A 144,179-nucleotide genomic window follows, 5' to 3' on the forward strand; every position below is an offset into this window, starting at 1 on the left:
TGTCACACTCCTCACACTGGAGGTCATTGCACCCCAAGATGAGACCTTGACAGGCTGTAGGATGTGCCTTGCACTAGTGAGATGGAAGTGTACATGGATCATGTGCATAAATAGTAAGACAACACAAGGAGTGCAGGAAACAGCTATTGCAATATAAAAAAAAAACCTCAGTATTGCACTCTTCTGAAAAGCTGTCTTTTACCCCAGTGGGAGATATCTTCAGTGTTTTTGTAACATTCTGCCATATTTTTATAACATAAGCAGATGTTAATCATTAGCTGGGTGAAGTTAATGGGTTACAGTACAAATCAAGCTTCATAGCCTTATTTGTCTTGAAGAAGAAAATGTAGTGACAAGAAGGCAGATTTGTTTTCACAGATGACTTTGTATTCTTTTAAAGTCAAAAAGAGCTTGCCAGATTCCAGCAAAGCCCTGAAATGAGACTAGTATGTCCACAGGCAGCACTATTAATTGGTGACCTTGTGCTTGTTCCTTCAGTTTGAGTCATCACAAGAAGCATCCATCTCCCCCTCCAGAAATTCAGTCTTATAGCTGTACAAAGAGCAAAATCAAGAACTCTGTGAACTTGCCACAGAAATGGCTAACTGCTCAATCTTATAGCATGATGCTCAATACCACTGCAATATTCTCTCATCCAAAAACTCATTAGAGATGACAGTATTCTCTCACAAGCCATCAAAATTGCCCAAGGCACAAGACAGTCTGTAGAGGTGAGTAGAGAGAAAAAAACAGGACAAGACAGGCAAGATCTCTGCCAATATTAATATAAGTTTAAGATACTGCTAGTTCAGGACATACAAGATTTTAATGTGGGTAACTATGGACTGATGCTCTGCCATATTTAACATTTTCCTTGAGAAATGGTTTAATTCTCTAAGCAGATCTTAAGCCTGCAAAAATCTGACAAGAACCACAGCTGGCACTGGATTCAGCTCTAAATGTTTTGTTACCCTGACTTTTTGGAGATAGACTCTTGATCTAAGCGATGTTGCTGTAATTGCAACCAGAGAGCCCAAAGCTCAATGTACTTGATAACCCAGCAGGTCTGCCAGAACAGCACTCTCTCCAGGCATCCTTTCAACCCTGGAAAGGTTTCATTTGCAAGACCCCAGACTTGCTATTTTTTCCTAGACATTTTGTAAGAAAGATTATAAATTGGGTAGGGGAAGTGAAACAGATGTGAGTTCAGAGGTCAGCACTTGGGTCTGCTTAAGATTTGGTATTAAATATGGTCACATCAAATAAGAATTTAATGTAGATAAATTATTTTGCTCATTTTGAATTTTACTTTATGATAGTAGATGTAAGAAGGGTCCTTTCTTGAAATGGGAGGACAGAAACATTTCCTCAGCTGCTCTGACAAATTCTTCCAAAATAGTCTAGTGATTAATTTGAAAAGCACCTCCTTTTACAACAAGCAAAAGTAGTAGTGCTAGATTCACTAATTCTTCTGTAGTGGATTACTTTTCCCCAATGATTTTATTTCTCAATAAAAAAAAAAAAAAAAAAAAGCTAAAAGAGAAGAAGTTTTACTCTTGACATCTTTTCCTATGCCTATAGGATAACAGGAAAGCCTAGATAAGTCTCACTATTTATATCATTCAGCCAACTGAACCACAGAGGAATTTACTTTAAACAATTAAGAGTCTTTTCTTCAGTCCATCTCTTTGTATTCCATTTATGGAGAGATGTTTTTCTGAAAAAGAAAAGAATTCCCTTGTAAGCTTGTTCTACTGAAGTCAACTTTGATCAATCCATCATCAACATGAAAGAAGGCTGCATGCTGACCCCTGCTTACAACCAGACCACATCACTATGTGTGATAACCCAGCAGACTTATAAATAAGCCAACAGTTATAGCTGTAGTTGTATTTTCTCTGCAAAGATTTGGTATTTTGAGATTAGATGTTCTTAAGCCTGAACTCAATCCTGAACAATAGGTGTAAGTTAAACCTGAGATCATTGGAAGAGTTCAGTATTTACCACCTCTGAACCTATGCTCTGTTTCTGCCAATGACACCAGGACTACAGCAAATTTGTCTGCAGAGCAAACATCAGTCCTGGCCATTTTCTTTACACATATGCCTTGGTATTTTATTCTATTGATATTTATTCTATTGATAGCATCTCCACCAATTCTGCTGCGAGTATGAAAAACTTCATATGCCTATATGCATAACTTCATTATTATTCCCACTGTCTAGAGCAAGGACAATAGAAAGTAACAATAGAAGCTATACAGAATTTTAGGCACTTCCGATAATCACAATCTTACCATCTCCGCACTTTAAGCCATCGTTCCAGTTATAACAAATGTAGCTAAAGGGCACCTGTTTGTGCAAGCGTACTGCCTGCCACTAAAACAGTCCTAGAAAAAAGTCTGTAAGAAAGTTTAAGCAGAAACCAAACTGCAAACTTACTTTGCTATTTAAGATGTTTGTACTATGGTTAGAAAATGCTATGACACTTGCACGTCAGAACTTTCTTACCAAACTACTGTGAGCTATAGCAAAGAGATATGTGATACATAACGAATTATCTGTACAAGGTTGTATTTAAGCTTTAATATAGCCTTCATTTTAATTCAAGGCACCTTCAAAACACATTCCTCTCACTCCTCAACACAAGGCCTTTATGCAGGACAGATTTTTTTCCCCATGTTTAAGGGCTTGATTTTAAAGCATTCCTTCACAAAGACTCATTTCAGACAGTGCACTACTGAAGCACTGACACGACAAATACAGCAACCACCCAATTAGCAAGCGTGCACAACTGCAATTGCTATATAAAACCCAGCATTACAAAATGAATTCCGTTTGAAGAAGTGTTTATGGATTTCAACCTTCACAGCAGGTTTTTCAATTATCAGAACTGTGTCATGCAGCCACAGCACACTTAATCTCTCATCACTGACTCAAAAGCCAAACTTATTGCATTCTCAAGCCAGGCCTGATGCTAGGCCTTCCAGCCATGCAGTCTGAAATCTGGCTGCTAAACATGGTTCGAGTTCCTGTTTCAGCCTCTCCTTTGATCCCTGGTTTGCCAAGAAATCAATTTGCAGCAGTACTAAAATGCTCCTATCTTGTAGAAGTGAGCTGCTTAAATAAGGTAGCAGGTAATTGAGGTAAACCTGGAACGGTTCTCTTGGGCCTTTTGTTCTTTTTTCCTCCCAGAACTAGATACATGCTAGCCCCATTTAAAAATGGGATTGTTTCATTTCTGGAATCACTTATGCTATTGCATTTGCCACAACTTAGAGGGGTGCCAAGAGGAGGTTAAACAGTTTTATTCCTGTAATCTACACATTCTTTTATCAAGTTTATGTTAAGAAATATCTTGCCATGTTATCTGGCCTCTATGCTACCATTGTAAAGAAGAAAACCTTCAGGGACCAAACTTCTCACCTATTGCATTTTTTGCCCTGTTTTACTTGAGCAGTATACAGATTCATGCTGTCAGGATTTCAGTTCACTGAACTGCTCCCATTTGTAATCCCAGGACACCTTGGAAGATCCCCACCCTTGCCCAGCTGGACCAAGACATTGACTGTGTTGAGCCTAGACAGGGTTGTCCAAGCTCCAGGAGACGCTGCCCCAGCTGCATTCCCATCCCTTCCTGCACAACTGCACCTGCTACAGGTCATGAACCTGCAGGATGTTTTACATGTGCTGATGAAACTGCTCCAGCAGCAGCAGCCCCAATTCTCTCTTTGGTGTCCAAGCCAATGCAATCAAATGAAAGTGCCCAGAAGGACAGCTCTCCATCTTCTATCATCAAAAAAACAAGCAGTAGCAGGGAGAATAATTACATTTATTGCTACATTTTCTTTGTTCCCCTGCTTAATTCTCCAGTCTAACTCCAATGACCATTCAGCTCTTCCAAGACTGAAGAGTTTTCAGTTTTTCCCACACATTAGCTGCCCTTCATTGACCACGCACACTTCGCTGATCACCATCATACATCTCCAAGACTGTGGGTGGAAATTTGATAAATGGCTCCACGTGCCATCTCATTTCACTGTGCAGGGAACAGGTAATGAGGTTGCACAGGAACAGCTTAAGCCACAACAGGTGCTTTTGAAGCACCCTTCCAAAAGCACCTACAGAATTTACAAAATGGAGAAACCCTAACTATTGCACACCAATACAAGCTTGTCTATGCCTATAAGTGATCTATTAAGAATAGATATTGGTATTCATTTAGTACCAATTCTGAAGAACTTCACATGTGGATGCCTTATGCTCTTACAGCAGCATTAATGTTGGTAACTAGTAAATGATATAAATTCCCCTCATTTTCTAAGCACAGACAAGTTTGATAGCTCTGCTGCAAGTCAGCTGTGCTGTAAATCAGTTAGAGATGGAGAAGTGTGGGATAGATGAGTGCACAGTGAGATGGATTAGGAACTGGCTGGATGGCAGGGCCCAGAGAGTGGTGATCAGCGGTGCAGAGTCTAGTTGGAGGCCTGTGGCTAGTGGGGTCCCCCAGGGGTCAGTCCTTGGTCCAGTCCTGTTCAATTTATTCATCAATGACCTGGATGAAGGCACAGAGTGCTCCCTCAGCAAGTTTGCTGATGATACCAAACTGGGAGGAGTAGCTGATACCCCAGAGGGCTGTGCTGCCATCCAGAGGGACCTGGACAGACTGGACAACTGGGCGGTGAAAAACCTCATGCAATTCAACAAGGCCAAGTGCAAGGTCCTGCACCTGGGGAGGAATAACCCCAGACACCAGTACAGGCTGGGGACCGACCTTGTGGAGAGCAGCTCTGCAGAGAAAGACCTGGGTGTCATGGTGGACGACAAGTTGACCATGAGGCAGCAGTGTGCCCTCGTGGCCAAGAAGGCCAATGGGATCCTGGGCTGCATTAAGAAGAGCGTCTCCAGCAGGTCGAGGGAGGTGATCCTGCCCCTCTACTCAGCCCTGGTGAGGCCGCATCTGGAGTACTGTGTCCAGTTCTGGGCTCCACAGTACAAGAGGGATGTGGAGCTGCTGGAGAGAGTCCAGCGCAGGGCTACAAGGATGATCAGGGGCCTGGAACATCTGCCCTATGAGGAGAGGCTGAGGGAGCTGGGCCTGTTCAGCCTGGAGAAGAGAAGGCTGAGAGGGGATCTAATCAGTGTATATAAATACCTCAAGGGAGGGAGTGCAGAGGACGGTCATGGTCTCTTTTCAGTGGTGGCCACTGATAGGACTAGAGGAAATGGCCGGAAACTGAAACATCAAAAATTCCATAGGAACTTAAGGAAAAATTTCTTAACAGTGAGGGTGACAGAGCACTGGAACAGGCTGCCCAGAGAGGTTGTGGAGTCTCCTTCTCTGGAGATCTTCAAAACCCGCTTGGATGCAGTCCTGCGCCACGTGCTCTAGGTGTCCCTGCGTATGCAGGGGGGTTGGACTAGATGATCTCTAGAGGTCCCTTCCAACCCTAAGCATTCTATGATTCTATGATTCTATGATTTGCAGGTTTAGAAGTCACATTCACTAGCAATAAGTTAATAAATGGTATGATGCTACCAGCTGGATTAAAGAGACATAGCGAGAATCAGAAAGAGATGGTGAACAAAGCCAAGTCGAGTGACAGCCAGGAGCTCAGAAACAGACTGAGATGTTGCAGGGAAGCTTCTCTTTTGCAGATGGGTCAGAAGCCAAATTTGTGCCTCTCACTCCACTTGCAGATAGGAGCAGCATCCCAGAGCTCCATAAACTCCACATGAGGAGACCAATTTGTTCAGTTCTGTCACTTGAGATGCAAGAAGGATCTGCTGAAGCTGGTTTTTTCTCACTGGTCTGTTTAGGGCTAGAGCTGTTCAATCCAGGAAAGCTCAGAGCTGCATTGGAACTGAGCATTTGGAAAAATAAAAACCACAGTCCCAGCTAAGCACCTGTATAGACAAAAGGAAGCTTGGAGTCATTTAGGGAAAATTGTACATAAGTGCCATGGAAATTAGAGCAATATGCTGCTATTTCCACGTGTTATTTCTAAAATTTTTAGAAACAAGGATCTACAGGGCAGAACAAGCGTATTGTGCACCAATGCCAGCTCAAAACTGTCAGCAATTAGTTTTCTTCAATAGTCATTATGTTTTTTCTATGACAATAAAACCCTGTGAATATTATGCCTCCTAGCAGATTGTAGAGCGTCTCCTCTGCAAATTCCCTGAAGTGTCAGCATGAATCTCTATGCCAGCCTTGCTATTATAATGAGCAATGTTCTGAATGTGCAAGTCTGCCTGCAACCATCTGGAACACCTACTTTATTAAATTTGTTTTCTGTGTTTATCGCTTAAATTAATTACCATGCAACTACATAAAGTAGATTTATCTCAAATTCAAGAGCCTGTCATTCTTCCATTTAATGACAATTTGAAAAAATTAAAGACAAAGCAGTACTTAACTATACCCAGTATACCTATCTATGCCAGGTTTTCTACTAAAAATGCATACATGTGGAACCTTTGATCAACATATTTAATAGAGAAAGATGATACAGTTTTGACTTTATGCTGAGATCCAGTTGGGCATTCTGAATTAACAAAGCAAGGTCTTGGAGAAGTCAGTCACATTGCCATATCCCTGCCCTTTGATGCGCAGACTCAGGATGTGCTCCCCTGAAGCAGACATGAGCTTTAGCTATTCACATTTCTAGAAGCATAAAGGGATCACAGAAAGGGGCACAATCTCTAAAATACATCTAACTTATTAGAAGGTTTTTTACTGCAGTGCCTCTTCCACCCAAAACACACCCCTAAACAGTTTATACAGCACCACTGCATTTAAAAGTAAATATATCAAATGGCCTAAAGGCCTGTTGTAGCAGCTTGAACAGTTTAAAGCAGAAACAAGATTTTAAACCCAACAAAGTATATTTAATCAGAAAAAGGACAAGCATTTAAGGCAGGCCTATGCTACATGCATTTAGTTTTCTTTTAGTTCCAGGCTGTAATTTGAATTAATAGACTTCACAATTTGAGATATGCAAATAAGATTAATATCTGTGCATAAGCATCCCTTGGCATCACTTTTCAGTGGACTAAAAGTTTACTAAACTCATTATGCTTTGTAACAGAATTGATGAATGTATATAAACAAGGCTGATCACTCGGAACTACATCCCAGCTTCAATCAACAAATCCCACTTGAACCCATGTCAAGGCTAGTGAGCACATTTGTTATGCACATAGCTGGTACTCAGTCCTTAAGTGGTTTTCAAACAACCAAAAAGTCATTCCTCAATGACAGCCTGATCCTAGCATACAATTTATAATTATCCACAATTAACCAGTTGGGGGGGAAAAAAAAAAATCTGGTAGGGACCAAAACACCCTTCTGCACATTTTATATGGACTTTAGGTCATGTGTTTTGCTATTACATCTTTGCTTCATTTTAATGAGAAGCAACTTGCTGCTTACAACAAACATCCCAAGACCACCCTCTTACCAAGTTCTTTTTAGGCAGCTTATGAGAAACAGATTTAGCAGTAAATTCTGTCTTTCATCCTTCACTAGGAATTCACAAACATTCTTCAGTATGACTAAAAAGGACTTCAGGGAGGAGCCTTAAAGACGTGCCAGAAGAGAGCAACTCAGGAATAAATTGGGGAGGGGGGGAAAAAAAAAAACAAAAAAAAAAACACACACAGAAACACAGACACACACACACACACTAATTTCTACCATTTCATTTGTATTGTTTCTCAGAGAAAGATTATCCTCTTCCCTATGAGGAAGAGGAGGAAAACTCCTAGCAAAGTTCTAAGCCAAAATTCTCCCCAAACCCACAGTGACATTTTACCACAAAGGCAAAAGTATCCATCTGGATGAGAGAAGGATGTTAGGAAGATCTTTTTCAGTTTTTAATGAAAGAATTTGCTTTCAGAGCTTCACAGGTCTAAGGAAACATTTCAAAACTAACAGATTTGCAGCTCTCAACTCTTATTTACAGTTTGGGCTCAGGTGAACCATTTAGTTTATTCATAGTCTTTTGAGATCTATGCCATTTCACTATAATACACCACTGTCTAAACAGACTGATTTTATTTGAATTTAACACTATGAAATATGTCTATATAGACTTTTATTTTCTCATTGATCCTGTGAACTCTACATACCAGACTCTACAACCATACTAGTAGATGAAAAAAAAAAAAAAAAAAAAAAAAAAAATGCACCTCACTATTTAAATGCCTCTGCATATCTGGAATACAATCTAAAGAACATTCCTAAGAACTAGCCTCATGGAGGGCTGAAATTTGCTTTTTTTTGAAATTCAAAGGAAAAATTTCTTACTATTCCAGAAGTAACAAAGTTAAACTTTCACTTTAAAGGTGATTTCGGTCTTAGCAAGCAATCAAATTCTAAAGCTATGGCTTGAAACAGCAAGCTGTAGGGATTCATTTTCTTTCAGAGTCACTTCAAAAGTAATCAGTACTAGCAATACAAACAGACCTGCCACCAAAGATGGTATCAAAATTATCAAGAAATACAAGAGCTGTGCACCAGAGTACATTTTTCATGTTGCACAAGTGAGAGATGAGATAAATACTGCAGGTCAGGAAAGCAACCAAGAAAGCTATAGATGTTTTTATGATTTGACTTAAGCACTGAACTCTACCTAGTAAAAAGCAGTCTTTAAGAGCAAAATGATACAAAGAGTTCTATGAATAAGTATTCAAGATGTGCCTTCACATTGAGATATTACAGGGCAGCAAAGTTATGTGCACCTGATCCAGAAACACACCACTAAAATTTAAAGGCAGACCTGAGGAAGAAAGTTTACTCTTGGATTTACCATAACAAAGTGATAAAACTTCTGTCTATGTTGAAGCAGAAAAAATATATATATAAAAAGCTTGATTGTAACAACCCAAGGAGAGTAAGCACAGACCAGCCAAGCTCAATTTTACATTCCAGTCAGCACCCACACAATTCCCTCCTTTTTAATCAGTTGTTTTGAGCTAAGATATTCACAGCTGCTCCCACTCAGCTCCACCAAACTCCCCTGACTTCCCACTCAGCCAGCAACCCACACCAGGACTGCATTTGCTCCTGCAAAGCAGGACACCCCTGTTCAGCTCCCCAAGGAAGGAGCAGAGAAGCTCATGCACAGCTGTGGCAGCAGCAAGCTGCACAAGCCAGACTGCTCCATCCAAACCCATAGCAGGATCACAGCTGCTTTTCTGCCTGGAAGAGCCAGCAGGGCCACAGCACTTGGCAGCATTAGCTGTTAATGCTCCTCTGGTTCACCTGCTCGCTCACCATCAGAGCTGATCTACACATGCTTAGCAAAAGTTCCTGTGAACTGGCAAGTTTGCTACATGCTATTTTGTGAACAGACCCATTTGAGATGAAATGCACTATTCTGGACCAGTCAGATTATAATTATGGTGTATTATCATTCAGAATTACTTCAGGCAGTTTCAAGTCAAAGTTCACTGGGAAGCTAGAAATATAGCAATTCTCAGTAGCTTTGGGAGTTGGGCAGCAATTTGTAGCCAAATTATTATTAAAATGCTATCCAACTTAATTTTTACTTCTGTAAAATGTTAGGCAACATGTGATATTAAAGCCAGCTGATTCCCAGGATCACCATGACATCAGAAAAGTCCTGACAGGTGACTTCCCACAGGACCATTTCTCTGCACTTCTACTGCCCCCACCCTGGGGCCAAAGATCTTCTCCTCAAGCTTAGTTCCATATTTCCCAGCCAACAGTCTTTGCCCTGGGTAGGCCCCAAAATCCATGATATAGTGTATTTGCTACCTTGCCATGGCTCCAAACTAAGAGTGTAACAAAAAAGCTACCAGTGATCATCATGATTACTTACCCTGAGGTGAGGTCACCTTTCTTAAGGGTGCTCCAGCCTCAGCCAGGAAGACACATCCACCCTGACACCTCCCACCCACCACAGAGCATCTTTCTTTTCCCATCACCAAAAAACAAGACTCCTTCTACTGGTCCCAACATCACTGCTATTTCCAAGCCAAATCTCCTATAAAACACACTGCAGTACTATTTGTGGTAGGAGAGCATTAATACTAAGGTAATACTAAGGTTTTGTGCAAGAATCTTTCTCTTCTCATTTTAACTGATCGCTTTTATACTTTTGTACCAAGAGTAATCAGGGAAAGCAAAAAAGAAAGCAGCGTTAGGTGTTATTTAATACTTATGTACATATGAAAAGCAAAGAAGAGACAGCACAAAATACCCCAAAGGAATCTTGGGGCATTGGTTTAAGCCTGGAAACAGACTAGAGTCCAATACTTTTCCACTATCCTCATTTTCAGTAACTACAGCCTGCCACACTCATCTGTTCCTCTTCATTTTCACTTTTGTGACTCAAAAAAAAACCTCTTAAAACTTAATCACTATGCTTATGAACATGAAAAAGTCACCATGCTTTAGGAGAGACTTATTCATTTCCTTGGAATCAGTAAATGAAAGGGTTGTTACCTTAAAATAGTTTATTTTCTAGAGATGCAACCATGCAACAGCACCATCACTTATGCATTTTAAGTGCAGAGTATGCACTTACATCTCACCAAGACCTTACAAGAAATTTAAGTCCCAGAAGCCTATTCTAACCACACACAACTGAAAGGCCATCAGGAATGGAAACAACTCTTCAGGCAAGACAGTAATAGAGAAAGTAGGGTCCAGAAAGACTAAATATTATCCCTGTTATACCAGGGAAAGTAGCTTTTGTTTGCAGTGCCCCATTTCTGTTCATGTTAATGCTCTTCATCAGAGCACCCAATTCTTCCTCCTCAGCAAGGACCTTGGATCTGGTCCCCATACAACCTTGGATCTGGCAGTAGACACAGCTGAGTGATATTGTTCATACTATAATAGACTAGTTTTGTTATCGTTAAAGGTACTTTTGCCGCTCCACTCTACCCCATCCTTAAACAACTTACATTCATATATTCATTTTCTCTTGCATCTTCACTAACTCAGGGTCTCATCTGCCCTCCCTGTGTCTCTACTGCAGAATCTCAGGATCCACAACATCCTTCAGCTCATTTTCATTCCTAATGTAGGCACAAGTACAACAGAACAACATAGACCTACGTGAGCCTGTGTAACAGCAGCAGGCTGCAGATAGCTATTGATTTGCCTGCTTTGGGCACGAGCATTTGGAGCACAAGCTCTACGCCTTTTAACCACCACATCCAACTGTATCAAACGAAGAACACAGAAAACAGCTATTCGAAAGCTTTAGCAAAAGCGACATTACCTGCAAGTCAATTGTATTACAGCCCTCTCCTCTCTCCCTATAATCATGCTATAAAGTTAGCTTGTTTTTATACATCACATAGACAGCAGCTGCATTTTCCCTTTCTCACCAGGGCTGAGTACTGTGAAAAGCTGCATTCAGCTGAGCAATGTGCTTTAAACCCCAGGCACACTAAATTAGGAAGTCCAATCTAAGACTGAATGGCTCATTAAAAGTAGTGGTGTTTACTAGCCCAGAGAAAGAGCCTAGAATCCAATTTTTCTTACAAGGCACACTGCAGACATTTTATAAACTGGTAGGAGTGGGCTGCTCAGCAAGGTAAGAAACTGTTTATAGCTGGCACAAACCACATTATTTTACTGAACAGGAGTGACTATACAGCCCCAGAAATCCTGTCTACAACAATGCAGAGCTGTGCCTTAACTTCCCTTTGTGTAAGCTGCAAATAGATATAAAAGAGCAATTACGTTCACTTGAGCATTGCAAGATTTAATGAATATTTGCAAGGCAGAACTTAAGACAAAAGGTCTCTTTGTAATGTCAAGTGCTAGTGCTCAGGATGAGATTTGCTGAACAGTAACCCTAGTATGGAATAGGCCCTCAGGGAGGCTACAAGAGCATCGCAATTAAAGGAATCCATCACCCTTCCATCCCATGCCACTTATTTGTTTTAATGTTATGCATAAGAAAGACTAAGGAAAGAACAGAGAGTAAGTAACAGCTCTGACAAACCTTTGCTTTCAAGCCCCATCAACCCTGGGAAGTCAATAACATTTCTCATAAATCAAACTACTCACCAAACCATCCAATATCTCAGCTACCAATTCAGAATTCAGGTGCAATGCCAATAGCTGTGGACAACAGCTTAACACTCCTGTACATTTAATAGACAAACAGGTAGCATCCATCACACTAACCCACCCAGGGCCACTTGCACCTTCCCACAAAAGGCAGAGAGGAAAAAATTGTGAATGCCCAAATACTTCACACAGAAGGGGAACTCACATTCATGCCTCAAGGGCACCACAAGATAAGTTAGCAGAACAAATGGAAGTGAAGAAAGATGGAAGTGAAAATAGAGGCTAGAAGGGCTGCTGGGTTTGCAAGGAACATATCTCATTGCTGCACCACATCTCTCTTGCAGTCTCCCTTGGAAGACAACTATCCCCATAACTTCTACCTCAGCTGCAATGCCATGCAGTCAAGGCATGCCCCTTTTTTCTGCCCTCAAAAAAGAATCCAACAGCAGCCCAACATTTATAATAACTTTTTTTTCTTTCCTAAAAGATTAACAGCTTTAACCATAAAAAATAAATTCACGTGGCTCATGTTACAGAGCCTAAAGCAGAAACCCACCTGACCTCCTCACTACCCAAAGGGCACTCAGCAGCTTTCCTGAGAGCTGTCACACAAACAAGCCCCAACAAGAAACAGGAACACACAGCCCCATCACCTTCCTGCCATCAGGGCAGCAAACACCACTCAAAGGTACAGGCAAAGCTTTAGATAGTGCCTTTTTTCCATAAATAGACAAACTCATACACTAAAATAACACTAACCTCCTTCAAACCAGGCAAGAAGCTCCTTTGCACCTTCCAGAGCACCAAAATGGCACCACTTTCCTAAAAGACTTAAATCAGCTGCTGGGAATCAAGGTCTATTAGTGACTTCTAGCTTTCACCTGTCCAGCAAACCCAGCTGCCCTCATGTGTCCTCACAGGGTCCATATATCATATTATGGCATACAAGCTGAATACCAGACTGCCCTATTTGAATAGGGAATGCTTTCACCCTCAGAAATTACTTACTCTTTGCATTACTGTGATTTGCCTTTTGTCTTCTGGATTAAGAGCTCTTCTTATATCAGATATTTTTAACTCATATTTACCCAATCCATATGTTTGAATTACTTTTATTGAATTTACTATGAGCATTTGTGGTCTCTCAAAATGCTACTCACCTTTAGACTGGGATGGAAAGTGTGAGGCTCCTACCTAAACTGTAATGCAGTAACTGAAGGCTGACTGCACTATACCTTGGCACAGTAGCAATAACTTCATGAAAGTCTAACACCGTTCTTTATTTTTATCAATAAATAAGAGCAACGGCTGCATAAAGTACTATGTATTCACAGTGGTGCTGCTAACAAACATCATTGTTTTCAAAAGCCCTCATTTTTCTTAAAAAAGAGAGAAAAAAAGGAAATTTTAAAAGAATTAGTGTAGTTGGTATGACAGACACACTGCTACTTTAATTTGTTTTTGACATCCACAAAAATGTGTTTGCAAAAAATGAAGCAGGCACAGAAGGATACGGTGCTCTCTTGAATAAAAACATAACAAAGGCGCTATTTGGGCTTCAGGAAAAACATATAACAAAGGTGTTATTTGGGTTTCAGTAAAAACATGTAACAAAGGTGTTATCTGGGCTTCAGTTTCTTTCACCAGCCATCAACCTTTCAAAGCGTCAGTCACGAGGAATTGAAATCATTAGAAACAATTTCACTGAAAGCCTACAGCAGTCTTACCAGGATGTGAGTGAGGGCAGAATCTATCCTGAAGCAAATGAAGCTTGGGTGAAATTCAGAGTTACAGCACTGTTCGTTATAACTTTTTTAACATTACTGCTAGAGTTAGGCAAAAACAATAAAAAGGCAGAAATAAGTCTTGCAGGCTTTGCAGAATAAAAGTGGGTCTCATTTTCTACTTCTACTTCTTGAAACAGAAAGAGACTTCTTAAGTGAAACTTGTAATTGAAATAGCTTTACTCTCTTGCTTTTTTAGAATGCCTATGCTCAGAAAGTTTGTTCAAGAAAAGAATAAACTTAGCCACTTGCCATTTTTGTTAGTGGATGTAGCAGCCTTTGGAGATGACTCCCATGTACCCTGATGTTATCCTTATCTCATAACTAAACCACGATTTTCACAAGGCTGCCAAACCTTACACTCTGATATTTCCCCCAAAGATTTTAAAGCCAGCAGAATGGTAAGTGATCAAGAAGGGCAAGTCTTAGAAAGTCTGAGAGGCCTTAGAAAGCCTCTCAGATTTGCAAGTCAGTAGCAAATGTGTAATTACTATGAGAAATTATTGTTGTAGGATAAATAGGAACTTTTTTTTTCTCTTTGAATTAACAGAATATCTAGGAAAGACCAGAAAAGATCACCTGAGACCATCTGCTCCAAGCTGGCTGCGTATCCTGGAGAGATGCTCTCCACACGCTCCAACCACAGCACCAGGAAAGATCAGAGAAGCTTCATTATCTTACATTAAAATTGAAATAGTGGAAAATCTTTTTAACCCCCGTTCAATAAGGATTTTGGCTCTGCCTTCTTTCACTTCACCTTAGCACTGCATTGACTTAGGAGCTCGAAAGGGACTTAAACCACCTCTTCCACCAATAGGTTCAAGAGTGAATGGATATGTGGGAGGTGACAAGGCTGTCCCAGCCTAAAGCCAGGCAGGAGCAGAGCAGGTCTAGTCTCATTTGACAAGACTCCAGCTGTGTTTGCTCTTGGGTAAGGGTGAGGCTTTGCAAAAGCATTTGCCCGTCCATTATCCACAAGAGAGAAATGCAGAACGATGTAAATACCCTGAAGATTCAAAGTAAAGCTTTAAGATGACAATCAGCAAATCCTTATTTTCTGAGACAGAGCCAGTCTCCTTCAGGCTAGGAATGAAAAATGCATTGCTACAAAAAGATTTGTCATATGGTTTCTTGCTTCCTCTCCCTCCCTCAAATCTTCTCTCTCCCAAAGGACTGTTAAAAACAAAGGACATTTTTTAAACTCCTTGTTATGAGGTTATAATTCTTAAATCAGGGAATTAAGATGATATGGGTAAAAATGATAAAGGAAGCTGAGAGAGAGCTGCAAAAAGACTAATTCCCTGAGCATCTCTTATGCTGGGGAAGGGCAGAGGTACCTTGCCCTGAGGTGCAAATTATGGCCAGGTGTCAGGTTCACACTGGGAGAAAGTCCAGGGCTAAGGCTGGGCTGAGACTGGAAAGGAATTGCTGAAGAAAACCAGGGCACTTACTACACTCAATCTTTAGACATTGGCTTATGCAATTTTTGTCTTACTCAGAGGAAGGTTCAGACTCGTTTTGTGCACAGTTTCAGTTTCAGATATTTGACAATATATCTTGGAATGTAGACATGTCCCTGTCATATCTTTCTAAAACTATAATATTTACAGACAAAGATATGTAGAATAAAGCATTTTCTTGGCTATGCACAATCCTTGGCAAAATCCAAGTTGGCCAGCACTAAAGACAATTCTCCTAACAGATTTTACATGCTTACAATTGTCATTCAAAACTCTTTACTTACAATACTGCATAATATATCAAAGAAGGAATGATGTAAAGGTTTCCAAGAATACACAGTGACAATTGTGTGCAGTGCTGAAACGATTACATGAAAGCAAACCAAATAAATGTAACAGAAAAACACTCCTGAGAGTGTTTCACGTGTCATATTGCTTTTAAACTAATGGAATACACTATTGAAAACACATCTTGCTTTGAACTTGCATGCTGATTGTTATTTTAACAGGAAGTTTTCTGTTAAACAGATTATATTTTGTCTATTTTTAAGCAACCAGTTATATTTCTGCAAGGTATTTTTAAGTGATTACCTTATCAGGCCATATAGCTCACTTCATCTTTTGCCTTGGTAACATAAGAACAGCAATTGCTTTAATTTAAGGTAAAAGAATTTGACTTTAGACTGCAAGGGTAAAATTTCTGTCAGCTGAAACATCTAAAATGCAGCCTTTAAAAGCTGCATATTATTCAGCCTGTCATTTCTGTTTACTTCAGTAAGGAAAGTTTTTTGCTCTTTAATCCCATTAGCCCTGCTGAAATAGCAAGCTGGAGTCAGGACCATCTGGAGCCGGTCAGAGTTAAATGAGCGACTCCGTTGGTGATGCTCAGCTGTGCAACCCATTGCAAGTGCTGCTGTACAATTAGAGTTGTGCTGATCTTTACTTACTTACACAGAAAACAGAGAGGGAAAATCTATTTTTTTCCCATATCTCTCCCTCATCTGTATGTACACACTCTGCAGACGGGAAAGAGGATGGGTGCAATAGAACTGGTAAAAAGTACCAAGAATGGGAAAGGAAACAAGTGTGAAAGTGGCTTTAGTGGAAGGAGACCTACCAGGCAGAGTTGAAAAGTCAGACTGTGAAAAGCCAATTAGAGCACTGAGTACAAAGTGCACAAGAACTAAATCTAGGGAAGGTCACCTAAGGGAGCAAAAATGTGGGTGCTCCCAGTGTGCAGCCCTAAAGGAATTTAAGTTAAAGGAATTTAAGTTTACATAAAATATTTTATAAACAGAAATGAAATGCAGCAAGACTACAGTGAAAACAAGCCTGCAACCTGTACCAAAGGGAGAGTGTTCTGGAATATAAACAACACAAACATTGAATTTATGAGTGCTTATTCTCTCCTTAGAGGTGTATCTTGCTAGCACTTATTCAAAAAAGATCAAACTGAGCAATCTATTGTTCTGTAGTTGGGGGAAAAAAAAAAAACTACCAGACAGTTTAAGATATTTTCAAAATATTACAACTGAAAACAAAGCGTATTTTGAGTTTCTATCAATAACTTCCACAGTTGGGCTTAAAATCCTTGTAAAGCAAGTGAAAATATGCTCGCAAAATATTTGCATTTGGCCAGAAGAGCTGTAATTTAGGCAATATGGGTGCCTGCTGCAGGCTAACTGGAAGCAGATTTGTAATTAGGAAGAGCTCTGCCCTGGGAGCTGTGTCAGCAGTAGCTGGTGCAGGACTCTGAGCACTCGCATCTCTGCGGCCAGCGCAACATATGGTCATGGGCCAGGTTTGCCCACCTGCTTGGCAATCTTCTTGGTGGAGCAGCCTTCTGGGGAAGAGTCATGAGACCTCTGAACTGACCAAAATGCTTGCGTGTGAATTCGTAATTCGCATTTAACGCCTACCCATTACTCCAGCTGCTGATATCTTAGTGGAGCAATTATACGGGAGAATCACTGGGGTAGTCAGGCTGGGGAAGTTTGTAGAAAATAAGTAAGCTTCCACAGACACATTTTCATTGGTATTGATGTGTTTTACTTCAGTGGTTCAGAAAAAAATCTTACAGTATGTGTCAGTAATTTACTTTTCTCACCTTAGGGAAATTATTTCTGTTTTGAATACTTTAAGCCTGCAATTTGAAATTAGTGAATTTAGTATCTGAGGTGTAAGGCAAATCATATTTAGGTGTTGAATACTTTACTACTCTGTTTCATTTCATCCTTAAACTTTTTCGCCATGCTTAAAAAATAAGTCACTTAGCAGGAATGCTTTATATTTATAAGTAGTCAGTACCTCAAGCTGATGTGGAGGCAACATCCGGGATTCTTACTGAGTTTTTATTTTAGCTACTATACCAAAATGCTCTGCAGTGGATGTGGAAAATAAGTTCACTTTCCTTTAGATGAGAATTTGTTCTCTCAAATAATAAAACATCTAAAGTTAGAAGCTAGTTTTACAAAGTTTGTACATGGTACCATAAATACTAAATAATGGTATCATAAATACTAAATAGCAAAGACATTCAAAGGTTGAGTATCTTCTCTGTCTTTGGGATCTTTTCTTTTTGAGTGTTTAATCCTGGTGGGAGTAAGCAACTGCTGTCACAGAAGTTTTGCTGATGCTGTTAAATGAAGACTGACCTATGTGGCTAAAATGTGCTATACACGGTGTCTTCCTTCAAAGAAACTACCCTCTAAAATGGTAATTTACAGTACTGTAATTCATGAATTTTCTATTATTTGTGTACTGGAAACAAAAAAATTCCAAGTGAAAACTATCCTTAAACTTCCAGTTTACCCTATGTAATATAAATTAAAGCCATCTTTGGCACTGCCTGTAGTTACAGGGCCACTTATGCAAATAACTAGAACCAAATATAGAAACAACTTCTCCTATCCAGGCTACTAGCTCTACTAAAGATAGACGAGTTCCCATGACAAGAAATCCACCAACAGTTCTCTATGCTACTAGGCAACACTTACAAATTCAGATAGCAAGAGTCTTCTCATTAGTAACAATGAAGAATTAAATGACAACCACCAGTAGAAAATAAATTCATATTTTGTGCCAGTGAAGCTGAAACAGCAGCAGTTTACTGAGTCATCAATAGCATAATTTTCATGAGGCTTCTAGTCATTTTGAAATAGAGTCATAACTTAGTCTGAGGCATTTTGCTCATTCTCCTGCCTGCAGTATGTGCATTTATTCCACTGCTAGACTATTTCAAACTAAGACAAAACCTCTAAATGTTGCTAAATCCTGGGAACACTTTCCTCAGTAGTTAGGGGTCTCCAAGAGATTAACATGATAGTGTCTATCTGTGAACTAATTAATGTTTAACACCTATAGTACCTCAGTCTTCTCATTTTTCATTTTTATTTCCAGTAGCTTAATTGTTTCATTGAGATGCAGTTCTATTCCTCATGAAAACCACAATTATGACAGTGGTCCTATGGGACTTACTGTACAACTATTTATAAAACTAGAATGTGTTACTTAAAAAAAAATGTACACAAAAAAAAAGATTTGATTATTGATTATTACCGATTAATGAATATTTCCCTGAATTCCTACCATCACTTGTTGTTGCAGTTTGAAGGGGAGGCTAATTTGGTAAGAGATGAATCCCCTTGTGTTCCAGCTGACCCTCAGAGGGTAGAGGGACTGGGGATGGCTGGACTCATTTCTTATAGGGATGCCAAATCCTGTGGTAGCTACAGGCCTGACTCTGGCAGCACCAGCTTCCCGAACAGTCTGTCGACTGTGTGTTCGATTGCCTTCAAAACACTAGTCGAGTTCACAAACAGCAGGATTTATTCAAATGTAACATTCACAGAACAGATGTAAGATTGGATGTCAGCACGGGAAATTCTCTACTATAGCGTGGGGTTTTTAGCCAGCTCTAATGTACAAATGCACAATCATCACTCATCCCAGAAGACGGGAGAGCGCTTTCAACCTCGAGGAGTCTCCTCAGGAAGCGTCCCAACCCAAGGGGAGGAAACGAGTTCACCCTTTGAATGATCCCAGAAGTTACAATGGAATCTTCCCTCCAAATTCTTCCCTCCTTAGGTCTTTTTTTTTTTTATTTTTTTTAACATTTAGGTGGAGCTTGACTGTAGTCTTAGTTACTTGTGGTACTGATTGGTGAAAAAGTCTCTCATTGAAAGGAACAGTTAATGGAAAAGCTGGAGCGCATGCTCAGCGACGGGTGGTTGTACCTCGGAAGCGGGTAACTTTTAGGATGGAGGTGTGTGTTGGCATTATAATAGATTATAAGGAATAAAATTCAAGCAAAATTCATCCAAAATGAGTGATTTGCCACCCTTGCTGGCTCAGCACTGGACATGCAATATCTCCCGTTGGGCAGCCACTGTGCGGCTTATCAGTGACCCAGCACAGGGAGCGCAACGGAGTTTGGCCTCAGTGTCTTCACTCCGCTCCATCCTCCGTTACTCCTCTCTGCAGTTGCCAGGAGGGCAGGTTGTGGGGCCTAGGGAACCATGGAGGAGCAAAGTCCGGGCCTACCAACCATCTTGGAAGAGGCAACTGTGTATCACCCCAACCAGGCTTCTGTAATGCCCAACCTCTGCTAGGCCCTGGTTTTTCTACTTTTTCTTTCTTGGGGCCAGTCTATGGGGTTGGATAGACTATTCATCATTCATACAACATTCAGTCAACAACTGGAATGACTGATTAAAAAGATAAAATAATTTTCAAGTCTTACATGAAATCTATATCCCACTTTAATTATACATGGGTATAGCTGTGGCCCAAGCCGCACGGGACTTAATGTGCAGTAAAAGTCTCCAGTGATCTGACACTGCTCTGTTGATTGTGCTTAACCCATCCAAAATGCTTGGCTTACCACTTCTACAAGAGCAGAATATATGTCAGGCTGTGCTAATCTGTGTAATTAAATTTGTCACTGATCTATCCTCACACTGATAGACTGGAGACTGCTTTTAAATCCTAGCTCAAAGCAAAAATTGCAGTATGAGAAATGATGAGATGGCTGGCAAACCTTAATTTGTTGTTGAGCACAATAAGCCAGAAGTTCATAATGTGCTGGATATTGTATTTCAACGGAAAGCAATTCCATGAAGATTCCTTGAACTAGTTAATTTAGTGTCACTGTTGAGCAAGAAATGACAAACCTGGCTGTTAATTAAGACCTAAGCTAGAGGCAGTACAAAAAGGATAAGCTTTAGCATAAGTTAGTGTTCCAAGTAAGGTGACATTAGAAATTGTATGTGCAGCAATTTTGCCTGATGGCAAAATGCCATGTAGGTAGGCTTGTGTCACCTATTAATTTCTTAAGCTTCAAGTATTTGGTTTTGCAGCCCCTCCAGCATTCCTTTAAAGCTGCTGGCTAACTTAAACCGTGGTTAAGTTCTTTCCCAATTGCTCTTTAAATTATTCAGTGTATAAAAATGATACATTTCAAAATTTCCTATCATTGTGTGACTGGTTCTTTAACTCATTAAACCCTTTGTAATTCTTTAACTAAGAATGTACATGCTGTTGAAATCTGTGATAATTTTGTAAAGGTTTTGTGTATATATGGGCATATGCACACATGCACACACATTTGCATATATACACAAACATATATGTGTGTGTGTGTGTGTGTGTGTGTGTGTGCAGTATCTCTGCCTATAAATGCTTTTGGGACACTGGAGAATCTCTCTTTTCTTGATAGTCTATTTTACTGGCTGAATTCAAAGAGCACTTTTTTTTAATTTTTTTTCCCTAGACTCATATTAAGCTCACTATATTTTACTGAGTGAACAGAAATCCTACCAGATGGCTGGCCAGGACTGCTGCAGACTGTCACCACTTTGCACACCCACCTGTCCCTCTAGATTAGGAAACATGACTCAAGAGCAGGTTTGCTCATAAACCCTTACACTGCAGCACTGCCAGGGAACAGATGATGCCTAGGAGTTACCTTCAGCTCCCCCAGAGCACTCTGCTGCTGTTGGGTAGGGTTGCCTTGCTCCTCTTTCTCCTTCATCAGAGAAGGAAAATGTAAACTGTGAAGTATAAATGCCCAGGGCAAAATGAGATCTGGGAGTACAATACTTCACCATGTGACTAAAATCTGGATTAGACAGAATGTGAACAAAAATAAAGATTCATGTTCCAAACCAGATGTGTACTAGAGTTGTTGGTATCATCACACTTCTGGACCCAACTGGAGCTTCCGTCGTACCAGATTTATGCTGCAGAGTATCTGTTTACAAAATGCATAGGCAGCCATAACTAGACTCTCAGTAACTTTGGCCAATTTTTCACAAACCGGGCATTTGTTTCATCTTTTCCAGGATCTGCCTTCCCTCTACCTACTGCTTTGCAGAATGTTGAAACATGGCAGCGTATGCACTTCTGGTATGCGAGAGGAAATCCTCAACCTACAGCTCATGGAGCTCCTTAGGAACAGATGTGACACTCCAAGTTCTCACTAGCATCCCTCTCTCCACTTAGAGTTTTGTCTCTGACCAGCAAATGGATCTGCATCCAGTACTTAGGGCAGGATAAGTGCCAAGATCAACTAATACCCAAATAGTGCAGCAGTATATTTAAATTGATATTTTTTTCTTTCTAGCCATACAATTTTAATATTCTTTAAAGATCTAAGAACTATTCCCTGCAGGACATGCTACAAATACATCCCCTACTGACAACCCTTGATTAAGGTTACATTCGGTGACCTTTCTGCTAGACAGTTTTTAGCCCAAGTGCATATTTTTTAAGGTCAGCCACATTTTATGGCTGTTTTGGCATTATATCTGTTCCTAGGCCAGCATCCGTAATCAGTAACTGTCAACAGAGTAACCAGTGAGATGTGAGATATAAATAATGACAGTTCTTTTTTTTTTTTTTTTTTGTGTAAAGCCAGTTGTACGGTTAAAGTTCACTAAATCAGTGGAAAATGAATGAGGGCATAATCAGGCTGGACAGATCTTCCTGTTGTTGATAGCAATATTTTCAGCACTAGGGTTAAGTACCTGTATAATCAAGAATCAGGACCTGAGCACCTGATGGAAAGAAAATGGAAGTCAGTGTGAAAAGCTGCATTGCAAACCACTGAAATAACTTTAATTCAGTGTTATAGCAGTTACCTCTAATTTGAGTTTTTTGACTCAAGCTCTGATCTGTCTATCTTCAGTCATGTTTAGTGATGATGAATCATAAGCAGTGAGGAGCATGGCTAACCTTTCACATACTGCAGGGCTGGCAGTCAGGCAAAGGAAATTCACTTTTGTTTATGAACCGAGCAGGTTTCTTGGGGAATAGTAGAATGATAATAAACGTGCCATTTCACATTGCCATTCTTGAGTGTCTTTTCAGAACAGAACCATATTTTATCTTGAAAGAATATCTGCCTAGTAATAGACATTAAACAATGCAATTTTAATTACTGTTCATTAATTTTTTTTTTAACTATGTGTATCTATCTTAGAATATTGGCATTGGAGCCAATAGCCTGGTCTGACATTAATCAAAGCCATTGAATGGATTGTCATTGATTTTAATGGGCAAAAAAATAAATCAACCCTTGAAGGCATATATTAAAAATTTAAAATGTGCTTGTTCATTCCTTTGGTTCCAGGAAGATTTCTTACTTACAATCTTTGTGGAACCGTAAGTCTTAAGGACATCATAAGGGAGCCATTGCTAGCTGAGTTTAGTGACAGGTACCACAGAATCAATTAAAACCTTGAAGTCTGAAGCAGGTGAGGGAACAGTCTGATTTCCTTTCATGTTTAGAAGGTCACAAAAGTGAATTTGAAGCCTGCATGATAGAGTTGAATGGCTTCCAAGTAAGAACCTGACATAGAGTTAGTAGAGTTTGACAGTAAGTGTCAAATAATTCCTGCAGAGACTAGAAATATTCACTTCTGATTATTTATGAAGAAAACTATCATAAGAATATGGAACTGGATTTCCAAAGCTGGGCAGTGAAATAAATTTAATATTTTAAGCTCATCCCTATAATCAGTAGGTGCTGAGCACATTTTAGCCTGGAATTTCTAACACACAAGAGGAGGTCAACACAACATTACTTCAGCAGAAGACAAAATGAGTTGAAGAAAATGCTTGAGATGATAGTAGTGGTCTTTAAAACTCTAAGGATGCTGAAAATGATAACGTCAGCTTTTAGAAACTCTTTGAATTCAGAAAACTTACTGTCACACAAAACAGAATTGGTGCTACGATTTCCCTATCAGACCCAACCACGCTGTTAGCTGCTAAAAAAGGGATTCTCACTCCATAAACTGGTAATGTAATATTCACTGTTTCCCACTAATAAAAAGAAGTGAAATATTACCATGGCAACAGGAGAGGCTGTAATCTAGAAGCCAAACCACTTCTGCAGAGATGGCACTTTATTTTGTACCTCAGCTGTGAAAGGCCAATGACTGAAGAAGGCTGAATCCAGCTGAGGGTTTTTCCATTTTTCCCTCTTTCTGGTCTTTTTGCTGCAGTTGTCTGCTCATAGGCCCTGGCAGAAGTTGGGCAGCTGCACTATAAAGAAGCAGGCCCAAAAGGCCTACTCTGAATTTGCACATAGGAAAAAACAGAGGTGAGTGTATGGAAGGGGGTTAAGACTAAGCTAGTTATTCTTGTGATTAAAGATTTCCTCCCCCCCGCCCCAATATAACAACATTCAAAGACTATGAAGGCTCCAAAAACACACTTAGACCTGAGACCCCTCAGAGGTTGATGCAGAACCGAGCTTTGTTGGACGAGACCCATCTCTAATAACGTGAGCTGCTTATACGAAAAAGTGAAATGTTAACAATTGCATGTAACCTATGAAATAGTTAATTCTGGACTGGAAGAACCTTGGTTCTTTTCCTCTTCTTTCTTCAGTTAGAAGCACTAAGTGTTTCCTTCACTCAGAAGTGTTAGGACTTTTCAAAACACACTTAATTTTTGCCCACACAAGTCAAATAAATACAAGCAAAAAGTAAACGATTTTAAAAACAGTACTTACAAAAGTCCAAGTCATTTGAGACTATTTAAATGAATCAAAGTTTCTGTGAGCATTACACTTTCCTTCAGAACTTTTAATTAGAGTGTATCAAAGAACAGATGCTTTCAATGTTAATGGATAGCACGGAACCATTAACTATTAGACATCCATTTCTAATTTAGTCCTCTGAGAAACCTCAAGAGTTTTGGGCTAGATCTATTTCTAAATTGCACATAAATAGGTTAGATCATCTTTCTTAAGTGGATGTGTCTCCATATATTTGTTCTTAATCCACAAGAATGACAACCAGAACAACAGAAATATCAATATTAGGTCTTTAGATCCTTAATTCAGATTATACATTTTGTTATTAATAAATGCATCTAATTTTTGATATAACAATGAGTAGATTGTTGGCTAGTTTTGATCCATAATATTGACAGGGAAAATGTGAGCAGGTTTTGAATGAAGACTTTGAATTAGAATAAGGTAAAGGACTACATTGTGATTTATCTAAACTGCTTTTATTATGCAGCGGTTCCTAATACTTTCAGTAACTTTGACTGGAATATCTTCAGCTAGACTCTAGCCTTAAAAATATCACATCATAACAATGACAGCAAGAAATACTAACGCTGTTACAGGCAGTTATTTATGTGCAATTTAGAAATAACAAGAGAAGTTGGGTTTTTGGCAGATTTCCCTGAAAAAACACCATTATTGCTTGGATATGTAACAGGGTTCAACTTTAGAATTATGCCTTTTTATAACTAAAAAAGGAGGAGTTTTGCGATTTTTAGAGGGGAGACAGAGTAGAAAAAAAAATGCATTTTTAAAGAGAAACTCATAAAAGGCAATATTAAGTATATAAATGTCATAATGATAGATACCGATATTTCCTTTTGCTCCACCTATTATCTATTTTAGACATTTTCTGTAACCTATGCAGACTACACTGTCATGGAGAAAATGGTTTTTTATATAGATACAGCAAAGAGATATATATTATGTATATCCTTGGCCTTGAGTTATGAGTCCTGCTAAAGCAAAACCCTGAAATTTCTATGAACAAATACGTACCTTTCTTTTGAGCATAAAATGGTTGTATTGGCTGGCCTCAGATACCGATAATTACAGCTTTATTAGTTTGTTATATCACAGGATGTCACACAGGATGGATATTTCCCAGGCAAAGCACAAATGCAATTTTATACCCTGGGCTAAGGCAAGCCCTGCAGCCTGGTAGTGCTGCTGCCTTAATGAAGTGCACCTGTTAATGCTCTAAAGGCTAATATGCAAATGCTGATGTTTAAAATGAAAATCCGTCTCGAACTAAGCAGTCAGTTTAACAATGCTTAGATTTGCTCTTATATTCCAAGGTCCCTTCTTCCTTAAGTGTTGAATGTTCAGCCCGTGGCTAAATCAGGTTGTGATCTCCCTGGTGTCCTTAATCTTTTATCCACAGATAAAAGATTTTATTGGTTTTTTTTTTCTTTTTTTTTCTTTCTTTTTTGCTTTCTTCAGCTCTTTGCTACTCTTGCTCTAGTTTTGTCTGTGCTGTCAGTGGTAAGGTGGGAGAAATATACCTCAACAGGTGACAGCCTCGCTACTGGCAGCCTATTTATTTTCATGAGCTAGTAGAAGGCAAACACTGTTTTTAAAATATTTCTTTAAAACACATGGAGACTGATAGGTCTCTAATTTCTGTACAGGGCATAATTCTCAGTTTAAACATGGTCTCACGGAAATTATCCGTCAAACTCTCTTCTGGAGGAAATTTTCCTCTGTGTGCTTTCAAAGGAGAAATAGATCGCTCAATATTAGCAAAATTAGCAAAGATTAGACTGATCTGAAATGTACTTAAAAATCAAAGCAGAAGCTTGACTCAATTCATTTATTCCAGCATAAATCAAGAGCAATGAAATGATTCCCACTGAGTTACATCTGACAGAGATCAAAGACATACAATAAACACGTAACTGCTAAAATCAGCCTGCTAGGAATTTTATTGGTGTTAGCACAACATACTGGAACCTTTGAAAATATTACAGCCCAGGTTGAGCCCTAGGCCCCAGAACGCAAAGGTAACAGCTTTTTAGGAGAGATTTTTTTTTAATATTCTGATTGAAACAAAGTTTGGGTAAAACAGTAAGGGAAAAGCATGCCTCTAGCTATTTCACAGATTGTGAAAATAAGAAAATCCACAGAGGAATGCATTTATAACAAAATTAATTAGCTGCTCCCATCAGAAGGAATAGTAATATTGCAGTTTGCAATTTGAGATGCTTCAGATTGGATCAAGATATATCATTTACCAATAAAACTACGAAGCATACTGACTGTGCAAGAAGCATTAGGGTTTTGTCTTTAATTGGCTTCTGTTTTTAAACTCAGCCTATGGGGAAAGGTCATCAGAAAGTGGTCACCAGTGCACAGTCTGAAACAGAGAAATATTTACATGTTGCATTAAAAAAAATGAGAACAGAGAAACCCTGTGCAATCTTTGGCTGCTATGGAATACGTGGTCTGTGTTAGGTAGTTGCTCCTTGCAAACAGCATGTGCTGCCTTTGTGATGCTGGAAGGAAAAAATACGGATCCGAGGCTGACATATGCACACGGGACAGCCGGGGGAATCACATACACGGAATACCTGTAAATCAGCCACAGTGCTCTGAAATGGAGCTAACTGAAGGCTGGTGAGCAGTCGTGGTGCAGTGCTGACTTCAGAAGGAGCAGCGAGAGACTAATTCTAGATGAGAACCCATCCCGGCCCGTTTTAATTATGCGCTGTTTATATAATAACCCATGCGATTCTGGCAAAGTGAGCAGTAGGGGGAAACAAATCAAAACAGCCTTGGAGCGGAGCCATCACTCCGCAATTTTCAAACTGTATCCTAAATCCTCGGTGCCACGATGCAGATTGCCAAGCTCACCTATGAATGCAGTTTGGCAAAGCAGCAGGCTATTAATTCAGTGTTGTTTCTTTTGCTAAGTCCACTTCAGCTGCAAATTTGCTACTGAAAACTTCAATCTGTTCCCAGATTCATTAGTATGCAGCTCTGGTTTGGATGTCAGCAGCAGAACATGTAATGTACGATGAGTTCAGAGAGAATTTGAGAGAGTGAACTGAAAGGAGCCATCACAAATGGCATGTGCGTTGCTCTGAATGTGACAAAAATTCATCACAGCAAATCACTAGCCCTAAATACTTCCCTTTGTCACCAATTTTTTTTTTGACATGGAGGTACCTCAGCATGACTATGTGTATTCTTTTGCTGTGACTACTTAGTTTTAATTGCTTCTCATATTGTCTGGCTTTGCAAGCATTTTTTTGATATTGTGAGCCTAGAGAATGCTTGCTTTAGAACTGAAAATTTGGCCAGGCTGTGGAAATCAGTCACAGCACCTGAGAGTATCTGCAGTAGAAGAACTAAACTGCCTGAAATATGAGAATTTCCCACTCAAGAATAATTTCATATCAACTAAGCTTATTGGGAGCCTTGCCAATCCCAGGAGTACGTGAATGCTCGAATAAGCCAACATTATGGTTATCAAGCACATGTACAACTTTGTAGTCAATCATGTAACTAGTTGACTATTCAGGCCAGGAAGACCAACAAAATATTTATTCTGTACATGTCAAACTACAAAATGTCTGTTAGCAAGCTTAAGACTCTGAGTACTAAAATGTCAAAGGAATGAAAACCAGAGAATATTGCAATTCCCAGGTATAGATTATGCATTACAATGCTTTATTTTTGTGTTTTCTTGCAATGAAGTGAATGATACACAAGGAAATCCACCCTGGTGAGACTGTGGACCCACTCTGGGCAGCTGGGGAAAGTAAAGTGCTCCCCATGCAGTTGGATTCATTCTACTAGAGAGAGGCCACTGAAATCAAGGTGGCTGTTCTTGAAATAAATGAGATTCTTATGGTGATTTATGAAGGTTAAAGATAGTTATGTGAGCTCTGATCATCCCGTGCATTTATGGAGCCGCAGTGATTACTGTAAAACCAGCAAGGATTGCCATCGCTTATGTGTAGGCTGCAGGACCTCTCTTTAGTTTTACCTAGACCTTGCCTTTAAGGAAATCATTTTATCTTGATTTATAAGATGCCTCTGGTGGAAAATCTTCACCAATGTTTAACACGTCATTTGTTCAAAAATAACCTGGTAAAAGTACACCTCTTCCTTCAGTGTGACTTTTTCTGACTGTAGGACTCTTTAACACGCCAAATACTCTTGGCAGGTGACAAGGTTCCCAATTAACATTAAGGTTTGAGCTGTACTACTAGATCCCATTCATGGGGTTGAGTACGAACAGAAAGAAGCAAGCAGAAGCAAATTGAATCAGATTATCTATGAGAGACAGTGTCAAAATCTTACTAAAGCGGAGATAAACAACATCCACTGCTCCCTCTTCTCCACTGTGCCAGTCACCTAATCACAGCAGGCTATTTGTTTGGTCAAGCACAATTTCCCTTTTGCAAAACCTTGCTGATTACTCTCAATCACCTTCTTGTCTTTCATGTGTCTAAAAATGATTTTCAGGAATAGTTGCTCCATCACCTTCCCAGGGATCGTTGTGAGGCTCCCTGACCTGTGGTTCACCAAATCTTCCTTCTTGACCATCTTGAAGATGAGAGTGACATTTGCTTTATTCTATCAGATTACTCATTTTCTATCAGATTACTCAGTTTTGCAAAGGACACCTTGATCAGTTTACTTTGCAGCCTTTTTTGGCTGCTCAGTTTGCAAATATGGATTCTAATGTACACGTTAACATCCCACTAGTTTTAGTAGGATAATGTTCAAAAAGAGGATGTGTTTAGTGGTTTCTAGTTGTAGACACAAACCTATCCATTTATATGAGGGTTTTATTCCAATTCTTTAGTTAAATTTTAGTAGGGTATTTTGAAAGAAGTTTTTAATTGTGTTGAACTTGCTGTCTTAGACCAACTACATTTATTTCAACATCTGGGATTTCATTATATGCTTTCTGCAATAATGCTTTGCAACTATTATATCTTAAGCCTTATGAGATAATAGAAATGTCATAAATTTGTGTTCTATGTCAGATATAAATGGACCTGTCATGCAATATTCCATTTCTGACAAGAAACCAATAAATCAAGAGAAGAAAGAAAAATAAATCTCCAAAACCCAAAAGAAGCAGTGATTGATGGGCACATAACTGAGTTAGGATTTCCATGAATAATGTTAGATACACAACATGCCAGAAGACAAAGTTACCAAAGGGAATGATTTTATTAGATGTAAATTGTAATCAAAAATAGAATGTTTCTCAGAAATAAATGCTGCTAAGCATAGAAATGAAGAAAAAGGATAACTGTTCTCATTTAAAAGAGAGTTTTCCTTTTCTTGGCATATTATTTGGTGGCAGCTACCCTGCACATAAATTATAGGGTTTTTTTTAAATCGACAAGTGAAAAAAACTCATTAAAACAAAATCGTACCTGTGCTGCTGATAACACTCCATGTTATTAAAGTTGAAATAATTTTTTAAAATCTCATTTACCTTTCAGTAATTTGCCACTCACATATTAGATGTCTTAGATAACAAAAATAGTTGTAGTAACTTCATTTTCTGGGATGACAGGTTGTAACAGGGTTTTGTAACATGTGAAGTGCTGAAAGAGGATTGTAGGCAAATTTTTACTTCATTTCATTTCAACAAAATGAAAATATACTAAAGGATTTTAATCAATATTGGATCCTGCCAAATGTCTTCTACGTTCTCACAACATAAATGATCTGCCAGAAAGAATAAAGACAACTGAAGTGTTTGACAGAGAAATTCTTGCAATGAGGCAGAAATTATAAGATAATGAACACCAGCCTTCCAAACATAATATTCCAGTATCCAACACAAGGCTGTGAGTAGAAATGGGAAGTATTCTAAAACACAGGGATTGCAAACTGGGATTTACAAGCACGAGGTGCTAAGAGATGCTGACCAAGGTCAAACAACTCACCCAGCGGAGGCAGCAGCTTAGGTAGGGAAGACCAGTATAGAAAATGGGAAAAGTTTTAATACCCAGTGCATGAACACCGTGGTGGCAAGAAATATGAATCTGCTTTCAGTTATGAGGGCTGCTACTGGATGTGCTCAGAGGAGGGACTGTGGAGAGCTAGTTTTAAGCAGGCTGCATTTTTCTCTTTTTTTTAATAGACTCCCAACTCATAGTTTCTTCCTTACAGAATTCCTTATAGTTTTTTTCTCTCCCTGTGTATAGGAAGAAATTTTAATTAATTTCCACAGTGATACTAAAAACTCTGCTTCCCTATGTCTAACAAAAACACTGCTGAAACCCGCCCTGCGTGCACAGAGGAGGTCTGGGTGAGCATGCTGGGTTGATGCTGTTGCTTGCAAATCCCATGATTGTGCCAAAGCCAAAGGTTACAAAACCCACGTCCTTGGGCAGGAGGAGGTGGCATCCTGGAGCGATGCCACCTCTGTGCAGTCATGTTCCTGGTGCATCCGCTGGAGAGAACTGGACCTGAGAAGCTTGTATGAGACTTTCCATTGTGTGCTAGTACACAAGGGTATCCCAACAAGCATCTCCTCTGGGGTTTGCTTTAACGCAGGAGTTACAGACTGAAACCAGCAGTAGATCTGGGCTGCTACTGGGGCTATGCTGTCCCAGCAACCTGCAAAGCAGCCTCAGCACAGAGACGCAGCTGAGCTGCTTGGGAGCCACTTGCACGTGGCTCCGGACCGTAAATTGGCTGAGCTGTACTTGGAAATGAAGGAAAGGACAAGACTCCCTCCAACATGCAGCTTATGGAATCTCAGTTTTAGCTTCTTCTGTTTAGCTTTAGTCTGACTTTGAACAGATATTGGTACCTGATAATCTATCCTCCAGTTCCACTCCACCATGCAACAAACTCATCCATGTGGTTCTAGTCTAACTGTGAGGCTGCTCCTTATCACAAGGGAGCACCCAGAGAACATATTTTTTGCCCTGTTCAGTACGAAATCCAGCAAGCCGCTGCTCGCTTGGCTGCTGGGTGCTGCCCTGGTACTAAGTCAGCAGGTATTTCTACACATGGGTGGTATTTCTGTACAGACCTGCCCAAACAAACATTACACTGTTTTGGTGCCCATTGCAACCAATTTTTTATGCTAGTTGCAAAGGGTGAGTAGTAGATTTATCTGCCAAGAAATACAAGGAAGGGCAATGCACAGTCTCTGAGGACATCACTAAATACATTGCTAACCTATCTTTAAGCTAATCCATATTTCTGCAGCCTGCAATACATGGACATCTCACTGTAGTCTCTGCATCTTCTTTGGAGGGAAGGGCATCTCCTGGATATAACTGCTGCTTAAGTGAGGAGCCCTGTCATTACCTTTTACTAGGAATGATGCTTAGAATCAGTCTCTTGTGTACATTAATAATGACACACTAATTGAATCTGCAAACTCATTGCTCCCAGGAAAAAGACTCGGGGTTAAATTTAGCATTTTATAGTTTTGGATGGAATGCAAGCAAGGGCCTTGCCAAGAAAAATACAAGGTCTGCTTTTACTGCTGGCAGGTATCGTTACAGCTCCATCCGCACGAGAGGAATTCAGTAATTTATATCAGCAGAAAGCTTAGTGTTACATCTTTAACTCACTGTGGTTCTCAAGGTGAAGTCCCATCTAATCCACATTGACATTCTCCAACTAAAGGTGGTTTTAAGAGATTCCTGCCTCCTTTCGTTTTCTGAAGGTGTTCCTTCTTGAAACTGAGCACGGAAAGGCAAAGATTGAACATGGATTTGATTGTTGTTTTAAAGTGCACACAAGAGTGCAGAAATCAAGAAACTCATTCTCTTTGCATTCCAGGTTGCCACTAGTACATGAAGTTTTTCCCTGGATAATGCAGAAGGTTGGATGGGAACATTCTTTATGGGTAGCCAGCCCTTGTTAAAATCTTGGCAACACATATCACCAAACGCTGCAGAGGGCACAAAAGATTTTTACTATTCTTTATCTTAAAAATTTTTGTGCATGACTTCCATGGTTTAAGTGTCATAATTTTTTTTGGATATATTTTAATGGGACTTTTCAAACATTTCCTTATGTGCCTCAAAACCCCTTCATCCAGAGGGATATGCTCCTCACGGACAGCTCAAGTGCATAGGCCTCTTCTGCAGAGCTCGGGAGGCAGGAAGCTGTGGTAGGATGCCCTGTATCAAGTCTTGGCTACTAATATAAATTCATTACATTTGAAACCTGCTATATCCCTAAGGGAACTTTGCTCAGACATGGCTAGCCATCTGTCTCTACTTCTGCTGTATTTTCTGCTTCCACACTCATATGTTAAGGTAGAAATAACGTTTTCAATTCAGATGCCTAATTTGGTCTCTAAGCTGTAGATTTGTAATGATCAAATCTAGTTTAAGACAGGAAATGAAGGGTTTTTTTCCCCTCTTCATTTGCCCATGTGAATTACTTCTTCATATATCTAATGGCTTGCATGTTACTCTCCCAGTATTGGAATTTATAATATATTTTACCATCACAAAGCCTAAGTTCCAGCCTCCTGGTTGTTCACCCACATCCATGGTCACTTACCAGTCACCTTTCTCCTGGGCCAGTCCTATTCTCTCCCAGTAAGATTTCTACTATAATAAATGACACAAACAGCATCAATTTTAAATGAACTTGGTGAAAATCAAAATGCTGATGTTCTGGCAGGCATGGGATATTTGAAGCCTCTGTTTGGGGCTGTAGCTGATATGACACTGCTAGACTCCCTGAATTTAGGGTTGCTTTGAAGCCCATTTGTCCTTCCTCTCGACTTGCAAAGCTTCACCATTGGCCTAGCACAATTTCTTAAACACTGCTGGCCTATAGATTATTGTAACTCGTGCTTAGCTGAGCCCTAATTGCCTTACCTCCGTGCTTCCAGTGCAACATCTGAGATGATTACATAAGCCATTAATTATCCTGTACTTTAACTATGAACCTCCTGCTGAAAACCAAGGAAAGGTCAATGCATATCTAGAGAAAATGGTACCTAACAAGATACATTTATCAGCAAATTAGGCACAAGATGAGTGCTGCACACGCGTGCAGTCTAAAAGGTTCTTCCTAGGGTCCTTATAATTTCTGCTATTTTACTATGGATATATACTTATAATCAACAAGATACTGTGTGGCTAAAGCCTCCCACAGATTTTAGTGTACAAAAATCCCTTGTACATTATAACAAGTAAATCTGATTAAACCATGCAGAGGCTATTTGGCAAGCAGTCCACTCAGCGGATAAAGATACAACGGTAGGTGACTAGCTATTGTTACAGGTAATGATTCTGTTGCATATTGTTACTTAAAACAACCAAAATAATAAAAATTCGTAGTGATTACACTTACAACTTTAGTATCATCATGTAAATCAACACAAAACATACAGCAATGTAAAAATAAAGATTCCTCTTCTTTCTTCATAAACCAGGAGGCATAGGTACACACAGATACAAACCTGTGCACCCATACATTTATGCACATATCTATACCTAACTGCAGTTACTCTTAGTTACTCTTTCAGCTCAGTTTCTGATTGCAGATTTTTTCTTGTCACTGTTTTCTTAGTGGATTCTCTCCTTAGAGTATTTTATAAATCATTCAATATGAGATGTCATCAAATTTCAATCAATAGTAAAACCTGCACTGCCATCTTATTAGCGAAGGATCTTCCAGTGGCTAAAAACCACATATATTTATATGAGGGAAGGTTTGAAAAACACATCTAATTTTGGTCATTGACAGGGCTCAGGGCTGCAAAAACAATCTCTTAAGAAACACTTGGCCAAAACATTTTGCCAAACTATTGCTAGCATCATGAAGGATTTTTTTAAAGTTTTTTTTCCTGCTCTATGGCTGCAACTCTAGTTTTTCACTCAGCAACAGTTGTTATTTTGTCAACACAGAGTTTCCACAGAGAAGCTAAAGGGAAGAAGAGTGAAAGCATTTGGTATCACACGTCTCTGCTGCCCTTCTCCCCCAGGCTGACAGAAATGAGATCTGTTTCTGCCTCAATCCCCTTCTGTGGCTTCCATCCCACTTGCCTGAAGAGCCTCCCTGGAGGCTGCTAGATCTAGAGCTTATTGCTTATTATAAATCATATTTTCTCTGTACAAATTGAAAAACTGGGGAAAGGAAATCATATCTGGACATCTCACTGCACAGAGAACATCACGAATCCCATGAGCTACAAAACATCAAGCCTAAAGCCCCAGTCCTTGTTCACTTTGAAGAACTGCATTTTGACTTCAAAAAGGCACCTTACACAGGATACCTGCATCTTCCAAGCACCTGGAGGCTGCAACAAAATCTGCGCTAAGGACAACCTCGGGTCTGGTCACTGAAGACTTGCATTGCAAAAATAAGACAAATGCTTTGTTCTTTGGCCTTTGCAACAAGATAAAAGTAGAATTTTATGTTTTCCTGTGAGACCTGGGTACTGGGTACAAATTGAAACACAGGAAGTTCTACCTCCATGCGAGGAAGAACTTTCCTGTTGTGAGGGTGACAGAGCCCTGGAACAGGCTGCCCAGAGAGGCTGTGGAGTCTCCTTTGGAGATCTTCAACCCGCCTGGATGCCACCCTGTGCCCTGTGCTCTGGGTGTCCCTGCTGGAGGAGGAGGGTTGGACTGGATGATCTCTGGAGGTCCCTTCCAACCTCAGCCATCCTGTGATCTGCCCCTGAAATAGTTGGAAAACGCTGTCAGTATTGAAAAATGCTGAGATGTTGGTTATGCTTCTTTAGCCTAATGGAGCTTTTGGAAGGTCAACAAGGTGATCTCCAAAGGTCCCTGCCAACCTCAAGCATTCTGTGATTCTGTTCTCATAGTTTCTCTCCTTTAAGATGGAATTGGGCAAAAATTGGCAATTTTGCTTGCAGAGGTTAAAAAAACTTTTTAAGAGTCTCATTTAGTAGCTTCTTCTGTTTCACTGTAAATGTGTGGATTTACTGTGCTCTGGAAATGTAAATAAAAAACTCAACTCAGACTCTTATGTAAGTAAACAGGAGAATTATCCTGGATCTTGGGAGTTACATGAAAGAAAGGAGGATTTTCCTTCATCTAACTCGTGTTCACACTGATCAGGGTGGATGACTTTCACTCCAGGCTGAAAATAACTCCAAAGTTTTATGTGTTAGCTTAAAAGTTAGCAAAGGCAGAGGCTGCTTTTGAAGCCAGGAACAAGCTCGAAAGGGAAGCACGGGTGGTACAAAGATCTGAGGAGGGATCCATTCACCATTGGGTGGTGCTAAGGGAGGTCCTTGCTCCCTGTGCTGCTCTGGGAACACTGGCTCCATACTGAACTTCCCAAAACACAGACATGGAGCTACAGGACCAACAGCAGAAAAGGGCCACCAAGATATGAAGGGGTATGAACACATGACATACGAGGAGCGCGCTGGGGTGTTCATCCTGGAGAGGGCTCGGGGGATCTATCAGGGTGTATCGATACCTGTTGTGAGTGAACAAAGATGACAGAGGCAGATTCTTCTCAGTAGTATCTGGTGACAGGACAAGAGGTAACAGGAGCAAACTGAAATACATGAAATTCCACTTGAACATGAGAAAAAGCACATTTTTGTAGAGAGGGCAATGTGATTCTGGAACTCATTTTCCAGGCTGGTTGTGGAGTTGCTTCCTTGGACACTGGACAACTTGGACTTGTCCAGCTGGACACAGTGTCAGTTACTGCAGGTTGTCGGGGACAATTTGAGCAGGGCGAGTTGGACCAAATGACCTGCAGAGGCTTCTTCCAACCCCAACCATGTCTAGAACATCTAGAATAACGTCTCAACTCTTGCTTTATGCTGCTGTTTTCACCATTCTGCAACATAACACATAACAAAATGTTAGATGCTCTAGTCCAAAGGATGTCAGCAGGGCCACGTGCGCTGTAAGTTACTCCAGGTTTTGCTGCACCAAATCATTATTAACTGTAGTGATGATCGTTCTCTCCTCTGCATGCTGAGACACAGCCAGGAGGTCTGTGAACCCAGAACCTCTTTTCTTCTTCCTTTCACCTCTGTGCCATGGGGAATTTATCTTGCTAGCTAATACTTTAGAAGAGCCTGTTAGTATTCTGAGTCCGAAGCAAATAAAAAAACACCTCACTAACTCAGTAGAAATGCTAAGCCCCAGTGGGCCTGTTTGTAATCTTATTTACACTAGAGTGGTTCCATTAGCCCCTAGGAAGTTAATCCTGATTTACAGTTATGAAAATCAGATAGGAATCTAGACTCACGCTTTTTTTTTTTTTTTTAATATATAATACTAACGGTTGCTGTTACAAGAATCAGATTGTTGGCTCCTCCTAAATCAAAATAAACCAACAGTGCCTTCTACCAGCTCAGTTATATGCAGATATTTTGTCAAGGATGCTTCTGAGCACTGAAATTAGAACAGGAATATGAAACTATTTCCCCTTGTTAAGCAGCATATTTGCATTTTTTATTTTAACATTGGGAAACATGCTAATTCAAAGTGATGATTAAAGAAAGTGTCTGGGAATAATTAGTTAGGTCTGAGAAATGCAGCATTTCAAAGAGCTGCTCTTGAACATTCATTCCTATTATAGCCAAATAGGGGGTTGTCAGCAGGCCAGCATCTGGTCACTGGCAATAACTATCAATCATTATTAACAGGAAAAAAAAAAAAAGTATAGATTTTGCTATGCATAAAAGTTTTAAAATAACTTTTATGGAGGAGGAACAGGAGAGGACATTATTATGGAAAGTATCATTGTTTTATGCATAACTAACATTTTGCATAATGCAGGCACAAAGTTGATATTAATAGAATATTCATTTGGAAAGAATCACAATAATCCTAGAACCACAGCTGCCAAAGACTGGCCATGTTACACAAGTTCTGTCTTCACACCAGTTATTTGACCGCACTTCCTTTACAAAGAGGTGCTAGAAAGGGTGTCCCGAGGAAAGGAGCGTTTGGCAGCACTGGAGGCAGGGGCTGCTGACAGCCAGGAAGTCTCCGAGTTGGCCTAAAGGTTTCTCAACAGAAATCTGCTTTCAATGAAAGATTCAACTTTTTTTCCAAAAGGGCATGATTTGAAAAGGTGATTAATTTTTTTTTTAGAGATGCTCTTTTTCTCTCCCTCTCATCAGAACTCATTTAGAAACTTTTTCAAATGAAAATTAATTTTCCATCATTAGGTCACAGAAGAAGACAAGGCACAAAGGGAGCCTCCAATTATAAAAGTGAAAGACTGGGCCAGACCAGCACAGAAGCGAGCACTCAATTTGGAAGACCCTCCTGAGAACCGTCACCATAAACGTGTTCACTTGAGAGAACATTGACACATGCAGCTCAGCTACCCTCACCTGCTGGAACGAGGGAGCTTCTGCCAGCAGGCCAGGACACGGGTGCCGTGTCAGAGCATCTCATACGTGGCCCATTTTGTGAGTACAGACCATTTGCTGGGGCGGGTTGGCGTTGCTCAAGGCTTCAGCAATGTCTATCAGTCCCCAAACAACACCGTCGCACTGCGGGAGTGGGAATGAAGAGACAAAATTCTTTAGAAAATTTTCTAAAGAGAAAGCCACAGAGGTACAGAGGGGAAATTAAACTTTCACTTGGCATTTTATAAGGTGGCTTTTATCAGCAAGAATTAATCACATGGTTTTTACCCTTCTGAGAAGCTTGGTCTCCTTTGTCCTGGCATAAACTGACATGGCACTGTGGCAATTTAGCTATCTGGAGAATGCTTTAAACACTGAATAGTGCTTTAGCCTGGTACAACTTCCCCACAGAGAGTGATCCCTTAGGATAGGCACGTGCTACCAGCATCATCCTGCACCTCACACCATGCTTGCTCTCCAGTATGTTCATGAGCCCCTAGCACAGACTCCACTCCATACAGGGCTGCAGTTCACCTTTTCACATCCCCTCTCCTGTGGCAGCTGTGGATGAGTATGGAAGGCAGCAGAAAGCAGCCAGCACTCACCCCCCTCAGGCAGAAATCCCAAGTACATTAAAGACCACAGTCAAGTTTCTATACAGTCATTATCTCTTCCTCTGTCTTTACAGAAGACGCCTCAGCTTCCACAAACACACCAAAGCTCTTAAAATTAATAGCAGAGATATTAACAGCTTTTTTAGTGGGATCCTAAAATATCCAGTGCAAGGGGATTGATTTCTGATCAGTTCCACTCATGTTGCTACACATAAATGCTGTAGGTACCAACAACTCGGCACAATCAGGAGCTGCTCCTTCCCTCCCAGCACAGCCCCTTGGCTGCTCTTTCCCCCTTTCTACCAGCACTTTTAGCCTTCACCTGATTTTTCATTACGTTGATTAAGGTATTTTCACCCTAAGCTTGCAACCCTCTTCTCTCTAGAGGTTCCACAACCACAAGGCAAGTTTGGAGGAGCACCTTGTCTTTTTTTAAGACATTTTCTTATGGACATTGTCAGAAAAAAAAGAAAGACAATGAAGACTATTGAGAAGAGAGGGATGGCTTTAAGTCCCAGGTCTAGAGGGTAGGTTTTCCCTTCCTGCTCCCTTGCTATTACACAAACATTGGATGAAAAATTAAACAAAAATAGTCTTCTGGATAACAATCTTGTAGCCTTACGACCGCTTTGGCAGATATTAAAATCTGTCCTCATTGCCAAAGAATAAGTGTTAACTTTAAACATTTGTATAGGGCTTAATTAATATTTGAATTTATGTTAAGTGTTGCATATTAAATCACTTATAATCAATTTATAACAGCAATTGATATATTGATCATAATCTACTACTCCTTATACATAAAAACCAAAAGTATAAACAAAAAGAACCGAAATCAGCAGTGTCATATAGCAGAGGCCATGCTGTATAGGACCTGCCCAATAAGCTGATATGAAACTAGGAAAATTTCTATCGGTAGCATATTAATTTTTCTTAAAAAAATGGAGCTGACAAGTTTTCACTGTGTTTTATACAATCACTGGTTACACTGGCATTTGTTCTTAGTTTAATCTCTGAACTTCCATTTGCCTAAGAACTGCCCATTACTGTGGTTGCAGTTCCAAGACCTGACTTTAATGCTACACTCCTAAAACAGTCTCTGTTCCAGCTGGTCCTTATTTACCTGAAACATCCTCCTTCACATCCTTCTACTGCAAAGCAAGTGCTGTCCCACACCAGCCAGTCTCCGGTCAACAGCAATTCTACTACTGCTTTGGGTTGCTGCTCCTTCTCAGGGGGTTGTATCATATCTCTTCAGCTTTAAGTAAGAAAGGAAAATGAGCAAGGCACTCCCAGAACTGTTTAAGTATGCTCATCAGGTTCTTCAGTGTTGCATAGAGTTTATAAATGTGTATAACTTTCCATTCTACACCTGAACATGAAAATTCCGTCAATAGTTTCTTTCGTGTATGTGTGTTACTTGAATTCTAGCTAACAAAGCTATTCTGAAGCTTAGAACATTTGCTCTTTGGAGGTAAATTTACAAAGATACAAATAGGTTGTTCTCATACCAAAACATCCTTTGCAGACTCAGACTTGCTTCGCAGAATAGTGGCAAACTGAGGCCAAACCATGGAGATGACCAGAGGGCTGCAGCACGTGGCACACCAGGAGATGAGAAGGGAAATGTTCAGTCCTGAGAAACCGAGGGGTCGAGCATGAATCTCACTGCTGTCCTCAGTGGGTACAAAAGAGACAGAGCCAGACTCTCCTGGGACATGCCCAGAGAAAGGACAAGAGACAATAGACAAACCAACATGAAATTCCAATTACATATTAGGAAAAAAAGAATCACAATGGTAGTGGTCAAATATTAGGATGAGTCCCAGATAGGTGATAGATCTCCATCCTTGAACAAAGAGCCAAGCCACATGATTCATGCTGACCCTGCTTTGAACAAGGATGAGGTATCCTCTAGATGCATCTTCCACTCTATTCTGTGATCAAATAAAAAAAAAATGCTATAAAGACTCCCTGAAGTGAGGGATTTTTAATTTTAAAACCAAAATATATACAAAAATGTATATTTACATATCCTAAGCTTAAAAAAAGAAAGAAATCCACATCCACTGCATTTCAAAATGCACCTACTGCAACAACAGAAGCAAACAGTCAGTATTAAATCATTAATATTAAGAGAAGTCACAATTTGCATCTAAGCTGAAGCCAGAAGAAAGCTACAGAAGCTCAATCCTCAGTGAGGCATATTAAAAGGATTCCATACCACCCAACTCATCTCTTTTCCAGTAAGTGAAAAGTAAGGCTGGATTATGGGTCTGGACCTGCACTGTTACATCTGGCTCCCACAAGTGCAGATTCCCCTATTTACATCAAATATACTGAGACACTAAACTGCAAGGTCAGGGGAAGTATTTCAGTTCTTACAGCTGCACACTAAATTCACTAACAATAACCTTAATTACCACACCAAGTGTCATTTCAAGTTGTTCTTCATTTCGGGAGATTTGAACACTGAACTAACCGCAACAAACTTCAAACACCCAAAAAAAACTCTTAACAGAGGATTTAAAAGGTCTTTATAAAATCTCCATACGACACTTACAATAGTAAGAAAATTATTCTGGTTGCTAGTTTTTAGTAAAAACAAACAGCTTCATGTAATTTGTATTTAAGCTGGTTCTAACTACAGTTCATGTTTTGTTTTTAAAAGGTGGGCCAACAGGTGTTGCAAGGAAAGCAGATTATTGCTGTTTCTCAACAAGTCCCTCTTAATAAAGGACATGCTGCCTTTGTAGACAACATGTTTGACAACCAGTTAAGATAGGATAGCTAAAGGAGAGAATAATCATTTCCATGCCAAAAATACTTCTTCAGTGATCACTATCTTTGGCAACTGTACAATTAAACTGATTGAAGATCAAAACTGTATCTTGTATTGTATTCTGTTTGTTGAATGATGGTTTTGATCTTTTCAGAAATTAAATTTGCTTGAAGTGACACAAGGCGGCAGAATCCAGACGAGTTCCGGACTGGCAGGGAGAGAAAGTCCAACTCTTATCACCTGTAGCTATGGACGTAATAGGGATTCTTCAAATTGTTTCTCCACCAGATTTTTCTGTGCAGAGAGAAAACAGAACATGCACACATGTAAAACCATCAAGTTTTCTATCCTTGCAAAAATAAAATATGCCAATACTGTTTCAAAATGACACAAAAAGATCAAAACAGATAAAAATCGTAAAACCTTTTAATCAATTTTAAAAAATCTGAATTCTACTTTTTCTGGACAAAAAAGATTATTACAGTTCCACAGAGTGGAGCATATTTTTCCTGCTCAGAGGACATCACTCACTTTAACATTTTAATTACTGGAGTCTTTAACTTATGGTTCAGGTTATCCTATAGCATTTAGGGGTACAAATAGAGCTGCTTTAATTCATACATCAAAGCTTTAATATGCTGAGACCTCTTTCCCTCCCACCCCTCAAAAAAAAGTGCACATGTGGGAGGAATATAAATGGTATAACAAGCACAGAATGATTGAGGTTACCTCATGAACCAGTAGAAGAACCTTGTTCTACTGGTTCCGTTTAAATTCTTAACCCGTATAAACATGGTAAAATAATGACACATATAAAGGCCTCATTCAATAGCTTATCAAGATCAGCTCAAGACTGAATTGCTCCTTAGGAGAGGGGCTTCTTTTTCTCTCAGGCATATACGTGTGCACCAGGACTCAGCCAATACACTACCTGTTTGTTACAATGCTGGAGGACTCCTGGTGTTCCTTGGTCTGCACTGTAAATAGATTTCATCATATCTAATACCACTAGCACTTTTCAGGTGAATTTGATAGAATACATAAGTTACATTAGAACAAACTTACAAATTTATGTATCTCTACATCAGTGCTGTGGCTGTTCTGGGTTGATATTCATAGTCCTGTATATTTCTTTGAGAAACAGCAAGGCAGTGTCTTCAGATTCCCTAAAAATAATTTTTAAAAGGTTATTTTGGTGTTATGTAGCCCATATTCCAATTCTTGTAAGTCATGCTTGATATGACCCCAACTCCCTAAATAGCTTGTAAGTCTCATCACCCTCATCCTTATCTTTCAGGTGTTTGACCTTGCCTCTACCAGCTTCCTTCAAACCACAATTCTTTGTGAATTCTGCTGTCAGCTCTACCCTGTGCTTTACTTTTACTGCCACAATTCTTTCATCTGTTCTTAGTGCTCAACACATTGCAGCTCAATCCCCTTCTCCATACACTGTGTTGATGTTATTTGTTTGATTTCAATCTTCTCTCACAGTTTGTCTGCCACAGGCTTCTTGTATTCAAGCATTCCATCTCCTCCTCAAGCCTTTTTTATTTCACTTGCTTCACTGTTCTTATTAGTAGTATTTTGTATTTTCCAAAAAATAAAAACAAACCCTCTCACATTTGGGAGCTCCCCTCTTCTTACCTTAGGAATGACCAAAAGAGGCAGAAGAGGTTATAACAGCGCACAGAGCGCAACGTTCCGCACACTAAAAGAAGATTCTCTCTGCTCTTGGATCATGTGTTTGTCTTCCTCACTTGAACGACAAGCCAAGCTCATCTTCCTGCCCTGGGCAGCGAGCGCGAGGAGCAGGCAATGATCGGCTGCCACCTCGTGGAAAAACGTTCCTCCTGGAGGGAAGATGCTGCAGATCCCTGCACGGCACCCGCACAACTGCACTGCCCCACGGGGCCGGGCTGCCTGCCCCTGCTGACATCCAGGGAATTGCTGAGCCTTAACACAGTCAGGGATATTAACTTTCAAAAGACCCTTCAGGGGGTGTTTTCAGTATTTTTAGCCTCTGGAAAAATGCCTGTTTTTAGAAATCATGTATATTATTTCTGAAGCATTTCAGTTTTCCATAGTGAAGAGCCCTTTGTCCAGCACTACTAACCAGTGCCATGAACCACTTGGGTCTATTTTATTACGAGAGCAACAAGAAAATTTCAAAGCCAGGGCCAGCCCTAAGCTTGTTTATCATTATTCTGCATAAATTGCATTTGACAACATGACTTCCTATGTCTTCCACTCTGCCATTCCCAATTCTGTGTATTTTTATGCACGTTTAATTTTATGCCTGCAATAAACCGCACAAAATATGATACAGCAAAAAGAGCAACTCGGTGCAAAATAGCAAATACAGCAGATCAATAGTTACTGTGCTTCTTATAAACCAAGTTAATCTTCCTTATTTAATGCATAGAGCACTTAATTAAGAAAAAGTAAAGCCAGATCCTGATGAGGCAATTGTGTGCTGCAGGTCTGCTTCTTCTATAATTTATTCTGCATAAGCACAACCATTCTATAGAAACAGTAATATCAATTTAAGGAAGATCCACTATGGTCTTTTTTTTTTTCCCTCTTCTAAATATCCAGATTGTTTTTTTTTTTTTTAATATGAAGAAAGAACAAAGTTTTACCACATAGTCTAATCTAGGATTAGGACAGATTTTATTTGAGGGGAAAAAAAAGTTTTCAAAACTCTCACAAAATTCTCCTTGTTTTAAAATGACTGTAGCTAAAAGTGTGTGTTTGGAGTGTCAAATTTTAAGGGAGCAGTAGGACACCTTGCAGTGTCTCGACTGCAGAACAGGACTGTATCACAACAGTGCCATCTATGTGGGACATCTTGAAAATGACATTTTAGAGCAGGCCCAGAAAAAGGAGACACATACGCAAAATTTCTAAAATAACACAAACTTAGCAGAACACAATCAGAATACATCTTCAGCAAAAAATAAACTATGCCAGAAATTGAACTGTTCAGCTATATATTAAAAACCGATAACCTCAAAAGGACAAGAATTAATTAAATTAGCAAGTTAAAACTTCCAGTTTGGGGTAGGTAAATGATTATGATGTTACAGAAAGCAAAAAATCATTCCATCAGATTTAGGTAGAATAATATATTTTCAGAGAAACTACCAGATGCACTTTTTGACTTCTATTCCATTGACTTATTGACTTCTATTCCTAGCAATTCAGGAATAAACAGAATTTTACTGAGGGTTCCTGAGTAGGCTTAAAGAGTTTCCATAGTCAAGGTTTTGAAGAAATTTTTATCATGGAGATACTAGTGACAACACATCATACATGTTTTTATATATATTTATGTTATATATGTTTTATATATGTTATATAAACCCAGTTACATAATAACTGGGATCCACAGTATAATGGATTCACCCTCAAAGCACACCTGGGCAGGAAGGCAATGTCCTCTCAAATAAGAGGACATTTCAGAGTTAAGTTGCACAGGATCTCACACAATCTCACAGGATCTCAACAATCTCCTTTTCCAAAAGGCAGTATTTTAGCACTTAGCAAAGACTTCAAAAGACCAAGAAAACTCGGGTGTCCTAAATCAGAGGTTTTGTTATAAAATTCTCAAGACAGAAAATTAGCTGTTATTATCAGTCACAAAAAAAAAAACAAGAGTAAAATGTGTGGCAGGCATGTCAATGACCTATACTTCAAGATATACAGTTATACGGGAAAAACAGAAGTCGCAAATATTTCTCTTACCAGTAGCACAAATGACTCTGTAAAGCAAAGAGATATTCATTGAAGCTTTCTATAGGTTTTTCTTGTAAAACATAGTCAATACGACGTCCTCCATTTAGATTTCCAACCTTCACTAACAAGTCTTCATCTTTTGGAGGCTCTGGATTTTCAGTGATCTTTTCAGCTAAAAAATAAAAAGTTTAAGATTTAAAGTATTGTCAAGTACAGACTCCTTGACTATCGAGAAATACCACTTATCTTCTACACTGTAATTTCCAAGTGACTGCAATAAGACAGTAATAGTAGTCTCAGCCAAAAAGCACATCACTGCCTGAATCAGAAAGGTTACCGGAACAGTAGGATTGTTTCTGTCATAACATTTAAACAGAGTTTGAAGAACAGCTCACAAAGTAGTATCTCAGTAAGTAAAAAAGCAAACTTGTGCCTATACACAAATAAATCCAGTCATTCCTCAAGGAGATAACTTGGAATAGTTCACTTTTATACCCCACTTGCATGGAACCCATCACAAGTCTCAGTTTAAACAAGAAAATATTTTTTTCTTTTTTCCTTTATAAGCACAGCTCACATTACTAAGCACCAAGCACCAATGTACTTCCATAAAAAGACACAGAAATGCTACCACAGATCTTACATTTAACATGAATACTCTGAAAACACATAGGCTTAACAGGGTCATGATCACCAAAACTGGACAATCCCTAGGAGGCTCAGGATTCCTCTAATCTGAGGCCAATAGATTAGAAAGCCATCAATGTGCCTACATACCTTCCACTACTTGCTTTTCTTCTTCCTCTTTTATTTGGTGAGCTACTTTCTCCAGTTCTGCTTGCAGCTGAGCTGAAGAAGTATGAGCACGTGCAAATTCATTAAGGGTCTGCCATGCACTCTTCAAAGAGCTGATGAAACCATGTTTCAGATCAGATCCCATACGAGAGAGAGAGTCTTTCAACTCTAAAAAGATAATCATTATAGAAAGATTTAAAATATTAAACTAAAACATGAACAATTAAACACTGTTCTACAAGCATCTCAGTTATAAGAAACAGATCTGCTATATCATGGACATGCACTTCTTGCATCTCTATGTCATTTAAAATATTAGCTGGAATGCAGTGAACATGGAACAATTTTGCACTGGATGGGTCGATGATGGGTTAATACCTACAGACACAGGGAACAGGGTGACAGCAGCCAAGCCCAGAAGGAACCACCCGAGAGGTGTCTCGGCCAGCCAGTCCCTCACACCACCACCCAGCCATGCTCAACAGCTTGCACTGAAGGACCATGAGACCATCCCAAGCTACTGCACAGGAGAAGATGCTAAACTGCTGCCTGTGACTCCTGCAGCAGCAGTGAATTTCTGCAGCACTCCCAGCAGCTCGGGACAGTTTTCCCAGGTAACTCTGGCCTGCAATTCTGCTGCATTTCAATAACTGCTTTCCACGTAACAGAGCTGCCATCCAACACAGGTGGGAACCTCTGAGTGAAGGAGAGCTCTTCATGTGGCTCTAAAAATCAGAGCTCAGTCCTGTGCAGTGACCAAATGCAGGAACATCCACTCACATCACAGAGAAGCCGTTTTTTTATCCAAGAGCAACCACAATTTTTGGTTTACTAGGACACTTACGATGCAAGTTCTAACAAAAAGCTTTCTAAAGAAAGTACTTTGTCTTATTTAGGACAAGAGACTCATTCTAATCTACCCTTCTAAAGCACAGATGGCAGAATTTCATTCCAATTGCCTGAAGACAGAATTTCAGAGGGCTCTGAACTATAGCAATTTGTGTCAAGTGAATTGCAAAACTGATGCTCCTTAAGAAGGTGACATTTCAGAATCTGTCATCTTGCTACGATGTATGCACGTGCACAACAGAAGCCCATCCTTGCCCACCCGTGGCCATGAAACTGTTCTTTTCTCAGCCTAACAACACAGGGCAGACACTGCCCAAACTCATCACAGCGGTCATCAGACCAAGGTAAAAGAATCCAATAAGTTTAGTTCGTCTTTCAAGATGAACAGGATGAGTGATTTACAGCAATTTCCAAACAGGACTACTAAAACCTGGAGGCCTTACATATCTGATTATTATTTCTGAATGCAATTATGAATGAACTTAAGGTGCCAGGACAAATCCCTCAAATTTAGCCCCTGTGAGAACATATCCAACTAGACATCCAGGAACATGAGCATGCATTAGTCTCTTGATGCATTGGAGTATTACAGAATGTCAGGAGAATGATTAGGAATGAAATTCACGTATGAATCTTTTTACCCAGATGAAGTCTTTTTCTGCCTTTATGATGTGGAATAAGAACTGGTTTTAAATCCAAGTCTTCAACGATCATCGGTTCTAACCTGTAAGCTACTGGGTCAAGCTGTTAAGGAACAACAAAAGAGAATATTTTTAGATAACTAAATGTCAATCATTGCTTCTTAGCAAAAAATCTCCATTTATGACTACTAATGAAGATCAGTCACTCTCCTCCAGTTCACAGAAACTCAATTCACTACCATTTAGTTTAGCTTTAAGATTATATAGGATCATTAATTCTAAGACACAAAGGAAAAAATGAAAAAGCTGTAAAATCTTCTCAAATTCTGATGGTTTCTCCCAACACATCACTGTAAATAGTAAGCAAGACAAGGCAGAAAAAAATGTATTGTATTTACAAAATCTATAACGTTCTCTAAACTTCCCAGTCTAGTAGGAACCCCAGAGTAGTCTTGCTCATGGCTCAAGTAAAACTACCTTACAAAAATCTACAAAAATGACTTTTAATTAATGAAAATATCATTTAAGCTCTGGAAGTGAACAGAGTAAATATCAGCAAGCCAACCCGTCATTCTGGGCAAGTAATCTATAGCCTGCCATACTTCCGCTGCAGAAAGATTCAATAGTACCTGGAATAATCATACACTTCAGTATCTTTTTTAAGGAGAGTTAGAGTTAAGTGTTAGTATTTCAGAAAAGTATGGACAGGAAAAGAAGGTTGAGGCTCCGAGATAAAAGATTTAATATTCTGCATTTCTGCCATCTGCATTAGCTAAAAAACAAATCTGAAAAGTCTCTCTCACTCACTGGATGATAGATATTGAAGAATCCCTTGCAGGTAGGAAGCCTGTAGTTTTCATCAATCTTCTCTATTCCTCGCACCGTGAGGAATACACCAATAGGAGAACCCAGAGCAAAGAAAATATCTGGTTCGAAGTCTAATGCGCTGTAAACCACAGAAACCTGCCAGACACAGAGAGATCAGATAAATCATCCCTTACAACTGTCAGGTAGTTAACAGAATGATTAGCTAGGAAAGAAAATGTACATGTGTGTGTTAAATCAACCACAAGTTCACAGATGCCTATTGCTGCAGATTCTAGCTGCACTGCATCCCCTCTATAAATAAGGAATTAAGATGGTTTTCTTGAAGTTTTCTCAAATTACAGGAAAAGATAAGTAAAAAATAAATGTGTTTAACAATTGGCCTTAGAATTTTTGATTTGATAATTTGATAAGATTTTTGAGTTGAGGCAAAATTTAAACATAACAGCATAAATGGGTCGTTTGAGGCCACCACATTAAATGCCAAAAAGCCATTGAGTAACACTCACAAAGCTGGGATTTCAGAACACAGTCTGTTTACAGCTTGCTCACTGTTGAGAAAGACTTGCTGTGACATCCTTGGCTGCATTAAGTTTTGCTTTTCAGTCATCTAACCCACCTTCCCAGCCCTCCCTGCTGTCAAAGGGCAAAGTTCCACACAAACATAACCTTGGCACAACGATCAAGAGAAGAACCAAGTCATAGAATCATAGAATGCTGAAGGTTGGAAGGGACCTCTAGAGGTCATCTGGTCCAACGCCCCTGCACACGCAGGGCCACCTAGAGCACATGGCACAGGACTGCATCCAAGCAGGTTTTGAAGATCTCCAGATTGAAGATTTCCAGAAGGAAATGAAAATGAAAAAATTAAAACAAACAAATACAATCCAAATGATTCATTTAAGTTTATGCAGTCTTACCTGGCCAGTCCCAACTTCAAAATACTCATAGTCAATGTTCACAGAAGAAACAGAGGCACCAACTGGAAGTTTCCTCTTGGAGTGCAGCTGACCAGACTCCGAAGGGGAGACAGCAGCAACGGCCTCTTTTGCTTTCTGGGCAGCTTCCTGAGTTTGGAGCATAGCAACCTGCACTGCTTTCTTTTCTGCTGCTGCTTTCTTTTGTTCCTATCAAGACAAGTTTTCAAACCAAGAAAAAAAAAATATTAGAGGTTACTTCACAGAAGACAGTAGATCATATATTTGCTTAATAAATTCTTAATCCATTCCCCAGAAATATATTTACCTGCTTGGCTGCTCTGTCTTTTACAAAATTAGCTATTTTCTTTCTTGGTCCAAGAGGTATCCCCATTTCCTTCAGGTCATCAACTGTACACATCAGCTTAAAAAAATGATTTAAAATACACTTTGTAACATGTCTAGTAACATATATCATCACTGCCTATTCAGAATGAGCTACAACTTAGGAAAGTATTTTATAATCCAACAGAAATTACAAAAAAATGCATTATAAGCAAGAACAACATAGTTCAGAAGATAAAGTCTCATAACATTTCGTCACTGATATCAGACATTGTTTAGCTTTTGCAACTGTTTTCACGATATGCTAAAGTCTAAAGCAAAAAAAAAAAAAAAAAAACCACCCAAACCTCTTCACATGAGCTACCCCCAAAAGGCAATTAAAAGTTAATATACCAGGCACTCCATATCAATTCGCTCCTTTTCAAACGTGCTGATATACTCTGACAAACTAAGCATTTCCAGAGTCTTCTGCAATGTAGGAACATCATCATCCACTTCAGGCTCACAGAGGTCATCACCAGAAGTTGCAATGGAGGAGCCCAAAGAACTGGTGTCTTCTGTCACCTTAACAAGGCAGCACAGCAACAGAATCACATTGTTGGGCAGTGAAAAGCCCATAAGCAACAGGTAAATTATTTTATCTTAAAAACATCATTAGTATTTAAGTTGAATTTATGTACATTTTAATGATGGAGGATACCAAGTTATGCTAATAATAGACCTGCAAAAAGTATTTTTAATTGAGAGAGACAATATGACCCTTGAGCTTTATAACATCATTCAAAAATATTTTCTTTTAATCAAAGATGTCACTTTCCAGCCTGAACAAAGATTATTTCCTTCTTATGCCTCCTCCTTTCAGTTCAGACACTGTTAAGATCGAGTTACTTGTCTGCACTGCGGCAAGTCATAGCCACGGCCCATGATCAAATTCCAGAACCGCTTTATTTTGGATATAGAGGTAAACACTGCCAATCCTCAGGACATACTATTTACAAAACTGCACTTTTCCAATATGATTTTAAACGTACTATCAGACACATAACAGCATTTCTTCTAATAAATTCTGACAATTCTGAAACACACGTCAATCTGCCTGTAGATACCTGCTTATCAGGAACAGCTACATCCTTTACAGTCCCGTTGATACCGGAGAAAGGTCCGGTGTTTACTGAGGATGCCAAGTCCTTCTGGTTAGAGAGGATGTCAAATAGAATCAAGGATCCTGCAAAAATAAATTTAAATTGTTTTGGGAAATATTTCTAATTTTGCTGTCCCTAAATCGTAATCCCGTGATAATACTTAGAATATGTTCCATATGTTCCAAAAAAATTTTTCCTAAGGGGCTTTCTTAGACACGTTAGACAATACCCACTTAAAAAGATGACATTTACCAAAATAATTAATTTAGCAGAATTATCTCCGAAAATGTTAAGAAATTTATAGTATTGCTAGACAAGAAGGCAATAATTGACTGCAGGTTTTTTCATATGATATGGTGGTGATGGGTTTACGGTTGGACTTGATGATCTCGAAGGTCTTTTCCAACCATAATGATTCTATGCCAGTTTTTAAACACAAATTAGATGTTAAGTCTTCATGAAGGAACTGGGCGATAGGGAGGAGAGAAACACACGGACCTGAGAAGCTCTAACATCTTCATTAAGCTTTATAAACTTATCTGCTGAGAACTGTTTGACTTTTAGTCATTAATACACTGCAAGACAGCTGTGGCTTATCCGCTAACCTTACCCCTACGCTAAAGGAAAGCAACGTTTTCTTTAATGCAGGAATGTTGTGTTTTGTTTTGTTTTTTTTTAAAGCGATGCCCGTTTCTTAGCAAATTACCTAAGCTGTGCCCAGCCACAGAGACTCCCCCCTTGAAGTCGGGGTTGCGGCTCAGGAAGAGCGCGTGCAGGCGGTTCATCTCCAGGCCCACTTTGTCCACGATGGTCTGGCAGTAGGTGGGGCTGTTGTAGAAGAGGATGTCGAGGAGGGTCTCGTTGGTGAAGTGGCGCAGGCGGCCGATGCTCGGCAAAGTGATTTTCTTAATGTTCCTAGGAATACAGAATCGTCAGAAGCAGGAACGACTTTAAAGAAATGAGGGTAAAGTACTTGGCAGTTCCACTCCTGGTGTTTCAGAAGTAAACATGTTCTAAATACTGCATGCGTGCCCTTTGCACACAATAAAATAAATGGTTTGATTGAGAGGATAAGGATCCTTCCTCATAACACAGGTGTCAAGTGAGAATAAAAAAATGAAAGAGTCTAGAAAAGCAGGATGGTCTAACTGAGCTAGAATGGCCTGGAAGGTCTCAGGCATCAGAGTGCACATCAGCCTCAGACATGAGCAGCGCATGTTGTCACCTTGCTGCTGGGAAAACAAGTAGCAGAGACAAACAACAGGAAGGAAATTGACAAAAGGTGAGTTAGAAATATATTTTTAGATGTTATAACTCTTTCAGCTAAGCATACATGGCTTTGTTTAAGAAAAAAAAAAGACACCTTATGAGCAATTGCATCAGCTACTTTCTTTCATGAAAAAGTAGTATCAGAAAAAGTCTTTGTTCACATGTGTGTATGTGTGCCTGTATATAGACCTATACACATATATCCTGCTACTCCACGCCACCAACATAAAGAAATCAGACCACGTGACTTTCTAGCTTTCTCCATACTCCTCAACTTCAAGACCTGCACAAGAAATACTAGTGATTTTTTTCTTGTAATCCAATCATATATTTATCTAGCCTAAAGTATATGCATTTGTTCCTCTTTTATTCATTTCTGAAAAGCTAGTAAGATGCAGCCTCTACTCACCTGTCTACACCTGTGGCATCACCATGCAGAGAACTATGCCAGTGAACAGGCAGGAATTCCACCCTGCTCACTTTTTGATCCTCTAAAGATTTCTTAAAGTGAGTCTGCAGCAACTTCAGAGAAACAGTCCTAAAGTCATCGACTGTAAAAAATAAATAAAATAAAATAAAAAGCAGAGTAATGAAAATCTGACCAAAACAGTATTCAAATAAGATGCTCAATTACAAATATTCAGTCAAATTACAAATGGAAGAGAATTCAAAGTAGAAAATCTTGGTATGCATTACTCATTTAACTACAAGAAAATGAATGGAAAAAAAAGTCGACTTCCTAGTAAAATTCTCTTTATCTCAAAACAAAAACAATTGTATTCTACGAATAAACATGGTCTTCTACAATCTGTGGTCTAAGGTCTCCAGTTAGAAACCTATTTAATGTTTAATTCACGCAATTGTACTGGAGTGCATTACCAAAAAAATAAAATTTCTATGCAAAACTAAAGTTAAAGAAGGAATAACAACAGCTAAAACTACAAATCTGACAGAACAGATTCAGTTTTTAAAGGAAAAAAAAAAAAGAGGGGGAGAGGGAGGAATATCCTACCAGAGACTGACTTGCTTAATATAAAAGAGGTCGCCATATTATTTACAAAAAGCTTCCCTGAATACCGAGAAACCCACTTTTAAGCAGGTAAGAATAAAACTATCCATTAAACCAGCAAAAACTTACCACATTCAACAATGCTTCTGAATCTCAGATCACACACCGGACCTATGCCGTGAACCATAAATACTAAATGGTCGATTTGGGGCATTTCTCCTATTAAAAAAGAAAAGAAAAAGTCTTGAGCACTAATAGGTATTTCAGTGCTGCAGTTTAGTTTACAGAAAGTTTAGTGCGAGGCACTAATGTGAGTAATGAAGATATAGTAATACATACTGCCTCAAAAAGTCTTTTACATAACATCATTCAGGATATAACTTAGCCCAAAAGATTTCTTTGAATTAAAAAATCAGAACAGAAACAAAACCAGTGGCCCCAGCCACTGCTGCCCAATTCTTGTACAGGATTGTACAGGCTGTTCAGCCTGCAGCCTCGCAGGCACTACCCACCATCAGGAATTTCATCGTGGTCATCGATTCCACGTTTTACCAGCCTGGGTCTTGCCTGACCATCCTGACTGGTGCCCCACTCATCTGGCGAGGCAGAGGGCTGGAACTGAACGATGACCTGGAAAAAAAAAAGACATTGTCAAACTGTAAATACAGCAGAAACACATGAACTTTACAGCTAGTGTGAAAATATTGCATGGTTCAACACATCATCTTCATTGCTTTATCTTGCATTTGAGCGCAAATGTTTTCTTCTGTTAGTATATACACAATAAATAAATAAAAGTCTTAGAAAAACGTAGATCTGTCTCCTGTGGCAGCGACACCTTCATTAAAAACAGACTCAGAAATAACACAGATAATTCTCACTAGAATAAAACAGTAAAACCACTAGCTGCAGAAGGTGGTCTGTGATGTGCAATCCTGATTAACAATTTTGACTCTGAATGAGCAATATTTAAACTCCTTTTCTTTTGGACCTCCAATCCCACTCTTCTCTAGAAGGCTACAATTTTGTGAGAAACATTTGCAACATGCAAACATTGCTGAGAAACATTGCTGCTTAATAAGATTTACTGACTCATTATAGTCTGAATTCATATTTATAACAGTTCAAGTGGCCTAATGGTTTTCTCTAAGTTTTTACTGGATGAAACTTCTTAACCCATGACTGGTTAAAGTAGGAGATACAGTGGCACTTCAGCGGGGAGAGGGAAGTTGTTCTTTCAGTTTTGTTTTTTAATTACTGCATCTCTCAAAGCAACAGTTAACAGAACCAGTCACTAAGGCTATAGTCCATCTTTTAACAACAACAAGCTGCCAAGAGAACATTTACAATAAAAGAAAAACTTTAGAAGTTATTCCACTTTCTTGAGTCCTAAAAATGGTTACAGTGGAAGACTTCTCATGGCTCAGATATACAATCAAATTACCTTGCAGTTAAGATTAAGGCTCTTCTCCACATGAAAGCTCTTACTGTAAATTACCTTCCACTTGGGTGCAGACCATCTAAGGTTAAACTAATTCAAATTGCCTCTCATTTGCTGCCAGTGATGCTTAGTAAGTATTTTTACTGTCGTCTTAGGTGTTAGAAAGTATGGGTTTTAAATCACAGTATAGCACATTGAAGCAAACAGGAACTCTATGTATAAGCTTTATCATCTCTTGAAATTTTTTCCCCTCTGTCATTCTTATGAGTTTTATCAGCTCTTCTAATGCAGACATATCCAAAACAATCCATAAGTAAATTCCGAGCAAGGCTAGCACTTCGTTTAATTCATGCTTCCATCCATCTGATCATTCACTTGCACTCCATTCTGTGCAAACCAAGCACCAAGAACTATTACCTTGGGATTATGCATAACAAACATCTCCCCATTTGGGAATTCAAGTCGTCGATGCCATTGATTTGTAGTTACAGCCCTTTTATATTCTGCCTGAAACAGTAAACAAGCACAAAATGAGTATGACTTTGCACACGACTATAGGCAATGCATGAGGCCAAAAAAAAAAAAAAAGCAGAGGTTATAAATGACATGATTTTATTTACATGAAAGTGTCATGAGTGACCTAAAAATCAATGTAGGTCCAGCTACACAGCACCTATGTGCAAACCACGTGGCCTCTAGCCACTCCACTTCCCAGCATTTGCCTTATTATGTACCAGAAGGCACATTCTGAAAAGGACCTCATGAAACAAAGTATTTTAGGACACAAATATTAGGAACTATCAAGTTTTTCGTGAAGTTTACATAAAAGCAACACTAACCTCTAGCTTATCACTAAAATCCTCGGTGTAAGGAACAAACCGGCTGTCCTTGTCTCCCTTATAGAACCACATGCATCGTCTCACTTCCGAGGGCTCCTCCTCCCAGTAAACAGCTTTCCTCGTCCTGTCGTACAGGAACACGTCGTAGCGGCCCCCGTCGGTGCTCAGAACGACGCTCTCGGGGTCAGGCTGGACTACAACACAAAAGACACACTCACTCTCAACACCAGCACGTGAGGATCTTCCCCCTGCCACCTCTCAAACCCTGCCCACTCACTTCTGTCATCAGCATTTAACCATTAGGACAGATTGACACTATGGAATAATATGTAAAATTCTGTGTAAAACCTGGTTCTTATCTCTCCTTGTAGAACTAGCATTTTGATATGAAAGGTGGTGTACATTTGCAAGCGAGAGCTGGAAGTAAACTTCAACCGTGAAGTTAAATAATGTGCAAATTACTCAAAGTTGTTACTTTCAAACATTTTCTTTAGACATAGTTACTAACTCCATCACCTGTGAGTGATGTATATCTTAACCATAATAGCATCAAGCCACAGACACTAAATGAAGAACTGGCAAAAACGCATGTTTTTACGATACGTATTCACACGTTACTCCTATGAACCTTTCTCACACAAAAGTGACAAAATTCTATTTTTTTCTCATTTGTTCTGTTTTACCTCTGAACAAAATATGGTTACAATTTTCATAACTTACCAGAGTTATAGACTTCTTCGAGCTTTGCAGAATCCAAAAGGCTGAATGGGAGCCAGATCTGCTTGTCTTCCACCTCCTTACAGTAGAACCAGTGAGGTTGAACAGGCTCATATTGGTTCTGCAGCAAAACAGGAGGCGCCTGGACCACTGGGCCTGCGGGCCTGGGAGCTTGAGATGGTGGAAACTGAAAATATAGATGATCACAGCGTCTCAGTCTCTTCACAGAACTGATTTATTCTCTGTTACAGATAATACTCTCAACATTTTTATAAGAACATTAGTTTTTTAGTCTGATAATATTATAGACAAGTTGGTCACTTTGCTATGTTGCTAGACAATCACACCTTTTCAAATTAAGAAAGGGATCTGAATTTCATTACCACATAAACTGCTAAGTCTGGACAGCAGCTTCCTTACTTAATAGAAAATCTACTGGTTTTATACAGCCAATCTAAAGGCCAGGCTGAGCATATTTCTTACAGCTGCTAAATTTAACAAAAACATATTCTTCTATTTATTCAGTGATACATAATTCTATTTTGCATAAAGATAGCTGATTTTAACAATGCTCCCCTCAGTAAAAGTGACCTTTCTGGAACAGTCCAAGACAAGCAGTCTTTAAGCCTGACCTTAGCCCCAGCAATTCAAGGAAATCAATTAATTTTGAAAGGAATCATATTCTACATAGAGCTGACCATGCAGACTGTTCAACTAAACTGAACTACAGGAACAAAACTGAAAGTGATACTGGAACTAAACTGTAAGAGATACCTGAAATAAAAATGGTTTTGTTTCATTTTTAAAAAGTAGCATATTGCACAAAATAAGAAATCTAACATTCATTAAGAACAGGCGGAATTTTAGGCAAAATAAATGAGTTTTTGTGTTGTTTATAAGGATAAGTCAACAGGTTAACTTATCTGTACAACCCACTCTTAAAAATATTTTTATAATGTTATTGTGAAGGTAAGAAGAGGAGATTTACAGCACATTGATATCATATAAAATTCTCAACTTGTGTGTTTCAAATAGTTTGCTGGTGATTTAGGTGACCTGGACCATAATTTAATCGAGCGCTGACCACAAAAGCCAGTTTGAAAATAAATTTTCACCCTATATCATGTGAGTGACTTGATTCACAACAGAGACATAAACAAGGCAGAGGCACAGTTGAGAAATGAGCAAATGGGCAAAAAAGGTCAACAAGCTCAAAGAGCAGCTTCTCAACCTGACTTTGCCACTGAAGCAGGCGGATCATTGGCCTTAGGATGTGTTCACTTCAAAAATCAGGATGCTTTGCTACAGCAACAGCTCCAGGCTATTTCCAGCAAAAAGCTCTAGCCATCAGAAATGGACTGAGATTTTCGTTTTGTAAAAGATAAAACACGGGAAAGCAATTAGAAAAACAAATGTAGGAAACACAGGAATATACGTATAGAGGTGATTCAATGAGGAAAACGTCTGGATTCACTTTATTCCAGCAGCACCAAGTGGGGAGAGGCTGGTGTACCTGTGCCAGGGGCCCCGGCGCTGCCGGCTGCGCCTGGAGGGGCGGCAGGGCCGGCGGGGGGCCCTGCTGCAGCTGCGGGGGCGTCAGGTAGGGGTTGGCCCTGCTGCTCAGCGTCGTGTGGCGATAGGGGTTGTAGCCCTGCGGGGCCGGCCCGTGCGGCGGCGCAGAGGCAGCGGCAGGCGGGGGGCAGCTCTGCGGCGCGGCGGCTCCCGAGGGCGGCTGGGCGGGAGGGAAGGCGCCCGGCCCATCGTGAGGCGCCGCCGCGAGCGGCAGCGACGGGGGAGGCCGCGGGAAGGCCGGGGCGCCCGCGGGCGCTGCGGCTGCGGCCAGGGGAGGCTGCCCGATGCTTCCGAACGGGTCCCCGCTGCTGGGCACTTGGGAGAAGTAGCTGAAGGTCTGCGGAGGGTTCGGGCTGGCGGAGGTCTGGCCCAAGAAGCTGTCCTCTTCACCGACCTCTGCAGAATCGTCTGCGGGGAAGAGCGGGAAGTTAAAGTCCCATTTAGTCGAAGATGTTCTGTGACATTATGTCAGACCTCATAAAACCCCAAGTATTAAAGCTTACAAATCACATCCTTAAAAATTAAATGTGCCATCAAGTACCACAAAAGATAACAAGTCTTCATAAACCTTTAAACTGTGAAGCTCAGCATACATAGACAAGGTGACAAAAATTGAGAACTGGAAATAAGAGGTATTTTCACTGCAAGGTGAAAAACATAACATACGAGCCTATCACACCACCCACTGCGTGCATTTGAATTCCTTTTCTATACATTTGCTCCCTTATGAAACTGCAAGAACAACATATCCAAAGGAAAAAAGCAATCAAGTCCTGCACCGTGAGCGGAAGGTCATCTTGGAGGAGGCTCTGCAAATTGGCACAGCCAATCCAACAATATTTCCTGCTGAAAACAGGATTCTGCTCCTCCCTTCCTCCCAGTGCTTAGCCAGAATCCCACTCCTTTCCTCGAGTCAGCTCCGATCCTCTCCGAGGGCCAGGCTTCTGGAATTATTTATGGGAGCACAGTACTGAGGGGATCACTAAAACACCATTGTTGGAGCTGAGCCTCCAAATGAAGCGGGATTTTAACTCGGTGACCTCATTTCACAGCGCAGCGTCACCAACTGCTGCCTCGGCACAAGCACGGGCTCAGCAGCACATGGCTCAGGTAGGGCCTTCCCGTGCCTGCCTGGCAGGGCACCCGGCCTCCAGGTACCAAAACGCCCTTTGGGCTCCCTCTTACACCTACCAGATGTAAAAAGATCCACAGTTTAACAGTGAAATGCCCTTTCACTATTAAAATGACCTCTAAAGCATTTCATGCCTCCTAAATTTTAGGTTTCCAAGATCGAATTCCTAAGAGTTTAAGAAGATCCCTAAATAGGCCACATCTACTGGTCAGACAGCCCATTCTCAGCTCCCCATTCACAAGGGCCCTCTCAGGATTTCCTCCTTGACTTTCAAGGTGGCAAAATCTCAATCCATACAGTTCCACAAGCACAGTTTATTTCAATTCTGTCTAAATATTTTATTCTAGACTGGCACGAAAGCACCTGCAACTCTCTGGTGCAGAGCAAGATACATAATTCCAACAATCCCAAGAGAGAGCTCAGAAGGTTTAATGCCACACGCCTGTCCTTTGGCATCAAAAGGGGAACTACATAATAACACAGATAACAGAGACTGCTAAATCAGTTTTCCACTTCGCAATGATCTAGTAACAAGGGAAAACCAAGCGGTTTAACATTATCATAGGTCTCACAGTAAACTTAATTCAGCCTAGGATGACCCGAGCATCTAGTCAGTCACCACCCAAAGAGACATCAAACAGCTCTGCAGCTACGAGCAGCCAACAGCGACTGCTTCTATCTGCAGCCAAAACTGCTGTAAGGGGGAACGTCGAGGGAGCATAAGGAGAATCCACAGAGAACTCCATCCAGGAAGCTTCTGTTCAATTCGCTAAATGGAAAACAAACAGCTGATATCACCGAGATGGACTATTAACCCATCTGCTGTTATTTAATAACCTTTTGCGACAGTCCCAATTTGCAAACGCAGATAATGCTTGGTGTGTTTTACACCACTTTCAGCAGTGAAAAAAACCTATGCATGCAAACAGCCTTGTGGAGAACACAGAATTCCACATATAAGCAAGGACTAGCATGAAGTCAGGCCCATGAATTATTTTTCCAACAGAAAAAGAATAGCTATTTATACTAAGGTCTTTACTTTTACAATATAATAAAATAAACGAATGTTTGCACAAAACACTCTTTAGTTTTGACTAATTAGGGGAGATTGAGCCTAACAGTATGTTCCCTTGAAAAACTGAGCTGACTAGAGCTCTCCCAAAATAAACCTGTCTATTTAGAGAGAGAACAAGGGTGCTTTATAACAAAATACATAGCTTTCTGGGGAATCTGACTTTGCAAGAGCTGCACACGAACATTAGCACAGACTGGTCAAAAAGAAAATACTTCAATACAAACGGAAAAAAAAATCCCATGATTGTACCACTGACATAAAACAGCAGGTTTCCTCTCTACATGAAAAAGTCTTGTTTCTTCAGGAGTGACTATTTAACAACCCGCTGCATCCCTCACAGACATCACCTTCGCACTCACAGGCCATCCTCTGACAATCACAAGTGACAGATTTCCACCTTTGGCTTTAACTGATTCCCACAGAAAAACTATGAATCTTCATCTGACCGGTTTAGGCAAGATGGAAAATACATATTCACCCATAAATGTTTCTTACTGAAATCTCATGGGCAGGTCTTCAAAGGCACAGCGTCCCTATCTCGTGAAAGCCCTCTCTGCAGAACTGCTCAATGACTGCTTTATTTAGTGAAAAACACTGTATAGCTGCAACAAGGACCATAAGGGTTGCATAAATGGAAGAGATACGCCTATTAGCTGCCTAAACACCTAATATTTAGGTTTAGGGTTTATACCCCACCCCATCCTGAAAAAAAAAAATAAAGATAGTCCAGTAAATATCCTCTTAAGCAGTGAAAATAAAGTGTTTCTAAGCCACACTTGACAAATTTCCAAAAAACATGATCCTGTATCACAGATTATGTGAGTACAACATTTTAAAAGGCACATACATGTGTCCGGCACACGCTGAGGCAACGTAAGGAAATGACACTAATTCCCAAGCCAAGGTTAACGAGGAAATTGGAGATAGCTGCACATTTTCAGACAGGGGGGAAAAAAGGTATCACAGAGAAAACTCCCGCACTAGGGACAGGCCGGCGAGAGATGTGGCGGCTGCAGGAAGCATTGGGGAAAGACAACCAGAGGAGCAAAAAATAATAAAGGAAATAAAACAGAAAGCAAATAAAGGCGCAGAAAGCGGAACGGCGCCTCTCCCCCCCGGCTCGCCCCGCTGGCCGTACCCCCGGCGAGGAGAGCGGGCGGCGCGGCGGGCGCCTGGCTGACCGGGATGAAGGGCACGGCGAAGCTGAACTCGGCGGCGGACGAGGAGAAGAGCAGGTTGGTGGCGCCGGGCTTCGCGGCCGCCATGGCTGCGCCGCGGCCACGTCTCTTCCCGGGCGGCGGCCGGGTCCCTTCCGCCCTCAGCGCTGCCCGCGTCCAACATGGCGGCGCGCGCGTCCTCCCCACCCCCCGCGCGGGAGGAGGAGGAGGAGGAGGAGGGGGGTGAAGGCGGGCGGGCCCCACGCCGCCGCCATTGCCGCGGCCGCCGCCAGCGGAGGAAGAGGAGGAGGAGGAAGAAGCGGAGGGCGGAAGTCAGGCGGCCCCGTGCAGGGCTCGGCGGCGGCTCCCCGCGCCATGCCGTGCGTGGCCGACTGGCTCAACAACCCCTTCAGCATCGTGCAGGGCATCTTCGGTGAGCGGCCGCGGGACGAGCCCGGCGGGAGGAAGGCGGCGGGGCGGGGGGGAGCCGGGGAGCCCGCCATGGCCGGCGGCGCCGGTGCCTCCCGCACTGGCCGCCGCTAAACGCGCGCGCGCTTCTTGCAGCGCAACATGAGCCGCGCTCCGACTGGGAGAAGAAGGTGACCGAGTTCTTCAGGGAGAAGCTCAAAGAAAATAACGCCACCAACTGGGTAAGGACGCCGGGAGCTGCGCCCTGCCGCCGGGTCACTCCTCTCCCCGCTTCCCAGCGCGGCAGCTCCCGGGAATCTCCTCCCGCATAAACCCCGGTCCGAGCCCTCGCCTCCCCCTCGGCGCCGCGTGGGTTCAGGCCTCGCCTCGTGGCTCGTTTTGACGTTCCCTTGCTCAGATGGGTGTAAAGACGAGCACGCAGCACCCTGGTCAAAGCCAGAGCCCTTTTTTTTTTGTATTTTTTTGCTCCGAGCCCTAACTGCCCGTTGGAGGGACCATCAGGAGATGGCAGGAGCTGACAAATATGTTATTTCTGAAAGCGTGAAGCTGCCCTGGCTGCAGCAAGAGGCTGTGCCAGCACCTCCACAGCCTCCTTCTTCCCTGGCCCTTCACCAGCCCTGGTGAATGTCAGGGGGGTCGGACACTTTGCTGCTTGGATTGCCCTTTTTTGGGGGAAAAACGTTACCTGTTATAAGCTGTGCTGTGCTTGGCGGGCTCAGGCCTGGCAGTGAGAGCTTAGCAAGAAGCTACCCTGTACGCTTAAAATCTAGTGTGCACACTTGAGCTCTAAAGGTGTTATTGCTCTAAAAACTATGCAAAAAATGGTGTTATGGAGCTCTGAACCAATTTAGGACCTTTCATATCAAATATCTTCTATTTTTGGTTAAACAACAAATGAAAATAAGATTATTTATTTATTCTGTTAGTGACAGAGGATTCTGTACTCGAGTTTCAGGGACAATTTAAACCCTAGTCTAGTGGCACAATTCTGTTCCTCCAGCAGAATTGTGTTAAATTTCCAGGGCTACAACAATAAAAATATAAACGTATCTTCACACTCAAAAGAAACATAAGGGAGTATGTGGGTTGTTGGCGTGGCTTTGCTCGTTTGTTTTAGCCATTTTTCTAGCTTCTGGTGTCTTTGCATTTTGATGTTGGATGCATTTTCTCGACCAAGAGTTCGTTTTCAAAATCACAAAGAAACCTTATTCTTAGAGCAGGTCTCATTATTTTGATTTATGTCATATTCCTGGATGTCCTTTTCCTTCTGGTTTTCCCTATTTGTATAAACATGCAAAAAAGACTCCCCCAGTGTGAAGGACTCATAGATTAATTTTTCTTCCTGTACTTCTGGAAATGCGAATGTTTTGTTATAAGAAATTGAGCATACAATTGCTACAGCATCACTGTTACATAACATATGGTCAAAGTGCTCTTAAATAAGTAATATTTTAATGTAATTTTTTAGTTGCAATAATCCCCGGATTGAGAGGTATGTTGTTAAAGAGTTTGCATACAGTTTTGATGAACTGAAATCCACTTATTTACCAGTATTGGGACTGAGAATTGATCGAGACTGGTAGCCTTGCAACTGACTAAAATTGGGGCTGTCAGTGTATGACAGCCATAAGTGTTACCTATAACAGCTACTACAGAAACTTACAGTGTCATTGGGGAGATAAGTACCCAGGAAATGCTATATCTCTTACCTGATGAGGCACTCAATTACCAAAAACAATCTTATTGACAGTAATATAGACTTTGGGGGAAATAGGTCAACAGTAGGAGTGCCCAAACACAAGTTGGTGGCAGTGTATGTGCAGTTTCTGGCTTATTTCAGCATCTTTCTCAAAATTTATGCAGCAGTTATTCAGAATAAGCTCTTTTTTGCAGGTTCCATCACTGAACGATGTTCCCCTACATTACCTAAAGCCCAACAGCTTAGTGAAATTTCGCTGCATGGTTCAAGATATGTTTGATCCTGAGTTCTACATGGGAGTCTATGAAACAGTCGACCCAAACACAAACACACGTGTAAGTGGGATACTACTCTGAAAAGTATGTAGTGTTCTCTTCATTCTGTTCTTCATACGTCTCTAGTGACTGAGTTAAAGCTATGTAGTCCAAGCACTATCAAGTATTAACTGTTGAGGTGATTCAACCAGCATCAGTAGTGTATCACTTCATACTTTCTATTTATGAAATATTGAAAACAAAGTTCTGACGATTCTTACTGCAAATGTAATTTGAGGGAATCAAAATTACTAAGATAACGGAAGTTTGAGCAGTATGTCCTTGAAGGGCTTTTGACTGCATTAATTTTGGTGCAAGTAATCCATATTCAGGGTGCTGTCAGAAACAGAATAATTGCATTGCTTTTGTCTTCTCAACAGGTTTTGCATTTTGGTAAATACAGAGACGTGGCAGAATGTGGGGTAGGTTATACCTTTTTCTACATTACTCAGACAAAAAGATGCATTGTATAAGTTCAGAATCACTGATGAATGCCAAATAAGTTGATCTTTGGAGGTACTGTTCTTAAAATTCAAAATTAAGGTCAGCTTTGGAAAGCTTTGGAAAGAGAATTTTTTGCTCATGTGCATGCTGAGTTCAATAGGCTTCAAGCTACTTCCATAGTATTTAAATTGTGTTTTGCTTATATACGCTATCATGAGTTAGGGTTTTAACTTTTAGTTCTTTGCCAAGAAATGGGCTACTGGCATTTTTTTTTTTAAGCCTCTTGAAACTTCCTGATACTGAAAACAATTTATTTGCAGTAGTGCAATGCTATTAGTATCAGAACATTGTCTATTCAGACTGTTAGATACATGCAAGTTCATATGCTTGTGAAACAGTGAGTGTTCTAACTTCTGGCTAAGTACATGGGTCTATGGAATTTTTTAAAATCATTTTTTAACATCACTGTTTATTTTGGTGCTGCAGCCTCAGCAGGAGATTGACTTGAACTCCTCACAAACAGTCACATTGGAGAGACAGACCTTCTACTGCGTTCCAGTGCCTGGCGAATCAGCATGGGTGAAAGAAATATCTTTTGTCTGAACCTGTGCTGTGTTATATGAACAGTTATCACCAACTTGTTCATTAGATCTGTAAAAAGAAAAGACTATTTAAAGTTTTTGGATTTTGAGTTGCTCAAGACAGATAAGGAGGAAAAGTGATGGATTCAGAAAAACAGGAAAACTGGTGGTGTGTTATGTGCACAAATAGGATGCAAATGAATTGGTTATTGGCTTGATAGGGATTTGGACTAATTTGCATGATTCTTTGGGAGGGTTTTGAAAATTTCTGTACATTCCTATTTGCAAACGTTAAGAAAATTTGAAACTTAAGTAGAGCCATGTGTTCATGGTTCTTCTGTTGGCATTTTTGGATTAAATTAGGATACTTATTTAAGGGCAGTCTAATATGAATATCTATAAAAACACAAAGACTCAGTGCTTTTTAATTCTATTGCTATTCTGTTTCAGTAAAGCCACTGCTCGCTATAGCAGGTTACTTAGCTCTCTAAAGAAATGGCAGCTAGGTAATGGTTTGCATAATGGTTTTAATATCTCATTCAAAATAGACATGATAATAACGTTTGTTAGACTTCCTCGAATTCTCTCAGCCGAGTCTGGTGTTGTCCTTAATCCTTAATTTTACGCGTATACCAGTGCAAGCCAAGCTCGAGTTAGTCCTTCCACATCCTACACACCAAGTCGCCACAAGAGGAGCTATGAGGAAGATGAGGATATGGAACTTCACCCGTCTAAACAGAAAGAGCAACATATGGGTAACAGTCATTGTTGATGACTAGATGTTATGGTGTCTTTCAAGAATTAGCAGAAATTTCCTTTTCGGAAATTGAAATATTTTTAACTGAAAGTTAAAGTATGGCCTTTTCAGCTCTACAGAATTAGAGAAATCCTCTTAGTACAGTTTAGGTATCACATTTGATTGCTGGCTGTGTTTAGGTTTTTAGCACATGTAGATCTTTGCCAGTAATCACTCTACATTATCTTTGCAATAACGTGCACTTCTGTGGGACTTTACTGTTCTGAGTCTGCATGTCTTCTTTCAAAATAGCTTGCCTGCTGTGTTGCCTGTGTTTGCACTTCTGTTTCAAGAGCCTATGAATCCTTTATTTTTTCAGGCAGTGTAGGTGATATCCATGGATGTGGAGAGCCAAAGAGATTAGAAACTGAAGCTTCTGCAGGACAACATCTCATTTCACCAAACTGTTCCCCTCCACTTGACTTAAATTTTCCACTGCCAGGAGAGAAGGGACCAGCGTGTCTTGTAAAGGTAACAGACATGGAGAGATGACAAACGTGGTTCATCATCTGTTGTGTTCGTGGCTGTGTGAGGCAGACAGTCTGAAGTCACAGTATGGAGTTGTATTGAAAGACAAATTATGGGCCCTATTACAAGTCCAAGAAGATTTGGACAAGTTTTGCAAATAATTATATTGTGCCTCTTTTATTACTGCTGTATTTGCATTGCTGAAGTCACTCAAATCATATATTGGAGCTTGCACAGTTTCACCACACTTAGCAAAATAAAAAATAAGAAGTTTTACTAAATGCTTGAGTGTGCAGTTGATATATAGTTGATACGGACTCCCGATGCTTTTGGTGAAACTTTGCTCTCTTAGGGGGGAAAAAAAAAACTTGCCATGAAACAAGCATAGATAAACACATTGTAAACATTTTAGATTGTATTTAAAGTAAGCTTTCATGGGTTAGTATGATACATTGACTAGAAGATTTCCAACTTCCACTTCCAAGAAGTGTCTACATTGCTGTTTTATTGAGTCTTCTGTTACTCAACCTGCCTTGATAAATCAAGTTAGAACAAAGTTATTTTCACTTGTGTGGCAGAAGAAGGGTAATTGCAAAAAGCATGCAATGGTCAAGGCCCATCTTTGCAATGTAACTTATTGGAACTTTGAGGACTAGAGGAGTTTTCTTCACACAGAGTGTTTTCAGCCTCCAGTTGTCACCTGAGGCTTTTCCTGTTGTGTGGATTGATGGACAGTGCTAAATCTGACCCATCTGCCTCAGTTTTTTATTGTTTTGTCTTTATGGCAGGTTTATGAGAGCTGGGAGAGCTTCAAAGTCAATGATATTCTGGAGGTATATGGAATTTTGTCTGTGGATCCAGTGCTAAGTATAGTAAACAGTGAAGAGAGGTAAGGCTCAGATGATAACGTGATCCTGAAATGAAGGGACTGGTTATTCTAATGAGCAAAATACTTTTGCCTGTCTGCTTAATACAGACCAGAAAATGTGCAAATACTTCAAGATACAGATTTTATTGCTTAAAAAAGAGGGATGTGCAGAGTGTTGTTACAGTCCTATAAACTGAAGTTGATTCATATTTTCATTTTGTTGTATATTCATACTCTTGGGTGCACAATGCATATTTTTTAGGCTGTTGTACAGTATAAAAACAGAGTGCTGCTGTAGCTAAAAGTCCTGAACAGTTTACAGGCCTATTAAGCTTTGACTGATTGAATAGGTAGTGATAGCTGCTAAACTTTACTGGTATCTAATGTATCTTCCTTAGGGCTTTTATATTCTACATAACAAATAAAAAGCCTGTGGATGTGGTTTTGTAAGGCATTGTCAGGGAGACAAATACTTTTTTTTTTTTTTTTTTTTTAATTCAGCTACTGATACAGCTGCTATATCATTTAGTACTTACTAACCAGATACTTTTTCAAAAAAATCAAAATTTATATTATTGTGCCACTTTAGTTATGGTGTTTATAAGATCATAAAAGGAGATAATTCCTATAGTTTGGATATAGGAAAACTTATCAGGAGTTGGTCTTTGATCTTCCTGGCACGGCTCCAAATGCACTTAGTCAGATGGAGGGAAATGTGTGTGGAAGGTTTTTAAGTCCAGTTGTGCTGTACCCTTTCCTAGGGAGAGCTCAGCCCTCGATCCTATGGAGTGCATGGACACAGCAGAAGAACAGAGAGTGCACAGTCCTCCGGCCTCGTTAGTGCCCAGAATCCACGTGATTTTGGCACAGAAATTGCAACACATTAATCCATTGCTGCCTGCCTGCCTTAATGAAGAGGAAAGTAAAACCTGTGAGTCTCTGAGCTTGGCCTCTGAGCAGAACTTGACCTTACTGTAGAAATGCATCCGTCTGTGCACGTGTAAGCGTGCAGACTCGTAATAGATGGGAACAAACGTGTCTTTGTTCAGAGGAAAACACAGTATTGGCAAGGTTGGCATTTGAATTGTGTTCAGTAGGAACCGTTCACCATCAGAGCACTGCATGAGATGCAGCGTCTGCTTTTTCTGAACTAACAGTGAGTTACAGGAAACTTGTTCTGCATTCTGCAACCCTGGAGGTTTTACTGAGTTTTTTAATCTTAATATTTTATTTGTTTGCAAATAGAGGTATTAATTACTTAAAAAAACAGATTTTCACCTCAACAGTAAATGAAAAAACATAAATCAGAAAGATTCATAACATGTGAAGGAGATTCTGTTTTTAAACAATTGTGGTATTCTGAGTGACTGACTCTCTAAGTTTTTTTGTCATGAACTGTTACGTGTAGTTTTTAGACTTTTAATTAATATTTATCATTTTCCTCCTTGCATGTCTTGTTTTAGTTGTCCTGAGCTGTTACATGTAAGACTTTTTTCTGCCTTTAAGGTAATATGGATAGGTGCACATCTTAGAATTTTCAGTTCAAACCCTATAGTCTCATGCAAATGCATTTTATACTTTGATTTTTTTTTTTGTATTTTAATTAGAAAGTATTTCCAAGAAAATACTGTGCAACTTCAGCTATCTAAAGTCAGTAATTACTCACTTGGAAAACCACGGAATATTTTTTCTATTTCTGCTATTTTTCTAGTTGCTTCAGATTAACCATTTTTTCATGAAATTATTGTGTAAGGCAATCTGTACATGGAGAGAAGGGGGCAAGAAGGTGCACGTTTTCTCACGTTTGTTTTCTTTTGCTGTTCTGCCAGTTGTTTCTAATTTCATGTCAGAGCTGTCGCCAGTAAGAGCAGAGTTGCTTGGGTTTCTCACACATGCCCTCCTAGGAGATAGTTTGGCTGCCGAGTACCTTATATTGCATCTCATCTCTACTGTGTAAGTATCTAAATGCTTGCTGAGAATTTGATATGTTTCTCTCTCTCTGTTTTTTTTTTTTTTTTAATCTCCTTCTCTGATTTTCTTCACCATTCTGTAAATAATTGGCAGAAATGTTTTAAAGTAGTAATTAATCCGCCTCGAGTTGCAATCCTGCATAACCTAGTGTGCAGATACAATTGTTTGAAAGCTCAGTAGATATTGTTAAAAGGGCAGTTTCGTGGCTGTATATCCCTTCAGTGATGCTTTTCTCATAGCCAATACCCCCAAAAATGTTGAGATCCCACAAGGATGAGGAGGGGATATACTGCACAGAGGAGGGGAGGAAAGCTGGGGACTGATAGAGAAAACAAACATGAGAAGCAGGAAAATTGAGATTTTTCTGAGTAACAGAGTAATAGGAGAACATAATGTCTAGAAGGCACACTGCGGTCTCTCAAGCACTATAAGTGTATAAATGAGTAATTATAAATAAATGTGTAAAAGTGCAATGTTACAAAGCCTTCTGAAACAGCCTTCAGTCTAACCACCCTCTGTGGACCAGGGGAAGGAAGGAAAATGTGCCTGTTACTCCCATGTGCACCAGCCCTGAGATCCTGCTGGCTGACACAGATCCTGCGCAGCACTCGCGGATACCTGCAATGCCCCTGTTAACCAGCTGTGTCTCTAACCTGTCTTGTCTTTGGTTTAGTTATGCAAGACGAGATGTGCTCCCTCTGGGAAAATTCACAGTCAATTTGAGTGGATGTCCAAGAAACAGCATCTTCACGGAGCACATATACCGCATTATCCAGCAGCTCGTTCCCGCAGTAAGGAGGACATTAATGTTCTGTCATAGGTTTCTTTTTGTATAGATCTTTCCTTATTTTAATGGTACCTACTAGGCTAATTGTTTCAGTCAAACAGGCTACATTTCAGTAAAGGCAGAGCCCTTAAACTAAGGCTCCAACTGTCTATTTAAAGGGAAGTTAAGAGAGGAGAAAAAAAAAAAAAGGAAATGGGGCTTTTCTTTCAGTAGGAGCCTGTGTCTATCTAGGATAAATATGGAATAGGGTTGTGTCCCTCCAAGGTTGCAAGCTGACTGACACGTGCTGAATACTTGATTTTTGCTTCATGGGTGGATATGTTTATATACTTAAATGATTTTATTGTAAGGTATATTGATATATATTTAATGTATTTTTTTGTAGAAGCTTTTCTACTGTTTGGAAATTTGGGATAAAAAGCCTATATAGCGGTAACAAAACTGTTTTGCTTATTGCAGAGTTTCGCAGTTAAAGCTCTTTCTATACAGAAGAAATAATGGTCTACTAGGGAAGCTGAAGGCATGGAAATGTTCTGAGGAGTTTCTCTTCTCTCCCTGCAGTCCTATCGCCTCCAAATGACCATCGAGAACATGAACCAGGCGCAGTTCATCCCGCACAAAGACTACGCGGCCAACCGGCTGGTGAGCGGCGTCCTGCAGCTGGCCAGCAACACGTCCCTCGTGGTGGACGAGACCGTGCTCGAGCAAGGGCAGCTCGACACCACAGGTACCCCTTGCTGGGCACTGCTCATCCGCCAGCCCTCCTTGTCCGGAACGATATCCAGCAAAGAGGGATGTGGAGCCGCTGGAAGGGATTTGATTTCGGAATAAAAACGCCATCCCTACAAGCCTGCTGCCCCGGTGCTGGAAGGCAGCCTGCTCTCCCTAATGAGTATTAGCACTCTTCTCCATCACAGAGCTAACAGTAGGGTAACAATAAACCTGGCAGAACTGGCTTAGCTTAGATTGCAGGCTAATACTATTTAAGAACACTGTAGTTTTTATTACTAGTACTAAAAGTTGTTCTTTTGGTGCTATTGCCCAGTTTTTGAGCTGTTTGTTATGAGTTATTCTGCTTGCAGAGAGAAATGATAAAACTAGGAGAAATTGCAGTATTATCTGGAAAAAAAAATCTTCCATTTACCAAAAAAAAATCTTACTATGCTGGTTTATAGGTTTCTGAAATGTTTATCCTTTCAGTCTACAGAATACAATACTTGAAAAGTAATATTTAAGCATTAATTTAAAAGGTCTGCTTAATTTCATTTCATTCGCTTGGTGATCCTGTTTACTTCTCCCCCATCCAAATTCGAGAGAATATTTTTAATTTCTTGTAAACATTCTGAGAACAAAATTGAATCCTAGAAAAGAGCGGTCATCCACAGACCTACTGGTTGATTTGACGTTATTGAAATGTGTCGTTTAGAGATCTGTGGGGGAGAAGTGACCCGGAAGTGCCTTTATTTATACTAGTAGTAAGTGCTTCCCTAGTTGGTTCATGGCAAGAGTCCAGTGGTGGATGTGCCCTGTGGAGGGGCAGCGCTGCTGGAGAGATTCCTGAGCTCTCAGGTAGGTGTCAGTGTTTCCAAGAGGAACCTCCACGAGGCGCCCAGGGAACCCAGGAGTCTTCTCAAGACCCGGGCTCATTGGAGTTAACTGTTTGGAAAGGTGACATTGACTGTGCTTTTCAGCTTTTAAGCTTTGCTGGCCAATTTAATGAGATCTTTTTCTAGCACTGCTTTCTTCTTCCTTGTTTTCTGTCAGAAAAGTAACAGGGTTTTATGTCCTTTTGAGGAGAAGGCTTTCCTCTGTAAATAGCCATTTCTGCCTCTGTGAGACTGCTGGAAAGCTCTGCCTGCTAATGTTTATACTAGGCCAGATTTGATTTTGGCTTGAAATTGTCTAGGGGTTTTTAATTTCAGTTCTTTGGAAATAGTTATCTGTGTCTGGAAAATGCAGGAAGCTTACAAGATTTTTTTTCTACCAGCTCCTCATTAAAAAACAAATTGGTGGGGGGTAAAAGCTTTAAGTCTAACACTTGTGTAAATCCAGGAGTCAGAGAACTTGTTCTTCTTTTTAGGTATACATAACGTGACAGCACTGGGTAATCTGATAACTTGGCAGAAGGTGGATTATGACTTCAGTTACCACCAGATGGAATTCCCATGCAATATTAATGTTCTTATCACTTCCGAGGGCCGATCACTCCTACCGGTATGGCAAAGTCTTCTTGGATTGGGGGAATAATTACCCTTAGGAACGACCTAATGGCAACATAAGTGTTGTTTGTTTTTCAGTCAGATTGCCAAGTCCACCTACAGCCACAGATCATCCCACCAAACATGGAGGAATATATGAACAGCCTTCTAACAGCCGTGCTCCCTTCGGTGCTGAACAAATTCCGAATTTACCTAAGCTTATTAAGACTGCTGGACTACAGTATATCTGATGAAGTGACTAAGGTATGAAAGGTTTCATTAGCACTTTTTTGACTGTATAGTCAGCTAGAAATAAAGCACGTTTAGAGAAAGCTGCTGTTCTCTTCCAGTGATTCTGTTCAAAGTTCTTAAAAAGAAAGTATGTCCTTGTCTGAGCTCTGACAGCTGGTACTGCTGAGTATTTCAGGATATAATTTCAAGTGAACCTTTCTAAAACTCTTTGAAGACAAGTGTGGTCTTGCCAAGGGTAGCCTCCCCATCCCTACAGGTTGGGTTTGTTTTTTCCTGCAGCCCAAGGATAGTTGTAGTTTAGTTTCTTGAAAGCCCCTCTCCTTCTTTACAACTCACTGGCTCGCTGTCCCGCCGCAGGCGGTGGAGGAAGACTTTGTGGAAATGCGCAAGAGCGACCCCGAGAGCATCACAGCCGACGACCTGCACAGGACTCTGCTCGTAGCCAGGTGAGGAGACCCGAAACCAAGCTCAGGAAGTGCCCGTAGTGGCACTGCAGTTGGGTGAGGTTCTTTTATAGGGCTGAGGATTAAATTAAGGGGTGATTCCCCATGTGTTGGTACAGGGTGGGATATTCTTACCAAGGGGGCACAGCGCTTCCTCCTCCTGCCTGTGCTTGCTGGTTCGCAGGGTCCAGAGGGTGACTGCTCTTGTTCTGCACCAGCTGGGCTCTCGGGCACATCTGCTGGTTCTTACCTGCTCTTTCTGCCCCTCTAGGTTCCTGTCCCTCAGCGCGGGGCAGACGACGCTGTCACGAGAGAGGTGGCTGAGAGCCAAGCAGCTGGAGGCGCTCCGCAAAGGCAGGCTGCAGCAGCAAAAATGTGTCAACGGGAATGAACTTTAGTTCTTAGTGCTTGGTGGATGTCACTATGAAAACTTGTCTAATGTTAGATGGAACCCACACTGAGATTGGAGATTGTTTATACCATTTTTTTGTAGATAATTTATACCAAAAAAATTATGGATATTTACCCTCAAAGTCTGGACATCCTTAACTCTGTGTTCAGCAAGTTAAACATATTTTATGAAATTTTTTTGGAGCCTGTTTTGTAATTGAAAATTAGTAACAATGAGCAAATTGTTTGATATTAAACTTTAATACTGAAGTTGTTTCAACTTATTTCCTTTAATAAGAGGAAAATGTAACCCCTACCTCTTCTCGTGCTGGATGTTCTGGAATAAGGTTGTGATGTAGTTCTTAAACTGCTCGATTTTCAGGGTATCTTTCTGCTAAACAGAATCTGTAACTAAAACACTGACTTCAGACTTTTCAACAGGTACCATAATCACATTTAACACAAGGAGAGTTATACTCTTTTCAGCAGCGTAATAGATTATATCAGGATATAAAGAAATGTTGTTTTCAGTATGAATTATGCCTTTAAATTTTGTAGTAAGAAAAGGTCCTGACTAACTTGCCAAACCCCTCTACTAGGAGCAGCTTTATTCTGGCACTCTACCTGCAAAAAATAGGACACTAACACTATAAGGAAGAGGATGCTAATACTACGCTGGATGTTACTGCTTACTTAAGAATGGAGTGTTTTAAGGGCTTGAGCACTGCTGCATTAAGCATCAAGAATTGTTTCTACCTCTCTTGTTCATACTGTGGTGCAGAGCAGGGACTGCCCCGAGCTGGCTGGTTCTGCAAGTCACTGAAGTGGTTTGAGGTAAACCATTAAACCAGTCTCTCATTGAAGCTGTCCACGAGGACCATGGGGTGAGAAGCAGGGCTGCCACCCCCAGCAGAAGTTCCTGCTCTGAGAACTTGGTGCTGAGGAGCCGGGGCCAAGCAGCAAGTGCCCTTCATTCAGGATAGGGCTGGGTCTTGCTTCAACTTGCTGAGTTCACAGGAGGAAAGGGGGAAGAAAGGCACGCGGGGGAATTAAAAGTTCCTGCTGCCTTTACTGCTGTAGTCCTTGCTGAGACAGGGTAGACAAAAAGGATTTTGTCAAAAACAAGGCAAACACTACACGTTTGAACCAGCTTCTGCTATGTTTACTCTCATGGTAATGTGATTTATTATGAAAAGTGATGTAGTACACCTTAGCTTGAGGCAGGGTGGTTTTGCCTTAACTTGTTTTATATATCCAAACCCTTCTGCCTTGTGGCTGGCCAATACAGAACTGTAGCTGGCAAGGGCCTGCCTAGGGCAGCAGGGCCCCTCCTTGTTTCCTGGGTCACACAGACCAAGACAAACCCCAGGGAAGGCCGTGGGAGCAGCAACAGGCACAAAGGGCAGCCTGGTGCATTCCCATCCTCAGCTTCCCTGCATCCCGGGATGCAGGGTCCCGTTTGGAGCACAGGGAAGGCCCCAGCCTGCGGGATGGCTCCCGAGGGCATTTCACACCCTCCACTGCTGTTTGCTAAATATTTAGCAAACCCCTCCAGCCCAGTTAGTGTCTCATCCCTTTCACAGAGGCTCATTTTACATGGATGGGTACCCTAGTACTAATATCAAATGTCTACTTACCCAAAAAAAAAAAAAAACTATTTTGAGATAATCTGTTAAAAGTATGAGTAAGAACGCATGGCAAACATTAGTCGTTTTCTGGGCCAATAGGTAAAAGGGTGATAGGATATGAGTTTAAGGCCCTTCTCAAAGCACTTCAGAGTGATTTTCCCTCTCGGGCCACTAAAGTGAAGGTGCTGGCTAACTATAAAGGTAGAAAACTGAGTGAATAGAGGGGAAAGTGAAGGGTACCAGCCCAGGCCCCTCCTGAAACACACTCAGAGGCTGCCTGGAAAAGGGGCCAGTCTGTTTTTTTCCCCCTGCCTCCATGGGCTGCTTACAGGAAAACTCAAAACTTCCTGCTGTGGTTTGAGACTATCTGCTATTCCTAAGTATTTCATCATTCACAAGCTGAAAAGACATTGTATGAGTAACAACTGATAGATCAATGCAACAAACCAGAAATTTCTTAGAATATAGGCCCCAGATGGCTTAAACTCCATGCTAAAACACAAACAAATCCATAAAACATGTCAGGTACTTGGATCCTTGCAGTCTTGCATCATAAATTTTAACAATAATTTTAGAGAGTGGAAGTAGTCACTGTGTAAGAATTTACACCAATCCTTTTTTCTCCCTTCTACCAAAATAGTGTCAGAGTATTTTCCAGGCCCTTCCAAGGACATGGGGGAATCCCCCCAAAGGAGGATTCCTTAGACACCTCAAGAACATCCTGATGACTGTCTATGGCTTGGTTTTTCTGAGGACCAGCTCCTAGGAGCACAATCCCAGGAGGAAAGGATTAAGGATTTTATTCAGGAAGATGGTTGCGTACCCTGACTCCAGGAGGAGAAAAATAAAACAAATAAATGACAAAGACCCCAAGCCTTTTAAACTCGAACCCTAAAAGCTGGAGCATCATCTCCAGTGATGTGCTGAATTTGTTGATAATGAGAGGCCAAGAAGTTTATGATTCCACTTTTTTATTATTAAAATATCTCATGTATATTGCTCACGTTAAAATACAACAGTATTTTAAATATAGCCACAGGTTTAGACACTCAACCCAGAACCACATCACTTTCATAAAACAAATAAATAAGTCAAAGTCGTTGATCAAAGCTGCAGACACTAAGGGTGAGTAGCTAAGGGTTCCGATACGCTAGAGGAGCTGGAGACACCCCGATGCCCACAGGACACTGGGGAACACCACGTGCAGCTTATCTACAGCACAGGGACAACACGCACGGCACTGCCTCTGTAACGGGGGAAGATCCTGAACCACAGCCTGGGAGAATCCTGCTTTCCACAGCTCTGGGGTGATGCCCTACACTGGGTGGCATCACAGGGCAGAGCTGGGAAAGGGGAAGGATGGAGGGAGACCCGAGCCGCGACTCGCACACAGCGCCCGTTCAGCAGCCGCTCTGCAGAGCTGAACTGGATTGGACTTTCCCACCGCTGTGCTCCAGCATCAACACTGAGCGCGTGGAAGAGCGTTTTACCTGGTTTGGAAGCAGCTGCTTGAGCTTTTGCATCTGGGCAGTTAGACTAGTGCAGGGAAAGGAAGGAGAAAAGAGCCAACACCTGCGTTAGGGAGCACCCCGGAGCCCCGCACTGCCCCGGGGCCGGGCACCGTCCTGCTTACACCGAGCGTGAAGACAGCGTGAAGACAGGGAAAGGGAACGGGACAGCTTGGACATGAGCAAGACACCTAGAGGCCGACAACTCCGTTCCCCCTTGCCCAGCAAAAAGGAAAATAAAAAAAAAAAAAGACACCTACAAACTCTTTGCACTGCAGGATCATGGATATTTCAGATTGCATCCGTATACTTGATCTTTCCTGAAAGTGTCCCAGGAAGTGAGGAAGAGGATAGCAGAAAGGAAAAAAATTCCTAACATACCCAAATACAACAGAAAACACAGTTCTCATTGTAGAGGCACGATTCATAGAAAGCTGTGTCTAAAATTCCCAATGAAAATAAGTAAAAATACTAGTCCAAAAATAAATAAAATGTAAATCTATCCGTTATTTTGCTGGTGCAGTGCAAGGTAAATAAGGTCACAGAAGTGCAATATCACCCTTTTGGTATAAATACTCTACATAAGTTGGAGGATCTACAAAACTAGTCTCAAAAAAACCTGCGCAACACATTGAAGGTGGGCAGCATGCTCACGAACCCAGTGTCTAGGCTACCTGTTTGAACACAGTTTACCCTTCTGTCTCAGCTCCTTGAGAGGATCCTGAAGCTTGGTCAGAACCAAATTCATCTGCATCACACACTTCCTGTAAACAAATGGTGTTTTTGATCCCAGTATTCGGTAACAGTTCATGCTACTGCGAGCTCTGATGTGATCTTTGCAGTATTGTAGGAAAAGCCACCAGGAGAAGAGTAATTCCTGTGTTAGCAACTAAATTTGAATTATTCGGGTCTGGCATTGCGTAAACATTTCCCTCAGTTCCTTTTGCTTGACCTCATTTAGAGCTTCTGCTTCCGCAGGGCTCTTCTGGACCTTGGCCACGGCAAAATTAATCCCTTGAGTCAAGCCTGCCTGGGTGATGTTGGCCACCTGGACCATGGAGCTGCGGATTTTAGCGAAGGGGGAGACAGCCCTGCTGCTGCTGCCGTCAGCTGGAGAGGGGGTCGCGGGGAGACCCGTCTCGAGGGCCCCGCACGCGGCGCCCGGGCTCTTGGGTTTGCCGGGGTAGGTCCCATCGACGGCCAAGAGCCGGGGCTGCGGCTCCGCGGCCGGCACGTCCAGCTGGGACGGCCTGGAGGGGAGGCCCCTGCCGGGTTCAGCCTTCGCTCCTGCCTTCTTGGAGACGCCGTTGCCGGCCTCGTCACGCAGGACGCGCGGGGGCTCCGGCGAGCCGGCCGCCTCCGCCGCCAGCTGGCTGCGCGCGTCCAGCACGAACCGCTCGCAATAGGCGTCGAGGGGCCGCGGGGAGCCCGCGGCCTCGGCCGGAGCCTCCTCGGCCCCGGGCGGCCCCGCGTCGCCGCTGCCCGCCGACAGCGAGCGCGCGCCCAGGCGCGGGGCCGACACCAGGATGCCGCAGCTGGGCAGCACGTAGTCCCCGGGGTCGCCCGCCGGGGGCTCCTCATCCGAGCGGGAGGCGCTCAGGAAGTCGTCTGAATGGAACGAGTCGTTATCCGATATTTCCGTGTCGGATTCGGGATGGACTTGAGCGTCTACCGCCGGGTTCTCCAGAGTTTCCAGGCTGCTGTCCGATTTCCAAAGGTTCACTTTCAAATTGGGCTTTAAAAAATTGACTTTCATTTCAGGTTTGGTAAAGCTGCCCAGCTTGCGGAGGTTGCTCATGTTTACATTGGACTTGGTTTGTTTAACTTTCTGGTTGAGAGATGAAAACTTGCTCAGCAAGTAGTTCTTGCCTTGGGCCAGGGACCCTCTGTTCTGGGACCGAATGCCAATGATGTCTTCGTGGGCTTTACTGCTCTTCCTGGAGGAAAAAAAAAAGAAAATTGCCAATGTACAATTAGCAAAGCAGTTTCTTTTATAAAACAACAAGTATTCACCATCTTCTGCTTGGGGTTTTCTTGGACCGGTCCAGTTTCCAAAGAAAACAGATTAATAAATTCAGACAGGACAAATTAGATTTGATAGACTGATCACAAACTATTTCATTTGCAGTACGACTTCCATTTCATAGTGAATACATGTTGTTTATATGGAAGCACAATGTACAAAGGTGGCCTGAGCCCAAGCGCATGGAAATCAGTGTAAAATACTATTTTTTCTTACACTCTCAGGTCAACTTCTGCAGACTGTGGTTATCAAAAGCAGAGCAAAAGCAAACCCATCCCTAGCACAACAGCCAGGAAGCAGAACAGTTTCTCATGCATCACTGTGGGTGAAGTGGCAGGAGAGGAGAAGTGGGGCACGGAAGAGCCGCATCATTTCAGCACTCACCTCTCCAGCTTCTTCTCAATAATGGGCACGTCTAATCCCGTCGCTTGCTTCGTGATCCGCAGCATCTCTGCGATGCACTGAAGAGTGTCTGAAATCCAATTAGCAGCCCGTCAGACCCTTAAAAACCCTAAAATCCTACATTTTGAAATCTAAAATTAGACAAATCTGCCACTTAATGAATATTAATTTTATTTTCCTCTAATTGTTGAGCCCCAGAATTTGCAATTCAAATTTAAAAGCTTACAAAATAAGCTTATGGAAAGAATAGATTCTTCTTTAGCACTGAAGCTGAATGTAAGTGAATTCCCTCCCCAAGAGATGTATTCTGGAAGTGACGGAACAAAATCTGAACTATATTTATTCTAATCCTTGTTGACAAAACCCAGTGTTCCAGGTAAGCGGTTTCTCTCCTATTAGTATTTTCTTAATTTAGCTGAGCGAGAAGCAAGACATTTCTAGATATTGATTTCATTAACTAGAGCCATTTCCAGCAACCTAGGAACTTCAGTCTTTTTTATCAAGTTTGGAAGCAAAAAGACAACACTTCAATATCCAATTCTTCTCAACATATTGCTTTAAAATTATATCCAAATTTTATGTTTCTTTATATTAAAACAGTAGCTCAGTGCTCACACAGGAAGCCACATTCTGGTATTTATCTTTTCCCAACAGAGAAGCGGGTTGTATTAGAAGGTACTGGGTTGTATTAGAAGGAGAACTGGGTTTACATAAAGGTAAAAGTATACAGAAAAATCTTTCAGCTATATGAAACTTCCACATATGAAGCAAACCTTTTCCATCTTCTTCAGGGCTGCGTACCACAGCTCGAAGCGTGTGAAAATACCCACTCGTTTCTTTGTATTTGTAATGCAGCCTCATGCAAGAGAACTTGGGTTTGCCAAAGAGAGTAGGCTCAGGTCCTGAAAAATAAGCCAACGAGTTGGAAATGACTTCTTCAGCAAGACATTTGGTCCAGATGTTTCTATAACTCACAATATTAATCTCCAATAAAGTGGCAAGACAGACCTTTCCCCCGAACTCTTAGAAATTGCACATCCATAATGAACTGGGGGAGGGAGGGCAGCAGAATTCCCTCCCCAGTGAAAAAGCCTCTGCTTCAGCAACAGAAACACAGGTACCACAGCAGCCTCAGCTGTACGTGCAGCTGAAACTGCTGGATTTCACCTGTGAATATTAATACTCGTCCATCAAGTGAAATCAGCATCACAAGATGATTGCACAACAGCATGTTCCTAGTTATAAGTGGCTGCACACAGTTCCAAACATTGAGTCCTGCACACTTTGCCCTGCCTGTTCCTCCTTGCAGCACATTCACAGTGAGTTTGTTACAAGCAGAGAGCAGCTGGTCCTAGCTGTATTCCCATCTAAAGCAAACTAATCTGTCTCAAATTTATTTTTAATTTTGAAAAACTGAACTGCAGTCACTGTAGTGCAAGTTAAATCTGGCTAAAGAAGATTTTTTTTCCAAAGCTAAGAAACAAAGATCTAAATAAGCATCACTCAGAACTGCCTGCTGTGTTTGGATCCGAGGGAATGCACGTAAATCATACACACTGCATACATGTGGTTACGTGGGGATCAAATTGTTACCGCAATTTGATGATTCATTAAATTGATTTTAATAAAGTGTTTAGAAGAGTTTGAAAACAGAAGCCTTTAGACCTTCAGGCAGCAGAGTCTCCATTTGGAGCAGTACCAGCAGACATTGTCACCAGTGTGAGAGAAGAGCCAGGCTCAAGTGCACTCACAGTTAGCAGGGCAGCACATTTCTACCTACAGTGACACCCCAGTCCCTAAACGTACTGAAACATAAAGCCTCGATGTGATGCAGAACACTTTGGCTTCAGCTTTTGTTGAGAGCACCTTAGGAAACAGGGATATACAGGGACTCATCTCTTACCTATCTCTATTTTTTCCAAGGCATCAAGGCTGAGCCTCTGGTACTGATTCACCTTGTCAATCTCATCGTCGTAGCTGGAGAGAGACACAGAGTTTAACCCTGGGGCAGAGCTGCTCCAAACACCCTGCACAGGACCAGGGCAGCGGGGCACTTACTAGGCCACGTAGTAGGCAGCATTGGAGAGCAACAGCAGAACATCCACATCTCTGTGAGTGGCATCAATGAGGCTAAGGAAGGAAAAAAAGGAGTCAATGCAGAGTAGGGGGTATTGCTACAACTAACTGATTCCCAGTATATTTTGGGGGCACTTTCACAAATAAAGGTGCAGGGCAACACAAGACTTAAATTTGGGTACGCTATCATTTGGTCTTATTAAAAATATTGAAGGGAAGAAGCGTTGCATAAACTCAATTCAGATCAGTTGTGCATGCAGGAGTATCCCTCCCCAGTGCAGATGTTGAAGTTGAACCTGCAAGACACCTAACCATTATTTTTCTTGCACAAATTACTGTACTCTTTCACTGATAAACTTGATAAGGTGACATATTACAGTTTATACTCACTACTGTTTTCTCTCTGAATTTTCATACTAGAACCCTTAGACAAAAATTTAATCCAATAAAATAGGACTTTGCAGTCAAGTTACGCTACCTCTGTAAAGCAATGAGGAAAACAAGCTCCTTTAAGGGTAAGAGTGGTTCAGAGTTCTCTTTCTGGGGCCTATAATTTGACAAAATTGAGCAAATTTTATGCATAACCAGGCAATTCCTCAGAATTAACTTCCTTATGCACTATTTTTATGGCATTTGAAAAACTTGATTTTTGAACCCCTTGACTTCACTTAACTCCTCACATGTCTTAAGCACAAGACACTTTTTAAAACTAAATCTTACAGTAAGATTTAAGTATTCAACTCCTTCAAAGAGTCATTCCAGAAAACTGCCTATTTGTATCATGTTTAACATATCAGCTATTAAAGCAACAAATTAAGACCATTTAAAGCATCAGTAGTAACAGAAGGGCCACGGTAGCAGCTGATCAGTTATGGCTTTATGCAACAGACCTTGGATCACAGTCGATAAGAGCCCATCCTCCATGAAATTTTTCATCATCTGGCAAAAGCAGCTTCATGTAACTCTGCAGCAGTTGGCTGATCAGTTCCTGATGGCTTCTCATATTTTCCTTGTGCAGGGCTTCATGTTCTTTTTCCTTTGTAAATATGGAGTAAAGATCCTCCGTTACAGGGATACCCTGCATCAAATCTAGGTCAAAAAATAAAAAGTAAGATATCGATATGGAGAAGGCAACAACTAAACATAAGATACAAAGCAGCAGTCTGATTAATTTGTAGATGGGTTCAGGATGGTTATAACAGAAAGTTTAGCCACACACACGGTAAAAAGTGCATCCTAAAACATCAAACCTTTAAAACCTACATTAATTTGACCTCTTTTGCCTAAGGCAGAACATATGACAAGATACTTAAAATTCAAATACATTATGAACAAATTCCGTACCGATCTACACTACACAAACTCACTGAACTGACTAGGGTTTAATCTCCACAAAATAAATGACTCTTCAACGTGGTGCCCACTGGATAGACTCAAGCAGCATATCCACACCTAAGGTCAGAGCACAGTCAAAAGAAAGCCAAGATGATCTCAGTAAACTCTATAAATTCAGTAATTCAGCTGAGAATGGAATTTTACTCTTACCTATGACTGCTTGCCTGTAAGCATCCCTGAAACGATTCAAGTAGTATCTGTTTGCAGAATTTACTCCATCCTTCATGACTCCAGCCAGCTTCCTCTCCCCAGTCCTTGTGAAGTCACCCTGGTGCACAAGACATTTAAATCATGCAGACACAGAACTCAGAAGCAGCAGCCTCAGCTCTCAAAAGCTTTGGCTTTTTGAAACTCACAACTGAATTGACAACAACTGAAAAAAGGAAGTTTAGGTAACTCTCCAATATATGTTTACAATATATTTTAAAGAGCTTTTATGTCTATCAGTAAACAGACACTCTGCAGAGTGTCTGATGCTTTTGACAGGCCTAGGATTCCATCTAACATCCTAAAAAGCAATTAGTACATATACATATATCAGGCAAGATTAAAGTGGAACATTTAAAACATCAGGCGGTGATGCCTGAATACTTCTAACTTATTTTTGCCCTATATTTAAAAGTCAATATTGGAACAATGGAAAAGACTAGAACATGCTCAAGGAAAGCTTGTATCTGTTGCTTCTGCTACCAAAGCAAGACAAGTATAACCTGAAAGAAAATTGCTTCTGACAGTACATATCCACAAAACCTCTGAAACAAATCTACACTTTCTGTGGCCTAGAAACCTGGAGTTTTTAAAAAGAAGTCTCTTCACTAGACTGAGCCGCTCAGAAAGTCTTACCAGCTAGCAGTAAGAGTGTTTCAAGTGTATCTCACCTTCAAATTAAAAGGAACTGAAAATTAAAGCATTAAAATTGAAGTTAAAGCGTGAAAAAAATCAGTTTAGTCTGTTGACACCGTTATTGAATATAGATATTACCAATTAAAATTTTACACCTATAAACTGAGGCTCTGCGTTCTAAATTTGGAGTCAAATACTCATAATAAAGACAAGACTTACAGGCTGTTTTGCATATTTGCAAAACAGCAGTGTAATAAAACTATAGTTCAGTGGAAAGAGGGGAAAAAAGAGTCAAGCCTCAGGCATTTCCTGTATACAGGATTTTTTTTTCCCAACACCAAGTACTGGGAATACTAAGAGTGTTCTCCCAGTGGCCATATACACAGAAAGTGGCTCACAAGCCAATGGCTTTTCAGAGATCACTGAACCTGCAAGGAGTTCCACGTCTGATTTCTGATCTTGGTAGACTGCAAAACAACTAAAAAAATATAAGTAACCCATATCACCCTATCTACCTCCATAGGCTGCTCTTAAGTCCTTCAGAGAACTTCACAGAACTGTAACTATTATGCTTAACTACCTATAGATTTTAAACTCTTGGCTCAAAGCTAACAGAATGAGGTTAGGCCAGCAGTGTCACTGCAGGGCTTCCCACTTGAGCCTTCCCTTCATCTGCACAAGTTTCAGCAAAACGTTCTCCTACTGACAGTCCCAGCATGTCTCCAAGAACAAGCGAGCAGGGGATGTGGCCAACCGTGCTATTTATACCCAGGTTTTCTCAGTTTATTGGTCATAAAAGCTATTACATAACAAGCTATTCAACATCATTAACTGTTACTATTCTACCCTTTACCTTTAGGGCTGCTGTGCCCGCGTACTGCCGGCTTATGGCATCTCCGTTATTCGCCCAGATTATCTGGTAGATCCGATTGCATTTCACTGGCAAAGGCTGCTCCGGTGGCATCACACCCAGTTTTTTGAGCTGGAATTTTATATATATTAACATAAGGTTCAAGACAAAGTCATTCTCAATATCAATACTTGATAAGAAAACAGAAACACTTAATTAAATACTTGTTTTAAATATTTTTTTAAAAAGGACATCATCCTGCTCACTGTTAGATAAAGTTCACTGTTAAACATCATGTCAAAAGAGTCACTATTGGAAGCAGCAGTAATAAGTTTCTTTCATGTTTAATGCATCTTGAAAAAAATAGCTGAAGGAAAATGAGTTTCTCAAGATTACTCAAAAGAGAGGAGATGCTTCAGTTTTCTACAGGGATCCATCAAAAAAAACAGACTTGTTCAGGCTTCCTCTCCTCACAAAGGCCTTCTCTGTGCAGGGATAACTGTTCCAGAGCATCAGCTACTTACCTGGGACATCATGAATTAATTTTTCTTCTACACACAGCTACCCCGTTTGCTGCAACACAGTGTACTTCACTTCAAGCATCTAAAATAGCATCTAGCTCATAGCAATATACAGAAGAGTTGAATCCAGTTTTATTCTAGTCCTCTCACATCTGGGGTTGCAATGAGTTTTTAGGGGGCAGAAGAGTATTAACCTTATACTGTCTTACAATTTTTCTATTAAATAAGTGGTAACAGAATGATCATCACGAGGATTAAGCCAGTGAGTTCCTTCTCCCCTGAAAGGAGATGAGGCACTACAGTTTTAGAATGATCAATTTATTCTAGCTGTACATAGTGTTTTCTCAGATTCACAGTTCCCCGATGATTAAGTTTTGAGGCACCTAGCGCTTTAAAATAATTCTTAGCTATACATGCCTGCTGTTCCATGACAACTCTTGCAATAGCAGCCTGCACCACATTGGTACGATCCAGACAGTCCATGCAGTTAACCCGGAAAATTCCTTCCTGTTTACAGATAACACCAGCTTGATCAACCCTTTCAAAAGAAAGAAAAAAGTTATACTAAGACATTTTTGATCATATGTAATTTATAAGCTTCTACAAACAACAAAAAGCAGAAAATAAAATTCATACACAGGATATTATTTCTAGTTTCACTTCGTACTAACTACACCCCATTCAGATGCTTTAGTTCCCACTTATCTTCATTTAAGAAGGCCACATCTCTCTAGTCTTGCATAGGTATCCAAACACAGCCTACCTAGTCCACAAGCTTGATGCTATGTGTAATCAAATGCTGAATTCAATTCATATGCAATGACAGATTTCAAAAGAGAAAAGCTACTAAGTTTAACTGCCAGCACAGAAACCCAAAAGTAATTTGACAGGACACGTCACTCATAGCACTCATGAAACAATACGCAGCAATTTCAAATACTACAACTATATTCATGCCCAGAATACACGGGCATGAATAACATGAGCTTTAATCAGTGCAAATTAAAGGTCACAAATGCCTACTGGTTTCAATAGTAAATTTGGAGTTTTAGGGTTTGTAGGTCACTAGCTCCAACGTATTTTACAGTAGAAATAAGAGAAATTAGAAGAATTAAAAGCAGGAAACCTCAAGCGAAAAAGAGCTTGTGAGGATTTTACTATTAGGTATATACAACAAAAACACTATATTCTGTGCTCTGAACTCTACGAGCACTATCTAGGCACCATGAGAAGCATATAAATGGGCAGTATTGACAAGCTCAAGGCCCCTGAACACGCATTGTTTTAATTTCCCCTAAAAGTACTTCATGGCAATCTGAAAACAGCAAGTACCTACCAGCACCATTTCATATCAAGAATAATATCATGAATAGCATCAGTCAGTGTCTGAACATTTTCAAACTTCATTCCTCGGCTAGAAAATAGAATTTGACAGAAATAAGTTTGGACTAAGGTAGTGTTAAAAACAAACACACACACACACACACAAACAAAAACCCACAAATCCACACCCCACAAATCCAAATAATTGGGTACACATGGATTTTCAGATTTTTAACTGTGTGAGAAAAAATGGAATTTTCTCAGGCAAGCAAGAAGTTTGAAAGTTTAAGTATTAGCCAATATTCAGAGGTATTTTGAAGTACAGCTAACACCTAGATATGAGACAAAAGTCAGAACTATAAGTTCAGGAATTTGCATTCCTGATCTAATCTGTAAGCAATACAAGAAGATGGCAGAGAAAACTTCGCTTGACGTTTAAGAAAGCACGAGCAGCACAACGTGAGGAATGAGAGCAGCTTTGCATTTCTCTAGTTGGATCTCCCATACCCTGCACCTCAGAGCAGGCAAAGCCAGGTATGTGGCTTTGCAGCTCACACAGCCATTCTTCCACGCTAGCTAGCTTCCCATATATACATGTTGCTTTATGTTCAAAGCATTTTTTAGGCAACTGTCTCACTAAAAGCAGAGCAAAATTAAGTTTTAAAGCACACGCCATATTTACCAGGCAAGGAGACACCATTCAGACTGTGCTACACAGTTTTGATTCAAAAAAAGTAATTTTTCTTTGCAAAGTGCTTCATGCAGAAGTGGACAAATAACAGCCCTTCTCCTCCTTCTTGTTCTCCTTTCATGCAAGTGTAAGAAAAGGATTCAAAGCGACAGAAGGTCTTACCAGTGCTCATGGAAGTCAAAGGAAACATAAGTGAGGTTTGCATTGTTGTACAGCAGCACCTGTTTCAGGTAAGCATCCCCAATAATCTTCTCTCTGCCCGTCTGATCCACCAAGTTAATAATAACCTGTTCAAAAACGAAAGCTGTCATCTTCTGCAGCACAGCTTCCTTAGACTCCTCATGTAGCAACACGTAGCACAAGAGTTGAAGTTGTTTCTACATTATCCTGCTGAAGTTATTATGTTTCCTAACATAAACTAAAGATCAAATAAGCTCCAGCCTGACAACCTGAGCGTTAACACAAAGAAGCTCTGAATTCATAAGCCAGACATCTGGAAGCGGCTTAAACACTTTTGTAGTGCATCACTGCTGCTCAGAAGTAGTAAAATTCTGGTTGTGCAGCACCTTCCCACGTGTCTAAAGCAAACGTCTAAAAGATTAAAAAGCCTTAAATAAAAAACAAAACTCCTGCACTTCTGTAACGCGATGGGACTTCCTGTAGCACTCACCTGTTTTTTGTAATTTTTCAGCTGTTCTTCAAAGTGTGCACGAAAACAGGAGACTGTTTCATTTTCACCTACAAGGTAGAGCAGTGTTACACGGCTTGCTCACCAACAAGTTCTTCTTGAATTATCACGAGTAAAATCTGGGTATGATTTTAACTGTGCAGCTCAGTATAACGTGTATAGGGTATTACTTCTAAAAGATCTTGCATCTTGATCAACATAGTGGGTCTACTTTTATAGCACAGATTGAAATACCATTCTTACCAAATTGTTTGGATATGCTTCTAGCTAGGAAGTGTATCAAATTAAGATGCAATTCCCCCTTAAAAAAAATCCTACTGAGAATCAGCTGAGCAAAAAAAGAATTGTGACCAGATGTCACAACGGAAGCTCTCAGAAGGAAATAATAAAGTGCTGCTTTCATATAATCTAAAGGGGGGGAGGGAGGTTTAGTCTTGGATTTTCCCCGTGCCTACAGCTTGCTACAGTTTTCCTCACTTTATGGATGAACTTGTGTTTACCTTTCCATGACCTGGCAACAAGTCATTCCAGTTATCTTCAGGTACTTAGTGTAAACTCAAGAGCTGAATCCATTGACTCATCTTCCTTAAGTCTTTACTGGTGCTGTCTGCAAGCTTAAAATTATGTGCTACTGTTATGCTTGGATATCTAAGTGAGAAAAAAATGTGCTAGGTCCTACCCAAGACACAGGGAAAACACAGCCTTTTATTTGAAGCATCACAGCCCTCATCCAAAAGGACCAATTGTTCCATTTCTCAACCCTAGATCCTTCAGTGGAAAGAAACTAGACTGGCTGAAATTAAAGAAGCACATGAATACCAATTTGACTCCCAGCAGTGCATATTTATAAGGCATGTCTGGGATGTCTGTCAATCTAATTCAGCCTCACTGATTTCACAAGACCATGAACACTCTGGCCTCCTTCCCAGAAAATATTCTCCTTTACAATACTAAACTCACTAGGATGATCCAGAGGCCAGTGGAATCCTTTGGAAGTTCAGGGAATGGATACCCAGTTCACAGCAGCATTCAGTCCCCCAGTGTGCTCAGACACACCAAGTGTCCAAGTTTTCCTCACACTGAATTATTATCAATTCTTAGTACAGAAGGAAGCTCAGCGCAAGCTCAGACAGAGGTATTCTTAATACACCACTAAACAGTTTTTCCTTGGAAGAGGAACCCAGCTCTCCCTTTGCAACCCAGAAAAAAGCTGCAATGAGACAAACAGCTACTTGATTAAATACTGAAACTCAAGAACCCTCTGAATTTAAAAGAGATAAAGTCAGAGCTCCACACAGCTAGGATTACAGCAGGAGTTAAATGGAGTCAAGTCACTACCATTACTCTTAGCTCTTAGAAAGAATCAGTGAAAAACTATTAGTAAAGAAACACTACAGATTCCCTGTTTCTAAAGGGACTCTCATCTTGATATATCCCATTCAAAAATACCTACTCTTGTCCAGTCGGGGCCGTGGGTTATATCTATATCCTACTTGGCTCCAGAAGACAGGCACAGAGCCTCGTGTTTGGATAAAGGAGAGAGTGTGATTGTGCACGTGGATCAGCTGCTCCGTCTCCACGTAGTTTGCTACGTTCCCGTTTTTATCAACGCCTCTTCTCTTATACCGCATCCCTAGGAGGAACGAGAATAACAATCAACTCATACCAAAGTATTAATCCTAAATGCAGATAATTTTGTTAGTGGTTTTAGTAACAGTGACAAGAACATAGCTCCACTCCCATATCAAACTGTAGAAGTAACTCCTGCCAGTCCCCATAACTAACATTTACCATGTTAAGGCCCAGGGAAAGACACAGTAAGTTCCCAGGATAATGCAGTTTATTGGCACTGTATAAGTAGCCTACAACCCCCCCAAAAAACTAGTGCCCTCTAACTGGTACACATATACCTCCTGTTCTGTCAAATTCAGCAAGTTTGACTTCAGTGCTCAGTATTTTCCTTGAATCTAAAAGTCACCTTTTACTGACAGATGCTTCACTTCTCTCAATAAGATCTCAAGAGCAGCCCAAAGTTTTGCACATCTTACAGCACAGCAAGAGAAGGCTTTTTTTGTTTAGCATACATCTAAATCTGCACATTAAGAGCAGATACTGCTCCTGGGACTACATGCACTGTTTTTCACCTTAGCTTCCTCTGATCTGGTTGTTAAACATAACAGGTAAGTGTTTGCATATGGAAGTAAGGTAAAGGAGAAGCTATAATATCTCTCAGAATGAGGGAAAGAATAAGTTTGTTTTTTTTTTTTTTAAAAAAAAAGGAAGTAGATTCGAGTCTAAAGTTTAAATAGCCCAGAAATTCAGCTCTGCAGAATCAGAACATCTTTATGTCAAGTCCTGAGGTAGTGCTGGGCCCAGCTTCTGGGCTGAACACCACAGCATGAGCTAAGGGCTATAAAGGGGAGGAGGATAGAAATAGGACAGTGAAAAAGAATGTGAGATACCTCCCATAGGGACCTACGTTTATAGGGACAAAAAGAAGCCAGGGAATTCTACAGTATTTAATGAGGAAAAAGCTTTTGGTCCACAATTTCAGATTAAAGCTTCAAGTGCCTTTTACTTATTCCTTCCCATCAGAGGTCAGAGAACACCATTCCAAAACCCAAACCAAGTCATTTAAAAAATATATACCCCTTACTCGTGAAGTCTCAACTTTTCCAGGCACTATGCTCTTCTTTTTCTAAGCTTAAAAAGAACTGTCTTCCTTTATGTCTCATGATACCTTTCCTTAAGGTCTTAGGTGGGTTATTAACTTAGTGCAATGTGTTTTTATTACAAATAAGCTGTCTGAAAAATAAAGAATCAGTATATGCATAACACTGAAATCCTAAGAAACTCACACTTTTATAATATTTCATGAAAACATCTTAAACACTTAACTAAATTTAAGCTTTACTGAATGAATTAAAAGCACAGCTTTACCTTCTACTTATTCCTCAAAGTACTGCATCAATTTACTTCAACAAGATACGTAAACTCAACTGATCCTCTCGTTTTAAGAGAAAAAGCTCTACACAATCTGTGTTCTGAACTAGGAAACAGATGTCATTAATAATGTCATCAATAGTGAAGAGCAAATTGAGCTATTTACCCTGCAATTCAGTTTCAGTATTTTTAAAGCAACTTAGCCTACAGAAGACTCATTGCAAGGTGGATGCTATTCTAGCACCATCTCATATTTACTCCGAAAAGCTCTGATCATTGGAACTGGATTAAATGCATTTAATTGAGCTGCAATGAAAAAGCCAGTCTCGGAGTGAGCTCAGCAGGTTTTCTTATCCTGATGTGTAAAAAGACTGGCAGTGTAGGAGAGACAAGAGGACTTGAACTGGGTAAAGAATATTAGGAAAGTGCTCACAGCCTGGAAAGGGTCAGAAAGGAACAGGACCAGCTAAAACAATTTGGTCTTTCTTCCTGTTCTCTGAAACACAGGAAATGAGCTTAATTTGCCTTGCTGCTGTAAAAATAAGTAAATGAGCAAGATCAAAGCATAGTCCTTGTATGACAGCTTGGCCTTGCCCACTTTTGCTTCAGCTGAAGAAGGCAAAAAAAAAAAAAAAAAAAAAAAAAGAGAGAGAGAGAAAAGGTACTTGAAGTTTGTTTGCTTGTTTTTAATAAAATCCCTACTGAGCTGCTACTAAGCCTTTAAAGGAAAGTCTTTGAAAATTTCATTCCCACCCAGGCCCGCTGAATCATCAATATCAGCTTGGAGCTGTAAGCAGTATTCAGATCAGAATGTTCTTTGAAAATAGGAGAGGGAAACTTATCCCAGAACAGATCTGCAGTGTATCTCCAAGGATACGTTCCCTGACACATTCCCTGCCCAAGAGGAGACCAGGGAAGCTCCCCTCCCAGGCAGGAAGGGCTATGGCACAGGCTTTGACGGTACATCCACCTCTGCTCAATGACACAGCTTTGTCTTTCGAGCTTTATCCTCTATATTCCTCCTGTGCATTCAGAAAGTCTCTTTACAAGCTGTTTAGCAACATTCGGGCCTTCTGATGCCCTGAACTATGTTTGTTTACCAGCTCTGTGCCGACTCCGTCGCGAGATCAGTGCCACCAGAAAGGTTGGGTGAACGTCATCGACACAAGCGGATTCCTGAGGAGTTTCAGGACTGCTCTTCTCATCATCAGAAGCCTCGCTATAATTTACTACAAGTTCTTCAATTTGCACAAATCCTTGTATGATGGGGATAATCCAGAAATCCACTTCAGCATTCTGAAGGTTACAAAGAACATACATTTACAGCCTGTTGGTTGTAATTTATCCCACATCACCTAAAAATGCTCCACTCTTATCATGCGTATTGACAGCTGATAAATATTCCTTTTTTTACTTTCTTCTTTTTTTAAAGAAGTTGTGTGACATCTGTATCTGATTTCTAAAAAAGACACCAGTATCTTTCCTTCTGCTGCTTGTAGGGATTTTAAAGCAGAGGATTGGAGGCATGGAGAGAGTGTTGAACTTGTGATGGTGAAGCAAGAAAAGGCAAAAAGCTTTTCTTTACTCCAAGTACTCTAGTGATTTAAGAGTCCTAGTACTCTTGACAGTTTTAAAGCTTCTTTCCCTTCCTTACAGGGAATTTTGATGTAACACTGTTTTATTAAATAAGCTTAGAGTAATAGCTATCTGTGTCAAAAAGCTAAGAAAGGCAATTCAAATAAAGCAGAAAAAGGTAGACAGATCACCTAGTTTCTGATTTAAAGCACTTTTACTCTGTATGTCCACAGAGTTGGAAAACAGTTCACTAAATACAAATGGCCAAAGTATTTACCTGAACTTGCAACTTGTTGGGAAATCAGTTTTCTATCACATTTCATCCTAAAACTTCCACTTCTTAAACAGAACTTGAATCCAAGCCCCCATGTTAATCAAAGTTATCTACGTGCATCTTATGAAGCAAAGATCCAAGTAGTTAAATTCCTGTATTGTGTGAAGCTTGACAGAACATCTATGCTTATCCTACTCTAATCCCATAAATTCATATACCGTAAATTTTATGCTGCTCTAATCCCACAGAGCACAAAATCATTAACAACAAAAAGGACAGAGTAAGATGTCTTTTAGCTTTAAGAGAACCTAATATATTTGGGCTATGTTGGCATTTAGTAGCTAGAATCTGTTCTGACCTGAGGGGTTCGTTTATAATGAAGCATATAATGCATATTATAATGAAGTATATAATGAAGCAAGATCACACATTGAAGAACAACGTTGTTGCACCTTTTTGAATTTGTGTGCTCATTAGCTGTGGGGAGGCTTTTTCATTCTGAACTGGTTTTAATAATTTGTTCTACATTAGTTATGTTGATTAGCTATTCTGTGGCAGGGAGGACATTTTTGTACATATTGTATATACATACACACTCTTATAAAGTATATAAACAATATAATCTCCATTTAGGAAGATAAACAAAACTTTCTTGTTTAGGACAAAAATTATTTCCTCAATAAGGAAGCGCAAAAAGAAAATCAGTTCTGCCCAGGGTTAGTCCATTCCCAAGATAAGCAGGTCTTAAATATTCCTTCAGGATTCAACACAAGCTATTATGCACAGCACAAGTTATTCTGCACTGCTTTATTAAAATAATCTGTGAATTTGGCTGGTGTTCATTCATTAGCAGTGGCTGCAGGCCCAACAGAGGCTGGCTGAGGGAAGGAGTGTCAGCTGCCCAGGAAGTCAGCTGCTCACACAGACAGTCCTGATGCTGCCCTCTCTGCCAAGCAGATTGCTAATTAACTTTTATGAGCTCTTAACTACCGAATTGTACTCATAATACACACAGCCTGAGAAAGAAATACAACTCACATCGGTGCTGATGAGATCTTCAATCATGTGCTTGTTCCAAAAGAATCTGTCATCAACCTGTTCAAAATAAAAATAAAAAGATTCTGCCAAGCCTTGAAGATCTCTTTCCTAGAGATGCTAAGGGCATTCACTACAACTGCACATACATATCTGGAAGAAATGAATGTGGATATCCACTTGCTGTGGATAATACACAGCATGTGTCCTGGCAGGTTTGGCCGACATATTTAACATTGCACATCTTCTTAAGGAAAAAAAAGCACTTACTTTCCTCCACAGAGGCAAATTAGTTTTCTCACACGCGCTCTGCCTCTGTACTGAATTTGTTAGGTCATAGGTCAAGCTGTAGTAAAAGGAATCTGAATCCATGAACATTTTGAACAGTTCCTCCAGTAATCTCTTCTCCAGCTTTTCTTTTTCTTTACTTTCTTTAATCTGAAATAAAAAGTAGTGGAACTCTTATGTTTTGTTCTTTTATTGAAAGAGATTCTAACTCCATTTACTAAATGCTGGGTCTAACATTTCCAGTCAATTATTTTCTCATTGAGGAGCAGTTTTAAGGTTGCAAGTAGAGATAACTACTAGCCAGCATCTTCTAAAAATATCGCCCATCATAAAAGTACATTCACTGTGACAATTGCTCAGAGCAGAGTCAGACTTGGAACCGTATGGCTTGAATGAAGGATTTAAAGAAACAGAGCAAGTTTCTCGAGTGTTCCTAAATTCTAAGAGATACTGCATTTACCAATCCCAACTTTAGTTGGTATTCTGTATTCTTTACATTTTCAAACCCAAACTAAGCATTGTGTCAAAAATGTCCTGATGATACAGTAAGATTGTCTTGGAAAGCCATCTTTTGTGTTCAACTCTAGAGGAATGCTTTAATGCTTAAAAAGACTATTTAAATATGGCCTTTTACAGAAATTTCAAGTACTACTAGAGAAAAAGTCCATATAGAAAAAGCACTATGAATTGCCCAGGAATTATGTAAAGACAAAAGGAAACCAGCAGTTAAATAATCAAAAGTTAAACTTAACTTCAAGACAAAAGCTGTCATACTGCAGTGCTTTACTAGCTCTCTTTTGAAGCCATATTTATTAATGATCTTTTTTGACAACGCACCACAATCTTTACGTTATCAACTAAAACAATTCTGAAACTAAAGCAAAACAAAATAAAAACACATACCCTTGCCCCAGGGAAACAGTAAGATCTTACCTTCTTTTTATTTGGAGCAGACACATTTGATTTAATTTGAGTGAGGGTCTTCAGGAGAAATTTCGAGTCATCTGGAGACTGTGTAATCTTCTCTGGCTTGTTTATCCCAAAATGATGCTTTTTACAGAGCTAAGTAGTAGCAATAGCAATGAATTAAAGTAAATATTTGAATATACTTTAACGCATTCAAAGAAGTGTTATTGGATGTCTACAAAAGCAAGCCCATGCAGAAGCCCACAGACCTAGAGCAGCTGCTCAAAAGCACAGGGGGAAACATGCAGGTTTCCCTCTATGGCCTAGTTTTCCTCTAATTTTTACAAAAGAATTTTTCCACTATTATTGTGAGAAAAATCTGCCTCATTTGACATGGCTCAAGTATCCAGATTCACCTCAATTTCTCACCTAAATGACAATGTAAATTAACATTAGTCACTCATTTTTCCTTTAGCCAAAGTTCTGGAGGAATCAAAACCTTCTCTTATAGTTGAGTTATAAGATTAAGATTCCAAAACACGATGGATGCAAGGGCAGCCGTGAGAAAGTACAATCTCCTCTGAGGAGGAATGCAAATATTTTCATACCTCTAGCTCCAGATCCTGAGGTTCTGTTTCAGAAAGTGGAATCACTGCAATTTTTGTTATTTTGCATACTTCATGGTCCCCTGGAAGCCTGCCAATCAACGCTTTCTGACGAATTAAAAGTAACCACCATGGTAAATCTGCAAAAAAAAAAAAAATAATAAAGCTTAACTATAAAGTAACATTCACTTAGACTAATAAGAAGTTTCTCCCATAGAAAAATAAATAAATAAATAAAGTGCTATAGATTCTATTGATTAGAAGAATCCAATGGATGTTTATTTGTTATTGCAGTATTACATCATGTTATAAAAAGAAATCACTATTCTGAAATAGAATGACCATTTCAAAGTTGTCCATTTGGGATAAACTCAACATTGCTTCATGTATGGTGCTTAGACTACCTCTAGTGCAGCATGTTCCTTCCAATATCATTATGGAAATGCAATTAGGTACAAAAATGATTTTTTTTTTTCCATCACCACATGGGGAAGTGGTGAAAAGCGAAAGCTTGTAGTAACTTCAGCACTTTAAAGAGAGAAGCAGAAGACTAACATTCCCCTGCTAACAGTGACTGGATATTAGCTCCTTTTGTTTTAATCCCTTAGCTCAATTAGCAGGTTGCTAGCTGCATGCCAGGCTTTGATGAGCCAAAAGTGGAAGTTTAAGATGGAAAATGCAGAGAAAGTTTTAAACACAAACACTTCCTCCTAAAAGCAAGAGACCGAGTTTAGTGGAAGAGATCAGAGACACTTTGGGGCACCAGGGGTCTATTTTGAGGCTCTATAGCAGACGGGCTTCTTTTCCTTGCTCATTGAAAATAAATTAATGCGTCAGCTGCTTGAGTGCTTAAGAAAAAAAGAGACATGGGATAATTTAAGTTCGATTTCAGTACTAAATTAAGGAGTTTAAGACTTTGGTTACAGGGACTTTCCAGGCTCTTAACAATACTGAAGTACTCTTAGAGTAAGCAAGTCTTTCAAGAACATGTAAGGATCTGCACCCAAGACATTAAAGTACACGTGGGGTTGGTGACAGCTTGAAAGAGTGCAACCAGCCATGCCAGTACTTAAAGTCAGATTCTAGTAGTAGTCAGAATGTGCTAAGCTTCTTAAATAAGATTTCCCTCCAAAAACAGCTAGTAAACCAAAGTTTTGAGCAGGACAACCCATACAGGAGCCTAACTTCAAAAGAAGAGCTCTGATCCTTACAAGATGGGATGGGATGCCAAATCATGGTCCCACTGTTCCTGTGGATAGAGATTGATTCTGGAAGCAGCATCTTGCCCAGCTTCCACAGCACAGCTTTCTCATGAAGTCTAGAGAATAGTTCCTGGTCCAGCGCTGTTAAATATTTATATAACTTCTGCTGATAAAGTTTCCAAGTGACAAAGATTGGTACAAGAATAAGTAATGAAGACAGGTTACTGTTACACAATGTTAGATGATTTGGCGGGAGGATTATATTCGAGTGTGGTTCTGTGGGATCAAGTGGGCTCATTGTCTAGAGGAGGTTTCAGAACCACCATGTCAATGACTTCAGGGGACCTTCGTATTTTGACTGCAGCCCAAATGGAAGGCACCCTTGATCAAAAGACAACCATACTAAAAAGGAGCAAGAAGCATTCTCCACAGCAGAAAGAGGTTAAGGAAACTCAGCCATTTTCATCAATTTATGCTGAACATCTGGGAGCATGGATGGGGGAAAGTGAGATGACAAGAGGCAGAACCACTTTGAGGCACCAGATTAAAAAAACAAGGGCTGAAAAGATCTGTAGAAGGAGCAAAGGGGAAAATATTAGATAAAAGATCAAGTGACAGTTGGAAAGGGGAGGTGATTGTAAACATTAGAAAGGGATGGTCTCTGAGCCCATCTCAGGAATAAGGTATGAGCTCTCAGGAATAAGACTTGGAGGTTGCAATAGCTGTATATCTGACATTGCACAGAACTAGTGAGAGAAGGAAATAAAACACGGGCTGGTTTCCACTGCCTGCATGGCCCATGTCCCATCCTGCACAAGCTCCAGCCCTCCCAGCTTCAGGAGAGGGGTGCTAGAACCAGAAAGGGTCATGGCTGCCACGTAAGGAACAACTCAGCAGGCTGCGGCTCTTCATCTCTTCCAGACTAAAAAAAAAGAATGGAGGTTCTTTCTTCATATCTTTTGGAATTTCAGCATTCTGGTTGTTTAAGCCACACCTGAATTCCCTAGATGTCTTCTGCATTGGAAGGACTGGATGGTGTCCTGCTTCACAGCAGGATATGCTAGTGATCCCAGCACCTGAATTTATAGTAATTTTAGAGCTATATTCATCAACTATGAAAATCCTAACGTAATACTTGCTTAATCACTAGATTAGAAATGATTATGAGACCCATCTAATTTCCCTCCCCATACAGTATCTGTTTCTATTTGACAGACCAAACATCTGATCCACTTCAGCACTTAATACATGCTGCTATCCCAGGGCACACTTGAAACTTTACCTGTATTGATCATATTGCCAGCCACTACTTTAAATGCAGAGCTTAAGTATTCTCAAAAATAAAGCAGAGAGTAAAAGCAGCAGAATTTATGGCTTGCTTTTCTACTTGTCAGCAGATGCATCCAGAGTTCCACCCATAGATTAATCCTTCTAGGCAAAGCTGGTATATTAGAATTGAAATAAATATGTATTTTTTGTTTACAAAACTCTGCAGCTGACTAGAGCCACGAGACTACGGACCTTATTATACTGGAAAAGGTAACAACTTAGTCAAGTTACCAGAATTGTTTAGAAAGAAAGGCTTATTAATTGCTGTGCATTCTGCTCCTATTTTTATTTTACAGCTGTTCCTTATAATATTCCTATTTAGCTACAGAGAAGCTGCTAAATGTGCCTTTACTTTCAATCTCCCAAACTGATAATTGTTCCTTGAGTTTTCAGTTAATGTGGAGAATTGAAACTTTGCAGTACAGCACAGAAACTACTGATGTGTTAAGTAAACTTCCAAAGTTGTTTGATAACATGTTTTTGTACCTTCTTGAGCTTTATGTTGTGCCTCAGTTTGACTTAGCGATTCTTATTCTTCACATTTAAGAAAGTTTGACAAAACAAAGAGATAAAATATACACTCTGGAAAGTAAAAGAATTTGTATATTACAGCGACAATAATCACTTTAACAGATTTGATTTGGAGTACTCCTTCCTTATGAGGTTACATAATATCGTGCATTCCATATTTAATGGAATTGTTTGTAGCATCACTGACTTCAAAACAAAGTATATTAGAAATAAGAGAAAAGCAAACCTGTGTGAAGCTGAACTTTACCAATGACTCCCTCCACCAGGCCCAGACAAATGGGGTTCCAGGCCAACAGAAGATCAGTGGCTGCAAAAGGAAGAGTGTTCAGATGTTTTACATGAACTCAACAACATAATCAACACAGTCATCCAAGTCACCTTTCCACATAGCAGGTAGAAAACATGCTGTAATTTGGCAAGAATAAAATGCAGAACAAGCTGAAATTGAACACGATATCAAGTAGGTACCAGGTAGCTATTTTACTTTAACCAACTGACCAAATGCTTTGTTCCTGATGCTATACACCACACATTTCTTGGTTAGTTTGGGAAGAAAAATACAAAATAGTTTTGCTCTACAGTCAATTTAATATATAGTTAGCTCTTTTAATACCCATTAGAGTCTCTAATCTTAATTACAATTTTACACAGCTACAGTGAAATTGAATATAGGTCATACAGTTAAGGAAGCAGCTCCAGATAAAACCTAACAGATACTCACTTGCAGCCCCAGCTTGCTCCCATGTAAATCCTGCTACAATCAGTTTCATCTGCATAAATTTCCTCTTTGACTAAACGAGCTCCACAGTTACATGCAGTAACACCAAAGAATAACGCCTCAGCTTTATGTACTTAAAAAGGATTTCTAAGCCTGCTGCTGTGGCTTACTGGAATTTCTCGGGGGAAGTAGGAGAGAAAGGCAGCACGACCAGCTGCTCGCTGTGAAGGGTACTTCTGCCACCCACCATTCAATGCAAACTGATAAAATGCTACATGAAAAGTGTATCACACCAGATACCTGCTGCTGACATCCAGCAGCCTGTGCACACCCCTTAGACCAGTGTAACACCTTTAAGAGTGATAAAATGTGGCAAAGAATAACCTTCAGAAGTTACATATTTTAATTAAAATAAGTCAGTAAATGCAATTAACACCTCCATCAGAGAGCAGCAACTAGAAAAAAAAAGACAATTTATTTCCTAGCAGCACAAGAAAAAAGGGAAAGACAATGTCTTTCTTTTGTTCCTAAAAGGACAAGAAGTTTGTTACTATCTACAAAAGCTTCTAGGTTGGAAAGGTTTACAGCATGTCCACTGGCTTGATATTAAAAAAGAAACAAGCTGCATATTTATGAATGGTCATTTATTGACGCTGGGAACAAAACTTGTCCACCAACATCCCAAGGTGCAGAAGGGTATACAGCCATCCCCCCCAGACACCCATTGCATCCACAAGAGATTGGCTTTTTAGTCTCTTCTTCGGAGTCTCTGATCTGTTGGTGAGCAGACACTTTGATTTTTACGTTCTTCCAACATTCAGATTCAGGCTGAGCTCCAGCACCCCCAAGTCCAGCGTTCCTGCAAGCCTCGAGTGCCGGCGCACTGGAAGTCAGCACGGGACACTGCAGGAAAGAGGAACCCAGGCAGCTTTCCCGGCTTCCAGGTCTCCACCTCTGCCACCTCGTATGCATTCCAGGGCCTCACCGCTGCTCCTAGAAACTCTCCAGAGTTAAATCCTCCCTCTGCGTGGGGTTACAGTAAGAACCGACTCTAAACTGTGGCCCCTCTGTTCACGTGTTGTCCTTGCACACATAAGCAAGTCCATCTTCCTTATCTTCCGGGTTTGTCCTAGGTTAGGGAGCATAATACTCTTACCTTCTTTGCCAAAAATTAGCTTTCAGAAATACTGCTTTTTCAATACACTGAAATATTCCTCTGGTACAAATTACTTCCTGTCAATGTGCTCAGTATAGAAAACATTTAAAGGGTCACTGAATTTCTTCAAGCTCAATTTATACAGAAGTACATGTATGCATTTAAGTTTTTGCTTATGCATGCTATTTCCTAATAATTTTCCATCATAGCCTGCTGGTACTGATTCTCACAAACATATTTGCCATTTAACAAAAGTGATTACACCCACGCACACCCAAAATAGGCTAACTTATGGGGGAAAAAATGGTGCTTTTTTGGTTTTTTTTTTATTATTATTATTTTTATTAATAGATTCACTTTCAAGACTTCTTTAAAATTCCGGCATGGGGAAAAATAAGTAAATAAAATATTCCTTAGTTGACTTGTTTCAATTACTTATTTACACAATCTAACTCTAAGTGTTACAGACTAGAGAGCCCTCAATTACTTAATCAAAATGTTGTTCTGCATAGGTTAGAATATTGGAAACAGGTGATTTGATTTTTTTAAGCTTATAATGTCTCCAGTTTGCTCTTAAATCCTCTTGTAAACTGTTTTTTTTTTCTCTCCTCCTCCAAGATCCCAGTTTAATCCTCTCATTGCTATTATACTTTACAGCCTGGTTCAAAGCAACTTCCTAATCCTCCAGTCTCAATGAGAAGTTTGTTTTCCGTACAGTAATTCCATTTGGTTTTCGTATAGTGCCTGTCTCAACAGTGAAGCTGCAGCACATTAGAGGATTTATATCCTTCCAGCTCACATCTAGAAAAACGAAGAGGCAATTTCCTTTCTGGTGGGCATTTCTTCAATATTTCAAAGTTAGCAAAGAAGTACAGAAACCCTGGAGCACAAGACTGGTGGGACACATATTAATGCTGAGCGCGGAAGATATCTGTATTTTTAGCTTACTTTTTGCAGTAAGTCTTGTGCAATTAAATGCAAGTCCCAGTGAAAGCACCCAACAAATGTGAGCTCATACTCCTCGTTTTGATAAAGAGCATTTCTTGGGTTTTTTTGCTGCAGTTATAAAATGCCTCTGAGCCACCATGCAAAAGGGCTATTCAAGACACATGCCCTGAACAGGTTCACTCGTCTCAAGAGTATCTGGCATTAAGTTGTACAAAGAATTCCTATATTAAAGCAGTGGTGGCAAATTACTACTGCCAGTTGTTCAGGGCCAGGTTCTAAGACAGTTCACAGGAGATTCAACTAAATAATGAAGGCACTTTTTAAAAAGTGCTTAAAAAAAGTCACTGACTATCTCAAATGACTTTTCTAGCTACCTCCCCCCCTCTATGTATTGCTATCCAATTTCTGGCATATATCCGTATGGAAGAAAGTGCTTTGTTTCCAGGCATGTACTTGAGGCTCAAATCCCCCCCACCTCCTTTTGTTAATTAAAAGAGGCAAAGCTTCCACCACGCAGATCAAGGGTCTGCCAAACCAGCGTGTTTCCTGACCTCTCAAATTCCACGTTTCTCAGGAATCTCCGTACTGGTAACTAATGAGCAGGGGGTGGGAGAGTGCAGGCAGGGGAATGTTAAACCCTTCCTGGCCCCCTCTAATCCCTTCTGCTCCAAACTGTGTCATCCGTAATCCCACGGTCTTCCATAGCATCACAGGGCAGCTATTGCCTTCTAAAGGGTAACAGTTGGCTCCAGCTTCTCAAAGGACTGAGAAAGAAAGAGCAGGGAGCAACTGTACAGAGAAGATCTGTTAAGGACTGGGAAAACAAGAAATAATACACAGGAGCATCATTTTCATGAAGCAAATGCCCAGGAAACTGCATGAAAAAAGTTTCTTTAGAGCACTTAGGTGGTTTATTACAATTAGAACCAACATGGAACTGCTACCAAATAGTGAAGAGCTCCCCACTGTTTCCAATCATCTAAATCATCATCTTTCTTGATCTTAGAGTACTTGACCACATACAGCATTTCAGAAGGGAAAATACTGATTCATATGGAGGAAAATATTTTGCCATCTTGGTTGTTTCACTCTGGCATCCCTTTATCTTGCTCAGTGCTGACTGCAGCTGTGCATGCCAACAGCAAGTAATACTGGAATTGAAATCCAAAGTTGTTGCAACCCAAGCAGTGTTCCCACGAGATTATCAGCTAGGAATTTGTAGTATCACCTCTAACTCAGTAAAAAATAAAAAATAAAGTCAGTGTCTGTAACTCCTGTATTCGTAAGCATAAATTAAATCAGCTGAAATCTGAAAATCAATTGAATTTTCATGTGAGGTCACATCTGCAGTTACAGAACAGGCCATCTCAGGAACTTGGAATCAAGCTTGCAAGAATGGGAGTTTACAGTTAAGATAAGGCTTCTGACAAAATCCATTTTTAAGGGACGACACAGTGAATTTTTCTTCTCCAAAGGAACTCAGAAGTTAATTTGGAATACCTAACTTCTAGGGAAAAAAAAAAAAAAAAAGTGGAAAAATAATCTAGTAAAAATTTTTGGAGAAGAAGAAGGTGGGGGGGGGGGGTTAGGAAGGAGATGAAATCTCTTCCCTCCAAGGAGCATTTGTTCCAGTAGATTTCTAGATGTGAGAAGCTGTTCCACTCATTTCAGCCACAGTTTTGATTAGAATTGTCATCCTCCTCCCCTCTGCCTTTTGAGAACGTTTAAAGATATTATTCAGATTAAGGGAATCACCACTATTCAATTTTAAAGGAAATTCTAAAATGCAAGAAACACTAATATTCAGTGACTAAGCACCCATTCACATTTTACCCTTCTCCTCCCCTGAAGGCTGTAGTAGGCACACACTCTCTGGAGGCAGGAAAAGAAGACATGAATGTCACAGAAATAAGTTTCTTTAATAATTAACAACATGTTAGTCTGCAGTAAACAATATTAATTGAAATATCCACTGAAAATGAGAGCTTCTTAGGGATATATTAAAGATCAATTTGTTTGCAGCTATATCCTTTGAGCTAGGAGAACAGCAAGTTGCCTGCATCTCTTGAAAATCTTGAGAAAGATTTATCTTGAGAACCAATTTTGATAACCTAGAGCTTAAACACTAAGTTCATTTTTCCTGAAGGATATCTGTTTTTAAAAGGCTGGCTAAACAGCAAGAGCTATGTGCAAAAGCAAATGCAGAAAAGCTATCCCACCCTTAAAAGACCTAAACAGAAACACTAATTAACTGAGCAGAAGGATTTCAAGATTATAAAAATCAGTTTGCCATGTTTTCCTGTAAAGTGACTTTGCGTTAATGCTTCCTAAGAGGTCTAAGGGAAACAGTGGTGTAGATGCAGTGTAGCCAAGTTCAGCAAGGCACAATTTTCCCTCACTAAGACCTTTTCTTCTCACTCCACACTTAACTTTTCTCAGATTACTCAGCTAATTAACAAATTCAAAAGCAAAGTACTGAGAAGCATGGATTCAGAACAATTATTTCAAGGCCCAATAGCAGAATTATACCCAAAAGCTCGTTACTCAAAAGCTCCCTCCACAAGTCATAATTTTGTTCAGCAAGAAACTTTCCCCCTAAAGGGGTGGCTACCACAGTGGTTTCAGGAACTGAAGTGAAGGATTTTGTACCATGCTTGGTTTGTCCTCTCAACAGCTAAACAGGAGGGGAAAAAAATAAAGATGATTGTATAAAATAAATATTTTTGCAAATGATTTCATTATATGAAGCATTTAAACATCCATGGTTTGCGAGAAGGCTGCGAAACACACAAGGAAATAACCTGGAGGGTAACCATTAACCCCAGATGAGCACGTTGCATTTCACCACTACCTCGTGGGCAAGGTCCCCTACTTCTAAGGCCCATCCAGAATTGGCTTTAACCTTTGAAGCACAACACCAGCGTATGTGGTGTGATGTATTTCCATACACTAGCATGGCTTATCCCCAACATGTCATCAGAGATAAAGACTTATTGCACTACTCACAAAGCACAAGATTTCAAGCTCAGAGTATATTACAGGTACTTGATTTCAGTTGTTCAGAACCCGAAGAAAATGACCGTGCAAGTCAGTTTTCTCCCTTAAAAGGAAAACTTTTAAAAATTCCAAGGGGAATTCCATTCATTACAGTTTTCAAAACACACACATGTCCCTTCTCCTAGGTTTTGGGGGTGAGATGGCCTAAATAGAGATATTTGGGAAACAGGAATATTACTACTCAGTATTAGCTGTATATTCTTGCTCCAAATTAAACCTTTCATCTGAAGGTTTTTTGCTGTTTCTTAAGGGGGCTGAATGCTGTTCCCAAATAATCTCCTACTGAAGTCCATCCAAAAGCTACTTATCTCTGAGATTTCTTCCATTGTATTTGGTTTCATAGTACATCAAGCAGATACAATTCTCAAAAAATATTGTACTGATAACAACCATCAGCTGGAGGCCCTACTTCCACAGACAGGAATTAACACTCTTCATAGAGGATTCAAACAGCTGAAAAGCAGAGGAGAGAAAAAAAAAAAAAAAAACACAACCATACACATATCCTTAAGCAAACACTTTGCATTTTTAGTTTGTTGTTTTAGAACTTTCCAAAAAACACTTGCAGGTATAAATAATACAGCTGGATCACAACTGAAAAAAAAAATCAAAAGTATAGCTACATCATCCTAAATCAAGTCAGATCACTGTACCAAGATTCTATATAAAAATATACAAAACAACCAAACAAAACAAACAGACATCTGTTCAGGACTTCTCATTCACAAGAGCAGCCATAAATATATGTGTAACAAATACAGAACATTTTTAGAAGAGTTCATATATTTATTGAATCACAAGTGAAGTTTACAGCAAGTTCACAATCAACATGAAGGAAATTTCAAGTTACAAGCTTATATTTTTACTCCCCTTCCAAACCTGTGGTGTATGCAAAATTGAGATTCTTTTTAGCTTCAAAAATGAACCACAACACGTTTAGGTATTTTTAATAGCTTGCAAGTAGTCTCAAATCCTTCAGTTATATTTGGCAACAAAAAAAATCCCCAAACTAAAGAAAAACATGACCATGTAAACAGTAAAACAGTAAAGCATGCCAAACTCCAGAGTCTGAGTCTCCAGACACAACTTTAATAGGAGTCCTCACAACAGTCTCAAATATAGCTTAATATCGAGCATGGATTCAGTTTGACACTATACTGCAGCTTTGCATGTAAAATAAAGTTCTAAACCACCATCTGAGCAGTCTCACTGTTCAAAGGAAGTATTTAATGAAAGTTATGGCAAAGTCCCTTGACATTTCAAGGCTCCAGCAGCAATTGCTGTGCAGTGCAGCAAGGGAAGGCCTGTTTCCCTGCTCCCGGTTCACTCCATTACCAGTTAAGTTTCCTCCTGTGCCTCAGACTGTTTCCTAAAAACCCCCAAACCTTCAGATGAGGCTAACAAAACCTCATCTGGGAAGTATGGGAAGTATGTGCGTGCTGCGTTCCCATGCCAGCAAGACTCTGTGCCTTCCTCAAGGACACGGCCAGGGCTGCTAATCTCTCAGCAAATAGAGCATCCTTTCTTCCTCCCCCCAGATCAGCGTGGCCAAACCACCTTTCAGTATATACCATCGGTATAACTGCATCAACAGGAGGTCTCTCCTGTGCATTCAGCAGTTCTGATTAAAGACCACAAAAACTAAGTCACCTCTGAAACCAAAACATTTGCATTGAAAGATTATGTTGCCCTTCACCACAGTTCAGCGGAAGTCAACTTTAAGTCACCTTAAGGAGTTTTAGTTTTTTTTTTTTTCTTCACATCTACAGCTGAAACCTCACCCATATGATTAACAAGGGAGCCAACTGTGCGAGAACAGCAGAATTCACACACCGAAAAAACCACAAGCCCTTGCAAAGCCTAGAGCCAGGCATAAGTCTGAAGCTATGGCAAGCAAATTCTGCCTGAATCTTGAAATGCCTAATGTACTGCCCCACTTGGTGATACAAATCAGTTTAATAGATAAAACAAATTGCTTACACAAGCTTCTAACACAGTTTAACCAAAAAAAAAAAAAAAGACACAAACACACATAAGTATGGAAAATGAGTGTTCATTTGCCTCAGGTTACAGTTCCAGAGTTAAGAGCACATCTTAGCCCAATGCTGCCTTTTAAAGCAGGAGCAATAACATCCATCTTGATGAGCACTGATGCTCAGAAGTTGCATCAAAATATTCAGATTTATACAGCAGTGTTTTTCCTCAGGGATGGAGAAAGTGTTTACTACACCAGCTTTAGCAGCAACTGTTCACAATCTTTGTTTTAGTTTGGCATTATTCTCTGAAGTATTAAAGCAAACAGGTAAAAGTTTGAAGAATTAGTAGTTAGTTTTCCCTCAACAGAAAGGTCTCATTCCATTTCTTTTTTTTTTTCTGCGTCAGAAAGCAGTTAGAATTCAGTATCTTCAATTCTATGACTCTTTACTGATACTTACACACACATATACTTTAAATCATAGATAACAGAAATCCATGCTTCTGACCTATACAGGATTCCCTGCCAGGAGCTGAGTAAAGTATAAACAAAGTAACCTAAAACTGAAATCCAGAACAAGATTTGATGTTAAAAGTTACTTAAAGTATGGTAAAACAGTGTGTTTACCCTTGCTCTGTGGGCAGCTAAATTCCCAATAGCCACTGATGTTGCCAAAGTGATTCATGATTCTTTTTTATACAGGTGACTCATTAGTGCTTTCACTTTTGAGAAAAGCACCAGAGATCTTGTAAATACAGGCAGACAACCTTCAAACTAGGACAAGCCTCAGACTTTGTTTAGAGCTAACATTTGCCAATTCCTTGCTTAAGCTTCTAAAAGGAATAATAATAAAACTCTCCATGAGTCAGGACCCAGAAACAGACTTTTCAAAGTTATCAGGTTTCAAGCTGGTATAGGAAGCTTAAAAAGCTACAAAGCTTATTTTTAAGCTCTTTAGACTGAGACCTTCCACCATGTAAGTGATGCTTAGCAAGATTTGCCAGTCTTTATCTCTTTCAGTTTGTATATGCATCCAAACTAATTTGAATAGCCACTGTGGGACAGAATAAAACCCAGGCTTCCAAAACACAAGTTCAGACAAGTAAATTACATCATTTGACAGACCATTAAACACGTCAATGAACACAGGTTGTGACTTCATTTTAATGTAGCAGTGACTCATCGCACAGAGCTCTATTTATTCATTTCCCGTCAGTGACCTTGCTTCTAAATGGTCAAACCTAATAAAATTGTCAACTTTGAGAATACCCTGCTGTCTTAACACCACCAAGAAGTACTGATCAAAGAAATGCCATATATGAGAGAACAGCGCTTCCCAGGCTTGCTTTTGATAGGCCAAAGGTATTTCATGTCACAGCACAAAAACAGCTTTCAAAGTCACTGAAATAGGAAAATGTGACTGCAATACAATTCTATGAAAGACTGAGACTTCGAGTTAAAGCATCAAACTGAGCAAGACTCGGGTTTATAGGGGCTGAAAGTGTAAAGGTTTTCCCAGGACAAATCCTGCTCAACAGGGCCCTGGCAAAGGCTCCGAGAAGCTCCCGGGCTCCAGGAAATCGCAGCAGCGGCTCTGTAAACACAAGGGGCTCTCGCTTTTGAGCTGAAGTTCCCACACCACAAGCTGCAAGATGAGTTTGCTACTTTGTGCTTTTGTTATTCTGCAGCGAAGGAGAAACTTGTTGTGCTTGTGCAGATAACTGCAGCGAGTCTAAAAGTAAAAAATGTGGATTGCACCAATGAGCAGTATAACAATATTGTTATTGTTGCTGGCCTAACATCAAGTACCTTATAAGGTTGCTTATAAAAGAACTGCCAGAACTTTAATGATAAGAAGCTGCTAACAAAAGCATAGCAAGGGATAGTAGCCCAAGATGGACTGTATCTAACAAACTAACAGAACTGGTAGGAGAAGCATTAACACAACAAGGATGTAACAACCCACAAATGTGCAATATTGAAGACTGATCCCTTCGATAAACAGGGGCTCCTTCTGTTACATACAAGGTCATTCCAGCCTTTTAAAATCCTGTGAGGATGCACTGCATTCACACAGATAACTACATCCCACACGGGTGGGCATTTCCCCTCTTACCCCCAGTGCAGAGGGCTGTAAGCAACATCCACCCAACATGCAACTATTTTAGGGAAGCCCTCAGCTATTTAAAGCATCTTTACGATAACAGTCAGCTGCATTATAGTTCCTCCCCCGCAATATACACCTTGCTGCAAAAGAGCTGGTTTCCAGGGATGATACCCCAGGCGGAGAGTCCATCAGCACAGCTGACTTCGTGCGACTAACCCTGGACAGGATGCTAGGACCCGCACTGGAGTCAAAGCTGCAGCCTGAGATTTCTTTTTAGTTACGTGCAATTTTTAAAAATATACATATATAAATAAGAAATATCGAGGGATTTTTGGTCTTTTCCGCAGCCTGCAATTAGCCTCAGCGCCCGCTCCGGGGTAGTTTTTGTTTATACTCTCCGCAGCCACTGCGGGGGGACTATCGCGACAACGCGAAACGCTGCCCAATCCATCGATAAATCCATAAAGCGGCAGCTTCTCCCGGGGAGGAAGGCGGGGAAGCCGCGTCCCGGGCGGCGGCAGCCCGGGAGGGCCCTGCGGCCCCCTCAGCGCGGAGCCCCCGCGGGTCGCGGCGCTCGGGGGCGGTTTGAGCCGCCGTTCGCCCGGCGCCACCTCAGAGGCGCTGCCCCCCGCCCCCCGGGCGGGCGCGCGCCGCTCACCGGCTCGGAGCTGCAGGCTGCCGTCCCGGCGGCTGCACCAGAGCGCGCGCTCGCCGCTCTGCAGGATGTAGTGGTCCTTGGCTTGGAAGAGCTCCATGCCGGCGCGGCGCCCTCCGGCCCGGCGGAGGGACGGGAAGGGAGGGAGGGATGAGGGAGGGAGCGGGCAGGGATCCGGGCGCGCCGCAGCCGCGCGGCCTCCCGCGCGCGCGCGCACGGAGGGGAGGGGGGTGTGCGCGCTCCCGCGCGGGTTCCGGCCCACGTGACTCTGCCCGTCAGCGTCTCGCCGCCTCCTTAAAGCAGCCGCGCGGCGCCCGTGAGGAGCGGGCGGCCGTTAACGGCCGTTAACAGTCGTTAGGGCCGCGCTGGTCTCGCCCCTCTGCGCCCCCACGGGGACAGGCCCGGGAAGCTGCCGGTGCTGCAGCGGGGCAGCCCCTCCTCTCTGCGGCCCTCTCGTTCCCCGTTACATTCACACGGAGACGGGCACAGCCCAAAATATCCCGGACGTTTAGGCGCTGGGAAGTGGCTCACTTTGAAGTACGTCTGTAGAGTGTCTTGAAAAATAAAGGCTTGTATAAGGAATTTTTTAAAAGTGCTGGGAAATTAATTTTCTCATCTCTTTCTCTGTCTGGATTTACCATTTTTCTGAGAAAAAAAAAAGATTGACCCTTAAATGTCTATAAAAAGTCGTTTTTCCAGGCTTTATATCTTTATATAGCTTTGTATGTAAACAGTTTGTGATTTTTTTTTTCTTTTAAAAATGTTATTAGTGGGATCTGAGCTCTCTGATGCCCTTGCTGGGGGTGGGTGTGGTTAAGTAAAAGTAAAATAATAGTGAGGATCTGGAGGGATCCAACGTGGGTTGGCCGTTCATCCCGGGGTCTCCTATGTTTTCCTGGGGGTGAGTGTGTAAAACAGCCTCTCTGTCCTCCCCGGCAGCAGGTGCTGGTTCCGAAACGCCTCACGGCTTCCCGCGCTGTCCTGTCCTGGCCCGGCGGATTCCCGTGCGCAGCAGCCAGAGCCCTGGACGGGTTCGTGTGAGTAACTCGGGTTGCTCCAGCAGGTATTGGGCGAGAGAAGGGCTTAGGCAGCTATTCAGCACCCTAGGAAATAGGAATTCGGAGCGCACTGCTCACTGCATTTCAACATTTGCTTAGCAGTTATTGTACGCTTAAGTCCATCCTTGTTAAGTAACATAATTAATCCTGTTATAATAAATAGGATGTCCCACAGACTTAAAATGAAACGTGCTGAAGAGCTTTGCCTTCATCCTCCATTCTGCCAGTTGGCTTCACAGATACCTTTAGAATCAGAGAGAATTCAATGGGTGTACAGAGGTGTCAGTAACAGATGGTCTGCAGGAACAGTGTCTAACACAAGGGAAAATTGTTTCAGCACCGAGTTAGTGATGTTCCAATCAAATCACAGCCTTAACATCATCAAGTTCATTGCTTTTCCTGAAGCTTTATGAGACAGAATCTTTGGATGTTTACATCCAAACAGACCTAAAAAATTAAAAGCAGGATTTGTCAAATAGGAAACATGGACAGGAGAGGGGAAGGAAAAGTTTCTGGTAGGAAAGGCTAAGCCTCATTCAGTGTCAGGAAAAAGAAAGGTCATTGCTACCAAGCAGCTTGTATTATTTTGAGATTTGCATATTTGTTTAGTAATAACCCTGCCCTGGAAAAGGAATGTTGACACTGAGTTGGAATACCTGCCCTCTGGATTCCACTTGCTGCTGACTCTGCCCACCAATTAGGTGTCTCATACAAATACTATTCAAAAATAACCCTGCTTTATTAAAGCGATCTCCTGTTGTGTCATTTGATGCACAAGACTGACCGTAAAACAAAAGTTCAGAATTTCTGTTTCCAAGCTTTAAGAAAAAGTTTATATCAATGCAGAGAACTAGTGGAGTATGCCACAAACATTAAATGTACTGACATGAATCCTGTGTGCCAACCAGCTTCCTATTTACTAAATTTGAAGCAGCACCTATCTTCACGTGTCAGAAGAATAGTTATTCTCCTTATTTCAGCTTATTTTTTCCTATTGGTTAATGTGATATGTAATTTTTAGAACTTTGCCAAAATTATAGAAGCCCTGTTCTACACAAAAAAAAGAAATGAATTTAACTTATGGGGCAAAGACTTAATACTGGTTATTCCCACTAAATTTCAGACAGTGCTTATTTTGATATTGGTAAAGAATATTTATTAACATTTTTAAGATTAACTTTTTACAACTTTAAAAATCTGAAAATACCAAAAGGAATCATTCTGGCAAGGGTAATCACACATTAACTATACAATCAGAAGCCTACTACCAGTAAAATTTTCATTCTTATATTTTTGTGCAAAGGTGTAATTTAATGTCCCATCTATGACATGCAGTGTCAAAAGGGTTCACTGAGGTTACATAAAATGTACTCAGAGATCGTCATATGGGAAATTATCTACTGAATAAAGTGACAAAGGGCAATGGAAGAGTAGAACACCAATCAAAACAAAAAATACACTGACTAACAAGTCATATGAACACAAGATAAACAAAACACACAGTTTTTGATTATTAAGCCGGAGAAAAAGAGGCGAGGACATTCATTATGCTTTGCAGGAATCATATTCACTGTGTAACCGTTGTACATTCCTTTAGTCACATCAATAAGAATGAAAGGATGCACTAGTAATTCTAATGGCACTTTTGAAATACTTTATAGAAATTTAGAGAATAATCTTTTTGACACAGAAGATAGATACAGAACAGTGTATTTGGTCTTTCTTTGAGGAAATATTGTTTTAACATTCATATGTAAATATTTTTCTTTTTGTAGCTTACCCTAGTTTTAGGCATTCTCACAGGTGTTGTTTTGTTTTTCAGAAAACAACCTCAGCAGTATCTGTCCTAGGTCCTAGTTTGCTTGAAAGTGGCAAATGATCTAGCTAATATTAGTCAAAAATAGTCTCTGCTTCACTCAGTGGCCACACACCATAGTGCTACAAATATATAAGAAAATTACACACATCTTTCAGTGACTGCAAAATATGAAGCCAAAATATAGAAATATTGTTGTTACAGAAGGAACATGGGTAATGGAGATATCGGTCCTTTTTCATAAATGACTTTCTGCAAAAGATTCTTAATTTTCAGTAATGGGCCCAGCATAAACAAAACTCTTTAGGAAACCAACACCTAATAGAATGACTGAATTATAAGCTTTGAAGCTAAAATAGAGATGCAACATTTTCTGATAAAATGCATATTCATGGCTTTTTTTTTTTTTTGGCAAATGCAGTGCTAGTGTATTTGACTTAAACACTTCTGCTTTAGCATGAGTGGTGAGGGTGAGACTGCATGTTCAGCTGCACCAGCCGGCAGTAGACACCAGAAATTAGGTTTTGATCTTTCTATAATGCATTTGAGGTAGTAAAGCCTATCCTGTACATTAAAACAAAGATTGGAACTGAAGTGTCATGCTCATAGATTAAAAATATGTTTGTATAAATTAAATGTGCCACTATAGAACTCTTGTTAGGGATAGTTGAGAGAATTTAAAATCACAAGAGAGGAAGGCTTTATGTTTCATTGAGATTCTTCTGAGCAAACCCCTTAGCTTTTCCCCCATGCTTCTGCTTCTCTCCTACATGCACCTTATTTAGAAATTATTGCAGTTTCTTTACCCTGAAGAGTATATTATGCTTTTATATTTATGATAGGGAAAGCCACAGCTGCTGTTTCTCCAAAGTATATTCTTAGCTTTATTTGCTCCTGTGTAAGTTTTCTTCATTCTCTTAATTCATTTTTCCAAATTCATCATCTTCTCTGTTCATTTTTTTTTCTGTTCTTCTCTCCAGTCATCTGTGTGTTTTGCCTGCAGCATCTGAATTCTTAGAATGCCCTATTTTTTGTTCCATCCTTCAATTTGAGCAGAGCTCACTTTAGGACATAGAGCAACCCAGCTGTGAACAGGTTTGGAAGAGTGAGAAAATATTTCTGATGTCTGAACAGTATTGGCAGCAGGATCATGCTTGTTATCAGCAGGATCATGCTTGTTATCAGCAGGATCACATTTGTTTCAAATCTTCTTCTGCATTAAATGTCAAATGGAGGGAGTTTTATAGGGAGAAATACATCTCCTTATTTTATATACTTATTCGAGTCTAAGCCTTCACATAATGGTTCCTCCAATGTACATTTCAAGAATATCATCTCACTAACATGGACTTCTGCTATCCTGTTTCCAGTGTGTTGTGTATCTCTTCTGACACCCTTTTTAAAGTCATGGGAGAAGGATATGGCTGGTGAAAAAGCCAGCTCTTCTGACCTTCTACAAGCACTGTTTAATCTGGCCGCTGATTACCAGGATCTGACATTTTATACTGCCTGAATGATGCAAGGAAGGTTTTAAGAAACAACCCAGGCTCTTTATAACATTTGTTTAAAGTAAGTACTTCCTTGAAATAGGAAAAATGAGGTCAGAATAAAGAAAAAAAAAGTTAATTGTAGCAAAATCTAAACTGAATTTATGCAAAGAAAGAAAGAATATCATAAGTATTTGGTATGCCTTATTGTATTTGAGCATGATAAATATTTGGCATGCCTTATCGTATTTTTCCTTTATTATTTTGCAGTGCTTAGAGTTAAAAGTACATTTCAAGTAAATGAAAGAAAAAATATTAGGAAGGGGTGGAACTCAGGCAGATGCACAGAGACTCTTACAAGTAGAAGGTGCAGACAACTTTCCTAGCAAAGCAGAGTAATGCTCTCAGCTTTCTCACTTGTAAGCAAAATGCATTAATACCTGAAGAAAAAGAAGCCTAATCAGGAAGAGAAAGTCTTGTGAGATTTCATACAGAATCAGCAAGGAGCAGAGCTGTGATTGCAGCAGGAGATCTCATACCAGTGTCTCTTCAGTTAGACACACAGATGTTGTCCTTCAGACAAGGCTGTGCCCTGCTGTTTTAGCTGCCTAGAGAGGAAAGGGTGTGGAGCAGCAAAGAGCCTTTGAGGTTGTTTAACTGCTTAGCTCAGTAGAAGCCTCACTGGAACTTCTGCTGGGGAGAAGCTGCCCTAACCCTGCAGGGAAGCTGATGGTTCACAACTACAGGATATTCTTGGTGGTGGTAGCTGCTGCATTCCCCTTTTCACAGGGAAATGTGTGAAGCCCGATTTGAGTGCTTGGAGGCTGAGTTTTTCACTGGTGGGAGATGAGGAAGATTCTTGAGAAGTTAATTCTCAGCAATTTGGGTACAATCCAAGGAAATGGTGGTAGAAAAAGCAGAGCTGATTTTCAGCATGACTAATTGGGTCAATTGCTTGTTGACTAGCTGGGCTGCAGCAGAACAAATCACCTAATGCGCAGGTGGGACAGGAAGCTGTTGCGTCTCCTGCCCACGGCCTTAGCAAGCCTAATGCCAGTCTAGAGCCCAGATACACAGGCAGGGACTCACAAGGGAGAGGGGATGGCTCTCCTGGGGACACAGCAAGGTCACTGAGTTTATTTTGGGAGATGAAGAGAAGAAAGCTAAGAGGACATGGAGGATTGCTCATGCTTGAGAGACTGATCCTTTCAGAGAGGGGACACTGAAAATCAGAATGGAAAAAAGTTGACCTCAGTCAAATTACTTAGATTATTTATTTTTAATTGTTAGGATTCTTCTTTACTAGTAATATATGTAAGTGCAATGCAGAATTATTTACATGCCTATAAACACTAGAAACTTCTTTAGAGTATTTGGTTTCTTCCAGCAGCACTGCCTCGGACATGTTTAGGATATTTTAAGAGTTTTAGGGCAAACAAATGACTTTGTAAGGGAGGAAAAAAAATGAGATATTCCAGGGAGAAAAATGTAAGGGAAAGTAGGAGAGAGAGAGAGATGTGAGCTAAAAGGGGACTCATGGGAGGAAGAACAACTGTGAAGTTTATGGGAAAAGCAAGCCTAGAGAGATAGTTTTCAACCTAAGCTAACAGAAATTTGAGTTGTCCTTCTCTTTTGTATAATGGAATTGTTCCGCTAATGACAGGTTTGATTTTATTTCCCTACAGAGAACATGCAAATTTCATCTACTAAACTCCCCCGGCTCTGTAGAAGGATGCTGCTCATGCACAAAGCTTCTGTCAGTCTGGATGATCTGCACTGACACTTGCAAAAGAATAAGAAAAAAAATGCAGCCTGTACATAGAACCGTCCCATCTGCGTCCTACTGTCTTATCATCATAGCAGATCTATAAGCTCCTCTATATGTTCCTAGAATCTAGCCCATCGATAGTTGTTTGCCCCTGCCTGGTTTTCTGTCTTGCTGCAGTGCAAGGAGTATAGATACTTCTATAAAAAAAGCAGGCTGTATGGGAAAAACATGAGGGTTATAACTGCGTAGTGCATGTTACAAACTGTCAACTAGATCACTGCTCACATGGTAATCGAGCCTCTAGGTGCTGTATGTACACACCTGTGTGTCTGAAATATTTTCTTGTGATGTTCTAGGCAGTGCAAACAAATCTCATATCCAGTCTTAGCATTTCCTCATTTTTGGTGAAAAACTAAGTGTTTGACTTTTACATGTGACATTTGCCTTTTACACATATTTTGAATTAATTATCTGAGAAGCCTGGAGAGACTTTTAAGTAAGATAATTAATTTTGTCTTGTAATAATTATCTATTTGGATATGACAATAAGAAAGATACCCTGCTCCCTGCTGCAGATTCCACGCACTCAGGTGAGAGTGGCTGCTGCATCAGTAGCTGCTGAGCTACTTCTCACAGCAATAGAGCAGGAATGGCAACGAGCAGCTGAGGGCTGAGCTTTCCAAAATGTCCATTCTGCCAGGGGCTGATCCATTCTAGGAGTTTCCTTACCCTGCCAGAGGCTTCTACTTCCCCTCTGTGATGGCAAATCAAGTGGTTTTTTGGACACACTCTAGCAGAGAGGATTTACTGATGGAAGGGGATGGTCCATGGTGGAGGAGAGCCCCTTCAACTGACAAATAAAGATAGAGCAATCATCATTACCCTACTTATCAGTGAGCAGCACTGCTTTCAAACCATTCTTTGAAAGGATGGTTTTCTCTCTGATGAAGTATTTCTACATTAATGTGTTACAGAAATATACCTGTTATTAGGGCTACACATCAAAATGAAAAATCTCCTTCTTTGAAAGTTCACACTCAAGACTAGGCAAGATCCTGATTTTGGAAGGTGCTGAGCATCCAATTTTGAAAGGCATTTAAGCATGTACTTGGCTTCTAAGGTATACATTAAATATATTCAATTGGACATAGGCATATTTTAAGACAAACTTGTGCCTCTGAACTGAACTGACGGAAGACTAGAACTGAATGCTCAGTGGGTCAAATCATATCCCTTTAGTTTTCCTCTCGTCCCTTTCCTCTGTGTCTTGGTAATCCAGACTTACCATGTGCTAAATATTTTTCACCTCCATTTGCCACATCCTCTTCATTCCACACACATTTTCCAGGCAGTTTAGTTGTCTAGTGCAGTGCATACTGTTGCCATTGAAATCCTTCAGAGCTCCCTGCAGTCATTCAAGGATAGACTTTGTTTTGCCCTTGTTGCATTGATTTGGAACACCATTTGATTTTTTTTTTCCCCTTGAGTCGTGTTCTCTTGACACGCAGGGACTTTTGCTTTCACTGATGAGAAGATATTTTATGGCAGCTTTATGTCGTGTCAGCTTTAGTTAGGAAAAAAAAAAAGAAACAAAAGAAAAAAAAGAAAAAATAAAGAAAAAGGAATTTTGCATTTTTGCAATTCATTGACAAAAGCTAATAGGAAGGAAATGTGTGAAGTGACAATTAGTCACTCTCACAGTGTTAGCTGGCAGCCTGCAGCTTGATTCAGATTTAAGTGTTGATTAATGGGAAATGATCTAATCTGATCTAACAACAGTGCACCCTTGAAAGTACATTTGACTGGATGGAATAGAAAAATATGCAACTCTTTGTGATGAATAATATCAATGTTGAAAATGACAGTGTGAAGGAATGTAAGGATCTTTGTTTATCAGTTCCATTGATTAAGAAGTGGTCAGACTTCTTGTTTATCTGTTTGGGAGGCTTTCTTGCTCCTGCTGACTTTCGGGTGAACATCAGCCCCATCTTCTTGGCAGATAATATTGCCTAGGACATATCTGAAGCACTCCTACTTGCTTGCATGATATTTTCATGCTCAAGTCTTATCTCTTTTGCTATCCAAGATGCTCGTTTCTAAGTGAGGCATCCCATAAAAAGAGAGGCAAAAAAAGGCACTGAACCTCAGCCTATTCTAAGCCCTTGCTCCCAGGGCCGCCCGTACTTTCAGCAGCAGGTTTGTGTTTTCTTTGGCCATCCCTTTTGCTGCCAAAGGAGCTACAGAAGATTCTTTCTGCCCATCCCACCTCTCATTAGTTTTTGTTCTAGCTGAGCTTCATCCTTTCAATTTTGAATAATAAATCCATGATGCCTATATGTCTCTACTCTCTTAAGAAATCCCATCCATGGGTGAAGGCTTACAGTATCGCAAGCAGATATTTTAATTTGCTTAATCCTTAACCGCTACTAATCTGATATGGCAGCTCCCGAACCATGTAAGATGTTTAACTAACTGTGGTGCAGGAAGGGCCCTTAAATGACTTTCCTCTGCTGAAATATCTTACTGATTTTTAGTGTATTTTTTAGAAATTATGTTATGCACTAAACTGATAGTTTTTTAGAAGTATGTTTTATGTTTTGCAAGGGAAAATAGAAAAACTACAGGCATCAGTATTAGCTTTTGGACAACAATATGAAAACTTTATTCAAAAGTATGAAAATTAGTTTAGATTGAGTGTTTTTTTTTTCTGAATATATCTTTCACTTTCCGATGGAATAACATTTTCATATCATAGCTGTAGTTGTTATCTCTAAAGGAAGAAGGACTCTGGTATTTCCTTCTTCCTCTTGAAAACTTTTTCGTTGCCAATGGGAATGTTTCTGTTGACTTCACTGAGCTTTGACTCATGCCAACAATGTAATTTTCCTTTTAAAGCAGTGTGCATATGGTAACGCCTGCAATATACCCTGTGCTTTAAGGGTACTGCATTGATTTTTCTCTCTTGCACTTACTGCTAAGATCAAATCAATGAGACCATTTGCAAAAATAAATGAGACTGTTTTGACTGCCTGTGGTTTTGTTGTTTTTATCCCCCAAATACAAATTTCACTAATTGCAGACTACTGCAATTGCTCATTCAGTGATTCTTTGGCTTTTTTGTGTTGTTCTGTTTTCATTAGTTAAAATACTACTTATACTATCAGAGGGACCGATGGTATTTGAATGGCAAAATGTTGTATAAAATAAATTGTATACATATGACATCAGTTATTTTTTTTAACGAGAACAGCAATACAGTTTCAGATATGACACATATGATGATAGTAGCCAATATCGAGGCTGGTTTTACTTCACATATTTGTCTATCATAAATAATAGGCCAGTCATCAGTCATATTAATAAAGTTCGTAAATAATTTACAGCAGATTATAATTGTTTTTCTTGTTTGATCACTGAAGGGTACTTCTTTTCCAGCGGGTTTATAGGAAGAGTTCAGAAACAAAAGTCCTTCACCAAGTGAATTCTGCCTTTTGTTCTGGAGCCCCATGTCAGTCTTTCTGTTGATTAAGCACTGATAAAGCATTAACCAGAAATTTCCAGAAACCACAAAGGGAATCTTGTGCACAGCAGACTCATTTTTTCGCAAGTGTGTGTTATCTTTGTTGGGTTCACAGGATCCGTTTTTTTCCTTGAAATGCATCATTCTCCCTATCTTTGATTTATGAATATGGCTACTCAGCTGCTTAGCATCAAGGCAATTTGATAGTATCTCTCACCAAAATGGCCAAGCGTGTGTATTCCCTTCTTGGCACTGCAGAAGCTCACGTGCTCTGAGCAGTGCTAAGGCTGAGCACCCAACAGTGCCTAAAGAGCAGCAGAGTGGAGTGTTCCGCTTTCCTTTCTGCCGCTTTTCACCTTGTTCTTGGCTTTGCTATGGAAAAGAAAAATGTATTTGTGCAAAAATCTCTTGCAGTGGAATGTGAGGGAAATAAATGTAAGGTCTGCCTTTCCTTGTTTTGTTTTTTATTGCTTCCTCTTTGCACCCCTTTCTCACAACACTCATTATTGTGTATTTTATACAACATCTATTCCTTATTATACCTTCTTTACATTACTGTGGTTCGTGGGCACTGTAGTTAGGGATCAGGACCCCACTTCGCTAGATGCTGGGCAATGCCAGAACATAATGTCTAGTTCGACTCCAAGGATTTAAAACCATTACAAAAGAAAAGGAACAATAACAGAAAGAGATGTCTAAGAGGTAGAAAATAAAAGATTTTTGATGACTTGGAAGCCGGTGATCTCAGCACTCCAGGATTACCAAGTTGTGAGAGAAGACACTTCCATGTTCCATTCAGTGGTTACATTATTATATGGAATATTTCTATTCTATCTTTCTGACTTATTTTTATATGCTGTCACTAACATGTTTTTAAAATAACATATATAGTTACATAGTTATAGCAAAACCCTCTGCTATAAATGAATTAGGGGTCAAATTTCCCTCTCCTTACCCCACAAGATGTTCCAGGGAACAGAGTAAGGGTTGACAGGCTGTGACAGTCAGCAGCAATATTGCTAAAGCCAGCTTAAAAAATCATTTCCTCCTCCCCAGCTGTGCGTTTCTATTCCTGTATGGCCACAAGCACTGTGCCTCCTGTGAGCTGAACTGGGGAACTAATCCACTTGCAGAATAACCCAGTAAAATAATATCAGGGAGACTGGCCTCCAAATAATGGTAAGCAGAGCCACAGTAAGCTTACCTGCTCCTTACTGAGCAGAAGGAGCCCAATTTTATGGAGTCAGGATTTCTGCAGCGCTCTTGGCTTCGCCGCAAGGTGCTGAGCAGTGCAGGGGCTGGGCACGGCTGTATTGCAGAGACCGCCGTAACGCCAAGGGCGTCTGCGTGAGTGAGCAGCGCGCGGGAAGGGGGTGCAGGAGCAAGCGGCTGGTGCCGGGGATCCTGCACTGTGCGCGTTTCAGGAGCTCCAATTCAGATTAACTCCAGTTTTGTCCTACAGACCCCTTAGCAACTGGAGCATCAGTGCTCAGAGCAGCAGCACCCCAAGATGGGGCCATGTAGGGAGAGCCTTTCCTCCTGACGTAAGTTACGTCACCCGGACAAATGAGTTAAGCCGGAGCAATAAGAGCAGTCATCTCTCTGTAAGCCTTGCTCTGTCAAAACCAGATTGGCCAGCAGAGCTCTGCTGGATGCAGAGGTGATTATTTTTAACACAGCCAAAGTATGTGTTCCAGCAGGCACACGCAGCCCTAAGAAAACCCTCGCTGACATAGCTACTGCTCCCTACCAGGAGTTATGTTGATAGCACCTCCGCCTAAAGCTGCATTTATATTGCAGATAGACCCGTTGCTATTTCTTAGGAAAAGATTAGGGATATATAAAGTCCTCAGAGTGGCACTGAATCGTTTTGTGCCAAGAGCAGAATCTCTGGCTGCTGGGAATAATTTAGGTCAAAAATCACTATCAGCTTTTCCTTCATCTGTGGCTTGTGGATAAAAAAGGCACATCTAGAATTCGCAATCCTCAAGCACTTGCTGCACAGTTAAGTACCATACTGGTAATTAGAATTCTTATGAGTCTCGAAGGGCTAAACCAGAAGATTAAAAGAACTTTATTTTCCTGGGAGATTAAATGTTCTATATTTGAATAACTAGGATAGATGATCATTGGCATATAGGAGCTAAAAACGCTTTTTGCTGGGTTTTCCTTTCTAGTGCAATGATATGTAGGTCATATGTATATTTGGGTATGTAGCAAGAAATGATAGACATGAAATTTAAAAAGAAAAAAGAAAATTTGGGTATTTGTCCTATCTTTCTGGCCTTGGAGAAGTAACTTCACTTCTCTATAGCTCAGTTTACAGAGATGACTAATGGTAATATTTTCCTGCTGCACAAAGGTATAGGCCAGTGCTCTGGTGGAAGAGATTATGACTGTATTTGTATGCAGATAATGGAAATATGATTTCATACCTTTGACCCTACATCTGTGACAAAGCCAGAGACAATATCCTAGGGTTGTCTCTAGACTGTGTGTGATAAATCAAAGAATTTGAATGCCACACAGATGACTCAGCTTTAGCAGAAGATGATTCTGAGAAAAGGTCAAAGGCATTGCTGAACAAAATATTTAAAACTACTAGAAACTCTTTAGAGGCAGCTGCCTCTTCTTGGGGAGAAAAAGGAGATACAAAGAATTGCAAGGCTTTCACTATTTAAAGAAGTTTGCTTGCAAGTGTTTGCTTGTTTTTTGCTGTTATAATTCTACCGTCCTTCTGAACATATGGGCAAGGCAATGTTAATTTTGAATCTTTTACAATTACATATTCTCCTAGGAGATTTTTTCTCTTGAATAAATATTCCTGCCATTCCAAGAATAAGGTTTATCTCAGAATAATATTATTCAGTAGCACGTGATCTGCTGTAGATTTAATTTTATTTAGAAAGGCACCATAGGCTTCCCAGATACACCATATAAAATATAGGAGGAAACAGATCTAATCCAAACCTCTAGGTGTTTATCAAATAGAAAAATTACAAGGCTGTGTTGTTTTTGTGGGATGTACAGTATCCCATCGATCTGGTAGACTCAGGTGGATACATGAAACCTTCTGTACATAGGTGATGATCTTTGAAAATGAACAGAGCCTCACCCAGGATCTAGAAGGCACAAAAAGTATTTGGGTTTCTGGTTTACCATCCTTTTCCCAATGTTTGCAAAGCCAGTGGGTTATGGCTTGGTATGTATAGCTGAATCTGTGCCTCACTCCTTGGCTTTGCAAAAGGAAAACAAGGAAGACCCAGGGAGTTTTAAACTGATCAGCCTTATCTCTTAAAGGAAAAAAAAAAAACAAAGATCAGAAAAAAAGTGTCTGTTTTCAAATTCCCGCAGGATGGTGAACAGCTAAGTAACAGTTAATGTGAATTTAAGAGTGAATCAATGAACTTTCCTATTCTGACAATCTAGTAGTCCTGGGGGATAGTAATGAAGTAGAAGGTAGGGTATATATTGACATTAATATGGTTTTTGTGCCTGTGTTTTGTGATTTTCTCATAATTATCTGAGGAAATATGATCTCTCTATGGTCCTCTAAGGAAATACAGAAATAGTCAGGAAATTTTGTCTTGTGAAGTGGTTACTAATGGCTAATCCCTGAGTTCAGTAGTATTGCAGTATCCTTCGTAAATTAGCAAGGAGGGCCTGAAAGCAAGCTGGATATCAGCATTGCATTACATCACCTTGACAAGTTGAAGAAATGTGTTGTAATTAATAAAGTGAATGGCAAGATAAACTTTTCAAAGAAGGATGATCGACTGTTTAAACATAGAACCAGGAGCAACTGGTTAATCAGGATTACTAGGGTTAATGCTAGATCACAACATGAATATAAATCAACAGCGCCAACAGGTTGGAAAAAAAAATCCAATTGTACTGAGTGCCAGGACCACTCTGTGTAAGACCTATGCAGGAATCCTTTACTACCACTAGGAGCTCAGCAGGAATACTGTATTCTGTTTGACACTGCCATTTCATGAATTATATGAATCAATCCAAAATAAGCCTGGTAAACAGATAAAACTATTTTGAAATATATGTAGATTGCCAGAGGAGACAAAAATAGCTGTTTTCTTTGTCCTTGGTCACAGAATCACAGCAGTGTTGAGGTTAGAAGGGGTCTCTGCAGATCGTTTGGTTCAACCCCTTGCTCAAGCAGGTGAGACAAGTTTCCCAGCACTGTGTCCAGCTGAGGTTTGTGCTCTCCAAGGATGGCAACTCCTCAGGCCTCAGCAGCCTGTCCCAGTGCTTTATCACCCTCAGAGTCATTCTTTTTTTCTTATCTTTTAGTAGATTTTCCTGTGTATCAATTTGGGCTCTTTGCCTCTCCCTAGATATCACTGAGGGGAATCTGACCTGTCTTCTATACTCTCTACCATCAGATACTGATAAAAGCTGATACCATCTCCCCCAAGACTTTTCTTCTTGAGGGGAAACAAGTCCAGCTCTTCTCTCTTACATAAGACATGAAGGAATGAACTTAAATTGCAGGGAAAATGAGTCAGGTTAAGCAAGCAAACAAAAAAACAAAAAAAAACTATTTGGATAAATGAGCATGGGAATAGACTGTTCACTGAGGTCATCTGTGCAATATCCACCTCTACTGTTTTTTTGAAAACAGGTAGAGCAAGGAAGGAGGTAATTTAGTCTCTTCCTTTTCCCAACTTTTCATGAGCTGTTGCAATCTTAATTCTTTGGAGCTTAGTGTCTGTGCCCAGCTCCATGTCTTTAGCTCATTCCCTTTCCTCCCAGTGTCTCTTTTTCCTTACATGAGGTTCTACCAAACAGTAGCAGAAGCCCTTGTCGAGGCATAGCAGCATATTAGGAATTGCAGATACTTTCTAGGCAACCAGAATTTCGAGCATTTGTCCAGCGTAATCCTTCTTCCTATGACATCCTTCCAGTTAGCTACAGAGTCTGCAGGGTGGTGACCTTAGTGTCAGGTCCTAGGCTCAGGTCTTACAAGGTAATTTAATTCAAGCCTGCCCCTTTGCACATAATGTATAAGCTGAAATTACGCGTCCAGACCCCCCTGAGGAGTGGTGTGATTTTCACATTTCAGGCCAAGGCATTTAGCACTTCTTCGAGGCTCTTTAGAGATTAAATTTGATTAAAGATTAAATTTGATTTGATTAGAGATTAAATGTGATTAAATTGCCCCCCATCACACACACACAGATGTCCTGTCCACAGATTCTCCTCCTTCACACATCATCATTATTATTATTATTATCTCTGTTCGTTTTACTGATGCGTTCTTTCTGGAAACCTGATGTCCAAATACACTTTAGAACTTGAGGGATAATTTTTCAGTGTTTTCCCCCCAAAACAATTTAAAAACAATCTAAATAAAAAGGTTCACATAGAAAAGGGGAAGGAAGAAACCTGGTGTTCCGTGTCCCCACTAAGGCGAGGAAAAACCTTTAAGGAAGTGCTAGCTTTTTTGGCCACATGACTAAAACAAGCAAATCCCAAAAAGCAGGTGCAAGTCCCCAGGGAGATTTCCTGCTTGAACAACATGGTCTGAAATGAGGTTCCTGAGCCCGGCAAAGCCAACATGGTCATAGATTTCTTACTCAATTAGGGCTTGTCACTGGAAGTAGCCCCGTATCCTGCAAGTTTTGTTCAATATATTTAGATTCAGCTTTGAGAAGTCAAAATAAAAAATGCTGTTGTGTTTCAGCAGAGTGCCTGGAGCAATAGGGGTCAGGATGGACTGAGAATCAGTGCTGCTGCATTATACTATGGATTTGGCAAATAAGTTACTGTGTCACTTGGTAACTGGAATAACAGGCACACGCCTTATCCCTGTGGAGTGTTTTGAAGGACTTTTTGACTGGAAGCACTTTGGAATCAAAGAGTTAAAATACTGATAAAATGATATGAGCACAGAGTAGAACATGAAAAGTTCCCTCTTGAGACACATATTAGGTGAAAAATAATCCCCGCTCATTGTGATAACAGGATGAATCCTTGTGGACAGTGACCAACTATTGCAATTTTTTGCTTTTTGCTAACATGGCCTTTATTGAAAGCCTCATTTGTTTAGGAGAGGGACAAGTGCATCAGTTGTCCTATCGACAGGGGTGGGAGCAACCGTTTTGAGTCAGCTGGCTTGGGATTTCCTGGCAGCTTTTGTGCTAACATAAATCACTGCAATGGTATCTTTTAAAATAGGATATGCAATTGCTCCAGCTCAAAGAACAAGGGGCTTTGTGAGTCCGGGCTTGTTCTGGCTTGAAAAACAGTGTCCTTGAACAAAGAAAATATTGTTGAGTAATTTATTAGGATTTTAACGTGTTGCTCGTTTAAAATGAGCCTTTCCTCTGCACCAAAATTCAGAAACAGGCAAGCGATCAGAGCAGTGTTGGTTAAAGGGCCTGGGAGAGCTGTACTGATAAGGAAGGCTGAAGTGCTGTATTTTGCCAGGCCTCAAAAGCCTGTTGCTGTAGTTCCTGTGCGCCTTAAAAAGACGAATCACTGATACAAAGTACCAGAACCAGGTAACCGCTGCTCAGATTTTGCAGCATCCACGACTGAGGGATTCCAGCAGCCTCTGGGCCCTGCAGCCGTGAGACCAGCACCACACGGAGCGGGGAACGATCCTTACGTGCCCTAGGGAACACTGACAGGAACATTGCCCTCTCTGGCACAGGAACGCTCACCCACGGTCACTCTTTATAGTGCTGATCTCAGGATGGGATTTTACACATCATAAAATTGCTAAGTTAGAGCAAGAACCCGCATTGTCTAGGGCCGTAGTGGGCATGATTAAAATCAAGGATTTCTTCCTCTGTTTCCTCCACAGGGGTTTTCCATACTGACAGTAGGTGCTATGTAAGCAAACAAGCCAGCCTGGCACTGCTGCAATGTGAACCAGGAGCTGCTGTGGCCCAGATCAGCTGCATCATTAAACACGGCAGTTCCTGCTGCTCATCTTCCCACGCTGGAGCCCCTGTGTTTAACGAGAAGTGGATTTTGGAGGGGCTGCTCGAGGAGATGTAGGTCCCCTTTTCACTCCATGACTTCAAGGGAAGGAATCCGAGAGGTAACATCTGTCTGCACTTTGGTTGTGTGCTCTGAAGAGAAATCTCCAAGCCTAATATTTTTGGAATTTCAAGGGAATCTTCAGCAGAGCATCTGTGATGATGCCGCAGATCCCTGGAATGAATTGCCCTCTACTGGCCACTGGGCTGCAAGTCTCTTCCCAGATTCCCATTGCAAATCCCTATGGACTTTCTGCACTAAGCCAAGAAGTCCATCGAACCTCAATAGTCTTTTCTTTCTCCACCCTTCACATAAATTTACTCAGATCTATTTCGAACTTCTGGTGACAAAGGCAGCTTCTATAAGGCAATTCAAGAGACAGAGGATCCACCAGGGAAGAAATGGGAAATTCCTTGGCACTAAGAGGCCCCTGACTTTCTTTTCCCCATGAGAGAGGAGTGTTATAGGAAAGGAGGTGTCTAGTGCAGATCACGCACTGATTTGTTAGGTGCTGTCAACAACTTCTACTGGACCCTCATGGAAAGTTTCCAATGGAAAACCTATGGGGAAAAAAAATAGCACTTGATAACTGATTTTCATTGTCTAGGAGGAGTTTGGATGGTGCAGAATCTGAATCAATAAATATTAAAAATACTATTTTAAGTCTCCCCTTAAAATTCTGAGATCGCGTATCTTACCCTAATGCAACTAGGTCAGCCTAGGGTGGTTTGTTTTGAGTGGGGATTGTGAGGAGCGCTACATGTCTGAGGAGCCAGAAACCGCGGCATGAAGTTGCCTCCTGTCCCCTGTTTCTGCATCCCGCTCGTAGATCCTCTGATTGAGCGGGGTGGGTGACCCCAGGGGTTAACAAGTCACACATGGGACAGGAGCAGCCTGGGCCCCGCAGCGTCAGCCCTGACGGCCTGAAATCACCCGCAGAAAGGAGTCCCCGCTGCTCTTCCTGAGGTAACAGGGAGATGTGACGGTGTGGCAAAGACATGAAGTGCTGGTTTATCAGAAGAAAGCTCAATACAAGATCTCAAATAATCAAAAAATGGATAAATTATGCACACTTCAGTTAGTAAAAGCACAAATGCAGGTGAAAGAGTAAAGGCTGTAAAATGTGTGTAGATGAACATTTATGTAGGGCCTGATTTTGTAATGTGCTGATTGCTTCATCTCCTGTGGAAGTCAAGTATACCATATAAACATTAACCTGTTAAATAATGTCAGGTGTCACTAAGGGACTGAGGACACTTCTACTTTAATTTACTATCATTTTCCTCAGGTAGGTTTGTGCTCAGGAATTGCTGCACAGCTGCTAGCGTTGGGTCCAGAAGCATTGCTAGAAAAACTCAAAGCTAACACAGGTTTCCTCACTGCTGAAGTGAACACTTTAGAAAGTCTGATTAAGTGTTACTGGAAACCCTGTTCTATCATTATCCATTCAACTGTACTGCAAATACTGGGGGAGGAAATTCTGCCTTTGGGCTTGTTCACTTGGAAAACACAATTGTGCAGGTAACTTTAGGAGTGCAGAGCAGCAACGTCAGAGAATTTCTTATGATAAAGTACCACAGATCACTAGGCGAATAATATACAGCAATGTCAAGTAGCATGAAGACCATTAAGGGAAGACACACGTCACATGCGTTAATTCTTTAAGCAAAGTGTCTCAGACAGCTTGCTTCAAATGCTGCTCCCCTCAGAGGGCTGTGCGTGCACCAAGCCTCTCCACGTGCTCATGCTCTTTCAGCACAGAGACTATGGAGATACTTATTTAACTCATACCTTCTTTGAAGCTGAACTTCTCACTCTGCATTTCTATAGCACCTGCCACTGTGAGATGCTCATCCATGGCTGAGGCTCTTTCATGCTGTCAGGATATGAAGAAACGCTCTAGTCAGCCCTTATGTGTTGCTCAAAATGTTTGTAAAGGATCCGGGAGAGCCCTTCAAATCCTTTTTGCACAACAGCTGACAGGAGAGCTTAGCTCTTGGGCATTTCATCATGATTGACTCGTCTTTTTGTTAGTATCTCAGGTAAATATTCATCAAAGGTGAAATATAGGAGGTCTAAGAGGATAATGAAATGTTGACCTTAAATACCATGACACAATTCTAATTGCAGGCCTCAGCGTATCTACAGGGGCAGACTTAAGTGAGTTGCTGGTCATGCTGGAAATCCAAGACAGAGGAGGAACTGGAACCCAGTGATGCAGAGAGCCATTTCCGCTGCTCTATCAAATACATATCCTGTAGTTTCATCATCAGAAACTTTTCTTAGTGTAGTCAAGTGTAAAATATTTAAGGCACGGATTCCCTATGCATGTAATTTTATGTTATGCAACAGAGTGATGTGTCTAGTTGCGGCTGTAAAAAAAAAAAAAGTCTCTAATAATGTTTGCTATGATTCCTGCCTTCCAAAAGAGCACACATTTTCTTTGAAGTAAGCAGGCACTTGTTGCTAAGCACTTAACGTTTTAGGTACCTTAAATATTTTAATGTGTGTATGCCTGCTGTATCTAGGCACCCATATTTGTTTATGTTATCATTATGTAACCCTTTCTACCTTATATCCTTTGTTCACTGTAACTGTTCCTTCGGCATCCATAGTTAAATTTCAACCCTGATACTTTTCTTTCCACAGAGTAGAAGACTGACGTAAGTACTGTGAAGAGTTAGAAATATCTCTGATGTAAATCTATGCTGTGTCTGGGTGTCTTGCACTGTATTTTTTCTTTGTACAGTCTTCAGAAATGAGCAGCATGTTTAAAAGAGCTTGAATGAGATCGTTTAAAAGCTGGTAGTAGTTCTGTGCACTTTAACATCTGCCAGACACTTACATGTCCCAAAGGTACAAACTTCTCAAGTTTTGGAGTAAATCATTTGATTTCCGTATTTTGAGTGCAGAGGAGCACAATTTGAATCATTGGCTCAAAATGCAGTTGTCATCACTCAGGCATGTTGAAATCATGACCTGGTTTGGTTATACAATTTCTTTGGCTTTCTGCCTGGCATTTAGACATCTAGAAGTTTTGATCGAGTTCTAGGATTAATGTTTGAGGATCAAGATCACCTTTAACTGAAGGTGTGAACTTCTTCATTTGACAACATCCTTTTTTGACCATACTCTCTAAACTGTCCTTAGAGGGAACCTGCATATCCAAATCTTCTCCATCTCCCTCTTTCCTAAGCGGGGATGGACCATGAGGAAGAGAAAAGTTTTGTGGTGGTTGGGAAGGCAGCTGAGGAGAGCAGGGATGGGAGAGAAGAGCTGATCAGAAATGATGACCGCGAGGGGGAGACCCTGGGGACCAAGTGAGCACCAGCACTTACTGAAAAGCTTCTCCAGGGTCTCCCTTACCATTTCAGCTGTCCTTTGGAAGGACAGCAGCTGCATCTGTTGTGGCAGCTGGGCAATACTGCCTTAGGTTTTACTTAGCTTAAGCTCAATTTTATTTGACAAAATGGATAAAGTCCCTAGGTTTAATTTGGTGATTCTCACTAACAGATTGCTCGCAGGTCTGCACTCGGGAAGGTGGCAGAGACTGCTGGCTCTCCATGTTCTTCCTCCTAGGTCTACACGGGTTGCAGTAAATATTCATCATCTGCCTGCGGGAAATACACTGGGGGATTGTTCCAGACAGAGCTCATTTCTGCCAATGGCAGGAGCTGAGCTTTTCTGACAGGGCAGCAATGGATGGGAATTCAGAGCTCACCCCATGATTAAAAGCAGTAAATCAGGACTTCCCATGATAGGTAATCCATTTCCAAGATTTCATAAAGAAAATCTATTCATTGTTAGATGCCACAGAAAGATGGTAACCAGGCAAAGTTCTGTACTCTGTTGGTGTGAAATTCAATGTATTTCTTTTCATTGCTTTCAAACTAATATACCACTCCCCTCCATTTTTAAAAATGAATTTGATATTTGTGAAGGCAACTGAACAGCCCCAGAGGCCCTTACCCTTGGTTTATCTACTGAATGGGTACAATAAATGTAGTGACTCTTCAAACTTCATTTCATTCTCTTCCTGCTCACAGATGGCTGCTGTTTCTTACTGGGAGAGGCTGTTGATTTTTCACAACTGTTCAGTTTGCAGCCTTTTTACAGAGACTTCCAACCACACTATCCATGAGCGGAAGTTCCAGCCGTGATTTTGGCATGTTGTGGGACACACTTCACAGGATGCTGTACAATCCTTGAGTAGATCCAGACATAAAGGACAAATGACGAGAAACTCCATATTCCATTTTTAATTCTGAAGTGTGAAGCCCATCCTTACAGATCCATGCCTCCTGGCATTCTTTTCTGAAATATGCATGAAATATGCGCCTTTCTTTTCCTGAACTTCAACTTGATTTGCAGCCTCAACTTCCATTTGAGCATATTGCAGGCGTGTGTGCGACTGAGGGCTGAACCTGCTCCTTCGTTCTGTGCAGAATCCCTCCTTGCAGAGACAGCAGAGGAAGCTCGAGGGGGCTGTACCTGAGCTAACTCAGTCTCCTCGGCTTTTTGAAGCGGGCTGCTTAAAACTCTCAAACAGAAAAGAAAGGTGTTTGTCTAGAAAGTGGTGCAGCTGCTTTGTAGCTCGATTAAAAGTATCTTTTGCTTTGGATTCCATTCGTTGGCATGTGAATACACTTGGATCTAGTGTTAAAGAAGGGCAGACTAAACGCTCAGGTTCACAGAGTCATTCATGGGAATGTAGAATGATGCTAGGAACAATATAATGAACATGTTGCTTGTGTAGAGCTCGGAAATCCAATTACCTGTATAAAAGCAGAGTTCATGTGCAGTGAGGCTAATGAGTCACCGGGTCAAATATTTAACTTTTAAGCAAATGATTTGCCTTGAGAAAAAAACAATTTAGACAGACTATTGCGTGTGAATGTCCTGTACCTTTATGAGATATTCCTACCCACACAAATCGGAGAAAGTGCTAGTAAGATCATTTTACTTAGTGCTAAAATGATTGTGCCTAAATGTCATTAATGACAGTATTACAGATATACCCAGAGAAACATTTGGATCTTGAGCGTTGGTATTTACCGTATTGAAACTCTAGTAAATCCTATTATCAACAAGCAAACCTCCTGGGAGTGGGGGAACGCGGCCCCAAGCAGTGTCCCAGGTGTGTCCCAGCAAGGTCCCGGGACCAGGGAAATGTCCCTGCTCCTGCCTCGGGGCAGGGTGCGATTTGGCCACGTGTAAGTAGTCAAAATGTACAGGAAACACCACCCCTCGCTGCTGGGATAGTTTAAATATAGAGAAGAGGCCACTACAGGCATTTAAAATACCATCAAGTGGGCAAGATAGCACCATCAGAAAATAGCTTAAGCTTTTACCGTGTTCCCATGCACAGGCTTCTCCCATCCTCCAGCTGCTTCTACATGAGAGCTGGAGCAGGGGGCTTGCTGCCTTTCGCTGCCTTGGGAACTACTTATTATTGCTATTATTTTCATGCTTGAAAACAGCTGCTGGAAATGCAGTAATTGTATTAGAACACCTTGTATTCCCCAGCACAGCACGCTTGTTGTGCTTGAAACACAGCAATATAGCGTGAGGTGACTGTTGCTGTTCCTGCTGAAAGCCTAATTGCTTTGTACCTGAATTGCAAAACACGTTTCCACAGCTGAGGGTCAAAATACCGGCCAGCTAGGAACCCAGCGCAGAAGTGTAAGTCACAAAGGCCCCCATCACAGGTGCTATAGATATATATGACATATATAATATATATATAAATATAAAATAGGTTGCTTGGAAGGAAACAACAGGCTCACAAGGAGGGCAAGTGCGCACAAGCCCCCGGGGCATGGCAGAGGCAGATCTTGCCTTCCTGCATCCTCCCTCTCCCAGCCCAGGAGCAGAGCCGCAGCCGTGCGGACACGGACACGGACACAGACCTGGCCGGGCTTGTCGTGCGGCAGGTCGGGAGTTGCTGCCTCGGGAGCCGCAGAGAGAAGTGACTCAGAGCAGCAGCGTCGCGCGGCTCCCCCTCGGCCACGGGTACTTTGGCGCTTTCCCTTATTAGGCCGCACCACGAAACCCTTCCTCGTTTTGGTGGCGCCTCCTTCTACCAGTTTCTGAAAGCATCACTGCTTTTAACAATCCGCTTTGAAAGTGCCGCTAGGCAGAACGTAGTTCTAGCCCCAGCTTTGTTTCTTTAAAAGAAAATAGTACATTGTCATTAAACTTGACTCCACCTCCCCGACCAACATTATGCAGTGCGACATGAACAGGGCTCCATTAGCAGTAGATGACATGTCTTAAAAAGACAGCACCTGTTTAACTCTCTGCAAAGCCTATGTTTTTGGGACTGCATTCCCAATTTCCATGTTGCCATCCTGCAAATGATGCAACTTTGCTGGGAATTACTCCTGCGGGGTCACTGGGAGAGACCAGGAACAGGCAGCCTCAGCCTCCCGCAGGCCTCACCTGTAGTTTGACCGCACGAAGCCGTAGCTGATTTTCCTCGATTTAAGTATTTTTGTCACATGAGGTCAGAGACGCGTGCGCTGCACTGAAACCCGACCCGCTGGGGAGCTGCTGGCAGGTTACAGACACGCTGCCGTCACCCAGTCCCGTTCCCCATCCAAATGGAACTAAAAGGAGCACCAATGTCCACCTGCAGCTGGGCAGCAGGTTGTTGACCCTTTGCTGTTGAAGGCCCTTGCCGTATTGCCACCTACACATGGCATGTTTTTGTTATAATAGTGACAACTCGAGGTTACCACTCGCAGGATGTCTCTTCTAACCCATTTCGGACGGCTTTAAACTTTAATATTTTGGCTTAATCTTCTGGTGATTCAGGTGTAACTCAATAGCTAATCAACTACCTTGAGCTTCCATAGCAGACAAGAATCTTCCTCATATACTGTAAACAGGAGTTATCAGGTTAAAAAAAGACTTGCTCCTTCTACAGATGAAAACTGAAGGCAATTCTGGAGCCTGGTTGTGACTCCTGCCTCCTGCTCTCACTACACACTGGTTTGGCTCTGCAGCTCTCATTTATATGGGTGTAGCTGAAGGCTCTTTTACACCCTTTCTCTAACCACCTGCTGTTGCTGATTGCAACTACAAAGCGTTTTTTTAGAAGATGCAACTGTTCACAAAACAAGCATTTAAATCCCACAGGTCTATGAATACAAGTACGCCTGGCTGGAAAATCAGTAGTTGTAGTTAATAAAAAACTGGTGACTTTGTAGCACAAGAATGGCCTAAGGTAAATTTCTGCAAATGAAATAGCAATAGATATGAATTTCTTGATGTTATTAAAGAAAAAAAAAAAAAAACTAACGGTGACTATGGGGGAAAGAGAATAGGGATAAAGAAACTCTAAGCCAAATTCTTCCTTCAGTCCACACATAAGAAATGAAATTGAAAAGAGGCAAGTGAATGGAAAAAGACACATTTTGATCTAGGTAAGAAAGCAGCTGTCAGACTGCAACTACAATGATGCACTAACAGAATTTTCTATTTTTAGAAGAGTGTATTTGAAACTCATTACCGCCCTTACATTTCCAGCTTATAAAATCACAAGACTAAATTAGGCTTCTATATTATTTTATTTCCCTCTTAAAATATAGCATTGAAGTCCTCCACACATATAAATATCCCCACAGTTTCTTACACACTTTCTATCCATCGTTACTTAAAGTGCCCAACTGTGAACATTAAAAAGAAAATGTTACCATTGGAGTGGCTACACTTAGAAGGACTGGTGTTCTGACAAGGCAGGGCATTGATTTTACAAAAATCCCCTGCGTAAGAATACACCCTAATACCACACTCAGCAACAGTAACCCTGAAATTGTTCTTTTAAAAAATTCTTTTCTTGCATTCAGCTGACCTAAAAGTGATTAAAATACAGGGTTTGCTGTTGAAACATTTTTACGTAGTGTAGGAATAAAAGATATATGCATTACTTTCTTTCTAACTCCCTCCTTCCCCCACAAAGTGTTTACTGTGTCCCAAGCTGCTATGTTGATTAAAAACCAGTTGAAAAGAGCTCTGGAAATGCATGCAACTTAAAATTCACTTAAACACACTTTAAGTTATAAAGTCTGAGAGCTTTTAACTTCAGCATGTGGCTATGGTTCAGTAGGATTGTTAGGTGTGTTTGTCGTGGTGGCGAGATTGGTAAACACTTCTTCCTTAGTTTCAGGCTGATGTCTTTCCATTTTGGTTTCCTCTTTAGCATCTCTATTACTTGGCTCTTCCTCGCTCTTGCTTACCAAGGGTTCGATTTCCATGATCTCCTGTGCTGGCTTAGGCTCTGGCAAGGTTGACTGAAGTCCATCAACTTGAACAGGCTCTGGGACATCTTCTGCTTTCTGTTCAAGTCTTTCCAAAATGTTCTGGACCTTCCTTACACCATCTCTCCTGGCCTGGCGCACATCTGCACGACCCTCGGGGTCCACAGAGTCTAGGGCTAGCAACTCTTTGGTCAAATATTCTTCAATCATCAAATATTTTTTATCGTTTTTCTTGCCTTCAAATGAGTCGACTGCCTGCTCGAGCATTTGTACTTTCTCCAGAATTGCCTCCACTTTCAAAACGCCGGGATGCTTTGGAGGTTCTCCCGTTTCCACGGTCTTCGCTGGGGCAGGTTCCTCGGGAACGGGCCTTTCCTGGGGGGGCACGATCTTAGCCGGGCAGGGAACCTTCTTCTCGGCTTTCTCTGCCATGGCTGAAGGCTTCTGGGGTGGCGGTTTAGAATCTGGCTCCTGGCGAGTGACCTGAACCGGGATATACGTTGAAGGCATCTCAGGAGCGGGTGGTGGGGCTGCTTTCACTTCTGTTTTGCTCTCAGGTGGTGGGGATGGTCTTGGTGGGGATGGTCTTGGTGGCTCTTGAGGTGGGACTTGTTGCTGAGAAACCTGGTGAGAAAGACGAGTTTGTGTTGAGATAGAAGAAAAAATAAAACAAACACCTCTTATTTCATTTTAAAATGAACAAACAAAATTTACAAAGCTAACAAAAAGGAAAGCCTTAGTCCAAGATTTTCAGAAGTGACTCATAACCACAGACATCCACTCTGAAACCTCCTGGACAAAAATGTTGATTTTCAGCAGGTAGCAGTACATATTGTTCTGAAATTCAGGCCCTTCCATCTGTCTTAGTTTGGAGGACCCAAAAAGGCACAAGATGCTCTTTAAAATCTAGTACTGAAACACGAAAGCCTCGCACACATTACAGGTAGGCCAGGCCAAGCCCCAGGTCCCTCACTCTCAGCTCCTAACACTAGTTCTGGCTCCAGTGGCTCTGTAAGGACAAGGAATGCGGAAAAACTAATGAATAGGAGAGAAAGCAGAAGAAATAAAGTGAAGAAAGTTCCCCTTTCCCGCCAGTTCCAGCAAAAACCTCCAGCTTTGCCCGCCCAGCCCTCAACCGTGGCAGGTCTAAGGGAGCCATGAGGCTCCTGCTCTGCTCACCAGACCCTCCTTGCGTGGGGCGTTCGGTGTGACGGGCCCCACAGCCCCGCAGAGCAGCCCTGCTCTGCTGCTCCTGCTGCTCTCAGTTAGAAGTGGGTTTTAGTGCCTTCTCTTGTGTGTTGGTGCTGAACTTGATCAAGTTTTACCTAACATTCAATTTTCTGCAATTTTAGAGCACTGGAAATGATTCCTGTAAACTGCTGAATCGTACTGTTCTAAAACACACAAAAAGACCTAAACAGCCCAGTTATTGTTTTAAAGTTGAGATTACTAAAACCAACTGACTCAGAGATATTGAACTTGAAACCACAAAATTCTGCCCATGTTCACAGAAGTCAGGTGACTTCTCACAACTTCTGTGACTCACACTATTTTATATAATGGTACCAACTCAGATACTACTAACTCTTCAGGAAATACTGTATTTTGCTGAGTTTTGATCTCCTTTGGGGTTATTCTTGCCATTCCCATGATACTGATTTTTTTGCTAGTGCTGCTTTTATTTTTGGAGTGTTTGCATGGAGAGGCTACTATGTCTATCTTGAGCACTGTAGCTTTTAGAAATAATCCCTGAGGCTACTATAGAAATAATAGCCAGGCACCAAATCAGAAATCTATTAAAATTAAAATGAATAGGGTTTTGAGGTCTTAATTGAGAGCTGGAGTTCACAAGACCTGTCATTTTATTCCCCTGGCATCTCCTTCACTTACTCCTGTTTTGGGAAAGGTAGGTGATCTAGCTCTTGGGAGTATAGACACTTGAAGTAAAATTCCTACATTTATATTTCTGCCATCTAAATAAGTGGCATGAATTACAAAAACTCATCCACACTGACAATCTGTTATGGCCTTACCCAGGCTATAAAATAAAATTTGATTAGGGATCTCAAATTTTCATCCCTAAAAATAGATGTGTATTAAAATGTAGGATATTCTGAAGTCTTGATTGGTCTAATCTAGCACAAGTGTTTTCAAACATATTAACCTAATTCTTCTTCTTTCCGTTTCAATGCAAAATCTCTCCAGATACAAAATCTAGGTTTATTTTTTTTACATACACGCTTTCCCCCTCCACAAATTCACAAATGCCAGTAAAATTAGCTTTTGATGTTGAAGAATTACTGAATTGAAATGTATTTAACTACAGTCTTCATAAAAAGGTGTTTAACATGAAAAAAAAATGTAATGGCAACTAGCTAGCTTCCACCTTTAAAAATAAAACTGTATCCAAGGGCACAGGGTATAGGCACAGGGTATTATTTCAAAATGGTAGGTTTACAACCTGTATTCCTAAGGAAACTACTTTTATTTAAAATTGGAATAACGTTTCAGTCCTTCCTTTTTGTTATAGGATCTATTTATTCCAGATACTATATTTCCAGAATAGTACAAGCTTGCAGTTCAAATCTCAGTCTTTGTTCTGACTTTTTTTGTTCTGGGTACATAGTATATTTGCTATGCATTTTGGGCGAGTTGAACAGCCCGTGGAAATACTGTAACGTCAATTTGGACAAAATAAATGACTGTCATTTTCTAACACTACCTTACTGCTACTAAATCCCTGAATTAAGAATTCTTAAGATTATTAAATCTTAGGTGCAGTACTGGATGCTGAAGGTTGGTCCTTAGTGGTAGAAAAAGGGAAGACAAAAGTGGAGTCAAACTTACTGTGAAGTTTATTAGCTCAGTGTATAGAGGAATAAATGTTTGATCAAAGAAACACAACTGTTAATATGCACACCTACTCGTGTAATGCAAATCCTACTAGTCTTGGATTATGAGAAAAGTAATTGGGAAGGAAAAACTTCACTATTCTGAACAAACTAAAAAACTGTTGTTCCAGGGTATTTATCTGTGAACTGCTTCTTAGGAACAGAAAGGTTTGCTGATCCTCTTTCATCTGAAAGTAACTGAAATTACTTTCTGCATCTGATGCCATTCTAAATGAGACATTTATAAGGAGAATTTACATGAATGCTGCAAAGCTCATAGACCTGGTTTTCTTCTCACAAACGTACTGCAACATCAGTGACCTCAGTCTAATTACACCAAGTTAAACTCTGATAAGAGGAAAGCCAATTTCTGCATGTTCAAAGTGATTTGTTTAATGTAGTTCCACGACCTGAAGACTCCCAAAACCTGACAGGTGGAAAGGCAACTTGCTGCTAATCTCTTATCTCAACAACAAAGTCGTTATCAGTTACTGGACACACTGAGCAAAGTGTCTGGCACATACATCCCTCGGCCGCTCCACATACCTGGGGTCTGTCTACAACTGTGTGCACCCGCACAGGAGCTGGGGGCTGGATCTGGGCGCTGACTCTGGCCGGGGAGCTCTCCCGACTCGAGGAACCTTTCTGAGACATTCGGAAGGGAGACTGGGCTCGGGCCGTCTCCCTGTCGTCCGGCTGGATTTTGTGAAACACTGGCTGGTGGGCTTGGTATTCGCCCTGCTGGGCAGGGTAGTGTGTCTTCTGGGCCTGGTGATAGACCTGAGCCGGCTGCCTTTGGACATTTTCATGGATCACAGGAATTGGAATATAACCACGAGGAAGCTGGTGGCTTCCTGTGTTGGATCTGCCAGATGAGTGAGGGGAAACCGTTGGTGAATCAGAAGCTCCTGGAGACTGAGGCTGCCGTGAAAACAAAATCCATTATTAATTTTAACCCTCACCGTACTTTTTATTTCCAAAGAGAAAAGAAAAATACAGTCATGGAAACTGGACCTGCGTTTCTGGCATGCAAAGGATCTACTTCCTTGTTGTTTTTCTTTGCCAAGTGCCTCGTTAGACAAACCACAGAACTACTAAGAGCATCATTATAACAAGTAGAAACCTGAGCTACAGCATTCCCATCCCTCAAACGAGCAGGGAGGGGATGCTCAGTCAGAATGTTTTCTGCCTTTACAAGGCTGTTCCTGTCTAAACCTGTTAAATTTGAGGCAAACTGAAATTAAGCAAACAAATTATATGCTAGAGAAAAACAGTGCCACTGACAGAGGCACAGGAAATGTAGTCTCCTGATCTCGATCACACTAACAGATTTTGTTTTGTGTTAAGCAGGTAATTCTGTAGCAGGTGATCGCAACGTACACATGGTCAATGTCCTTTTTCCCCCTTCCAAAGATTTTCCTGTATAATATCCCCATTGGCACCAGCCATAAGAGCTGTTGTAGTTTAGACCCGCCTTAGCATAGAGCTAGCACTGGAATCACTGCTGAATAAATATCCCGCTTTGTATTTAGTTTTAAGGAATAGGGAAGGGCAATTTAGTAGTTCACAGCCCCGTCCCTCTTTCCTGCCATTCCATCACCTACTTTGTGTGAACAGCAGCAGCTGTCAGACCATTCGTAGAGCTGATTTAATTCACTAACTAGGAAAAAAGGGGAAAAAAAGAAGATCTCTTCTGACAGGTTTGCTAACTGCCTCAGTGGAGGCCAAGCACAAGGAAAAGGGCAGGACAACACAGGCAGGAGCAGGCAGGCAAGGCAGGAGAGGATGGGGAACGAGACCTGCTGCTTCACTTCAGCTGCGTAGGTAGCAGCAACCTAGAGTGAAGGAACAAGTAAACACTTGTTTGTGATACTGTGCTCATCACCGCCACTGCCACAGCCATTGGTCTGGCCATTTAATGGCCACAGATCTGCAGGAGCCAGTCCTCAGGAGCCATCCCAAAGCCCTGCAGCCACACGGCACTGCGGGCTGGCACGGCGGCCACCACCGCCGACAGCATTTGGATTCCTTGGTTCGGATTCAGAACAGGATTGAGGGCAAAAGCTGCTCCTGCTGGGCTGCAGACCTGCTGACAGGTTTTTGAATTCATTGAGGCTGAATTTTCTGCTCATCTTCCTTTGAGTTTTGCTCAAGGTTGAGGTGAGATTAGTATTTTAGTATCTTAAAATGATATAGTTTCTGCTAATTCTCTAGAGAGAACAAACAAGCCAAAATGTGGCTTCTCCTGACACAAAAAGCAAGTTAGGCAGGCAGGGTTTTTTTAAGTTCATAGTTTGCAACTATTTTTACATTCCAGTAAAGAACAAAACCATTTTACAACTCATTTTTAAAGATTAAAATGGAGTATTAAATTGGAAAACAAAATTGCAACACTTCTTCTAAACTCCTAGTTTAGAAGACAAACTTCTAAAATGGCCCAGGTGTTTAGCTCACCAGCCAGGTTTATTTTTGCCTCATTCACTTTTTTTTTTTTTTTCCTCAAACTTACAGCACCCAACGAGAGACTCAGGACTTGCCTGCATACTCGGCTTACAGAGCAACTGGCATAAATCATAAGCAATCCTCTTCTACTGTAAGACAACCTGCATGACTCAGAGGCTTTCACTTCTCAGAATCAATCCCCATGCAGCCCTTTCTGCATAATCACTTGAAAATAAGAACTTATGACTGGAGAAAAAACGCTAAATACTCATGCTGAAATGACAGTGCACTTTTGCATGCTAATACTCTGGAAGAATCTGGAAAATGCAATCCTGGGTAAGTTCGGGTGTCTGGAGGCTAAACCACCCGTGTGACATTCAGGCCGCGAGCGCCGCACAGGCTGCGGCAAACAGAGCGCAGTTACCTCGGGGCCGGGCGTCGCTGGAGCCGGCGCTGCCGCAGCTGCCGGTGTCTGTCCACACTGTTTATCGGCCTCGGCGGGTCCCCGCGCGGGCGACTCGGCACGGCCGTAGGGCCCCCGCAGAGGCGGCTGCTGCTGCCGGCCGCCGGCGCCCTCGTGGACCACGGGGATGGGGATGTAGCCCGCGCGCAGCTTCGGGTAGCCCATGGTGGCTGGCGGCTGCTTGACGCTCTCGCGGGACGGGCCGTTGGCCGAGGACTGGCCCTCCTGGAAGTTAAAAACACGACACGTGCACCTCGTAAGGACAAGCGTTTTCTTTTTATTTATATGCCCATCTCCCCCTCTTCTCATAACTCAGGCTTTGAAATATCCACCGCATCGCAGCAGTTTCTCATTTAATATACAGTACTTGCCTATACGGTCTACCTACCTCAGGTAGAAATACTCAAACTTAAACAAGCGCCTATGAGACCAGAGACATTTCCTGGGCACATCTCAGAACCAACCTGTGCAATAAATACAATTTTGCCATTTTCCCCAGCGTAGTTCTTCTCCCAGCTCTCTAAGAGTTACTGACACTGGATACTGAAGAATATATTTGCTTTCAGCTAAGAGAGGATTAACGTCTGTAAATACCGAGGCAGAAGAGAGGGGAAGACAAGACAGCGTAATGAAGACGAAAATGCTCAAAAAGCAAATAAATGGCCGCGTGTCTGAGCTTGCTGCCTGGACAATGTCAAAGCTCTGGCACGGCGGCAGTGGTTCATACTGAGATCTCTCCCAAGTCCTCTAATAAGTTCTTCCTGCAACGGTCGTTCTATTTTGGGGCCCCGCTAGGGCCAAGTTCCAGATGTATCTCTAGGTCAGATCGTATAACAAGCACCTCTGTCATTCAGAGGGTAATGTCATTATTCAGTAAGAGGAGAATTTAATAAGGGGACATATGGTGCAAGTGTTAGAAACCCTATTTTTAAAGAGGTGCTTAAGCTACAAAAGCATTTCGTTTATGTAGCCTCTGTACACAGAATATACTCATTCATTACGAGAAGAATTAACTATTTCACCAATTGGATTTCAACTCCTAGATGGCAGTTATGTCTTTAAAGGGCAATTTCTGGAAAATCCCGTAGCTGTGAAACTGAGGAGAATAATTCCTATTATTCAGTAAGTTAGGTTTTTTTTTTTTTAAAAAAAAAAAAGACAAAAAGTACATAAAGGAAGAACTTTAAAATCAGAGGCATTGTCTTTGTTTTTACTGATTAAAAAAAAAAAAAAAAAAGCCTCCTCAGTCAGAGGAAAAATCCTGAAAAAGGCACAAAGGAGAAACGGGCCCAGAAAGTTCTCACAGGAAAGTAATTTGCAGTTGGCTTTTTCAGGACCATCTCCTGCCAAGTTCTGCACTGGGAGCCACCACCACCACCACATGAGTCACTTCAATTCACTCTACCGGGAAGCTGTTCTCATCCGCTGAGCACAGGTGACCCAGGGACCCCAACAACTGCAGCACTTGGCAATTCACCCTCTTGGAGGGGCACGAAGCTGCGCCAATATTTGCCAGAAAATAAACGCGAGGCAACGAGGAGAGGCCCCGCGCGAGGCTCTGCCACGGAGCCGGGCCGGCAGGCGCCTCCCCGTGAGGCAGCATGAGGGACGCGGCGCCTCAGGGCTCCGCGCTGACTCGGCGCGTTCGTGCCTGGCCTGCGTGCTCCGAGGGGACACTCAGAGCGAGTCACCCTACCTAGATTCCCATCTCCCACCGCTGTGGAAAGGGGATTTGCCTGCTTGGAGCATTGTTGGGCTCCCTGGAGGAAGGCTCAGAGCTGGGAAGCGCTTGGGTGCCGCGCAGGCCAGGATCTCGCGCGCAGATCTCCCAACAAGGGAGTCTCCTGGCCACGGTCACCCCGCTCATGCTCCCTTCCATATATTTGAGCACAGGTTTCCTCAACCACATCACTGTTTCCAGAGCCTTTAGGCTGCCCTTGTTTCGAACCATCTTCTCAATCTGGGACATCTGCCCCTGTAACCTGTATCCTGGCTAGAAGTACAAAACAACAAAACTACAAACCCCAGGAAAGTCAGGTTGGATTGCTTGCTTAATCAACTGAGTTTATATCTGAAATGATTTTTTTTTTTGCAAATTTCACACAGCTACGGAATACTTCTTTTCTCGTCTCCCAGCAGTACTGCTATACTCTGAAGGAGTCCTCAGTCAAATGCAAGCTCCCTTCTCCAGTACCTCCCACACAGCCAGATCACAGGTTTCAGAAAGACGCTCTCATCACAACAGTTCTTTCTGATCCACGTTGTTCTTTTCAATGTTTAATTAATATTAATTCCACAAACAGGTGCTTGTGTTAACCCGTTAGTATCATCCTCAACTTTCTTCAACTTTCCTCCTCTCTGCTGTTCCCTTTCTCCTCACAGTTTCAAAGGTCCATCCCAATGCCAAGCCTGCCCCTGGAAAGGCCCCACACTGCGGACGGGCACAGGAACCCCCTGCCTTGGTGGCGTCCGGCTGCTCCGAGTGTTCGGAGCTCCGTTTTGACGCAGATCCCGCCATGCAGACACTGACATTCCCGTAGCCTCCAGCCTCACCATGGGACAACCTCCGCTGCCAGCCGGGATGAGCAGGTTTTGGGAGACTCCGGTAGGAGAAACTCCCTGGTATCGAGGGATAGCGTGACAGGGGAGGAGGAACAGCATCCTGCTCCAGAAAATTCCTAGATCCTAGGCAAGGGATCCTTGGATTCCTGCTCAACACTTTCATTCTATTTCACAGCATAGCTAGCGAGGAGACCAAACATTTCTTTCTTCAGCTTTTATGTGCCCTATAACAAATGCATTTATTTGCTTGTTACATCAGAAAACATTTTATCTGAAAAAAAAGTTCTGAGTCCTTGCATAAAGATATGAAAAATTAATTAAAAATTGAGTTAAAAGACTCAGTTCTTCTTCCTTCCAAGTTCAAGTATGGAAAGCAGGAACTTGCTTAAGAAAAGAAAGCAAATTTCTCCTTCTCTCACCTAAGGCCAAGAAATATTTCAAAAATAAAACTGAAAATATATATAACAGATAGAATATTACTGAAGTTTCTCTTTAAAACTTGACAGCTAACATTGTAGGAATCCCAGCTGTGACCAAATGCTCAGTTCACATTTAAGTGACAGACTCCCCAAAAGGAAGGAGCCCAAAACCACACAAAACTCCCTCGGAAGTTGAGAGATGTCAATAACAGTCAGGGCTGAGGTCGTGGATAGCTCTGAACACCATGAGCACCTCAGGTGCAACCCTCATTCCATGCAGAGGGCAGGAGAAGCGCTGGCTGCACGCGGAGGCCGTCGCGGCGCTGGGGACATCGCAGCCGTCGCACCTCTGGGGACGGGGACACGCGTTTCTGTTGTCAGGTCATCGCCACGATAAATAAAGGTGCAGCCGGCACGCGTTGTGCAACTGGAAAAAACACTTCATCCCCCCGCATCCTACACTTGGCTTCCCATGCAAAGGGCATGGTCAGAACGACGCTAGAATCTTTCAACTTACTCACGCGTTTTAAGTGAGCCCTGCAGCGAGTTTAAGGGAGACAAGGAGAGAGAAAAAACAAAATGTTGCAATAAAACTGCCTCTACAGCAGTCCTGACCAGATAACTCCTGAAGCACCCCTAGCACTATTCATGTAATATTTCAGATGGAAAGTAAAAAACCTGCACTTTCAGATGCTGCTTTCACAAATTCCCATTTAAGTCTTTCAGATGCTGTCCTGATACACTGAAATCAGTCAAAATACTTTGCATGCAAACTAGGTTACTAGAACTTGCTTCCGGCTTGGAATCTTAAATCCCTTGCATATTACACTTGTCCTTCCTCTTGTACTAAAATTATCTACAGAAAAGGAAGTTAACAAGCAAGTTTTGCAACAACACACTCTACGCTTTTCTTAAACTGTGTTGATATAGTTGTAGGCACTACACCAGTTCACTTCTCTAAAACACACATGTAATAATATACACACCTAGCACTTCTGTAGCTCTTACAGAGCAACAGCAAGATCTAAATACACACTTGTGTCTTGTAAATGTTCTCTAACAAAAGAACATGGATTTTACTTTTAACTACTTTACCAATAGAGAAAATGAGTCCCTCTATGTGCAAACAAAAGGTCTATTGTCTCCAGTATGGTCATGAACTTTTGAATTGCTGTGGTAAAGAGTGTCAGGCAAATAAAGGTACCCAGGTTATTCAAAGAACTGAGAAAACTGCAATAGAAAAGATGATGCATGTTGAAAGCAAACTTCCCATAACTGTGAGTCCTGTTCAGTATTTTTATAAAGAAGAAGAAGTAGTAGTTTTGTTCTTTCACAAGAAAACATGACAATGTAACTGAAATGAGTGGCTGGCATATAACTACTAAATAGTCCTTGTACATACACTCGATCTATATTTTTAATCAGAAATTGCCACGGATTACCTAAAAAGCCAGTGTTATCTCATGTTCAAATATAAGAGCAGTGTATTAAACCTATTTTCAAAAAATGTCAAGAACATACAAAACATTCCATATGAAAACTGGATTCCACACACACTTGTATTTCACTTTGAGACAAGGCAGTATTTTCTTCTCTCTTGCTCCAAGTCAAAAGTTTTACACTGCCTTTGCTGCTGATAGAAATCAGCACATCCAAGTATTCCTCGTAACTTGAATACTAAAAAGTTTCTCAACAGTGCAGTGTGTTTATACTTATTAATGCTACAAAACAGCCACGGTGTGTTTCATTACTCTTGCTCAGAGAATTAATCTGAGTGGACAAGGCAGAGGCTGATTTGCTGCAAGTCCTGATCTGTAACTTGCTATTACTGTATTTTAGCCACTGAGGATTTTTACATTCTCATTCTTTTACTCACGAGTGGTGCCCCAGTGCACAGACTGAGCACATAAGTATTTGAGCAAGATATCATTACCCAATGAGTGAAGGAAGACATGAATAAGTTTAGTCTCATGAGCTGTCTTCATAGAACTTCATGTCAGTCACATCATGGAACCTATTTATACACCAAGCTGCTTCTGATGCTTAGTTTTTTGAGTGCAGTTTTATTTCATAACTTACACAAGCACAGGTGAACCAGGCTTTTGTTCTCTCTTGTAATTACACTGTTGTCTTATAGAAGTATTTCATCAGTGCATGCTCTAAGTGGCAGAGGCCAATGATGTCATCAGAAATAAATAAACACTATTAAAAATTGCAGGAGAAATTTAATCACGGCTCCTCGGCTGTGCAGAGCTTGCGAGCCTTCCCGGAGCCATCCCGGTGGCTATCGCATGGACTCATCTTACCTCAGGAGCCAAAAGGGTTTCTTTAATGAGCATTGAGCTGATTCATCCAAAGCTAAAACGTCTTGGCCCAGACATGAAGACACTTGTCCTCTGTGCCCACGAGCCAGAGCTGGCCCTGCACAATGTACCAGACAGGCTAAACTCAACACATTCTGGGGAGGCAGAGGCTTCTCTAGAGACAGGAGAGATCTCAGGGTGTTGGTATCGTCACCCAGCCCGCGGGGTTTAATGCCCTGGTTTGAAGAAAGGCCCTCGAGAGCACTCACAGCAATTTCCTTGCCAAGGCTCATGAGAGTGACACTTCACGGATTTCTGTTTGCTGCCTGCTTGCCTAAGAAGTACGTGACCGACCTCTTGCTTTCCTTCTGTTACCTTTGAGCCAGAAATGTGGAACACAGGAAAAAGCACGGCTTCAAGAAGCAGCAAAGCACTGCCCATAAAAAGAAGAACAAATAGTTAACAACCAGAGAGTCGGTTGTGAATTTTACAGACTATGGCTAGTGGGTTTTTTTCCAGCTATATTTCATTTTACACATTGCAGTCTATTTAACTTGCTACGCTGTACCTTATTTATCAATTGTGTGATTTTGTCCTTAGCCCTAAATCCATTTTTCTGTGCTACCCAGCCTGCTTGGTTATATTAGACAATTCACTTCACCACCTTGTCTGTAATTAAATAATGTAATTTTAAGGAACTTTGTGTTCACAAGCCTTTTCCTCTATTTTACATTAATATGT

General features: G+C 40.9%; 4 protein-coding genes across 5 annotated transcripts in view; 1 reads left to right on the plus strand and 3 right to left on the minus strand.

Annotated features, from left to right (window-relative positions):
• Positions 1-42,156: 42,156 nt before the first annotated feature.
• SEC23IP (SEC23 interacting protein) lies at positions 42,157-60,689 on the minus strand. Its single transcript, XM_088520085.1, has 18 exons — positions 60,543-60,689; positions 57,129-57,614; positions 55,619-55,802; positions 54,899-55,092; positions 54,477-54,566; positions 53,131-53,248; positions 52,748-52,837; positions 52,019-52,160; positions 51,047-51,255; positions 50,305-50,423; positions 49,592-49,762; positions 49,182-49,277; positions 48,857-49,063; positions 47,919-48,074; positions 47,112-47,214; positions 45,604-45,789; positions 44,836-44,998; positions 42,157-42,257 (listed from the first exon to the last, which is right to left on the minus strand). Exons 1-18 carry the CDS (start codon positions 60,657-60,659, stop codon positions 42,176-42,178), a joined length of 2,913 nt encoding a protein of 970 aa, XP_088376211.1. The 5' UTR covers positions 60,660-60,689; the 3' UTR covers positions 42,157-42,175.
• A 134-nt stretch (positions 60,690-60,823) lies between these two features.
• Positions 60,824-72,461, plus strand: MCMBP (minichromosome maintenance complex binding protein). The gene is made up of 16 exons (XM_088520084.1): positions 60,824-60,984; positions 61,116-61,201; positions 62,874-63,014; positions 63,374-63,415; positions 63,924-64,025; positions 64,644-64,773; positions 65,134-65,285; positions 66,071-66,171; positions 66,912-67,081; positions 67,980-68,103; positions 68,795-68,912; positions 69,470-69,635; positions 70,989-71,122; positions 71,206-71,370; positions 71,716-71,804; positions 72,073-72,461. Exons 1-16 carry the CDS (start codon positions 60,927-60,929, stop codon positions 72,197-72,199), a joined length of 1,905 nt encoding a protein of 634 aa, XP_088376210.1. The 5' UTR covers positions 60,824-60,926; the 3' UTR covers positions 72,200-72,461.
• Positions 72,462-75,669: 3,208 nt separating this feature from the next.
• On the minus strand, positions 75,670-107,551 carry INPP5F (inositol polyphosphate-5-phosphatase F). The gene is made up of 20 exons (XM_088520086.1): positions 107,447-107,551; positions 97,054-97,134; positions 93,769-93,905; positions 93,188-93,316; positions 92,237-92,404; positions 91,970-92,026; positions 90,183-90,378; positions 87,593-87,772; positions 86,122-86,189; positions 85,614-85,738; positions 84,774-84,851; positions 83,855-83,975; positions 82,920-83,048; positions 81,374-81,491; positions 80,719-80,917; positions 79,811-79,882; positions 79,656-79,729; positions 78,526-78,654; positions 77,735-77,822; positions 75,670-77,264 (listed from the first exon to the last, which is right to left on the minus strand). The coding sequence occupies exons 1-20, from the start codon at positions 107,541-107,543 to the stop codon at positions 76,217-76,219; spliced, it is 3,294 nt and encodes a 1,097-aa protein (XP_088376212.1). The 5' UTR covers positions 107,544-107,551; the 3' UTR covers positions 75,670-76,216.
• A 24,098-nt stretch (positions 107,552-131,649) lies between these two features.
• The window catches only part of BAG3 (BAG cochaperone 3), a 16,997-nt gene continuing 4,467 nt past the window's right edge, over positions 131,650-144,179 (minus strand). The window contains exons 2-4 of one of the 2 annotated variants that reach the window (XM_088520091.1): positions 138,116-138,379; positions 135,796-136,170; positions 131,650-132,982 (exon numbers count right to left, since the gene is read on the minus strand). In XM_088520091.1, coding sequence (XP_088376217.1) covers positions 132,194-132,982; positions 135,796-136,170; positions 138,116-138,379 — 1,428 coding nt within the window. In that variant the 3' untranslated portion in view covers positions 131,650-132,193. The remainder of the gene's footprint in view (positions 132,983-135,795; positions 136,171-138,115; positions 138,380-144,179) is intronic. The other variant, XM_088520092.1, reaches the window with a different exon arrangement.

The sequence above is a fragment of the Tinamus guttatus genome, unplaced genomic scaffold (assembly GCF_059628265.1).
Source record: "Tinamus guttatus ecotype Peru unplaced genomic scaffold, ASM5962826v1 Tinamus_guttatus_pri_ptg000079l, whole genome shotgun sequence".
NCBI lineage: Eukaryota > Metazoa > Chordata > Aves > Tinamiformes > Tinamidae > Tinamus > Tinamus guttatus.

Coding starts and splice junctions, on each gene's coding strand:
- MCMBP (XM_088520084.1), top strand. CDS start 60,927: ATGCCGTGCGTGGCCGACTGGCTCAACAACCCCTTCAGCATCGTGCAG. Junction 65,286..66,070: donor GACCAGCGTGTCTTGTAAAG/GTAACAGACATG, acceptor TCTTTATGGCAG/GTTTATGAGAGCTGGGAGAG. Junction 71,123..71,205: donor AGGGCCGATCACTCCTACCG/GTATGGCAAAGT, acceptor TTTGTTTTTCAG/TCAGATTGCCAAGTCCACCT.
- SEC23IP (XM_088520085.1), bottom strand. CDS start 60,659: ATGGCGGCCGCGAAGCCCGGCGCCACCAACCTGCTCTTCTCCTCGTCC. Junction 55,803..57,128: donor CGCCGGGGCCCCTGGCACAG/GTACACCAGCCT, acceptor CTATATTTTCAG/TTTCCACCATCTCAAGCTCC. Junction 47,215..47,918: donor TCTTCAATATCTATCATCCA/GTGAGTGAGAGA, acceptor GTTCCTTAACAG/CTTGACCCAGTAGCTTACAG.
- INPP5F (XM_088520086.1), bottom strand. CDS start 107,543: ATGGAGCTCTTCCAAGCCAAGGACCACTACATCCTGCAGAGCGGCGAG. Junction 90,379..91,969: donor AAGATCTCATCAGCACCGAT/GTGAGTTGTATT, acceptor TGTAACCTTCAG/AATGCTGAAGTGGATTTCTG. Junction 83,976..84,773: donor CTTGATATGAAATGGTGCTG/GTAGGTACTTGC, acceptor TTCTTTTGAAAG/GGTTGATCAAGCTGGTGTTA.